General features: G+C 32.0%; 15 protein-coding genes across 26 annotated transcripts in view; 7 read left to right on the plus strand and 8 right to left on the minus strand.

Moving 5' to 3' along the window:
* The window catches only part of LOC109346929 (protein LONGIFOLIA 2-like), a 5,022-nt gene extending 1,096 nt beyond the window's left edge, over positions 1-3,926 (minus strand). The window contains exons 1-4 of the mRNA XM_019586668.1: positions 3,757-3,926; positions 3,123-3,339; positions 1,769-1,821; positions 1-1,681 (exon numbers count right to left, since the gene is read on the minus strand). The exon at positions 1-1,681 is cut by the window's left edge and continues 68 nt beyond it. Coding sequence (XP_019442213.1) covers positions 1-1,681; positions 1,769-1,821; positions 3,123-3,288 — 1,900 coding nt within the window. The 5' untranslated portion in view covers positions 3,289-3,339; positions 3,757-3,926. The remainder of the gene's footprint in view (positions 1,682-1,768; positions 1,822-3,122; positions 3,340-3,756) is intronic.
* LOC109347134 (ubiquitin-like domain-containing CTD phosphatase 1) lies at positions 14,831-17,546 on the minus strand. The gene is made up of 6 exons (XM_019586856.1): positions 17,230-17,546; positions 17,067-17,148; positions 16,858-16,924; positions 16,044-16,235; positions 15,869-15,929; positions 14,831-15,175 (listed from the first exon to the last, which is right to left on the minus strand). Exons 1-6 carry the CDS (start codon positions 17,513-17,515, stop codon positions 15,018-15,020), a joined length of 846 nt encoding a protein of 281 aa, XP_019442401.1. The 5' UTR covers positions 17,516-17,546; the 3' UTR covers positions 14,831-15,017.
* Positions 23,441-26,748, plus strand: LOC109347384 (protein SPIRAL1-like 3). Its single transcript, XM_019587202.1, has 3 exons — positions 23,441-23,513; positions 25,310-25,650; positions 26,484-26,748. Exons 2-3 carry the CDS (start codon positions 25,342-25,344, stop codon positions 26,562-26,564), a joined length of 390 nt encoding a protein of 129 aa, XP_019442747.1. The 5' UTR covers positions 23,441-23,513; positions 25,310-25,341; the 3' UTR covers positions 26,565-26,748.
* On the plus strand, positions 28,279-33,694 carry LOC109347386 (eukaryotic translation initiation factor 3 subunit M-like). The gene is made up of 10 exons (XM_019587203.1): positions 28,279-28,462; positions 29,341-29,470; positions 29,902-30,043; positions 30,136-30,348; positions 30,543-30,681; positions 32,167-32,317; positions 32,423-32,532; positions 32,608-32,705; positions 32,880-32,949; positions 33,394-33,694. Exons 1-10 carry the CDS (start codon positions 28,370-28,372, stop codon positions 33,481-33,483), a joined length of 1,236 nt encoding a protein of 411 aa, XP_019442748.1. The 5' UTR covers positions 28,279-28,369; the 3' UTR covers positions 33,484-33,694.
* LOC109347388 (receptor-like protein kinase FERONIA) lies at positions 39,329-42,853 on the plus strand. Its single transcript, XM_019587208.1, has 2 exons — positions 39,329-40,184; positions 40,817-42,853. Exons 1-2 carry the CDS (start codon positions 39,490-39,492, stop codon positions 42,786-42,788), a joined length of 2,667 nt encoding a protein of 888 aa, XP_019442753.1. The 5' UTR covers positions 39,329-39,489; the 3' UTR covers positions 42,789-42,853.
* LOC109346930 (receptor-like protein kinase ANXUR2) lies at positions 43,772-44,722 on the minus strand. Its single transcript, XM_019586670.1, has 3 exons — positions 44,479-44,722; positions 44,376-44,434; positions 43,772-44,257 (listed from the first exon to the last, which is right to left on the minus strand). The coding sequence occupies exons 1-3, from the start codon at positions 44,720-44,722 to the stop codon at positions 43,772-43,774; spliced, it is 789 nt and encodes a 262-aa protein (XP_019442215.1).
* LOC109347387 (auxin transport protein BIG-like) lies at positions 47,123-70,002 on the minus strand. Of its 3 annotated transcripts, XM_019587205.1 has the most exons (15): positions 69,689-70,002; positions 68,651-68,757; positions 66,369-66,531; positions 60,201-66,271; positions 58,980-59,597; positions 58,687-58,867; positions 57,508-57,742; positions 52,896-57,431; positions 52,594-52,816; positions 51,954-52,355; positions 51,715-51,858; positions 49,514-50,539; positions 48,600-49,103; positions 47,336-48,183; positions 47,123-47,257 (listed from the first exon to the last, which is right to left on the minus strand). In XM_019587205.1, the coding sequence occupies exons 1-14, from the start codon at positions 69,939-69,941 to the stop codon at positions 47,350-47,352; spliced, it is 15,297 nt and encodes a 5,098-aa protein (XP_019442750.1). In that variant the 5' UTR covers positions 69,942-70,002; the 3' UTR covers positions 47,123-47,257; positions 47,336-47,349. The 3 variants fall into 3 exon arrangements, with proteins under 3 accessions (XP_019442750.1, XP_019442751.1, XP_019442749.1); XM_019587206.1 differs by having other exon boundaries at positions 47,123-48,183; positions 48,600-49,061; XM_019587204.1 differs by having other exon boundaries at positions 47,123-48,183.
* On the minus strand, positions 71,708-73,821 carry LOC109347389 (uncharacterized protein At4g14342). Its single transcript, XM_019587209.1, has 4 exons — positions 73,716-73,821; positions 73,519-73,604; positions 73,293-73,416; positions 71,708-71,951 (listed from the first exon to the last, which is right to left on the minus strand). The coding sequence occupies exons 1-4, from the start codon at positions 73,719-73,721 to the stop codon at positions 71,904-71,906; spliced, it is 264 nt and encodes an 87-aa protein (XP_019442754.1). The 5' UTR covers positions 73,722-73,821; the 3' UTR covers positions 71,708-71,903.
* On the plus strand, positions 75,386-84,592 carry LOC109347391 (E3 ubiquitin-protein ligase At3g02290-like). 4 transcript variants are annotated; one of them, XM_019587214.1, is made up of 6 exons: positions 75,618-76,196; positions 76,570-76,898; positions 77,060-77,465; positions 77,866-77,975; positions 78,928-78,974; positions 84,576-84,592. In XM_019587214.1, the coding sequence occupies exons 2-5, from the start codon at positions 76,779-76,781 to the stop codon at positions 78,961-78,963; spliced, it is 672 nt and encodes a 223-aa protein (XP_019442759.1). In that variant the 5' UTR covers positions 75,618-76,196; positions 76,570-76,778; the 3' UTR covers positions 78,964-78,974; positions 84,576-84,592. The 4 variants fall into 4 exon arrangements, with proteins under 4 accessions (XP_019442757.1, XP_019442759.1, XP_019442758.1 ...); XM_019587213.1 differs by lacking the exon at positions 84,576-84,592 and adding an exon at positions 76,355-76,426 and having other exon boundaries at positions 75,619-76,196; positions 78,928-79,101; XM_019587212.1 differs by lacking the exons at positions 75,618-76,196; positions 84,576-84,592 and adding an exon at positions 75,386-75,590 and having other exon boundaries at positions 78,928-79,101.
* LOC109347390 (hyoscyamine 6-dioxygenase-like) lies at positions 82,176-85,737 on the plus strand. Its single transcript, XM_019587210.1, has 4 exons — positions 82,176-82,439; positions 82,906-83,156; positions 84,321-84,642; positions 85,437-85,737. Exons 1-4 carry the CDS (start codon positions 82,230-82,232, stop codon positions 85,668-85,670), a joined length of 1,017 nt encoding a protein of 338 aa, XP_019442755.1. The 5' UTR covers positions 82,176-82,229; the 3' UTR covers positions 85,671-85,737.
* Positions 105,445-109,237, plus strand: LOC109347392 (cytochrome P450 85A). 2 transcript variants are annotated; one of them, XM_019587217.1, is made up of 9 exons: positions 105,445-105,711; positions 106,275-106,596; positions 106,718-106,840; positions 106,955-107,200; positions 107,291-107,377; positions 107,476-107,554; positions 108,215-108,321; positions 108,462-108,586; positions 109,020-109,237. In XM_019587217.1, exons 1-9 carry the CDS (start codon positions 105,524-105,526, stop codon positions 109,111-109,113), a joined length of 1,371 nt encoding a protein of 456 aa, XP_019442762.1. In that variant the 5' UTR covers positions 105,445-105,523; the 3' UTR covers positions 109,114-109,237. The 2 variants fall into 2 exon arrangements, with proteins under 2 accessions (XP_019442762.1, XP_019442760.1); XM_019587215.1 differs by having other exon boundaries at positions 105,447-105,711; positions 106,691-106,840.
* Positions 115,710-118,917, plus strand: LOC109347396 (UDP-arabinopyranose mutase 1-like). 2 transcript variants are annotated; one of them, XM_019587227.1, is made up of 5 exons: positions 115,710-116,143; positions 116,850-117,100; positions 117,418-117,586; positions 118,098-118,431; positions 118,472-118,917. In XM_019587227.1, the coding sequence occupies exons 1-4, from the start codon at positions 115,820-115,822 to the stop codon at positions 118,425-118,427; spliced, it is 1,074 nt and encodes a 357-aa protein (XP_019442772.1). In that variant the 5' UTR covers positions 115,710-115,819; the 3' UTR covers positions 118,428-118,431; positions 118,472-118,917. The 2 variants fall into 2 exon arrangements, with proteins under 2 accessions (XP_019442772.1, XP_019442771.1); XM_019587226.1 differs by having other exon boundaries at positions 118,098-118,917.
* Positions 119,862-125,875, minus strand: LOC109347393 (probable tRNA (guanine(26)-N(2))-dimethyltransferase 1). Of its 4 annotated transcripts, none has more exons than XM_019587219.1 (13): positions 125,674-125,874; positions 124,445-124,795; positions 124,205-124,292; positions 123,870-123,991; positions 123,586-123,725; positions 123,423-123,495; positions 123,206-123,294; positions 122,977-123,082; positions 122,075-122,287; positions 121,725-121,919; positions 121,381-121,458; positions 120,808-121,027; positions 119,862-120,167 (listed from the first exon to the last, which is right to left on the minus strand). In XM_019587219.1, exons 1-13 carry the CDS (start codon positions 125,767-125,769, stop codon positions 120,160-120,162), a joined length of 1,779 nt encoding a protein of 592 aa, XP_019442764.1. In that variant the 5' UTR covers positions 125,770-125,874; the 3' UTR covers positions 119,862-120,159. The 4 variants fall into 4 exon arrangements, with proteins under 4 accessions (XP_019442764.1, XP_019442765.1, XP_019442766.1 ...); XM_019587220.1 differs by having other exon boundaries at positions 120,832-121,027; positions 125,674-125,873; XM_019587221.1 differs by lacking the exon at positions 120,808-121,027 and having other exon boundaries at positions 125,674-125,875.
* On the minus strand, positions 127,048-131,451 carry LOC109347395 (calcium/calmodulin-regulated receptor-like kinase 2). 2 transcript variants are annotated; one of them, XM_019587223.1, is made up of 8 exons: positions 131,257-131,451; positions 129,838-130,229; positions 129,544-129,697; positions 128,795-128,921; positions 128,520-128,602; positions 128,371-128,442; positions 127,576-127,779; positions 127,048-127,469 (listed from the first exon to the last, which is right to left on the minus strand). In XM_019587223.1, the coding sequence occupies exons 2-8, from the start codon at positions 130,161-130,163 to the stop codon at positions 127,161-127,163; spliced, it is 1,275 nt and encodes a 424-aa protein (XP_019442768.1). In that variant the 5' UTR covers positions 130,164-130,229; positions 131,257-131,451; the 3' UTR covers positions 127,048-127,160. The 2 variants fall into 2 exon arrangements, with proteins under 2 accessions (XP_019442768.1, XP_019442769.1); XM_019587224.1 differs by lacking the exon at positions 131,257-131,451 and having other exon boundaries at positions 129,838-130,557.
* LOC109347394 (sodium-coupled neutral amino acid transporter 2-like) lies at positions 135,765-139,792 on the minus strand. The gene is made up of 6 exons (XM_019587222.1): positions 139,528-139,792; positions 138,942-139,430; positions 137,938-138,090; positions 137,088-137,291; positions 136,401-136,866; positions 135,765-135,953 (listed from the first exon to the last, which is right to left on the minus strand). The coding sequence occupies exons 2-6, from the start codon at positions 139,372-139,374 to the stop codon at positions 135,845-135,847; spliced, it is 1,365 nt and encodes a 454-aa protein (XP_019442767.1). The 5' UTR covers positions 139,375-139,430; positions 139,528-139,792; the 3' UTR covers positions 135,765-135,844.

The following is a 144,179-nucleotide window of genomic DNA, read 5'->3' on the forward strand; positions in this document are numbered from 1 at the left end:
CTACTATGTCACTGTGAGAGTCCATGCTTCTTTTGCTATCGGAATCTTGCGAACTAACATCAACTTCCTGCTTAAAATCCCTTCTTTGATAGCTGAGCATGCTGAAACGATCATTTTCTTCTTGAAAAGTAGAGAATTTTTGTCTAGGTGGTGTGCTTGGGGAAGCCAATTCCAATGATTGTTTGTTGTGTTGTCTTCCGTTACGGCTGCAATCTGATGATGGACTTCTTGGTGGCGAACGCCTCTCCAAACCGAACCTCTTTTGTAGTCTCGGGCTCCTTGACTCTGATGTGTTGCTGCAGTTGATGCTGTTTTCTCTATTGATGACTTGAGGAACTTTCGAGGGTTGCATCGATTTTGAAGTTCTCACCTTGGTACTCTTTTCTTCTGAATGAAACGCTTGACTAAAAGAATCCTTGTTGTATCTGCTTGTTGGACTCATACCTTTTGCTTTTTGCCCATCATGCTTGTCAAACAATCTTCCATTTGTGTGATTACCAGGACTATTGGTTTCTCTAGTAACTTTTGCTGGTTTCGTGATCACAATCGGCGATTTACTAGCATTGTTCGAATTTGACTTCATAGATGTTGGATCCTTCTGTCTTATTCTTGGGCTTTGTATTTTGGAGCTTTCACTGAGACTACTATTACTCCTACTGTGAGATGGAGAATTTGAAGCCTGGTCTCTTGTTATATCTAATGTATCTTTATATCTTTGCATTGCATCAAGAATCTGTTTAAGCGCTCTAAGGTCCTTTCCAGAATTTTTGAACTCAAGATTCGCCATCCTTTTCTCGATTTCCCCATATACAGATAGGGCATTGTTTGCGGCCTTTATTGAAGATTCACTTCCCTTGGAAGCCTGCAATTGAGAGCCTTGGCTTGCATTTGTTGTCACAGTTGTGACTGAAGCATCACTCCTGGATTGAGGCATAGTATTCTCCTTCCTTGTCCTCGGCGATAAAGAACTTCGATGCTGCCTGTACTCATCACTAATGCTAGAGAACCCTTGTGGAGGAGTATCACAAGTTTGTGTCGCGTCTGTGAAAGATTCCAATCCCATTAACTTAGCTACAACACTTGATGAATGTCTTTTCGGAGTTTCGGATTCTTGCAGCTGTTCAACCATTGTGCTAGAACCCCCATACCCTTTCTGCACACCCTTTAAAAGGTTGTTAGATTTTGTTCCCTCATTGATACCCTTAAAGGGTCCTTGTCTGCTATCCAAAGAAAGCCTCGGGAGTTCCTTGTGCTTCGTACCGGATTTAAATGTATCATGCATATCCCTTCCATCATAAGAAAGCCTCGGCGAATCCCAAGGTCTATTATGGAAGTGTTCATTGACAGATTTGTGTGGCTGCAAAGGCCTTGGAGAGTCTATGAATTTTACGGCGCGGCCCTTCTTTTCGTCTCTAGAAATTGTTTTCACTGACAATCCTTTGGCTTCTTTATGCATTGAGCCTTTCACAATATCATAGAAATCTAGTTGCTTCATTGCTGCAGCTGCATTGGAACTTTCTGAAATTTTGATTGGAATCATTGATGGTTGTTCTATCTGAATTGTTCGGTTAAACTCGAGGGATGACATGCTCGATGAACAAGACGATGAAGAGATCGAAGTTCCTGATGATTCTGTTGAGAATTGTTGATTCTCTCTTGCAACAATCACATTCTTCTTTGCCTGCAATCATAGTACATTTTTTTAAGTGATTCTGCAAAAAAATCTCTAGAGGTTTAAAGTAAAACTACTTTTATGTACTTATCTTACCTCTCCCTTTTGCATTGTACTATTCAGCTCTTTGATGTGATTACTTGTTCCACCTGAGAAAATAAGGAACTTTTAGTAGGAAATAATTGGAATCTATGACAAGTGAAAACTTTAACCTCAACTAGTTGATCATTATTTTGAAATTTTTTCTTAAAAATTATGTTGGTTTGTTTAAACATGTCAAAGCTCCAAAAAAAAGCACATAAACTGATAATGTAACTATCAAGGATTTAAGTTTAGCATAAACAGTGTGATTGTTTGACGCAACGGGAAGGTTGTTATTCAGTAACCATGACATAGGGTTTAAATCCTCGAAACAATCTCTCTGCTTATGGGATAAGACTGTCTGCTTTATCATTACTTAGAGAAACAAGGATATTTATGGACCGAAAATCCTATATTTTTTTGCATCATTACTATTATTTAAAGAACCATGTGTCATTGCCCATTTGAAAATTTATAATTATGGAAGAATTTATAGCAACTTCAACCAACCAACATGTACTAACAAAGGGAGTACAAAAATATTTGTGTATGTCACTGCTTAAAAGGTGTCATTCTAAAACATTGAATTTTCAATAAAATTTTCAAACATCTGAAACAGAAAATTATAAGAAAACCTTTTTGAAAGTTTTATATATTACTTTTTTTTTCATAATTTTCAGAGTTTCATATTAAATAAAAAATGGATTGTTTGACATCTTGAAATAGGTTTATATGAAAATAATTACAAACAGTTATAAAAAATTATAAAAAACCTTGTCATGTCTTGTAACTATCTTAAAGATCACTCTTATTCAAAATTATAAAAAATTGAAAATTAATTAATTAATAAATTGGAAAGAGAAAAAAAATAGCTAGGAGGGAACAATGTGACTGTGACAGAACCCACTACTGACATATTGGACCAATACATTACTGTTGGAAAAAAAAAAGAAACTTTAATAATTAATATCCATGTCTATCAAAATTTCAAGATTTAACATACTTCCCAAAAACCAAAAATGTGATTTCAAGGACTCTTACCAATATATAATAGATTTAGTTATATGCAAATCATGTACAAAATTTTTTGCATAAAACTAACATATATCATGAAAAAGTTGTGCAAATCACTTGTTCAAATAATACTATATATCATTGTCAAAATTTGTGAAAATTGATCATTAAAACAATTAAAAAAAGTATATGTGTAATAAGATTTTAGATATATTAAATACATCATTCTTCAATACAAAATGATTATCATTTTGTATTGTCAAAATACAACAACAACTAAATCTTCATCTCAACATGTCGGTTTGGCTATATAAATCGAATAACATCAATCAGACAAAGTTAAAATGTAGGATACCTAGTCCAGGGGTAGTTCTGTTCTGACTCTGGCTGCTTTCACTGGTTTGGTCTGTGATGAACCTGTGGCTATCAAACAGCTTAAAGAATCCACTGATACAACCAATCTGCTTCTGCAAAAAATCTGATTTTTCATCCTTCTTGGTTCTCAAAACTTTCTTAGACATTTTCTTTCTTTCAACTTTCCACAAACTACAATGCCTCACTTAAGAATCTCCCTATTTATAACAAAAACAGAAACTTCAGTTTTGATCCTTCAAGTAAGGTAAAATGAATTTGAATTGATTCATAATGAAGAATTGGGATTCAGAATCAGAAGCATTTAAAGCAGATTATAATAAATAATGCATTGACTTAAACTTTGCATAAAGTGGATGAAAAATACTTAGTCATGCAAATGACACATAATGAGTTATTATTTTTTATAAAGTTTGCTACATGTGTATGCATGTGAACATAAGAGAATGTTCATACCCATATGAAAAGATCCAAGGAGATAAGATTGAGATTAAAAAAACAGAAAATTGCATATATTAGATGTTGGGTTTTCACATAACAATGAAGAGAATAATATTTCTCATGCAATAGCAGAAGGAACAAAGAGAAGTGTAAACAAAGCAATTCCAAAGTTCTACCTATAGTGCACAAACTCTAGAGAAATTTTGTAGACCCAAGAAGGGATGTTTTTTTTTCTTTTTTCTTCTGTGTATTTACTATATAACAATGAATACTTTTATCATTTGTTTTCTGTAGCAGAGGTAGCTATAGTGTGAGATAGAGAGAGGAATTGTAGTTGTAAATAAGGCTCTAAGGTCCTCATCGAATGAGATAGATAGAGATATTAAAAGGGGGATTTTAAAAACAATAATAGTTTTATTTTACTAAATAATCTTAACATGTTTAAGTTTTTTTGTATGTATCTTAATATAAAAGACAATAAAAGTTCTCAATATATATGAAGAGATAAATTATCTCCTCAAACAATATATATGAGGAGATAAATATCTCCTCGAACCACTAAAATTATGACATGTATTATATTTTATTATTTTTTACAAAACTATTTCTAAAAACTACATAAAAATAGGACACATGTCATGGTTTTAATGAATTCAATGAGATAACTCATTCTCAATATAAATATAAAAAGTATGTGATGAATTTTCAAATCTGATAAAATAGGTGTTGGTTTAGTTGTGTAAGGCTTAGTGGATTTTCAGGTATCATGCAATGTCTAAGGTTAAGAGTTCGATTTCTAACAAAGATATTTATTATGAGTATTTACACACTTTGAAAAAAGTAGTTTATTATTTATAGGAGGAGGAATATCTTATCTTTGGTTACAGAAAAAAGTAGGTGATAAATAAACAACATTTAATTTAATTTGATAGAGAAAAGATATCAAATTAACTTACTTTATTTTAAAAAATAAATTGGCATTCTTTAGTACTGTCTGGAGGTAGAGTATTTTGGGTAACAGTTGATATAAATGTTATGTCCTTATTGTTTTAGAAAAGGTTTGCTAGCCGCATTAAATAATTAAAAAATCAAACAAATAGAAAAAAGACTTAAAATGTAATAATAGTTAGAAATGAATTATGAAGTTTATTTATTAATTTTTGTGAAATATTGAGATTGAATAAAATATTAGTTTCTCATAATGAGAAAGTATGCAAAAATGATAAACGATCAATTAAGCAACCTTCTCAAATGCAGAAATGTTTAAATCGTAACTTAAATATAATATTTTCTCAAATTATGTCACATACTAATAAAAACATATAATATTAATTTAAGAAATTAAAAATTTATTATTTTTTCTATTTTTGCTTTAATATTACTGACGACGAGTGGTATACTTTTGGACAAGAACTCTTTATTAATTATGGTGTAAATGTGTGGGTGATATGACTCAGATCTGCTAGGTCATTTCCTAACACTTCCATGTAGACAAAACAACGTGGGTGGGTCTTTGGCTTTGATATCTCTCAAAGGAGCATGTGGAGTTTGTCAGAGAAAGAAGAAAAAAAGAGAAAAAATAATTAATGGAAGTTGATTTTTGAAGCAAAAGAAAAGAGACTTAAAGAAAACAAAGTAATTATAGATTTTCCAGTTGAAGCTTGCAAGTTCTAAAGAACTTGTTCAACCATTCTCATACATAAAACACTTTTACTAAATTGCTTTTTTTGATGAATTATCAAACTTTTTCCATGCTAGGGACCATACCATAAAATGGTTCTCACAATATATCACTATGCATAGTTTTTTTAATAGGACAAATTTATTACTTGAATTTTGTAATTTACCTTGGTATTGGTAAATTTCAGTGCAAGGCATTAATATTCTTATGTATATAGTACTTTCTCTGAATGTAAATTTTAACCTTAAACAACATTAGTAAAAATGGGAAATGAATAACATTTTTATAGGAAATAGTTTATTAATTTCCATAATATGTTTTATACCATTATAGCCAACAACATGATTGGTTCACCCCCAAGACAATATGGTTGGGTATGAGCTTTTTTGTAGGTACATTTCAGAAATATCTGGTCCAATGTGTAGTCACAAGTACTATTATGCAAGGCCAAACATGTATTAAGTGTAGAATAAAAATGTATTGTCCTAAATCATGTTCTAAATTATATATCGTACCAATAAAAATATGTTATATTAATTAAAAAATTAAATATTTATTATTTTTTTATTTTCAATTCATTATCATTGGTACGAGACATAATCCGAGACATAGTTTAGGAAAACATATCATTATTCCTAAATGTATGGATATAGTTTGGACCATTAGCATTTCCAAAATGATTAATTAAAAGATTAAAGATCAAATTTGAAGAGAGTCCTTTGGAAACACACTATCGTTTTCGCAGCAAACATTTGGTCCCTTACTGCCACTTATGCCATATGGTACCACATGTTATTTAGTGCCTCACCACTATCATTAATACAATTATCAACTATATTTCATTTATCTGAATTGTTGTTGAAAATTAATTTTAAGCGTCATTATTTAATAAATTTTTGATTGCTTAATATACTAGTTGCATTTAGTAGCATGTGATGTGATTTTAAATACTGCATAGTGGAATAAAGGAAAGAGATGAATTAAAAAACTATAACCTTAAAGAAAATCCACAATTTTTTTTATTTATATTAAAAAAATAATCATTAAGGGATGGAATGAGTAGTATGTACATGAGGAATCATCATCATTTTCTTACTTCTCTAGTTCTCTGGCCCAAAATTATATTAACTTCCTTTCACATGCATGGAAGAAATATTCCAATGGTATATAAGTTTTGATAACTTTTTTAAATTGTTAGCGTCAATATTATAGCTGACATGCACAGTTGTATAATTCAATGAAATAGGAGAGAGATGAAACTGGAAGATGTCTCGTATTAGGTTTAATCGGTTTAAATGATTAAATTGTTTGGTTGGATCGAATGATTTAATATATAATTAATAATTAAGTATAATTAAATTGAACTAACATCACTCCATCTTTATTTGGACCGAAGTAAAAATAACATTATAGCAACGTTCCATTTTTTAAATTTTAAGTGAATTATTCAGTTCACTTCCCGTGTAATTATGGTTTAAGCGGGTTTAGCACAGCCAGATTGGAATTTCTCTAGTTCAAAGTGGTTCAACCACTCTTTACTATAAGCCAAAGTTGTTTTCAAGTTCGGTAAGCGATCGAACTAATCAAACTATCTGGTCCGATCTGATTCTCATAACACTAATATAATTAATTATTTAGAGTTTTGACCTTCCTAATAGTATTTTAGTATATAGTTTTATCCTTTGGAATATGCTAATTGAATCAATTACATAATTGAGATCACATTGATGAGCATGGTAGTACATTTAATATATACATTTTGCGTTAAGCCTTCATTTCTAGTTGATAATAAATTATTGGCAGAGTTGTGGTCCTATAAAAGCTAAGTGATGTTTCTAATTTAGGTCCATGAGCTCCTCACATAGCACATAAACGTGTTAGCTTTCCCAATATTGTGGATAATAGGTACTCTATTACGGTATTATTACCTTCATTTCTATTTATATATATCATTATAATTTGTAAAATAATATATTGATTAAGGAATGTTATGATTTGTTTTTTAATTTACCTTTTTTTGCTTTGTCTTTTTTCACTTATTTAGGTTAATGTGAAACTTGAGCTGAACAACAAACTAAAAGAGGTTTAATATTAAGTTTAATTATGTATAATTATATTGAAGTAATATTTGTTCATTTTTATTCAGACTGAAATAAAATAAAATATTAGTATAGTATTCTGCATTTTTTGAAAAATTATGTGAACCATTCAGTTTACTTTCAGGATTATTGCGGTTTAATCAGATTTAATACAGTCGGACTAGAATTTCTCCAATTCAAAGTGGTTTAACCCCTTATTTGGTTAAGACCGCAAATCAAAGTCGTTTTCATATTCGATTAACAGTCAGACCGGTCAAACTGCCCAATCCGGTCTTGCTCTCATAACAACACAAAAATTAATGTATCATTAAACTTTTAAATAAAACTGATAAATAGAAACACAAGAAATGTTCAAAATGAACCGATAAATAATAAGTAATAGTGATGATTGGGTGAACATGGTGCATAAGGTTGGTTTGTCCATTTATGGTAGAATTAAAGTCATAATTTGTTATGCCCAACTAAAATTAATACTACAAATGTGTCTTTGCATGGAAATGTCCTTTAATTTGAAATGTTACTATAATAGAGTATAATTTAAAATCTAGCTTTGTTTTATGTGATGAGTATCATGAGATAGCTACAGATTAATAAGTGGTTTTGGTAATCATAATCATGCACATGATGATGATATCATATGTTAGGTTTATCTTCCCTTGTTATTTGGAAAATTTATGCAAGCTGGACAACATAAAGACACAATATTCCCCTTAAATATTCTCATTTTGTTCATGATAGGGTTCTGCATGTTGGAATGTTAAAGCTCAATTTGTCATCATTTATTTAAAACTTTGATGTGATTTGGATTTATGATATACATTTTTACTGGGTTAGATGAAAGTCTGAGTATAGTTTATGTTCTCAAATGAAGACATAATGCCGTGCATAAAGTGATAGTGTGGTTGTCCTTTCCAACAAGTATCGATTTTAATAATTGAATTTTTGACCTTTTGGTATTACGAAATATCTGGTGGAGCCTTATGCTACTAGACCAACATATTGTTGGTGTAGAAAGTGATAGTTAATATGCTATTATATGCACTCAATTTCTTCAAAGTTCCTAATTCATTATGTAAAGTGTTTTGGTGTCATGTTAACTTGATTAATTTACAAGAATGAAGGAAGAGTTAAAGAGAGAAAAGGCCTAGTTTGTACTATATAACTCATATTAGTTTATGTTTCTAAAATCTTCTTGATTGTAGAATAGACACTGGCATCTTCTTCATGTAAAATATATTATTAAAACAAATTAAATAGGTTTATTTAGCCATATATTTTGGAAGACAATATAGTACTCCAACTACATTGAAAGGTCAAAATCATTTGATTATTGGTGCATATACCTAAAGAAACGGGGGCGATGGTGATTGATTGTTGAAGTATAAATTGGTAGAGGGAAATACACCATCACATGGGAAAAGTTGAAGCATCACTAGGTTCTAGGTACCTTACTTTTGGGCGTGGTCCAACTTATAAGCAAGTTATCTACTACTCCTAATTTTTATAAGAAATTGAACTTTGAAGAGAAATGGAGGGAAATATAATTCTGACAAGTATATTTTATGACTCTCAAATATTTTATTTCTCTTCATTTTTTTACAAAAAAATAAACTCGTAAACAAACCTTTCTTAAAATCCGAAGAAAATTTACCCCATGATAGTGGTGATATGATTGGCACATGGCTTATATAACTTAAAATATAATAATTATTATAGGGAGGGATCTACTTACTCTAAGAGTAATTTTTTAAACTTAATCTTCATCATAGCTATCAATTCTAGAGAAATCTAATTGTTTGAATTAGTGAGTAGATCTAAATCATTAGATGTCCTTAGAATTGATAGCTAAGATGAAGAATAAGTTTAAAAAAGTTACTCTTAGAGTAAATGGATCCTCGATCATTATTATATATAATAAAGTAGGGAGGGATGTAAGCCACATATGATGATTTTATTAAGAATGTGATGACTGAACTTCAACTTATTCATATGACAAATTATTTGCTTAGTACTAATAAATGTAATAGATTTTAAATTTTACAAATATATAATGATCATAAAGAGAGAATTCCAAAGCAAGCTAAAACGACAATCTTATTCACATTCCAATGAGTGTCCAAAAGGGTCCCAAGATAGCTTCATCATTAAACAAGAGACACACCATGTTATATATACAAAGCTAGAGTGGATTATTATTATTATTTAATATAGTGAACAAAGTCTTGATTCCATTTTGTTCATTTGTCACGTGAGAAAAAAAAAGGCTTTATACATATGTAACCATTTACCACTAACATTTTCTTGCTTGGTGGGGAAACACATTGAATTTGAAGTCTTTTTTTCTTGTTTTTGAGCGATATTTGGTTATCTATCACTTTCATTAGAGAATTTCAATAATTGAGAGATATTTCTCTTTCCTAATATTCTAAGAACTTGATAATTTGGAATGGGATCACCAGTCCTAAAATGAGTATATGCCCCATGTCTTTAGTCAATGAGATTTCTCCAAGTAATGCAAATATGTTATTCTATGTTTTTAGAAAAAATTTTTTAATGAAGTGTCACTTTTTCATTGATTTAGTACAGAAAAATGGGACAGGAATTGGGATAGGTGATCTCTGCCCAATTAATTGAAGGGAAAAAATGGCTAAATGGAAGATTGTGGCCCCTACTAAAGGATGAGTTGCACATATACACATGGCTCTTGAATTCACTAACACAAGTTTGTTATGTAAATTATATGAGCATGTACTAAGAATTATTGACAATATTAAATTTATTTCTGCTTAATGCAATCACTTTGAAGGAAAAATATTACTAATTAATGAATATATAAAATATTATGAAATGAAACTATTTTTTATTAAAAGTCTTCAAGATCTAAGACTCACACAGGGTTAGTGTATCACATGCCCCAATCTATATTTAAGAAGATCCCTTTTTTTTTTACTTTTTACTTTTTTATATTTTTTTATCATAAATATTCTAAATTGCGATACCAATCCCTAAGCCCAATCAAGAGCCCAATACAACGTGCAAGAATGAGTAATTGTTCCTAACTTCCTTTGTATATTGTTCTACTATAATTTTTATTTTATGTGTTACTTGTTATGATTATAATCGACTAAAAAAATATTTAATTATTCAATTTTTAATGAATTATAACATGTGATATATAGAGAGAAAACATGCTCCCACCTATCACACATTAAATTGTTCCAAAATTTTCTACCGTTAATTAATTAAAAATAAACATGAAGCTTTGTTAGAAATAATAATTACTTCATTTACTTGTATCAGGGAGATCGAGGGTATTTTTGGATTTAGAATGAAAAATATATTATTTGAATAATTGATTAATTAAATATGTAATGATTTTTGTAATATAAATGATCATCATAAAATTAGTTTTATGTTTTGATATATTACTAGAAAAGCGATTTTAAGATTCTTTATTTTACTACAATAATCTCTTGTAATATCTCAAAATACCTTACAAGAAAATATTAAGATTCTTACATGTAGTTATATTTAGCTGGAGGAAATTTTAGAAAAGTTTGAGATTTATAAATCTTGTTTTGAGAAGGCAAATGAAGTTACTTAAGTCTTCTAATTTCCTAATTTATAAGTTTTCTTATACTATTTAACATTTATTTATCAATGTTCAACTTTTAATCCTATTGCCTTCTCAGTCTTCAAGTGATGTTGATTTATGAAGCATTTCACTATAAAGTTGCTCAGTGTCCACAATGCGCTCAGCATAGATGTCATGCTTAACATAGTTGGTGGTGCGCTCAGCACAGCAAGCCACACCCGGTGTAACCAGGTGCGTCCAAGAGTTGCACCTAGCCAGTTGGATCTCACGCTTAACGCAACAACGGTGTGCTGAGCGTAGAAGCCAACATGAGAACATTATTTATAAGCTTCTAGATCACTTCATTTGTACACTTACTTCTTCGAATTGTACTTTTCTTTTAGCTAGATTTTAGAGAATTTAGCTCACATAGTTCATTGAAACTAAGTGTTAGCATTATAGTTTTTTTTGACAAAGCAAAAGAAACCAATGTATTAAAATAGCACAAGGGGTGCTAACTCAATACAGAGAAACACAAAGTTAAGCAGAATTAACAATACATAACCAAGGATTAACACACAAGTTAGCAAAATCACAATCGCATTAAACCAAGACCAAGATCTCACTTAGATAAGATCTATGATAGCAAGAAAGCTACGCTCTTTGTCATTAAACACAACCTCATCGACCATAAGGACCAAACTGTAGCAAACCAGAGCATGCATCAATGATCTAACCTCATTTTATTACTACAATGTTGGATATGAATCTTGAAGAACTCACTACTATCTCTCAGCACAACCAAATTTACCTCAATACAATTATAAAAACTCTTCCAAACACTAACATCAAAAGGACAAGAAATAAACATGTGTTCAATTGATTCTAACACAATACCACAAAACATGCATCGAACATTAGGATCAACAATCCTATCATATCCACCTTGTAGCAAAATGTCTACCTCATCCACAACTAAACCAGACCCTTCATCAAATAAGAACCTTCTACCACACCAATTATCTAACCAAAATTTAGTTGTAGAACCATCTCCTACTATTTTCCAAAGATTATCAGAGAACCAATCTTGCTCTGACCCCACCTGATTGCCCACTTTCACAATGCCACTCCACCATTTTGGTTACCCACTTCCACAATATCACTCCACCATTTTGATAATCGTTACTCTATTGTGTACGATTCTACTGTTTCATGAGTGTATTATTCTTATCCTACTTACACTTTATGGATATGACTAGCTAAGCAACCTTGAGTTGGAGTTGAATGTAGTGCAAACTTGATGTAAACACGTCTGAATCAATATTAATCCACAAAGTTCCACTCAATTTGAGTATTATCTTACTTACTGGTTGCATTTAGTTTGTTCAACTTTTGCACGAACTTAAAATATTTGATTAAGTATTCGGCATCATTCTCAACTTACTTTACTCAACAAATATTGTATTTACTAAACATAGACTTGTAGTGATTGCCATTGAATGCATGTCACCTTTTGGTATCTAGACATAGAATTAATATTGTGATTTTATAACTCTCAAACTGAATAGCATGTGTTACTAGACATAAAGATATGCTTGAAGGTTCATACAACTGAATTTTGTCTTTATAGTTACTAGACAGAGATCTACTTATGATAAAGTACTAGCATGGACAAAGACATTGGTGACTAGCACGGTTGAAGTGTTACATATTTTACTCAACTTACATGCATGAATCATTAGACATATGAGCATTATGTTGTAAGTCATATTTCTTATTCTTATGTATCAAAGTTGCTAGACATAGGACTTTCTTGCATAAGTGAATAATTGACTAAGACATTAGCAATTAGTCGTATTGAGGTGTTTATATGGATCGATCATTCTAAGTGGTATGAAATAAAGAATCACAGTATGAACTGAGAGTGAGTGTGAACCTCAACCCCAATTATACTTCTCATTCTATAAAGTATATTCAAAGTGTTTGTGTCTCACAACAAAACAATCCAAACAAATTAGAGCTAAAATCAGTACATAACTGAAAGGCTATAGTTTGAAAGCAATTCCATATGGATACCATAATACTTATTTTCTATACTTGTTTGTGATATTGAAGGTTGTAATTTTTACTCCTATTTGTTAGTTAACATGAAACAGTTTGGTCCAAAACATAAATTCACTTAACACGAAGAGTTCTTTCAACGTAATAGTTGTACTCAGAATAAATAAAATTGTTGCCCGTAAAATGTAATTAGAATAAAGTATCTCCTCATATTATCAAATAACTTATATTCTCTAGTCAGTAAAAGTATGATATATATACTATTTTGTTTAGTTTTAAAAATATTTTTATAAAAAAATGATTAAATAAGACGCATGTTAGGATTTTAGTGATCGAAGGAAATAATTTATCTCCTCGTACCAGGAGATATTTATTCTCTAATAAAAATTGGCAAAGTTAGATTCATTTAGGAAATGAATCAAATATATATATAACAAAATTATCACATACTTAAAACAATGAAAAAACAGCCAAAATTATATTCTAAGCTCATGCATCTAAACAAAATTGGAGAACAGTGGAAGAAGTTGCACCTAAGCTATATAATTGAGAGGATTGAGGGTTGAAAGAGAGTGGACAGAACAAAATGAACGCCTCTCTTTTGGTGTGGACTTGAATTGAGCTTGGATGATACATAAGTTTATTATTTAAGGCATTAGGGTTTGAGTTAGACTTATGTTCATTAATGGAAAACAACTCTATTTCTTAGAAAATTTTTAAGAATAAAAATTTAATCTTAATATAAATTAAAGAATATAAGTGTTATTGTCCATTAATTTTTTATATATTCCACAAAAATTCTCATCTCGGAGTCTAACTCTTAGGGTTTAGGGTTTTAGAATTTGGAAACCAGGAGAACACTTCATTATATGCTGAATTTCTTGTATATTATATCTAATTGTTTTTTGTGTATATTTATATTGACTCATTTTTAAAATGTAGGTTTCATTAGATCTTTAAAATGACATAAATAATCCTCAGTGATCCTAATATACAAGAAATTTTCACACCAATTTTGAAGGATATCTGAGTGATCTTAAATTATTTATTCATCTAGAAATTTTCCTTCTTAGAAGTCATGTAGATGGCAAATGACTTCGATATACTTTCATTTCCTATTATAAGATGTAATATTATTGTAATATAGGTGAAATAAATATTCCTAATGTTGTAATATTACATGAATGAATAATAATGAAAAAATATTTTCAAATTGTGTGTGTTCTATTTAAATCCATTAAATTGGTGATCTTTTGTTCATGAAGTGCTAACTTTATATTTTGGTGGGAAGAATAAATATTTCGAAGGTCATTAAAATTTTACATAATTTACTTAAGGTACCATTTGTATAATCAACAAGTAATAAACTAAGACCTTCTCTATTCTATTGCTAATTGAATCCCAAGTCCACAACTCCATTTTCAAATACTAGTTTTCCTAAATAAATAAAAATTCTAAATATTTTTTACTTAAGGTATCATTTGTATAATTAACAAGTAATAAACTAACGCCTGGTTGAGGCTCATGACTTTTTTTTTGGTACATTCATTTTTTTTTGCTCATGACTTAACATAATGACTAGTTCAAGAGAATATATTTAAGGATAATAAGCTACTACACCATTAGTCCAAATCAATCATTTATCATGGGACCGAATGAAAAAAATGTATATACTAATAGTATATAAATTTTATGTATTGTTACTGTTTTATTTATCATTCATATTTAATCATTATTAATTTTTTTAAAAAGTAATACAAATTGATGGTATATAGTATATTATCTGTATATAAATTTAAACTGATAATACATAGATATTACATTCAATTTTTCAATAGCCAGATTGTGGTTTCTTGCAAATTTTCTTCTTCATACAAAACTTTTACAACAATATTCATAGAAAGTTTAATGACAAAAAACAATTGTTGCATAATTGAATGTGAACCTTTCTTTGTCTCTTTCTATCCTAATAAAAACTACTTTGTCTCATTCAAGTTGAAGACTCATTGTCTTGCATGTTCACTAAAAAAGATTACTAGCAATCACATTGAGGTACAAGTACCAAGAATCACTTTTTTCATTAATACCTTCTTGGCCAAATGGGTGTTCCTCAACATACTTTGCCATATCTTCACTATTTGCTAATCCATCTAAATATTCTCTTAGATCTCCTCCAATAGCTGTATAAATCAAATTTATGTTATTCATCAACCATAATAAGCTTTAGAAATTGTGTTGCTTCAACAACACAAAAAAGAATGAATATAATAAATGATGGTCCATTTAATGCAACTTTGAGATTGCAAATTTATGAATTGTGCAACAACAAAAAAGTAAGTCTACAATTGAAAGCTATGCTTAATCTCAATGTAACAAACAATTGCAAGATTATATGAGGTTGAGGAAAAAAGTTAGAAGAAAGATACATAAAATAAAGGCCAAGTATGCCATAGCTCATTGGCAAGATCTAACCAAGCCTCAATCAAATCATTATGTCTAGTTTGAAATCATAGTTACATAATAATTCTCTCATTTAATTTACTATACCTATGCTTGCCAAATCCATACCGGATAGAGATCACATGTCCTAAATAGTATCTCATTTTCTGTCCCGCTAATAAGAATATTACTTTTTAATTTATTTTTAAAAAAATTCTTTTATTCATGTGACAATATACCAATGTGGCCTCAATTGGGAATGTAATTTTGGCCATTCATAAAATCTTAACATATTAGTGTTTAAAACAGTAGCATACCTAGATTTAAAATATTGCTTATAACCATATATGAGTGAATACTTATAGGTCTTTAACATTATATATATATATATATATACACATATATATATATAAATATATATATATCATACATACCTAGTGAGTTATCACTCTTATTCTGATATCTGAATTCATGAGGGAAGACTGAGGTATGTGGCTAAAATAATTGATAAAAAAAACAAAAGATGAACAAATTAGCTAATAACATTGTAATATTTTCATATCATGAAAGAAAACATACAAGGAGAGAAAGAAAAGTTGGTTTATTTACTGGATTAAGCCATGCTTTATAGGGTGAATCATCCAACAACAATGTATTTGATTCATTATAATATCCCTTCTCCCACGGAAGATTAGGATCATAGTTCTCCCAAATTTTGCTTAGATCCTTAAACATTAGATGTTTTTGCTTGTTTTCTTCAAGATTGATTCCAAGAGTTGTTTTTGTACAATGAGAATAATCCTGCAAAAGTAAGAATATGTAATATATGCAACGTTTACCTTAACTACCAAAAGTGAGGAAGTAGGTTTGATAATGTAACAAATGAAGTGAAAAAAATCAAACTATTAGCACATGCAATTCAAGAATTATGCACAAGAAAATTAATACAACAATAACAAAAATCAAACTTTAATCTCATTAGGTATCGTCTACTATATGAATCGAGCAAAATCATAATATTTTATCATAGCAAATAGCAAAATAACCAAGAATTATTATACCTAGCATATGATTGCCCAAAATCAAATTATCACATGCAATTCAAGAATTAGACCCAAGAAAATTCTTACAACAATTAAACCTTAATTTTATTAGATGTTGTTGACTATATGCAACGAATAAAATTATAATGTTCTATCATAAATTTATATGCATGCAAATGGTAAAATAATTGTTGGGTTTATTAAAGAACTATATGTACAACTGGAGAATTCAATGCCACTTATTATGGTTGCCCAAAATTTCATTTCTCTTAATATGTATTCTTCATTAAAAAGTAAATACTAAATCAAGATCTGAGGTGAATGAGAACAAAACATTGGAGAGATTTTGGAAGTTAGGAAGTAGCTGAACAAATACTTACCCAATAGAAAAGCAACTTTTTTTTCATGTCTCCCATCAAATAATCTATGGTTTGTTCAACACTTTCCCTACAACACAATCCAATTGTAACTTTATATTAGCATAGTGTTAACAATGTAAAGGTTCCCAAAATGAAAAGAGAGAAGGTGTAATCTTTTGGAACAGAAATGCATAGGAACAGTTTCATTAGAGATAGTTCAATAGAAATACTTTTTTCCTGAAGACCATATAGCAACTTCAAATTTCTCAAAGCAGAACTTCAAAAACTCAAGACAAAAGGGTCTCTTGAATACTGAAATGAAACAAAAAAATATTAGCGAAGCTAAGCATTGATGAGTGATTCAAAATGTAGAATAACACAATCTTTTCTCACATGCTGCTCTCATAATCATTGCATATTCTCCTTTGATATCACTAGGAGGGGGAAAAAGTATGTCAGCAAGTACACCATTTATATCAAGAACAAGAAGTTTTTTCTTCAATGATCCAACTTGTGCTCCACCCAAAGAAATTCTTGAAACTTGTGAACTAACCTCATTCTCATCTTTCTCATGTTTTATTTCATGTACTACAATTGACTCATTCTTTATTGTATTCTTAATATCTTCCATTGGAATGTTACAAACTATACTATTATTTTCTACTTCATAAGGTTCCATGCTATTTTTCTCTCTATCAATCTTAAACTGGACTAGTAATTCAAGGAACACTAAAAATTCTATATAAAACCCTGCAATAAAACCCTTATATCATTCCATTGTTGTTGCAATAAAACCCTGCAAATATGGACCATAAAAGATTAAAATAAGGTAATAGAACTACATGTAATATATAAAAATGTGGCAAACAAATGTCCAATTTTCAATTTACAACTTAATACAATTAGTCTTACAAATAAAAAATAGATAAATAAACTATACATTTGGAGCATACCTCCATAATATTTGGAGCAGGCCTTAGTGCCTTGCACAATAGTAGTTACTGACATGTATTCTTGAAAAAATATAAACCTTGCTAATTTTAAAGAAAAAAAGTTATGAATCGTAAAACTCACATTTAAGTATCGGAGAGAATTTCAGCTCAATTTTTATGTAGTATGTTCTTTAACTTCAAATTTTAGAAGCAAACATGAAAAACAACATAATGGGGTATTAAAATGAAAATTAAACACCAAAAGAAGAATTTACCAGGTTGTAGGAGTCCAAGAATATCAACCACGCTTTAGAACACAAAGTTCCAATTGACCAAGACTTAGAGTTTCTTAGTTAGGGAAAATATAGCAGCTGTCACAGTTGCAAAAGAACACAAATCTAAAAGACAAATATTAATATAAGGGCATATTAAAGATTCAAATTTAATAAGAAAGAGTTGTAACATCTGAATAGAACAATTACAGTAAAAAATGGTGGCTAAGGAAATTTAATAAAAGTAGCAATGTATGAATAGAAGAATTCAGATTAAACAAAGGAACAAGACAAAATGGACAATGATAACTCTTCCTTCTTCTACATGACATGTTTTAATTAATTCATCAAAACTTTAGTCTACAAATAAAAATAATTAATCCATCAAGTTGGAATTTGGAAATTACTACTAGATTATTATATCTTGAAATTAGATATTGATGTATCCAAAAAAAAATAATGATTAGGTATAGACACTTCTACATAAATATATTGTCCTAGATTATATCTTATATGTTATATCGAACCAATGTTAATATAGCAAAAATAATAATATTAGTAATAAATATTTAAAAAAATTAATTAATATAACATATTTTTATTAATATAAAATATCGTATATGTTGCTAGTATCTAATCATGTTAGTTTATCAACAACTTGGTCCAAAGAGTTTGTTATAGGAAGTTTCCCCCCACCTACCTTCACCATATGGATTATTCTAAAGGTGACCTTTCTTATAAGGCAAAATTTAATCAACATTTTATATTTCTTCTTTCAATCACTATCTATGAGAAACAATAAATATATAAACTTCTTAAAGAGATTTAGGAGGATAATTTTTTTATTTTATATTATGGTTTTTTAAGTAACTTGTGATCAACCCTATCCTTTTAAAAAATTAACACTCCCCACAATTTTTTTAGAAATAAAGGAGAAAAGTAAAAACCTAATATTATGTTGTGTGTTGACTATAAGGACGGTGATCTTATTTATTGAAAGTGATATTTTATGGTGGTACTTATCAATATTGGAATATTGGTAAGACATTAATTTATGCCTTTGATTTTGTATAAAAATGTGATTGATGATTAAGATTCTATTGTCTCAAAAATTATACAAACTCTCACCATTATCTTTTTGTAATATTTTCTCATCATTTCATATTTGAGAATCAGTTCTTTGTCTGTCTAAACACAAGACTAGTTAACTCCTCCAAAATTTGGTTATTAACAAATCTGCAACTAACTTAAAGTATGAGTTTAATATTTATTGGGTGTTGGTGTAAAGTTTTTTACACTTAGATTACATTATACATCATTGATTTGATTTGGATTACTTTTATTTGTTAGTTAATAATAATTAATATATGAATGATAAATAATATATCGACAATATAAAAAATAATTACATTATCCGTGTATACATATTAAATCATAAAATTAAAGCAAATCACGGTTCCATATTCTCTTCTGCAAATCACAGGAGAACCTCCTCTATTTTCATTCTCAGTTGAATACTCCAATGTTTTCCTTCTTTTTTTTCTTTTTTGTTACACCATTTACTCTTATGAAGCATTAACTTATATTCAAGAAGTAAGGGGAAAGAATGGGTAATAGGTGTTATTTTTTGATAAGTAATTATTGTTATTAGGTATAAATTTTTGTTGCAATCATGTCAAAACTCAAAACGCTCGGCTTCTATTTAAATTTATTACTTTTTGTTAATTGAACTAGTGTTTTTCAGCATTTTGCTATATTTATTAATTCTTTAACGGGTAATTTTTACTATTCGTACAAAAAATTAGATTAGCATTAGGCCTCTGAATTTATTCACCTACATATTTTTTAACTTAATAACTCTTATATAATATGTGACATTTCACTATAATAACTCAAACTTTATTCTGATAAAAATAAAGTATAACTAACCTAGGTGGTCGAATCCATTGAAACAAAATCTTTTATCCTAAAAGTTTCATATTTTAATGTTCTAAACTAATCAAATCTCACCAAATTACATAAAAATGTTATTTTATATATTTTTTAATTTTGTTTTTAAGCATATGTCAAATTTCTATTGAAAGAACACAATGGGACACCAAAAAGTAGGACAGCTGATCCTCATTCGAATCCACTTCCATTCAACCTTTCATAATCAAAGTCCCATCATCTCATCTGTCAAAGACGATCTTTCCAATGAGACGAATCGTGGCTCTCCAAACTTTTTTATTTTTTTTAAATATAATAAGTGTTTATGTAATTATATATATTTTATTTTGATGCAACGTAAATATTTGCATCTATAACTTAGAGGTATGCTACCACTCATTTAGGTTTTCAAATCTATGTTTGAATCTGGGTTTTTATTATTCTGGTACTCAAAGTATTTTATTAATTCGCTATTTGGCAGGAATGACACAATCTTATTTTGAACTATTTATTATATTTTGACTTCATTGCAATGTAATTGCTACTCCCAATGACTATTGGAACTAATCATATTAATGGATAGTTAAGTTTGTGTAAGTGTGAACAATGTTTTAGGACAAAAAAATATAAGTTCAGACTTCCTTGATCCACTCATTTTCTTTCCTTCCACTTATTCCCATCATTTTGTAGAATAAAAAATGGACTATAACATTTCCTTAAAATATAATGACAAAGAAAACAACAACATTAAACGATTTCCATTGCAAGCTAGTTAAAAATTCAATCTAATAACAATATCATTGCAATCTTCCTATAGAAATATAGAATGAGACTCATCAGTAATAGAGAGGCAAGTGATATAAAAAACTAAAGAAAATGTGATACAATTTTATACTTAATACTCTTATATTTATTATGATAAGATAAATTTACCCTTTAAACTAAAGGAAAAAATTGTACTTGCCTCCATTAATGGAGAGGAGCTTGACCCAGAAATATAATACATTTTTCATACTCTTTTATTCTCCTATTTTCTAATATATTCTCCTATTGATTTAGGTTATGCCTCTTGGTAACCATGCATGATAACAAGAAGATGCTATTGCATGAGCTGTATAATGTCATTTGATTTGGTGTCATATTAAACAGTTGTTATAACATTATAAAAAAAAGCATCTACCAATTATTTTTTGCCTTCATGACACTTTTTTCTGTTTGGGTCCATCCATATATTTAAAAATAAATGAGTGATTAATACTAGTTGTTCGAAAAATATATCTATAATAAAGAATTCATATAATAACATATATAATCACTCATTCGATGTATTTTATGAAATATATAAACTAATAAATATTATATTGAAATATGAAATATATAAAATAATAAATGAATAATTTCATATGAGAGTAACATTTATACAATATCATTGTAAATAATTATACCCAATCATTATATCATTCATCACTAATTTGTTTTATTTATATTATTTTTTGGTACTACCAAGTATGGGTGAGCGGGACTCGACCCTACCCGCCCATCTGGCTTGGTCTGATCATAATCAGCCCAAATAGGGTTGGGTCTAGGTCGAGTCTAGACTCCAAAATTAGACTTAGATAATATTTAGGGTCAAGTAGGGTACCCGTCTCATGGTTACTCACTTATCATGTTTGTATGTATCTCTACTCAATTGTGTATAGAGTAATGACGTTTCTTTGATCGAAAGTATCATTGATTATCTAATTTTTTCCATCATATATATATATGAGTAACATTATAAATACATATATAATTTCATATGCTAAATTACACATCCATAATAATAATAAGTAAAGAGATATGTATTATACTTAATCGAGTCTAAGGTCGGGTTCAGGTTCAAAAGTTGTCTTACTCGATATTAGGGTTAAGATAGCTTCGGGTTGGGTCTAGGTACAAAAAATGACCTTACCAATATTTAGGAACTAATATTTAGGTCCAACCCGACTCATGTGCACCCCTACTATCAAGGGTATCTCATAAACTTATGGTAAGGAACTAATTCCTTTTGTGGCTCGTGACTGCCCCTCCCAACAACTGTTGCTCCCAGGAATCGAAATATTGACATTTTGGTCACATTGGAGATCTTATGGGACCTTACGTTAGTGAACCATGTCTTGTTGGTTTATTTATATTTAAAAGACAATAATAATTATATATGAATGATGAATAATACAATAACAATATAAAAACTCTTAAATTGTCACTATATATATATATATTAGTTCATATTATGTTTCGTTGCGAATGCAGAAATAATAGAATCATTTTAGTTAGATTCTACCAAATATGAATATCCAATATGGATGAACGAGAATAAATGAAATAGTTTATTAGTTGAATTATAAAAGAGAATAAAGAGAAATAAAAGACTTAAAAGTATTTCACTTCATTACCATCTAAAAATCTAATTCGATAAAAGATCCTTAGTTGTTGGGTCAATATCATATTTGTCGGGCATGGGCTACCCAGGTTGGCCACAAAACGCCAGTTCAGTTGAATAATGGTTTTCAATAATTGTTTTAAATTATTCCACTTTCTAAATCACAAACACAATAAAAAATAACTTGTGGCATAGAGATCAAAATCTTAGCTTAGCAAAATTAGTTTTATATCTTTTGCTAAAGCATTTTTCATATATAACACAACATACCGATTCTTATCAAATTAGCTTATGATTGCAATTTTTAAGTAGCTTATAATTACAATTAATTTTATCTTTGTCATTAAAACTATAATAGTTTTATCAACAAAATTGAGTACCATTGATAGATGATTGAGTTTCGAGAATATAATGTTAGAAGATTAATATACTTTGTGTAGGAAAAATATTTGATAGAGATGAAACTCATTTGAGTGATTTCTATGTTTTAAAAAATATTAATTTTTAGCTTATAACTAAAGGAGCTCTTGGTAGAAAAATATATAATCAATTTCAATTTGGTTTTCTTCAAGAAAAGCAATTTTAGAATAACTAATTAAAGGAAAAACATGAATTTATAGGTTGGAATAATATTTTAATATAGAAAAAGATGCATATATTGATAATATAATTTTACACTATTATTGTATTATTCATTATTCATTCGTGTTACTTTAATTAAAAAGTTAATATTAACTAAAAACTATACTGTGCAAAAATGTTATACTATGATATATCATTTCTTAGGTTTATGTTAGGAATATATGTGATTTGAATAATCTCTATTGGTTGATGCACATTATTCTATTTCCGGCAAATACATCAAGATGATTTCAAAAAAATTAAAATATCAATGATTTAATTTTTAGAGTGACATTTATTAAACACTCATAATTACCATCAATAACATTAAATTTTGGTGGGTTGTTCCATAATTTGAAATTTAAAAATAAAAAAGTAAAAACAAGTGAATTGTTTATTATTATTTGAAAATAATTGGCTCCATTATAATTGAGACTATTTATATTTCGTTTCAATTGGAATGAAAAAGTGAGTGGTCTCTATTCTCTCTAGAGGAACAAGGTACCAAATCTCAGATCTCACTACTTTTCTGGCTTTCCATTTCGATCCACATCATGATTAACATAATTCAATTTCTGGGTTTTAATTATTATAATGTACACTTTCATATTTTCATTTCTTAAACTACTCTTTTGTACTACATTTTAATTTATGTGAGTTTTTAATGTGTACTTATTTGGATTCATGTTTTTATTTTGATTAAAAATGGGATTTAGCCTTTGTTCACCGTTAGATTATTTATCTTTATCTTAATTATTTAATTTAAGAGAGTGACCTCGACACAATGGCACGATGTTGTTTGTGGGGTAAGACTGCATACATCTACATTAGTGGAATCTCGTATATTGTGTCACTCATTTTTTTCTTATTTAATTTGGACTAATGGGTGTTAAATGGGTGATGGTGGGGTTGTGGATTATTATTCTAATGGCATTGCAAGATTACTGTTATAGCATGTTATTGTTTGTGTTTTTGCATCTTTTTTGTTGGTATAATTAAGGGTTTCCCCCGCCCTATGGGTAATGAACTAAACCTTTTCGGTGTGCGTGTCCATCCCTCTCAACAAGTTTTGCTCCCAAGAGTCGAACTAGGGATCCAGCGAGGTCTTACCCCACTAGACTACCGCCTTTTTGGTTGTGTTTTTCAGGCTTAAGTTACATAAAACTGGTTTCTTTAGCTTAGATTTGTTGCTGGGGGTCACTTGTTATGAGATTTAGCATCTGATTTTGTTGATTGTTCTATTACATTGTGTGCCATTGTGATCAGAGCAAGATGGGTATGGCGATTTTGGTTTCGCTTGATCTGTGAAGAAAGTAGTGTCTTAACATGGAACTGAGAGTGATACACAATGTGATTGAATTTTGGTTAGTTTGTTGATAGAAAAAATGGGACTGGATGCATTTTTATTTCACCTTGTGTTGTAAAAGATCCTACTCAAACATGAGATTTACCAGATGGAAAGATAAAAGGAAATGAATGTTTAGGTGTTAAAATAAAATATTTATGTAATTTGGAGTGTAATTCAGTTGTTCTCCTTAAAATGCTCATGCATAAAAGTGATAATTAGGAAAAGAGTATATTTTATTTCCCCTTGTTTTGCTCTTCTTTGTAAGGTTAGTGACAACCATTTTCAATAATTCTGATGACCTCTATACACAAACCAAAATTTGCCAATCTTCCTCAAAATTTGTATTACCCTATTGGTTTCATTCTTTATGGCTATACTTTCCATTCTACAGTCTACACTATTAATATACCTATATGTGCTTGATGCTATACATTGTCGGTCCTAAGTTTGGATAAAAGGTGAAGGTTGTGTTAGACAGTCGGCAACCAATGCAAAACTTTATTGAATCTTGATGATATGGATTAATGATAATGCTAATGTTAAGTCATTGCCCAGAAGCAACGCGTTGTATCGCTTGGATACAATGTCAAAAGAACAACAATCAATGAGCATGATTTATGATAGAACATTTTAGCGTTGTTCGATCCATGACCGATCCCACCTATTGGGTAAAGGCTTGGTTGTTGTATGCTATTCATCATGGCTTTTTGGTTGAAGAGTCATATAGTTATTTGATGAAAGGAGGAGGTTGTATTATTGTAAAAAATTGAAAGCTAATACCTAGTCTTACTTCATGTAAAATAATAATCTGTATGCATTTAAAAGGTAATTAACTTATTTACTTTAGGCTTCAAAGTAAATACTTCAATGGTTTTAATATCTTTCCCATTGTTGATAGTTGTTGGCTTCTATTGAGCCTTGATGACTCTTATGCAATGCTTCAATGCAGGTTTAGCTACGAAAGTTTTAGTCTAACAGGAAATGGGTCGTGGGGTTAGTAGCGGTGGCGGTCAGAGCTCCTTGGGCTATCTCTTTGGTGGCGGGGAGGCTCCCAACAATGTTCAAGGTTCCAACAATCAAGGTCAGCCCGAAAATGGTGTCCGTGCTCAAAATCCTAGTGTTGCTTCACAGCCAATTTCAACCAACCAAGGCCAGACTGCAAATAGTAGCCATGCACAAAATGCTACAGGTTCTTCACCAATCGATAAGGGAATTCCAGCTGGAATTCCTGGGAATCTGAAAAACAATTACCATCGTGCTGATGGACAAAACTGTGGCAACTTTATCACGGTATAGCCCTTCTGGCCTTCTCAACTTTTCAATCATGATCGTTTGAATTGTACTACATAGTAATCCAACCCTGCTATTTCTGCTATAAATTTTATTGCCACTCACCTTAACCTCGAAAAACTAGAAATCTTCATAGTATAATAGTTGAATATTGGAATCTTATTCTCTTGCTTCTCGTTCACCGATAGTGTCAAGTTAAATATCAAAGAAGAAGTTGCAAGGTTATTGTTGACAACTTAAGCAGGGGGCTAAACAAACTCTTAAAGTAACAGTTAGTGTTTAGAACTTACAATAGCACTATGTTGTCAGAAGTCTTGATTGCATTAAGTTCTAGTGAAAAATGATAAAATATTCAAAACTAAAAAGGATATAACAAGAAGTTGGGACTTAGGAGTAACAAAAATTCTGTTTTGTAGCTTGAAATTTAGCAATTTTGTATTTAATTCTTATTATAGTTTCCGAGCAAAGTTTTCTGATGATTTCATGTCCATCATTCTTTGGTGATCATGGAAGTATTTGGGTATGATGCTTACTTTTAACATAAGCGCAGTTCGCGTTTAAGGATTGCTAAATCAATACATCGTTACATCATAAGTTTTTTATTTTCGGGTGTACTACATCATAGGTAACTGAAGATGCAAGGAAATATAGTTTTCAGCTTGCATAAATCAAACAATACTAATGCAGAGTTGGTATGGTGCTTTAGGAGGGAAGGTTGAGTAGCATTTTTATTCACCGGTTAACTTCATCGTCCATGGTTATAAACTCACCGCTCGTTTCGATACCGAGTTACTTCAGTATTCTTAATCCTGGGTTTTCCTTTTTTTGTGTAGGATCGACCATCTACGAAGGTTCATGCTGCCCCGGGTGGTGGATCTTCCTTGGGTTACCTCTTTGGTGATTCTGGGAAGTAATTCTTAAGTGTGAAGTGTATTTTACATTCTAACGTACAATATGCAGAATAGTTACCATTGTCTTGTGTAATTGAACCCATTGCCAATACAATGTTGTAGTGGCTGATGGTTCAAAACTATGTTGATTCACAATTATGTGTATTTCTGTTAATGAAATTTACTGTGATGGTGTTGAAGTAGCTCATAATGTTCTATGATTTTTATTTGGTTATGTTCATACCATAACACTGACTTTATTTGGTTATGTTCATGAATTTGTGATTGATCATAAAAAATATATTTAAATTAAAATTTAATTATTAAGTATTTTTTTAACCAATCACAAGCTCTATGATAACAAATGTTCTTATGGTATCTTTGCATAGTGAAATATTGGGAAATGAAATGGAAAAGGTGATAAAGATTTAAATTTTTTAGTAGGTTTTTAGCAAATAGAATAGATGAAATGGAAATTAGAATGTGCACTATTGTGCTAATTACACAATGACACGAATCTCATTTTTGCTTATATTTTAACTTAATTATACTTCATCTCCATCCCATTTTAAAAATTACATTCATCATCATCTCTATTAGAAGTGTCAATATTTTTTGGAAATCTTACTCCATACAACATAGGTATTTCTGCCTTGTTAGGAAGAGCAATATAGGTGATAAAGCTCCAGAGATATCGTTTTTTTGGGTACTATTAAAATATGTCATAACTATTTTGGGTGAATAACTAATCATTTTGGGTTTGTGATTGTCTCTCCCAACAAATATCGCTATCAGAAATCAAATATTTAACCTTTTTGTAATCATAAAAATCTAGCGGAACTTTTTACCACTAGCCCAACATCATATTGATGAAAGACTTGAATTTGAGAGACTTGGTTGAGATTGAACAACCCACACAAGTTTAATAGACACAACTTTAAGCAAAATTACCCCTTTCAACAATTTAAATGTAGTAATTGGCTAAAACACAATATATGGATTTTTTTTGGGTAATAAAGAATCACACAATCAATTATTGTACCAAGTACACACTAACACAAACTCTCATAAATTAGAGTGGAAATAGGTAAACTTGATCATCCAACCCTATAACTTAGCTATCATTGAGTCTAAGGCAGGCTAAACAATATTTTTGAATAAATCAGACTAAAACTTATTTTAGAATCCTAAATAAAAAACTAAACTTTAAATCATCTAAAACTTTAGGTAGACCTACCTAAGTTAATGTAGATAATATAATATAATAATATTGTATTTTATTATAACATCTTAAAATTAGCTTATATCATTTAGAAACTTAAGCAATTTGTTTAGGATAAGGATATAAGTAAATTGAGCCCAACATTTAAAGTAAATGCTTTACTTGTGAAAAATTAAGGTACTTCAATTTTGACACTTCTTTAAATTCACAAATAACTTAACTTATATAATAAATTGGTATGAGAAATGTTTAAGGTATATTCAGAAAGCCTAATTACAATATTAAAAAAAGAAGATATTAGTATAAAAAAACATGTCCTTCTGTATGTTTTTAAAACCATAATGACATTAGTTTAGTGATATAAAATTATATTAGATCCAATAAAAAATTAAAAGTTTAATTCCTAAAAACGATATTGATTAAGAGATAACCACGCATTATTTTTTCAAAATTAACATTTTAAAAAATAATATTAAATAAATATTCTAAAACCAATATTTGTTTTCTCTTTTCCATCTCTTAGAGAGAGCAAAGTAGGGTTTTTGCTCATTCTTCTGCCTCTTAGGGTTCCCCAATCTCACAGTTTCTCACTTCTCCACCGCCACCAATGACGACGGTGGTCCCTACCTCCGATGAAGACCCCGCCCTCTCCGTCTTTCGATTCGTCTCCAATCTCTCCTGGGCCGATGCTGGTCCCGAGGTAACTCATTCCTTTCTCTTTTCATCTTTCTCTAAATCCTTGTTTTTCTATTGTTTATGTCAAATTTGTTCGAATGATTTTGGAATTGTTGTTGAATCTGAGTTTATAGATGCTGATTTTGTATGAATTTGATTTTTGTGTGTTTGTCAAAATTTGTACTGTATCGTTCTTTTTGATTCTACGACACATATTCGTTTTGTATGTTGAACGGAAAGAGTGAAAGGATGCAGGATAGGTTGAGTTGGAAATGTTGTGAACGGTAGTTTTTTAATTGCGATTATTTTGTGTTTACGAAAATCGTGGGAAACTCCTGCAATGGCAATGCAATGGCAATATTTCGGCCGCTATCGCGATTGCAGACTGCAATTTAAAACCTTCTTTGCATCTCTTACTTTGTATTGTGATTGCATAATACAATTTGAAACCTTGCTTAGATATAGACATCTAGTACTTTGTGTACTCTTTATGTATTAGTCTTATGACCAACTCCATTCTTAGTTTGGCAAGTTAGACTTACATCCTTACATTATGTTCACTTCCTACGTTATTTTCCGTTGTAAATAACAGAGTAATGGAGAGCAAGTTCCCAAACTTGAGTTTCGGGTGTAGTAGCCAATAAGCATTAAGCTCAGGGGAGTCAATGTAATTACCTTTGTTGTTTTGTTTTGTTTTTGGGGGATAGTGGGGGTACTGATGCTTCATTATTGGAGCTTTAAGGGATGTGAGAAGTTAAAGGAACCAATGTAAATGTAATATTTTTCCTCTATTTTTCTGTACATGCATTGTTTTTTGGTATATTTGAGCACATTGTCATGTACTTGCTCTAATTTTCTGTATGCATTGTTCATGGATCTACTGCTATTATCTTGGGTTGTCAGGTTGCCGAGCCACAAGTTACTAGACTGTGCTTGGAAGCTGAAGAATTCATTGCTCTGGGAAAGTGGTTGGAGCTAGCGAATTTGATAGTTCCTTCTGCTGAAGTTATTTTCTCAAAGGTGCCTGAAAAAGGTAGAATGCTCTTTTTGCTTGATATATACTCCTCAATATCTGAGGAATACTTGCCCATGGTAAACTGGTGTAGTGCTCATCTTTCATCCCTGCCTGGTGTTATTTCTGGTTATGTTGCTGTAAAAGCTTAATCCTTTTCATTTGTGTTTCTGTATGGCATTGTTGACAAGTGATATCCTGTTCGCCTTTTTCTTGATGGTGTTGCATTTGTGGGTCATAGCTATTTGTTTTGCATTTTATTTTTCACTTGTTTAGAGTGCAATTTAATGTTGGCATAAAGTATTGCTAAGGGTGATAAGGTGTGCCGTCATTGTTCCTAGCTGAATTTTCAGAGTTAACCAAGTCTATTAAGTTGTGGAAAATAGACTGTATTATTATTCTGTAGGACAGTCATAAGGTTTGACTATGTTAACTGTTATTTCTCATAACAGATATAGAATCCATCTTCACTATTATCTGCAATCTTGTTACAAAGACTGAGAATCCAGATGAAGCGACGGAGATTGTGAAAGTTATTATACCAGAAAAACCAATTCAGCCACAAATTGAAAAGCCTGCAGTGCGCTTGAAGATGTGATATTCCATCCTACTTTATTTATAAAATTTGATATCCACGTTTCTTTTAGTTTTTTTTTTTTTCAAAACATTTTCTTCTCTCTTTGCAGTTGGATGAATCTGTACAATCTTTTGGAGAGTCCACACTCCCGGTTTTATGTCTACAATAAGGCATTGGAATTAGCAGTTGTTGGGAAAGTCACAGAATACATTATACCTTCATTCAAGAAGATTGATAGCTTCTTGAAAGACTGGAAAATTGGTATACCTGATCAGCGAAAGCTCTTTCTCACCATCTCTAATATTTTGAAAGACAATAAAAGGTATAGCAATAAGTTCTTTGCTTTAAACCTCAATTTATATATGTTTTCTCTTTAACTCTCTCTGGGTTAGGATTATATTCCAATTATATTTATCATTACAAATCCCCCTCCGACTGTAATGTCCTACCCATCCAGTAGCAAGTACATCTTTCAGTAAAAAAATAGTAATTAGTGTTTCATCTCTTTTATCTCAGCACGGCAAAGGATTCTTTTAAGTTCCTGACCAATTATTTGGCCACTTTTAACGGAGAGGATGCACATGTTTTGGAGAAAGCCAAGGAGGGGGCTGTTCGTGCAATTGTGGAATTTGTGAAGGCACTTGACATATATCAGGTACCTTGTGTAATTTTAAAATTGAATGATTAGGAAAACTTACTGTTTTGGCTCCTTCCGTTATTTTTATTCGTTCTGGATAACAATCCGGGTAGTTGATTGCGCAAGATTGTTGAGGAGTGTTGCCCACCGTCCCTTCTACGCAATGAGAAGTCAGATTGCGGAGTGGACAGCCATCACACAGTCACGCTTAATTGTGGCAGTTTTGCGGAAATTGTGGTTGGGATGGGTTTCATGAAAACAAAACCCTGATTTCTATGGGTGAAAAATCCATTTTTTACCGATACTAAAGCACTTGGCAACCCTAATTTTTAATGCTTTGGGTAATTTTGCTCTCCCCTTCTTTATTGTGATTTGGGCCAAGTCAAACAAAATCTTCTGAAGTCTGCCCCACCTTGTAAAGCTTATGAAACATCGAGAAAGACGGAAGTCAGAACAAAGCTTACTGTGCTGAACTGAAGCTTTTGAAGGCATGATGAAATATAGCCACAAAATCTCAGGTTCTGAAGTGATTCCTGGTCATTCCCTCCGGCCACACACCTTATCTGTTTCTTTCCATCACTTATGCACAGTCACTCGTCTTTTCTCCACCTTGCTCTAGTTAAGTATTTAACTATATAGTGATTATGTTGGAGATAGAGGTGAGCCTCGGTGCAACTGCAAAGTTGATTCTCTTGTGACCTAGAGGCTATGGGTTCAAATCCTGGAAACACCATTTTTCGCTTGTGAGAGTAAGGCTGTGTACTAATATCTTCCCCAGGCCCCACTAGGTGGGAGCCTCGTGCAACTAGGCCACCCTTTAGTGATTATGCAGGAGATAGTGATTCCATTTAAGGAGCCAATTATTTAGTTTGAATTCTTATATTAGTTGATTTGGGCCAAGCCAAACAAAAGCTTCTGAAGCCATCTGCACAGAACACAAGTGTATTTCATGATTTGCCTTCCCCTTCCCTCCTTTCCCTTCCAAAAACCAACTTGCAGACAGGCTCACAGGCCCTAAATGTTTCCTCTGTTGTTTTTAGAATGCCTTCTCTGCTTCGTGGGTGCTTGACTTTCTATTCTTTTTGGGTGTATATATAGAAATAGGTAAGAAATAATGAAACAAGCATTTCTTGTCTAATTTTAGAACCTAAAATGTGATAATTGTTACTGTCATTGTCATATCTCGTCTATGTTCACAATATCTTTCGTCTTTTGGATGGTTTTGGTCCTCGAATGATTAGTAGCATCAAAATATTCTTGGAATAGTCATTCCCTGACATTGTATGTTATGATATCAATTTGATCACAGTAAAGAATAGTTTTTGGATTATTTAATGTCAAAACGGTACCATTTGAGGATCAATCTGGTATAGTAATCTTTAATGACCAAGCCTCTTTATTTTACACTTGGATGTTTTCTCTACACTGTTCTTTTGTTCTGTGGGGCCTATAGTGCTTTAACTTCTGGTAGAGGATTTGTGAAGTTATATTGTTACGTTGTAGTGTGATTTACTAGACCTGCCGGCTGTTGGGCAACTGGAGAAGGATGCCGAGTATTCCTCGTTATACCAACTTCTGAAGATTTTTCTAACTCAGAGGCTGGATGCATACTTAAACTATCATTCTGCAAATTCCACATTGCTGAAAAGCTACGGTAAGACTTCGGTCATGGACAAATAGTTATCTAAAATTTCATATTCAGAGCTATCTTCAATTTTGTACAATAACCAATTTCTTTTTTAACCATATGCTTTTTTAGGCCTTGTGCATGAAGAATCTGTTGCCAAAATGAGGCTGTTGTCTTTGGTGGATCTTAGCTCTGATGGATCTGCCCAAATTTCATATGAACTTATTAAGGACACACTACAGGTAAGTTTACATTTTCCCCATCTCATATATTTGCATTCTTTCTAGCTATAATTGAAACACCGCAAGTTCATTCAGATCAATGATGACGAGGTGGAATTATGGGTGGTTAAAGCAATAACTGCCAAGTTGATTGTCTGTAAGATAGACCAGATGAATCAAGTTGTAATTGTTAGGTATGTTTGTCAATGACCAACTATCGCATTATATTTATAATGTCGACAATGTTATCTGCTTCCATTTCTCCTCTTCTTACCTCCAATTATATTTATTTATCAATTCTATGTATTTCCACATGTCCATAGTATGTAGCACTCCAACATGATTTAACGAAATTGTTAAATGTGCAGTCATCATACTGATCGTGTGTTCAGTCAGCACCAATGGCAAACACTAAGAACAAAGCTAGTGACATGGAGGGTAAATGAATTCTCATCTGTTAATTTCAGAATTAAGTTGCTGCTTTATATTTGATTAATATGTATGTTTATACTATCCCTATTTTTTATACTGCCATTTTAGAAAATAAATTGTCTAGCCCATTTTTACACAAAATCATAATTGTATCTGGGAATTCAATTTTACAGAAAAGAACATCTACAATGGCTACGTTCTTTTTGGGGATATTAAGGCCAAGTGTTTCAAATCAGAATGTCAACCGTTAATCAACTTGAATTTATGAAATTTTCATATGATGACCATCCTTTGATTTCCCCTATGTTTGTCTGTGTTGTGATAATATAACATGTTCTAGATGATGATACTTAGCATTCTAATTTTGAGAAATCAGATGAATGTCATTGTTTTAATACTAATGAAGTGTTTATTTTGCTAAGTATTTAATTATTTGTTTCCTGTTTACAGGGAAATATTGCAAATGTTATCAGCACCATTCAGGCTAACAAGATAACTGAAGATGGGTCCCAGGCAGCCCAAGGTTTGGTAGTTCGCTGAACACTTTTTTTGGATAATTTGTTTGGAGTCCCTAGCTAGATTGGTTTAATCAAGTTCCAATTTCTCAATCTTAAATCGTACAACGAGATTTTTTGTAAGCTGTTCTGTTACACTTCCATTTATTTTTAGTTGCAAGGCGACTCTAATTGTATTTGCCAACTTTGACAAAGATGCCATTTTTGATTGAAGTTTCCTAAGTCTGTTTGGATTGTTTGCGGTGCCTCATTATTTTCTATTTATCAAAGAAATATCGATGTGTGCATGATGTTATAGATAGTCGATGTTCAGATCAGATGAAAGGTGAAAGTTATGTTAGGCAGTTGGCAGTCAACATGAAACTTTGTAAGTCATGATATTGATAACAATGTGATAATGTTATTTCTAGGTCGTTATTATGAAGCAATGCACTGTGTTTGCTCGAGTATAGTGTTTGTTGGGCAATGGTGCTACTTTGCTGCCTTGATGTAGTGAAAAATATATAAGGGTTCTTACATTTGTGTAAATGAGTGTGACTAAAGAAGTTACTTCAATTAGAATATGAATTGTGACATGAAATATAGACACTTCTATTAGGTAAAATTAATAGCATGATGAGATTCTGTGTATAATGAAGTGAGTGAGTGAAAAGGTAGGGGAATTAAATGCTTTAACTTTTAAGTTATTGTATACCTATATAAGCAAGATGGATAATGAGGTGAGTACAATTGTAGATAAGGAATTGAGAAAGATGTGGTGGACCTAAAAAGAGTAGGAGATAAGATCATAGTCACAAAGTTTGTATAAATGTATGCACATTTAATGTGATTACTAATGCATCTCAAGTAAGGTTTGAGGGAAATTATAGAATAAAATTTTGGGAGGATTAAGAAGGTATACTCGAGAGAATAATCTTCCGAGAAAATATTTTCCTAAGGTGCATATTAGGAGACGTGAGGAGAGACACTAGCAAATCTAAAGATTTTCATGATGATTATGCCAAATGGGAAGTAAATATGGAATGTGTGATAATATTTCATTATTTGTATTTAATTATAATTGACTCAAGAATAAATAAAGTATAATATTCATAGATATTACATTGGTCATATATAAATCTTTAAACTAATAGTCTATAAATATTACATCAGCAAATTCAACCTTTTCATGTTGGGGACACATTCATATAAAATAATATAAAATAATAAGTTGCATATCCCACACATGTGCAACATAAAGAGTTGGTTCACTTGGTTGTCTTATAAGTAATAAAGCCTCCGATTGTTCAATCATTGTGGTGTCTTTAATTAATTTTTTTTCATTTGAACAACTCATCCTTGATTAAGAGTTAACTTATACCCAATTCTCTAAAAAAAGTTAGGTTATACTTTATACCTTAATTAAAATTAACCATAGTTTTTTTTTTTAAAATTAAATTATTTTACAACCTTCACATAAAAGTTATATCTTGAGGCAGTCCAAAATATTGGGGATGAGATCATTTCTGATCATCATCTGAAATTTATTTGTTCAACCATTTGATGTTAGGACTTTGCACAATCTCTTCTCAATTTCATTTTCCCAGAAAGAGCAACGAAAATTAAGAAAAGTTTATAGTTTGAATTGAATCAAAACAATACAAAACATCATTAAACTGTGATGGAAAACAAAAACTAAGGGATGTCCCTCCATATACACCCATAAAATAAATGATCTCAGAAACTTCCCATATAACATGAAATTATTCTCAACATGTACAATATATAAACCCACACACCATCACCAACAAATGTATTCAACACCTAACAACAACCAGCTAGTTGTAGTCGGCTACATGGATCGGCCAATACCATAATGTATTAAACACATAAGATATATATAAATATAACCACAACAAAGTTAAGCAAAAAAAGAACAGCTTCAGATTACAACAATCTCATCAAAATCAGAAAGAGAAATTGACTAAGATTCATGTTACTAACAAGTCCGGGTATAAGTACCACATTGTTGTGTTGGGCCACCATTTTTAGAAGGAGTGCAGCTTCGATAACCAGTACTTTGTGGACAATTAATAGAAGCACCATTACTATTACCAGATTTCCCAACAATAGATGTACTCAAATCATTAAGCATTCTTGCACCTGCATGAGAACTAAGTGAAAACTCTTCGTCCATGTTAATCATGCATTCTTCTCCACAACCCTTGTTGTTGTTGTTGATCTTCATTGGAATTGCCTTAGTTAGATGTAAGTGGATAAGGATTATGAGGAGTAGTAGGAAGAATATCTTCTTCATTTTTGTGTACCCAATTATTTCAAAGACAAAGAAGTGACATTACTATTATTTAACCAACTTTACTCTTCAAAATGAGTTTGTCTTCTTGTGATGATACAATAATGTGTCAAGGAATCTTTTATTAAAATAGGTGAGTGTATTAGAATAGACCAATGACTTAGAAAATGGGAACAATATATATGCACCCACAATATAAAGGTTTTTTACACTGTCATTATATCATTCACCATTGATTTTTAGTCATCATTGACTTTTAAATAAAAGTATTGCAAATGAATGGTGGATGATACACTAACTGCGTATAAATTTTTACACACATTTTACACTCTAGAAAATAAGTTCAAGTTTCCTGGAGGACTTTGTTCATGAATAATATGTGAATCACTTTATATTGGTTTAAAGTGGTGTTATTAATACTATATCGGTTATCGAATCAGTCAATATATTATTATGGTGGTATATCCATTCAATCATTGGTTTATTGATTAAACAATATATCTGTGAAAGTAGATGTCATATATTTAATAATAGTAAAAAACTAATAAATAATATGATAAATAATTTATTAAAGTAAAATGTTTGGCTTGGTGATATATCATGTTTTAGATTTATCAACAAATGTAACAATTGTATGCTAATTCCCCTCAATAATATTTTGGTAAAGATAAAGTCACTTTCATACAAATTTTTTAACGTTAAATGAAAATTTACTATAATCAGTATGATTTAAATGAAAATTGATTAGCATGATCGATACAATTTAAATAAAAACTAACTAGTATGACCAATTTTGTCCAATTATGACTAATATTATATTATGACCAATTTTGTCCGACTAATATTATATTATGACCAATTCATCAATTTTTAGACTCAACTAAGGATTAGGATATAAATTTTTTAACTATGATTCATTAGGTTGCGGTGAGGGCTACCTATCTCCCGTGAGGGTACACATCTGCTATCCAACAGTTTGTGTTATCCATATATCATAAGATTGTGATTGATCAAAAAAATATTTATATTAAAATTTTATTATTAAATATTTTTTTGACTAATCAAAAGCCTATAACACATATGGTGGTGACACAAACGTGTGACAGCAGTTTTGCTCCCATATGGTAAGCACCTATGATCCATCTCACAACCTTCTTTAAAATAATATTAATAATTGCAACTTCAAGTCAACATCAAGTTATAGAGGAAGAAAATATAATATACATATAATATCGATAATAATAATTATGTTTTTTGGTGAATAGTCAACAATTACATGAATGAAATAATATAATTTCTTTTTTACAATACCATACTTTAATCCATTTTCTCATTAAATAAAGTCTGAAAAGTGTTAATTAGCAATATTCTTATATCAAAACTACCTATTTTTTTTAAAAAGGGGGAATAGAAGGGATGATGGGTAGAAATACTTATAATTATTTTTCTTCTAAAATTAAATTTGTTCTTGTGAACGAAGTTTGTACTTTGACATACTTTGTTTGATGTTTTGTCTTATCTTTTTATTTTACCAAAATATTGCCCTAGTGGGTGTACTATATTCATTTTATAATGCAGATGATAATTATGAGGTCCTCAACTAGTACTTGGAAGACTTTGTTGGTCTAGCCATAAAAATTTGTGGTGTAGGATTTCGTAAACTAAATCCTTCAAAAATATATATCCACCTACCATTCTTCATAAAATTTAATACTTACTCTTAAATAAAAATACAAATACCCTAATATTTAGAAGAATTGATTAGGAAATATAGATTTCTCCCTCAAAACTTGAAAATGAGCATATTGGTTTGATAAGAAGAATGACCAGTCTCATGTCAATTATATTTCACCAAGTAATATAAAAAAATTATTTTTTACTTTTATGATTTTTTCTTTTAATTAATTGTCTCTTTTTAATTGGATCAATATACATATAAGATACTAAAAGTGAGATAGATAATCTTCACTCATATGATATATCCTATAGTGAAAAGAGCACATCTTCTATCCTGTATTATGTGTCACTTCATAGGCCATGATTTTCGATTGATGAAAAAAAAAATTAAAGTTACAAATTTAATTATTAAGTATTTTTTTGACTAACCAGAACTTATGATACATGAAATACACAATATTGTGGGATAAAAGATGTGGTCATAGTAACGAATTATATTCCCGTTTTTTGTTTTGTTTTTAAGATTCTACCATATAGATAGATTAAGAGATGCAATTAATATAACAACTATGTCCATTTTTGTATTTTTTCTCCATACTTTGTCCTTTACATTCTCTTCCTAATAATTGTATTAGGCTTAATTTCCAACTCCCCATCACTTCATTAGCTAGTATACATTTATAAAATTCAATGGTAGAATTATAAAATCAGCAATTAACGCTACCCTAATTTGCAAGAAAAATAATTCCTTTGAAAAGACTAAAAAGGAACAAAGGGATTAATAGTGAAGTATAAAAAAAATATTAAGAGGATGAAAGCTTCTTTACAGATCAATAATTAATATTCGTCATATTTTGAATCCACCTTAAAAATAAAAAAATGAATATTTTTAACTTTCTACAAAGTCTTCGGACTCAAAGAAAATGATCATCTTTAATTATATTCAATGAAGCATCTATGAAAGTTTCATAGTTTAAAGGAGTCATAGAGTAATCTAATGGTGAAAAGAGATAACATAAGGAATAGAGTACATGAGGATGTGGATTCGAGTTTTACTATTAACAAAAAATAGGAATTATAATGTGGTTTGATAATTAAGATAAATAAAATTAATAATAAAATCTCACCTACAACAAAATATTAACATGATCAAAAAAAAGTTTCAGTTATATTCTCACATCAATTGATGCCTTTATCACAATAGTGAGAAATTGCAACCAATGATATCATATTAAGGACTCTGAAACCCCATAATGTTGTTACAATAATTGTATTTATGTATTGCATATTAATATGTTGTTATTGACTATGGCTCCAAGTGGATAGAAAACAAAATACTTAGGTTTACTTTGGGAGGGAAAAGAAGGGAAATGAAAGGCTTGAGAACCATAAAATATTCTTGTAATATGGCTCACAAGTCTTCTCTTTTCTTTCATTCTCCTCCAAAATCCAACTCTCAAACTAACCCTTAAGCGATAATAGAGAAAGATAAAAACTTATAAGCATGGAATACATTATTCTAAATAATTCATTTCCAAACCCCAACTTCCAAATAAAATCTTAAAATTTTGTTACAATCCAATCCCATAAGAATTATTTATTCCTCCAGAGCTATAATTTGCAGCAAAAACATTGACCATTTTGTTTTTATGTGTCCTCTTTCAAAGCTGAACTAGTCAACAAAATAACAGGATGGTCCCTAATTTACTACTTCACTACTTGCAATGGACATACATCACATGTACCAATTAAGTAGTATCCTATTCTCTTTCCGAGTTGATCAGAATGTTACATTTTTTCTTTTTAAAATTTATTTTATTCATGTAACAATATATAATTGGTCCGGGACATGAAATGAGATATCATTAGAAACAAATGATCACTATCTACTTGCGATAGCTCTTAGCCTCTCACTATTTTGCAAACACAATGAACTTTCCTCATCCTAGTTTCCTAGCAACTTCAACAAACCCTCATTCTTCATAATAAATTTCACTTATTTTCACTCTTCTCCTTCATTTTCTCAACAATAAACACTTCCTTATATCTCATTCCTCAAACATGAGCTTCAACAATAGTTCCCAAATAGTAACTACAATTCTCTTCTACCTCACTCTTTCTCTTTTCTACCTTCCAAAACAACTTGATGCTTATGACCCAGTTGTTAAATTCAGCATCAATTGTGGAACAAGTGGTAATTCTTCAGATTCTGATAGAACTTGGATAGGTGATATAAACTCAAAACTCTTATTATCTCACTCAGTAGAAGCTTCTGAAGCAAAAACACAATCACCTTCAACTACCCAAGTTCCATATTCTACTGCTACACTTTCTTCATCACAGTTCACTTATTCATTCCCAGTTACAAAAGGACCAAACTTTCTTCGCCTTTTCTTCAACCCATCATCATATTTAAACTTCAACCGCACTAATTCTATGTTCACAGTTCAATCTAATGGATTCACCCTCTTGAAAGATTTCAATGCTTCATTCATTGCTGATGCTGAAGGGAGTGATGTTATATTCAAAGAGTATATAATAAATGTTGATGATGCTCAATGGCTTAACTTGACTTTCACTCCAAACATGTCTTTTCCAAATTCATATGGTTTTGTTAATGGAATTGAGGTTGTGTCTATGCCATTTGATCTATATTATAATTCAGCATATTCCAATAATGAAGGGTTCAAATATGTGGGAAGCAGCACTGCACTTTACAAGCTTAGTAACAACACTGCTATGGAGACAGAATACAGGTATTCATCAAAATATTTTTGTAGAATTGTAACAAAATGTTTAGTTTATAATATATATCAAATTAACCCTTGGCAAGTGTATTTTTGTGTGATGAATGTTAAAGCATAATAGGATAAATAATCATATCTAGTTTATAGATGTATCAAGGCTTTAAGTTGGAATAGATAATATTGTGATTTTGGAAAAACCACAATATTATCTATTCAATAAAAACCACCAATTTAAAATACAAACATACACTACTCACTCAAGCCCTTAGTTTCAATACAAAAATAAATAAAATGATAATTGTAAAACTTACACCTACACCTTTCAACTGTCACACAAAAAAAAATGTATCCATTCATTTAAAGTTGTATAATCTATTATTTATATTTAATCATTATAAATTCACAACAAATAAAACAGAACACTTTGGAAAAGAAATAAAATACCAGCATGTGCAATTGCATATTTAGCAAAGCAAAAGAAAATAACATTTTTCACAAAATTAAAACAACAAATTCGACCTTCAACAATATAAGTAGTGTCACTTGGTTTTCTTGGTTCGTTTATATGAATCGTGAATAATACACTGACAGATACCAGTGTATATTTTATTAATGTATTTTTTTTATTGGAATTATTACAGACTAAGAGTTGGAGGGCAAGCAATCCCTCCAAATGGGGACACAGGTCTTCTAAGAAACTGGGATGGAAACGATTTTGATTATTTAACAACAAAATCATTTCAATACACTGGTTTCAATTTCAACACTCCTCTCTTTTTCACTATCATCCCTAATTACACTGCACCTCAACAACTCTACAAAACATGGAGAGAAATGGGTTTAAATTCTACTCTCAACAAAATTTCAAACATGACTTGGGTTTTCACTCTTCACACTGGTTTCACTTACATTTTCAGGCTTCATTTTTGTGAACTAAGTCAAAACATTACTTATTCTAGTGACAGAGCTTTTATCATATACATCGCGGAACAGGTTGCAGAGGAACGCGCTGATGTTATTAAATGGACTCAACAAAAAGCTACCCCGGTGTATAAAGATTACGCTGTTTTCGTTTCAGGGGATCATAACAAAAATGTTAATATTTCGCTTCAGTTGCATCCATTTACTAATCATTTTGATACTAAATACAGTGACCCGATTCTTAATGGTCTTGAAATATTCAAGTTAAGTGACCCTGGGACTCATAACTTAGCTGAACCGGTTCAACAAAACCCGGTTCAACAAAACCCGGTTCAAGGAAACACGGTTCAAGGAAACACGGGTCAGAAATCAAAGATCTCAATCATTGCAGGTGTCGTATCCGGCGTCGTTTTGGTCTCAATTATTATTGGTTTCTTATTCATTATTATGAGAAAGAAGAAGAAACAAAGTAAGGTGAGAAAGTCAATTACTGACGTGGCATCAAAGTGGGGTCTACTTTCATTTTCAACGACGAAGTCATCAAACACAAACAACTCATCTCTACCGTTAGATCTCTGCCGTCATTTCACGTTAACGGAGATCAAAGCCGCCACCACCGACTTCGACGGAGTCTTCATCGTCGGCGCCGGAGGATTCGGAGACGTGTACAAAGGCTACATCGACGGTGGATCAATCCCCGTCGCAATCAAACGCCTCAAACAAGGTTCACAACAAGGAGCACAAGAATTCATGAACGAGATTCACATGCTCTCTCAGCTTCGCCACCTTCATCTCGTTTCTCTCATCGGTTACTGCAACGAGAGCAACGAGATGATTCTCGTTTACGATTTCATGACACGTGGCACTCTCAGGGAGCATCTCTACAACACTGAAAATCCTCCTCTGTCGTGGAAGAAGCGGTTACAGATTTGTATCGGAGCGGCGCGTGGGCTTCACTACCTCCACACAGGTGCGAAACACACGATAATACACCGTGACGTTAAAACAACGAATATATTAATCGATGAGAAATGGGTTGCAAAAGTTTCTGATTTTGGGCTTTCTCGAATTGGGCCTAGTGGAATATCACAGGCCCATGTAACAACGGTCGTTAAAGGAAGCGTTGGTTATTTAGATCCCGAGTATTATAAACGACAGCGTTTAACTGAGAAATCTGACGTGTACTCATTCGGGGTAGTGTTGTTTGAGGTACTGTGTGCTCGTCCGCCTGTGATTAAAACCGGGGAGAAGAGACAGGTGTTACTTGGTGATTGGGCGAAAAGGTGTTGGAAAAGTGGGACCCTTGATGAAATAGTGGACCCAAGTTTGAAGGGTAAAATAGGAAAAGAGAGTTTAAAGAAGTTTGGTGAAATAGGTGTGAGTTGTTTAATGGAAGATGGGAGAGAGAGGCCATCAATGAACGACGTCGTTTGGATGTTGGAGTTTGCGTTGCAGTTGCAAGAGAATGCTGAGAATGATATTTGTGAAGTTGAGAATAGAGAAGAGAGTAATGAGTTTAGTAGTAGTGTGGGACATGTTTCTGATTTGTGTAATAAGAGTAGTGGAGTGAGTGTTACTACAAGTAGTACTACCACTAGTACTAGTAATAGTAGTAGTTCTGGTAATAAGGAGAGTCATAGGTTGATATCTGGGACTATTTTTTCTGAGATTATGGACCCAAAGGGACGTTGATGGTGTTCATAATTTGTGTCTTTTTTAGTCATAAAAAATAGGGAGCAAATCTAGTAAGTTAAAAAAACCTATTCAGTATCTTGACTATCTATTTTATAGAAATCTAATGGTTCAGACTAATTCAAATCATGTCAACTATTGGATTTTATATAATAGATATCTAAGATATGAAATATGTTTATTTAACTAGTAGATCTCGTCCCAAAAAATATTATCTTACGGTAGAACAATGATAAGATTGTTTATTTGTGAAGCGGATGTTATCTTTGGAAACAGTGTATTTGATTGTGATAATAAGACTTTTATATATATATATTCCTAGACCTTACTAGATGGTATAATGAGTCGTCTTTTTTTTTTATACTTGGTTAATGAATGGTGTATTGTAGTAATGAATGGTTAACCATTAACAACTCCTTGATCATATAATACTCATGATTATTAATATTAAGTTGGGTGAATTGAACATATGTATGCTTAACTGGACATCAACATTTTAGTTTAACTACGGCAAGATATTGGTCTAGTGGTGTAAGACCCTATTAGATTCATAAGATAACCAAAAGGTCAAGAGTTTGATTCTTGGGAGCGATACTTGTTGGAAGGGGCAATCATCGTAAGTACGAGTTTTGAGTTCTTAGTCCTTGTAAAGGTAGTTTACATTAGGTATTTGGTGGAGAGAGTTGTGCAGGAGATATTTCCCTAGAAGCTGTTAGTTCAAATTTCAAACCCAAAAACAACTTATATCTCCTATAAGCACATGCAGAAAATAAACCCACATCTTAGATCTCAGATAAACATGAAATAGATCACACATAAGGACAATGAAACATAGTACAAATGTATATTTAAGGAAGCATAGAAAACATAACTAACACAACACAATTAGAAAATATAGTTTCAGACATTCATGACTTAGAATCACCATCCAAATTAAAATCCCTGCTTACAGATAAGCATATTCACTTTCCAATTTCCATGTGTTATGCAACAATTCCTTGGTTATTAGCATCCTCTGCAGCGTCTTGAATTTCTAGTGCATGCTCGAGCTTCAATTGCACTTCCCTCATCGTTGGACGTTCCATTGCCTCCGGATGCAAACACCTCGTAGCAATATTCATATATGCTTTCCAACATTCTGGTATAATTTTCCAAAAAATATATGGATCAATAAACTTATCAGCATATCCTTTTGCATTATTACATATTAGTCTGGCCTGATCTTGAATTTCCGAATAATAACATTTCCAATCCTCCTCACCATCACAATCATCATTACTTCTATCCTTATCCTCAGCCTTGTTTAGATCGCGTCTCTCAATCAAAGCATTGATCAGTTTCTTTCCGCATACTAGTACTAGTTCTAACATGATCAAACCAAACAAGTAGACATCACACTTATCTATCAGTATGCCATTGATAGCATACTCCGGGGGAAGGTATCCAGATTTAACTCTACTGCAATCTACCTGAATCGATTCACTTCGTTGTATTCATAGTATAGTTGATCATGACAATGTTTGATTCACTTTGTTGTATTCGTAGTATAGTTGATCATGGAGAGAGCCATTGACATTGTATTCGTACACGGCGATTGCCTCGTTCTTCTAGCAGAACCCGATTAGGAATATCAGATTGCATAGCAGCTGTGTTTCATTCTTGAAATCAGATAAATGTGTCTGTGCATTACCATCTCCCTTAGAAAACCTCTTAATCCAAACAGGGTAAGAATCAGTTCCACCAATGTTGATACAACCTTTGTATAGTGTGTAACCAGCACCAATTTTTTGGTATTGGTTAAAATTGTTGGTGGCCTTTTGGAGTTGTGCAAGAGAAAAGAGACGACATTGATCTTCTATCCTTGTCAAAGGTTGTCTATACTTTACTGGCCGCTTCGGATCGGAGTTACCAAAGCATGTTGGAAGAGTTCTCATAATTTTGCTGTAATAATGGCTTTCAAGTAAGTAGTTGCTGGTGAATTGAGAGGAATTTTGGTGAGAAGGTTCTTAGATTCATTCAGTGTAGTCCATTAAGTGGAGAAGGGAGACTGAGTCAATGGAATATTCTCGTCTTATTAAGAAAAACCATGAGAACAAACAACTTGGTTACTCTTATTGTCTTGTGAATAAGAGGTTATGATTTCAAATACTAAAAACAACTATTTCATTATTATTTGTTAAAATAAGTGAGAGAGAAGCAAAAACATGCATATATAAATAGGTTGTAATTGTGATACTAGCCTATCTTGTCTCTCTCCATCCACAAGTCATGAATCAACATCAACAAGAACCTTTCTCTGTGGCCCCATTACATGGAACAACCTTTTCCCTTACTCCAATCTCTATCCCTTTAACCTTCTTTGACATATTCTGGTTTAGATTCCCACCAGTTCAACGTCTTTTCTTCTATGAATTCTCATTCTTTGATGTCATTGGAAAAGCACTCTCTTCAACTCACACTCCAACATTTTAAATGGTTCAGAGAATTGGGTTTCAAATATGCATTCTATGAGGGAGGGTAGAATATTCTCTACTGCAGGATCACCAAGGTTTGAGGTTTGAGGTTTATAGTGTTAATTTTGGATGGGGAAGGCCTAAGAAAGTGGACATGACTTCTATAGATAGAACAGGAGCATTTTCTCTATCAGAGAGTAGGAATAATAGTAGAGGAATTGAGATTGGGTTGACTTTGAACAAACATCAAATGGAAGTTTTTAATGCTCTTTTTGTTCAAGGACTTCAATCCTTTTAATGCTTTGAAAAACAAAGATTTGTTGTCCTGCTAATACAAATACGACGTATCAATAAATTTTATGATTATTATAGTTTTTACTTCATTGTAATTGGTACGAGACAACATATAAGATAAGATCTGAGACAATAGATATCTATTCTACTTTCAAAATCGTAAGTTTTGAGGAAATTAGAATACAAGCAGTTATATTAGAGATATAAATCTTTTCTTGGTGCCATTGATAAATATGTCCAACTCTTATAGTACACTTTCTCTACTTAAAATCTCTAAGGTGTTTGTATAATGTTTTTTTCTTTCTCTTTTTAGCAGGAAATTATGATGTATGTTACCTTTTGCTGTATACAAGGTGTCCTTGAACAATTTTGTTTAGGTGTGGTTTTACTACCTTGCTAGGTCATTATATTTACATTATTTAGATCATTAGATGTGTACTGTGAAGGTTTTGTTTTGGTTTTCTAATCTTCTTTTGATATATAATGGAACTTTGATAAACTAACTGAAGTAAATTGGACCTAGAAATATGATGTGATTCATACATTCTGAAGCTGGGAAAGGATAGAGAAGGTAAAACATAACACAATCTTTGGAAAAGAAATAGAATAGCAGCATGTGCAATTGTGTATATTACCAAAGCAAAGAAAATAGCATTTTTTCATAAAATTAAAACAACAAATTGGACCTTCAACAATAAAAGTGTCACTTAGTTCTTTAATATTATCATATAAGTCTTTGAAAAGATAAGTCAGTATAAGAGTGGTGTTGAAAGTTCAAACTTAAAAAAATGGTGTGAAAAGAAGATAATAGAGTTAAAGTGGTTGATGATGATGGTAAATCTGGTGATATCGAGAATGACATTGTAGAGATACTGATATCTCAAATGTTGAACACAAATTTTGGTTGATTTTTCTTATTCCAAAAGTAACCAAAATAGCCATGCTTTAGATGCAATTTGCTACTATATATACTGATGTGCTTTTGTATCAGTCTGTTTAACTTTTGAACTCTAATCTTTAATATAAACACAGTCATCAATGACAATATTTTTCTTCATTTCATTTCAACATTAGTTGGTCAATATACTAATGTGGGTTGAAATGGCAAGCCTTGAGGTCACTGGTTTGCATAATAGAGGAAGACATGATCATGAAGTTGACAATGTCATTTCAAGAGAAAATGACATCTCAGTCCTCTGCTTTGTGACCTTAGGATGAAGAATAATTTTGCTCAATAGATTCAAGACTCAAGAGGAAGATTGGGATGACATGATCTTGACTCTTGAGTTTTATTTGCAATGCCTTTTTCCTGTTTCACATAAGCTTTGTTTTATGTTTCTTTGACCAAAGAGAAGAAAAAATATTTCCTCAAAAATGAATTTGCAACTCAAGTTATTTCAATGAGTTTAAAATCTATGCAGCGTTAGTGTAAATGTCAGCACATGATGAATGATTGGTTAACAGTGTAAAAAAATACTTACACTGTCAGTGTATACGTATTAAATATTTTTCCATATAGGCACCTGTTGGCTCCTAAATCAAAATCTGGATCATGCACTTTAGTCCCCACATTGCAATTTGGTAGGAAATAGAATTGGATTTTGGCTTTTCAAAACTTATCTGTTCATTGACTGAATCTGATGAGCAGCATGGTTTTTTAAGATACTCAGCCCATATTCATATTAATATTTGCCATTTCCTTTTCCATAAGCTTCATGTGATCTAAAAAACAAAATCCATGTGTTTTACATTCCTTTAGCACAGGATTTTAATCTTTGAATATCGAAAGTAAGACAAAACATTTTCTTCATTTTTCAGCTTTTCCCAGCATTAATTGCGGCATGCACAAACTCTTGGCACTGGGAGAACCCACCAGAAAACACCTCAGGTAGAAGGCCAGCTATATCAAAGGCCTCCTGCAGATCACTAGCAGAATTCATCTCATCAAGCCAAGACATCATCTCCTTGGAGAATCCAAGCAGCTGTTTCGCATTCAAGAGTCGCTCTTTCATAACAACTTCCCAGCCTTCCAAGGTCCCACTTTCATCTTCACGTTCGGTCATAGATGAACCCCCTTCTGCTTTTACAGATGCAACACTTGTGGATTTCCTGACCTTGAAGAAATGCTGTAGCTGCTCAATTAAGCCGGTGTAAACAAGCATTGGTCGGATAATAGACAGCAGCTCATTACTCTGCCCTGTTTCAGAAGTGTCACTTTGGTGGCTTGTACTTCCAGATTCCACTTTCTGAGAAGTGTCCGAAGTGGATAATGGTTGAGCTGGTGATCTAGCATGTGTTTGCTGCATGTGTGCATGGTAAATTCCACGCTGGAGGAAAGCACGGCGGTGCTGCAGCCAAGACTCATAAGAATCTGATAGAAGTGAGTTCACCATCATATATTGGACTGTTTCTTCTGTCCCCAGTGTAGGTTGTGTGCTAGATGGAGTGGAAGGTCTGACATCTGATGTGGAAGAGGTTATATATGCTGATACAGCCCTGGCCATTACTCGGCGCTGGGAGGGACTCCCTTGATCGAGGAGATGGTGTGCCATTTGGATCATAAATGGGAGGAACCGAGAATTGCTTTCCTGTCCCCCACCCCGGCTATCTACACTAAATGATGCTCCTGTTGCAAACCGAGCCAGCATCTACAAAGGGAAAGATATACATGGTGAGCAAAAATTACTACCTAATAGGGCCTAGTGTACACTGAAAAAGTGTGGCTCAGTGCACTTAGCTCCTACCTAGTAGGGTCTGAGGAGGATAGATGTACACAGCCTCGCAAGCGAAGATGCTGTTTCCGTGATTTGAATCCATAACATCCAAGTCACAAGGCAAACAACCTTACCGTTGTGCCAAGCCTCGCCCTCTATACAGTGTATACTGCTTGTGGTTATAAATAAATTTGGAGAGAAATTATTTGACCCAGTGAATAAACTATCTAACTGATCCAAGTTTTAACTTTTGTATTCAAGATTCTTTAATTAGTATCAAGTCCTGAACTTCTGTAAGTTTACATTAAGAAACAAAAAGAGGAGAGATACATAGCAGCTGAAGGACATACCAGAACAATGTCATAAGTCAGCAGGCGGAGCCTGCTTCCATCAGCTCGTCCAAGAGCACTGAGGTTGTCCCAATACTGTTCGACATAGCGACTATACTGTGCAAGTGGAACAGATGGACCTTTGACAGGGAATAAAGAATTACATAGAGATTCGTTATTTCTAAGGGTAGCCCCTTCCCACTCTTTCTTAGGATTCTTCAAGGCAGCATCTGCTCTTTTGGCTTCTTGGTGACAAAGGAAATGAATAATATTGAAGTAACTAACAGTAGTGTACACACAATCTCCACGAGCACTTCCTGAAGCACCAACACCCAGATTCACAAGCTTGCTGTAAGAGTAAACACCAAGTAAATCACCAGGCCTTAAATTATATCCCTCCCGGCATACCATGCATGCCAGCCCATCCTCCTCCTCCTGTACATCTTCCAAGCCTTCAAAGACTAGCTGGGTAACAACAATGCGCTTGCCTCCATCTGAAGACAGTTCTTGACGCATTCCAAGCCCCTATATCAAAGAAAAGTACAATTTTGAGTTAAAGGAAATCAATTTTCTACTGGACTAACTAGAGTAAAAGGTAAAGTAAATAACACAATGTCCTATATGTAAATACAGATTCAGTCAGGGAAGCAGTAAACTCAACAAAGAATCCTCTTGGTAACTCATCATGCATTTCCATTGTAAAAGGTTTAAGAAGTAGAATTATTTATTTTATACAAAGCATTACATTCAAAACAAAATTAGACCATCAAAGAAGCAGGCAGAAGTTATTATGTATACAATTACCAACTCCTTTGCTCGGCATAAAAATAAAATTCAAGAATGCATACATAAGAAAAAGAAAGACTCAGCAAGAACACAAGTAAATTTCAGTGGTCAGAATTGCAAAACTATGGTGATATATACTCTGAAAATACCTGAAGCAGCTCCTGTCTCTTCTGCAAAGCCTGGCGCCTCATTTCATCCCTGGTAGCATGCCGCAACTTTCGCACTTTCTCCTCCAAGAATCCATCTCCATTTCCTCCCTTGTTAGATAGCATGTCCAGCAAATTTTCAGCCCTTTCTGCAATCTCATTTGCTCCCCAAACTCTTTCTAAGGCATGCAGCAAGGGTAAGATACCTTCCTCATCAATGCACCCTTGAGTGAGCTGATGGCCCATTGACAAACCTCTCAGCATAGACAATATAAGAGGGATGGACGGCAATTTTAATCCCAGTCCCCATTCAGCACTAGTCTTAAAATCAGCCTGCTCTGCATTGGCAAAATTATCTTTCAAATGTCTTATTGCAGTTTCAGTTATACCTTTCTCTAGGATAATATCCTTCAATCTCTCCCCAAAGGAACTTGTCTTCAGTGACTCTGAAACCATAACAAAATTTTCTAGTGTGAACCTATGCTTTGCAGCTTGCTGAGCAATGCTTTCATCGTTTGGATTGTCCAGGTGCTGTTTCTGTAAACGGTCAAATGCTCCCCAATCATGCAAGTAAGGGCTAAAATGTTGGACGAGAGCATCCATGGCAGCAGGTTCACCGTAAGTCAAGTAAGGCAATATCCGAGCAACCATCTCCGTGTTTCTCTGCTGTTTGTTTGATTTCTTAAGGCTCAATGGATGAGACAATCTCTCCAAGAACATGAGAACTATCTTCTTGTCTTGTTCACCTGTCCCAGCTTCTTCACTAGTGACAGTAAGGGCACTTTGGGTGATGCTTATATTGTCACTTTCATTTGCTTCTAATGTCAAAGTTTCAACAATCAAAAGAATGCCTTCAGCTGGCTCCATGGCATCAACTGAGAAAGCCCTCCTTGCTGTCTCAAGAAGTAAGCCTAAAGCTCCTAGCTTCAACAAAGCCTGTCTATTTTCTCTAATTTTGCAACAGTACATAAGAAGATTAAGAACTGCAACCGATTGCTCCTGGTTGGACTTGAAATTATCACGCAGACGCTGTGCATTAGTTAAAAGTGAGATAACCTCTCAACAGACTGGAATGGTCTTTAAAAACAAAAGAATATGTAAATGAAGTCTAAGACATCATATAATCAATATTTCTTATATAGAAAAGGCTGAGTACTTGCAAATCACTCAACAATTCAGATAAACAATTTAGATAATATAACAATCATTTCAATATAGGTTTAAATTGTAAATACATGCTTGGAATCAATTTGCATTTCTTACCTGACACATACACGTAAACAATATTTGAGGGTGAGCTCATTCCAAGGGATCTAATAGTCTTGAAGTTCAAGATACTAAGTCATGCTTCATGCATTCATTACACACAACAACCAAGCTTTAGCCTTATTACGTGAGATTGGCTACATGGATCAAACGACACCATAATGCTCTATCATGAACTATGTTCATTGACAAAGCATTGATCTATAAATTTTTCCTAATTGCTTCGCCTATAGTTTTTCTTGGCCTAACTCTTCCTCTAAAAATTGGACTAACCTTCATTTGATCTACTCCTGTAAACTTGTCCAAACCACCTAAAGCATAATTCTACCATCTTTTCTACAATAGGATGTACTCCAACTTTCTCCCAAATGCATTCATTTTTAATCCTATCTTGTCTAGTGTGTCCACTCATCCAACATAACTTTTTCATCTCTGCTACATAGAGTTTATTATCTTGTTGACATTTTACCTCCCAACATCCAATCCCACATAACACTGCATGTCTTATAGTTATGCAATAAAACTTCCCCTTATGCTTGAGTGACCCCTTTCTATTACATATGACACCCAAAGCATTCCGCGATTTCATCCACCTTGCTAGAACCCTTCGGTTTACATCTCTGTCAATTTCCCCATCACATAATATGATTGACCCAAGATACTTAAATCTAGTGTCTTGTATTATGGTATGATAGCCAATTTATACCTTTGCAGCATGGTTTGTCCACATCTATAGCATTACACACATAATACAACTACGTTTTAAATTATAACATTAAATGTTCACCAATTCCTATTATTATAATCAAAAGTTTCCAATCGAATAACAAGGGAAAGTTTCTAATTAATAAATGATTAGCTTTAGAAACAACCACAAACTAAAAAACTCTCTAATATATTTAAGTCAACAAGTATTAAGAGAAAAGAATCCTTTAAACCTGAATCATGCCCAATAGTATCTCTAATCCAACGCATTCACGAACAGCACCTGCTATAGCAAATTCAACCTCTGGATCCTGAGATTCTTCTCTATCTTCCTCCAACTCCTTAATCATAGGCTCAGTTGCTTCACCATCCAATCCCTGAAATGTGTATATCATAAAAATAGTATAAACTCAAAAACAACTTTTTCATAAATGAGATGAGACATATTACATGCTAAATTGTAATAACAAACCTGGAGGCGGTATGTAACTGTCATAGGTGGGAAATCTGTGGATGAGGCAACAGTATTAGGAGACAACAAGTTGGAATTAGTCACATTGTTTGAAGATGGATTTGATTTCTTCCAGACTAGCTCATAAACTTGTACAATACTCAAATCAAGAGATATGATATTGCCAGCTACTAGCAACTCCATTCCATAGTCATCCTCAAGAAGACCTAACAAATCCAACTGATGGCAGATCTTATTCTTAACATCACGCATCAATGGACCAATTTCAGAACTCGAATAAGGACTCTTAGCCATTGATCCCCTAATAAACTCTTCCTGGGTATTAGCCTTGTTGAGGACCAACAAATATGCAGGTTCAGGTTTTGACGGGCAGATAAGATTACATAGCTGCTCTAATATAAACTACAAATGCAAATAGATCATTTTTAGTTCATAATATATTATACATGTAAACTAAATAAAGTTCATGTGTAGCATGTGTAATTCACAACAAAGCATATGTAAAAAAAATCGTAAAGTAAATATCTTGTCTATTAATCAGAACTAATTTGGTACTTTTTTGGATGCTATAACACATTTTAAAGAATAAGATAAATAAATATAATTAAAAGTAAATTTAAAATAAATTCATAATCCATACCAAACAAGCACGCCCCTTCCTCTCCTCCCCATGTATTTGCAAACCATTGATGCAGGCCTTAATGAACTGTCGCTTATTTTCACTGCTTTCTAGCAGTAGACTATCTAAAAGATCTTTTAGAAGCCGACTGCAATCACTTATCAACTTTGTCTTTTGAACTATCAAGCCACGGATTACAATAAGTGCTTCAAGAACTTCAGAAAGCAAGTCATCTTGCATGAATCTGGCAAAAAGATTTAGTTCTTTGAGATATTAAAACCAAATATTAGCTCAACATTAAATCATTCAAGCAGCAGTTGTACCTGGATCTGATATTTGGAACCTCTAGAAATTTACTAAGAAGCTCTATGAGCTTGTGAAGGATAAATCCCTGAGATATATCAATGTGCAGACTCCTTTCCAAAGACTCAACCTTGCTTGCTTCTTGGGTGATTAGAGTACTAATTTTCCGTAAACAGCCTCGAACAGTAAGAAATAAACGAGCATCCTCTGAATCTGTCACTTTGAATAGTATCTCAAAATACTCTGCGGCGCTTTCACCCACAGAAAGTGTTGCAGGTAACAAAGAAACCAATAGGTTTAGCAACCGATATTTCCTGGATGAACTTTGAGCACAAAGCAAGCTTAGAAGCATGCACATCTCTGATCTAATAGATTGAGAAGAAGCACTGAGAAGAAGTTCTTTAACCCATGATCCCAACTCAAAAACCGATGATAAGTCACTTTTAGCTGATTTACTGGTATGACGTTTCCACCTCAAAGCATACTTAAGTGTCAGGTAGTCATGCCTTTGGCCTCGTGACCTCTGGCCAGCACCTTTGACAGCCTGAGAAACTTTGTATTGCCTCCTAACAAAGTCAAGATATGAAGCTCCTCTCTCCCATTCTGAATAGCTCAATAATTGGATATCCCGAGTCTTGGGAGCGGCATTCCAATTTCTTTCTGATGGATCAGAATATGACTTGGTCACAACAACAGCACTAGTTAAAGACCCATATACATTTGGATTGCTTTCATCCTTTGTCTGTACAGAAGGCTTACCAAGGCCTTCCTCTTTATCTGGTGTATCGGGTTTTGGAGGTGTACATACCTGAGATACAATTCTAAGGCAAGGAAGAATGACATGCTCAGATATAGCAGGATGTTTTGCACCTAACTTAATGGAAGAAAACAACAACTGAAATACAATACGTAGTCTTGACTCCCAGAATTCATCAGCCAAAGAAGACACCTCAGAAAGTAATAGCATCTCCTCGCATGTAGTCACAGCAATATCCATGGAGCGGTGATGCTCAAGGCAGTACATAACTTTCTTTTGTAGCAAACTGTTCAACTCTGTAACTGCATTTACATCACCCTCAGATAAAGAACAAAGGACTGCCCTTGCTTGGAAACGAGAAGCTTTAGGACCAAGATGAATGTTATTCTCAAATAATTCAGACAAAATTCCAGCTGAAACAAGTTGTTTCTTGGAATTTGGATGCCTGGCTAGCACATGTAATAGTTTTAGACATTGCGTTACAAACATGGTTGCACAGCCATAGCAATTCTTTGGTGACCTGGAAACTACAAATCTTGAAGCCACACCATTATCGGAATGCTTTTGGTGTAAATAATTCATCAACACCTTACGTAGCCCTTGCAGTGTCTGTACACTTTTGCTGACAGAATCAAAAGCTGCTTTGCACTTCTCACCATAGAGGACTCCAAGAAGGGCAATTTTGCGATTGATTTTACAAGACGAGCCAGGTAAAGAAACCATCATTTGTTGCACAGGGTCCTTTTGCTGTGAATCCATTTCACTCTCATCAATGCTGGATACAATTTTAAGCAAGGGCCTTTTGAAGCCCAAAAGTTGCTGATATCTCTTATGAGCATTCTCTGACTCTGATTCAATAGCTGCCAGTCCCCTCTTCATATCTTCATCATTCTCCATATTATCAAACGTAAAACTTGGCTTTGCCATGAAATTAAACTCAAACCGCCCATATTTGCTGTATCCACATTCATTACACAGAAAAGAATCCAAATGCTCATAATTAATGTTGCGGCATTGCCTGCATTGATATGCATTTTCATGACATCTGCTACATATACCATGCTTGTCCGTGACTGGACGACTACAACGAGGGCATTGCAGTGGTTCTAGAGACAACTCCTGAAGATTTTCATAGAGAGAATTCAGTTCAATCATGAAGTTGCATGCAGTAATTGGAATGGGAAATTCAACTTTAACTTCAGTCTGATTCAAAGCAAGATGACAACTTTTTGCACACTTCCACAAAGACCAGTTATTTTTCAACTCTGACAAGTCAACAACTGGCCGATTATTATAATATAGGTTTAAAACCTTCACTGATTTTGACTTTCTGGCATCATGAACATTCATTGTCACAGTCTGGATGGTGTAACTCCCAGTGCATTTCACAATGATACGGTTACCAGTGAACTTTGTTTCAGATTTTAGAGATTCTAACTTCATCCTGCTGTAAGGTACTTCAGGGGAGCTGCAGGCAACACAAGGTTCACTCTCAAGATAGTATCCATCAAATTCCACTATGCCACTCAAAGTATTATAGATGCAGGAATTTGGATGGTTAGCTAACAGCTCATTCTGTGAATGGAGTGTCTCAAATATGCACTTAATTACACTGGGCGTCAAGCATCGGTCCATAAGTTCATAAATCTGGTGTTTTGAGCCAGTATCAGGGGATTTTCCAAGCAACCATGTCACGAGTTCAGTATACTCCACAATATTCTGACCATACAATGGGAGGAATTTAACTTTTTCAAAGAGAGACATTAACATAGTGTCTTTGAATGCTGGTTTAGCATGATGCCAGACACCACACAGGACTAATTTGGCCTCTGCACGTACAGTGCTCGAATTCCACTCCAGAAGGAAACAATCTATGAACTGCTTGAAGGCAACTCCACTCTTGTCAGTGAAGACATCTACAACTGCTTCCATATCCAAGTAGGACTTCTCAGAACCAGATTCTGAACCATTTTCACCTTTCTTTTTCTTCTTTGATTCTTGAGGTGTGGTACTTGATTTGTTTGAGTTCACATCTGCTGACTCTGTTTTTTGTGAAGTGTGACTATTATCCTTTCCTGTATAGAAGGCCAAATTAAGAAGTTTAAGAGTCTGAATAACAGACTCTTCTCCAAAATAATATACCCCATTCATCAGGAAGGACAAAATATCTCCATGCCTCAAACAGTATTTTTGCCAGTTCCAAGGACGTGCAGCTGCTACTTCTACCATAGTGGAAAGACACTTCATAATCTTCACACTTCTTTCATATGGGATGGGATTTTGAAAGCCACCTGACTTGCTTATATGTTTATAAAGTCTCTTCACTTCAACAGAGAACTGCCAATTGTCCCGAACACTGTAATAGTGAGACTTACTCCCACAGAGATGCAGGAAAAGCCTCCTGGCATAACTTCTTACAAAATTAGTATGAGGATTGATAATGTAACTACAAAGAGCATCTTCATATCCATCTAGCTTCAAATCCCTGCCGTATGACATCTTGTAGATCCTTTCCTTTTCCCCAGTTCTGTCATGCTTTTCAGGGCGAACAAGGGTGTAGACCAGTCGGAAAGCATTCTCTAGTAACAGCCTGTGGTAATCAATAAAGATGTCTGTTCCATGGACCATGGCATATGAGTCAGAAAAGAAAGGCAAAAATTTACCAGCTGGTAAATCTCTGCGTACTGTGAGCAGTGCCCCACATCCAGTCCCTGTGTTCAAACTATGCATGCTCTCATTATTAACAGGGGACTTGAAAACAGGCACTAGCTGCTGCAGTATATCCATCAAATAATTTACAAAGGATTGCTCCCTAAGAGAATCACAAGCTTGAATAAGCTGTGAGGCAAAATCTTTCTTCTCTAGGTCATCCACTAAAGTCTTTGCAGTGGCTGAAGTGGATGGTGGAAATTGGATATCATTTTTATCAAGTGTGCAAGTAGTTCCACTCTGTGTTGGCATGGAAACATCACCACCAGGCTGATGCCAGTTTCTAAGCATCAATGTGAAAAACATGAAGACCACAATTGCAACTTCTCCAAATGACGATCGGATTCTAGCTAAAAATGGTCTATTGAGATTAATCACATCCAAGAACCACTTGATTAGTTTCTCTAAATCTAAGCTATCAGGCTTTGAGCTGTCTATAAAAGGTCCACCCACAGCAGATGACACCCTATAGAAAAGCTGCATAACAGGAATTGCTCGGACTCCAGTGGTTGTATCCATCCACCCTTTCAATTGTTCAAGAAGCCCAGAAAGAAGTAAAGAGTTTATTGCCTGTTTTGAAGCAGAAATTGAGACAGGATCAGCCAATGAAGCAGAAAACCGTTCAGAATCATTAGTTTCCAAGACATGGATTGATGGAGAAGAATTCTTCGTGGTGCTATCATCCGGGACAGACAAGTTTGGGTCACTAACATATTCAGATATGGAGTAAAACTCAATGCCATTTTCTACTGAATCAACTTCAATTGGAATTGCTGTCATAGGATGATCTCTTGAGTGTGGTGGAGGAAGTCCGTCCACATCTAATACCTCATAACAAGCCTCACACAAGTCAAAATCAGGACAAATGTTACAGTGCCATCTTCGCCTAAGTATAGGTACAGTATAGCAACCATCACAAGAGTATTGAACAGCTGAAGTGGTAGCATCTTCTTCAACCATGACTTGGTTATTTCCAACACCTGTGTCAGCAGGGGCAGGAATAGATACTAAACCCTCAACAGCATCATCTGTAGCTAACATAGTCTGCTTTGGAAATGGGACCTGAAGCAATATTGAAGATATGGCCAAACTGGAAGGAAAATAAAGTTGTGAAAAACGGAACAAAAGATTTAGAAAAGGAGTGAAACTGTAATGAGCAAAACTACCTGCTAGCAGTCTGAACAGCTTCATTGGATGAAAAAAGAAGTTTCTTGAGTAATTCAACAGCTGGTGCAACAGAGCGCACTCCTGCATCTTTGCCATGTGAAGCCAAGCATTCGGCATAGCAATAAATAAGTTCAACTGCAGACATAACAATGCTGTTCAGAGTTTGTGTATCAGGCTGCCCGAAGTCAAGAATTCCCCATAGAACTTGCATAAGCAAATCCACCACCTCTGAACCTACACCGGCACAATAAACAGCTTATATCATATCAGAACAGTACCAAGTACAACAACATATTACCAAACAAAGCAAAATGAAAGTTACCTCCTATTGTAGCTTTCTTTACAAGCTTTCCAAACCTCTATATATAGTGCGGTTCATCTATTGTATCTATTGATTAAATAAAAACAAAATTCTCTTCCTCTCTTCTTCTCTCTTATTTTCCTAGCCTAGGTTAAACTTTTACAACACTATCTTTTTTATATTATAAACTCGAAGACCTTTTGCGAAATCTTAGTTCAATTTTTTTCAACCAAGAGGATATGTACAGAAGACAGAGAGAGAAAGATGAGAATGGAGATCTATTTGGAAGAAAACTATCAACTCTCCTTTTTTTCGTGTGTTTTGTTTCGATGAGTGGGCACACTAAACACTGTAGGATTAGGAATAAATACAATAGAGAAAGTTGGGGTAGCAACTATTATAGAAAAGATAGTAGAATCTCACTTTAGGTGATTTGGGCATGTGTGGAGGACGTCTGAAGAAGCTCCAATAAGGAGAGTAGATCAAATGGATGATATTCCAATTACTAGAAACAGAGTGAGACCAACAAAAACTATAAGCGAAATAGTTAAGGATTTATATATCAATGGTTTGTGAATGGGCATGATTTATATGATAGAGTATTATGATGTGATTTGATCCATATTGCCAATCCCACCTAGATGTGATAAAGTTTAATTTTTGTTGTTGTATGTGTCTAGTTTCGACCTTTTGAATTGTGTCACTTTCTTGATTTCTTACACTACATATGCATCCTCTACTTGTTACAAACCTATCTCCCCTGAAGGTATTGGTGTTACATCAATGTTGTCATACGCTCCCCACCCCACCAATTTTATGTATATTTAAAAACATTAAGTGCTATGTATTTAAGAATAAGTCAGAAATGCAAACATACCATCTGTCTCCAGAAACATTGCGAAGTTAGAACGGCGTTGCAGTGCAATTTTACAAGCTGCACGCATATGGCCAGTAAACTCATCAATAATCCAACTCCCTACTGTACCACCAATACCAAGTCTTGCCAATAGTAATGATGATGACTTAACCACTCCAAGAAGCCGCATCATATCCTTAACCTAATGTGGAAAGAGTCCAAATAGTAGTGATTAACATTACATCCACATGGATAAGAATTTCATGCACTGAAAAAAACTTGGTGTGTAGAAAGAAAAGGATACTATGTACTACTTGATGATATATCTCTCTCTTGGAGAAAACAGTCTGTAAGACATGACATGCAGAAGCTTGCAAAACCGGTTCCTTGTCACTCTCAAATATTGCCTCTAGTAGTTGCTTACACTTCAGTCTTCCCAGATCCATCCTTGCTTCCTCAAGACTTGAGCAAACAAATTGCCTACATGATGAATAAAACTTTGTAATTAGCTGAAGCCCATCTGCTATTACTTGCTCCTGAATAGAAGCAGACTGCACTGAACGGTGCTTCTTCCCAGATCCAGTGTGTGATGAATTTGAATCGAGTACTCCTGCTTCCATATCCAAGACTGCGTCTATTTTTTCTTTCCAGCCAAATTCATATTTAATTCGACCATAAATTTCAAGTGAGTCTACTCTGGGTAGTGATGAGCCATTAAAAGCTGGCCCAACTATGATTGTAAATTCTTCATCAGCAAGTAGTGATTCAGCAACAGTAAATGGAATATCATACCAGGACCTCATTCCTTCAATTAACTTAATAACTCTCTGGAAAGTAGTGATACTAGAAGGTATGTGACTTGCAGATGTATTACCCACATGAACTCGAAAACCAACCATGACTATATCAGGGTTGGAATTGATGACAGATACCTGTAAATGCACACAAAAATTAGGAAAATAAGAAGCTATAATCAATAAAAGACAATCATATGATTCAAAGCAACTAACATGACTGTCAGTGACTGATTGCCATCATTATATTGAGACTAAATGTATTTGTTTATCGTAAGCCATTATCCTACATGTTAGAAAAACTTTTTCCAACCCAAAATTTGTTCTTGTTTGAAGCAGGGGGGAAAAGCAAAATCAAAATGGAGGATAAATATACATTTTAAGCAAATCTAGTGTGCCTGATTGGATGGAACACATGCATCTTTCAGTGTTTCCTGGTTGTAAAATATATTTTGGACATATTTGTGGTTTTAGCCTCTCTTGGGTGTTCCACCGAAGACTGTTTTAATGGTGTTACCATCTCTATGTTTTTTCCTTTTGGTAGGGTGTCCATCTCTAATCTGTAAAGAGATCGAAAACCCTTATAAATTCCTAGTTTTTCCCCTAGTTCTACTGTTTTCTCCCTGTTGGTTTTACTTGTTTTAGAGGATACCTTATCCTCATCCTTGTTGTACATATGTTTTATATTTTTCTATCAAACAACATTCACTTTAAAACAAAAGTAACAAGAACTAAAAATACCTTAAAACCTGTTGGGGTAGGACTTTCAAGAAAACCATCCTCGTTTAACAATCTTTGCTTAGCACCTTCCGAATTCCCGTTTCTGATGGCATCACCTCCTAGCTTCACATCTGATGTAATGCATATAGTCTTCTCAAAGAAATCAATAGGAAATTCAGGATTTGTAATGGCGTTATTGAGGATAGAAGAACCCAATTTCTTAACTTTCTCTGATGCCGTACTCAAACTAGCACCTACACCCACAGGAACATGGGAATATATTTGAAGGCTACCATCATCATGTAACACAAGACAGTGGATTTTATCCTTTGATAGCGCTTTGTATACAGTCACACCAACTATAGGTGAGGTTGGGCCCACTGGATGCCACATGCTCTGTGCAAACATTTCATGTTCCCCCATTGACACAGCAAGTGGAGAATTTGACTTCACACTTGATAAGCAAATAAATAATCCACTTCCAACTAGCAACTCTCTCCAATGATGTAGTCCAGCAGGCCACAGCTTACTTTCTTGCGCCTCGTATACAGAAGAGAACTCAACTAGAGAGGCTGCATCAGAACTTAGCTGGCCTATCAATGTGGTACCATCTTGAAAGGACATGAACAGTAGCTTATAAGTTGAAGAGAAGTACAATGATGAGCCCTTTGCATGAATTTCTTTCCCCTGAAGCTGTATAACTTCCTTCAATGGTATAGCCCCAAAGTTCCCATTGACTGATAGCTCTAAACTGAATATGTTTCCGTTTTCTGAAAGAATTACAAGAAACAATTTTCCCTGGGAAGCTGGATAAAGAGTGGCATCCACAATCATACCATCTGGCAAAGTGAAGTAGTGGATTGGACTGATATTGTCCAGGGACAGGTCATATATTTTGACAAATCTGTTAGTCACAACCATTAACTGTACTTGTGAGCCTGGAAGCCAATCCACCCGTCTAATATATGCGCCTTGCAGAGCCAGGTCAATCACAAGGCGATCAATCACTTCACCAGGAGGATTCAATGTGAGGACCTGGCAATCTTCATAGCCTGCTACAACAAGATAGTTATCAACCACAGGATTGAATGCAAGTTGTACAATCTCAAAGCGAACACCGTTTTTAGAAAGGGGCTTCACATTGGTCTTGTCAGTTGTCACAGGTGCAATGGTGGCCTGACCAATTAACTGTCCAACATCAAATATAGCAACTTTATCACCTTCACCAACAGCAAGTCGACCTCGAATGCTAACACTAAGCAAGGACTTCACAAGATTACCACTTGCTAAATGTGATTTAAGCTCCTTGGCATTTGAATAATCTACCTTTATCTTTAGATCTATTGATCCACTTTTATATGCTTTCTTCAGTTGTAAGAGGTCAACACCATGAGAAATGACCTTGTCTTCACCCAAAATGATTTTTTTATCGTTATTGTGGTGAGAGGCTCTTCTGGTAATTATAGATGGCATCAAAGAAGTGCAAAGATGGAGCACCCGATTCTCAATATCAAGTTCTTCCAATAACAATAGTATCCCATCTTGAAACTCTTTTGGAATAGATAATCTGACTGAGTTATCTACATCTGAACTAATATCCTCTTCAAAATCGGAATCAGTATCTGGCAGCTGATCTCCATCCTCAGAAAAGGGTAAATATTGCTGGAAGATATTAGTACCGTGAACAGGTGCAGTGCTACTTCCGGTGAATTTCCGAGGTTTCAAGCACTGACAGTTACTACCCCTAACACCCCCAGCTCCACAATCACAAAAGAACTGACTTGAGCGGGAGTAGACAACCCGATGGCCCCGGTGGCAAACCTTTGCACAGACAGAGCAACAGCCTTTTGATACAGTTAGGTCACATGTATAGCAAAAGTACCAATGCTGTTCCATGAAATTGCTGCCACTAGAAGTAAATGTGCAAACTTTAGAGGCAAGGTCCCTGTCATTGTTAGCATCTTCATCATCCTTATCTATGCTAACAACCTCACCATCAGAAGTTGCATCATCCTCATCTAGAGAAGTTGTATCACATTCAAGAGAGGCTGATCCTACTTGATTGGCAGAAAGAGTACAGGTCTCAGTATTCTTCCTGGATCCAACCGGTTGAACAGCCACATGTCCTACTACCCCAGGAACATTTCCAGATGAACACTTCTTAGTTATTCTTCGTGAGGAAATTATACCAGATCCACAATCACTCAAGACAGTTTCAATAAAGATAAACAGAAACTTAAGACCTGGAAGCAGATTGTCATTGCCCACCAGCTTCTCCATCAGCATTACAGTCCTTGTCAAAAGCTGTTTCATTAATGATTCTCCTCTTGAAATCTGAACAATGAAACTGAAATATGACCTTGCTACATGTATATCAAATAGCAAAAAAGCAGTATCAAGTGATAACATTGCTGATTCAAACATATGAAGCTGCAATTCTTTTGATTGTTTCTCAGAGGATGATGATACTAGGCACAGAGCAAAATTTATTGTTGTTTCCCTAAGAGAACTGGAGCTCCCATTTGCACAGTTGAGCTCGCTAGAAGAATCCATTATGCTGCCTAAAATCCTCTTTTCCAACCATTGAGCTAAGCAATGAATATCTTTGTCAAGAAATTTCCTTTGTATCTTCTTTTTGAGATCAGGAAACAACTCTCCAGATACAAGATCCAGAAAGAAACCAAGAACCTTCAAATTCACTGATTCAGAGTAGCACGTATCTAGAGAGTCAATTAGAAACAAACAGTCACTATGGTGCAACTTCAAAAGCTTGTTGATCTGAACTGGCACACTTTCGACACCAAGATAGAAGTTGAGTATGACTGACTTTGACGGGTCATTTCTATGGCTACTTACTATCTCCATTACCTGACAGATTATCCATTCACGGATACTGCCATCACTAACTCCTCCAGCATTGATGTCCCTTATAAACTCTTCCATTTGCTTTATTAAAATTAAGTTAGCATAGTCTGACCATTCAAGTCCTGCATTCAAACTGTGGTAGATAGTGTCACATTTTACATGAATACTTTCAAGGATCCTATCAAACTTGACATTCATTACTGCATTCAGAATTTCTCTAAGGACCTCAACATCCATATCTGCATTTCCTCCTGCTTCATTTATTTTGAGTAATCCATCCAGAGCATAAATAAGTCCTCTAATGCTAACTATACAAGAAAACATAACTGCACTAGAAGTAGAAAGGTGAAAAGGAAAGCCATGAAACATGCACTCCCAAGAGGTCCTAGATACAATTCCTGAAGCTTTTTTATCAATAGCTGCATCAAACCTAGATAAGAGGGTAAGACAAGATTCCAGCACACCTGCATTGCAACCGCTCCTCTCCAGGAGCTCATCCTGCAAGAATTTGTCAATTCTAGTATGTTTTAGAAGCAAGAGTGGTGAAAATCCAGAAGCCTGTTTGTGCCTGCAACTAATGGTAGCAAGGAAAGCTTTCTGATGAATCTGCACATACTTTGTCAGCAAGGAGGAAAAAAGCCTCACTAGCAAAGGAAATTGACCAGAGTCAATCATTGAGGATACCATGTTTCCCGCAAGTTCAACATATTTCTGGTCTTCAAAATGATTATCTGTCCAGTTAAGACCTTGTCCGGAAATTCCATTGTCCATACAATATTTTAACATGCCAATATTGGTAATGGAGAGCACCAGAGACAGCCACATTTCACTTCTAAGGAAATCCCAACCAAATTCCTCAATTACATCATGCATCGACATAGCATTTAAATGCTGAAGCAAGCTCAATACAATATCTGGACAAGTAGTGAACTTCCCCAGTACTTGCTGATGGCCTAAAACTGAATGGCTGAAGTAGGAAAAATGTAACATATCACATAGATCAAAAGGGTGGTCCCAACTCCATGATGTAATTGGATGTTCTCCAGAGCCTGCACAGGGAATATCCCAACACAGAGTGAACAGATATCTTTCAACGATGAGATCCACTACTGCTGAGGCCCTTTTACCCCTCCAAAGTCCCAGAACCAGTGAAACGGTCGAATAAATGTCCTTCCACTTTGAAGTTAAGCCATCAATTGTCAAGCCATCCCTACCAAGTGAAGCAGAAAATCCTGAAAAATCAATCAGTTGTTCAGTCAAGCAAGTGATAACTTCCTCTCCAACCAATGCACCCATAACATTTTTCAATGCAGTTGATGGCCATGATGAAAGGTGATCATTCACCATATTTGACAATGATGATTCAGACTGGGGTTCTTTCCTCAACTTAGATCGGACATCTAAAAGCAACGATGTCGGACAAGTTTGCTGGTGAAATATCAAATGACGAAGAACTAAGATCAGCCTCGAAACCACTAAAGCCCAGCATGTTAACTGTGTGTTGTACAAATCCATTGCCAGGTTAGCAACTTCTTTGAAGGTTGAAAATATTAAGTTTATCATCATTGCCTTTTCTGCTTCATCAGACAGGTGGAACGCTATAAGAACTACCTCAATGTGAAAAAGCGAGGGAAGAGTCCAAACAAGATCTTTAAAACTTGGACATTTTGCACAAACAGATTTCACCTTCTCAACAACAAATGAAACATATCCCCTAAAAATTTTGGTTCTCAACTGACTACCACTAGAACCCACCCTACAAAATAAAGTGTGAGCAAGCAGGCTCAGTGTCTTATCATCATAACAAAAGGCACCACTCTCAACTATAAGGATCTTCTCCACAAGGTAATCTTCAAGCAAATCAGGCAAAGCACGGTTCATGAGAAGGTTGTAAAAAAGATCATAACATAGTTCATGAATATGCCCAATCTTGCTGTCTTCATGTGGAGTACAACTTTTATCTTCAGAACAACAGCCTTGGCAATTGAGTATGTAAAGCAAAATATCAATGTGTCTACTGCTGAGTGTGTTGCATCCATCCACATAAAGAGAAGGATGCCATTCAGGAGAGAATATACATGTTTTAAGGAAGTTCAAAAGTTCTGTAGCAGCTTGGAATAGCATATTATGATAGCTGGATATAGAAATCACAGCAGCAGCAACAGCAGGTGGTTGCTCATATCCATCGGTACATGCAACAGAACATCCAGTCTCAGAGAAAAGATCTCCAAAAAGAGCCTCATCATCATGGCAAATTACATGCTCAATATCAGATGCTCCTGTAACTTTTGCAGAACTAGAATATGACCTTTCCATTTTTGGCATTAATTTTAGACCTTCAGAATAAAGGAACAAAGCAAGTTGCATCAAATTGTCAATCCATTGGCTTGATGAAGGAAATATCAGTTCCAGAAGCTCATCAGATGTGTAACTCTTCCCCAGAGGAACACTCTCCAGATGAAAGAGGCATGATGGAGAATCATTATGTGAACCAGTAGAACTGCCAAAAAATTCTGCATCAAAATCTTTCCGCTCAAGAAGAACCCAATGCCTTTGCCTCCTTAGATCATTAATGAGTTTCAGTGCTTTCTCAATGAATCCGGGGAAGTAAGCTAAAGGGGGATTCAAATTTGGAGATGACTTATCATATCTCCAAACAGAAGATTCCAAACTCCCCAATATGGATGCTATAATACATGCTTGGATATTCTGGGTAACACTGCTATTGCCAAAAATAACCTGGACATTGTGAAGAAACTCTTCCACAACCATTAAGACAATGCTCTCAGAACTTCCTTCAATAGTAGCATCTTTATTCACAAACTCAAATTGAATTCTAAACAGACTTGACAAAACATCAGCATATGAGGCAACTTCCCTCACCAATGAGCCATCATATTCAACATATGGAACATCCTTCGTCAGAACTGTGAGTAATTTTAACATCCTCAATGTGAACGACAGTCTCGTTTGAAAACTTTGGCTCACTGCCTTCTCATTAAATGCATATTTGATCTTAATAAGTTTATTGCACAGTGATACCAAGCGAGGAGTACACTGTCCATGGACAACAGCCCAGTGCTGGGACAGAAAGACAAATTTATTGAGATCTTGACAATAAGTTAGTGCATTAAATCCAAATCCTTGCCTATCACATGGCACAAATTCAGAATCTAAAGTCTTCAGAAGCCAATCCACTGTTTTCTCTTCCTTTGAGCATCTGAAACCTTTTGCAAATGCAAAAGAGCACTAGGTTAGAATAGCAGAAAACCATGACGAGACAACAATAAATTGAATGTTAGTTATTAGGTATAATTGTGATACCTTCAAGATGGCATTTGGTGTAGTCATCTACAAAATTACCACAATAAGCATCAACAACAGGCAATATATCTACCAAGGCACTTGCAGATGTAGGTCGCGACATGTCTGCCACCATATCCATTGCATCTACCAAAGCTGTCTCTAAAAGATGTATCATATTGTTCTGAAATATTTTCAAAAAAAATTAGGGAAATGCACAAAAGATAACCACCAATCTACCACAAAAGAGCACGGCTAAACACATAAATATTGATAAAGAATATGTCTCAAGTAGTGAGCAGAACATACAACTACCATTTTTAATACAGAGTAACAATTTGTTTTAGATTAATAGGCATACGAATTCCACAGTCTGGGGCAGAGAAAAACATCGGCATCTCCTCCCCGGATATATACCCCAACAACAACAACCAAGCCTTAAATCCCACTAGATGAGATTGGCTACATGGATCGAATAACGCTATAATGGTCTATCATAAATCATTATCATCTCCTCGGATATACACCCAAACATATAAAAGAAAAAACCTTAATGTGAATACTTTTTTTCTAAAAACATTCTTCAAATATATCTGATAACATATTCATCACATTAAGTTGCCTTAGCTCACCCGAGACCAGACATGATGTTATTCTAAATGGATATTAGCAAAAGACCTTTTCTTCTACCTTAGTCAAGGACAGAAATCAGAACAACTGAAAAAAATACAATATCCTGAACTAATATCAGAAGCAAGATACAGAAAGATCAGTCCAAAGTACAATCTAATCATCGAGATTAATAAACATCTTACAAAGGCTTCTTAACTTAAGTCTTAAGGTAACTCCAGTTCAAAGGTGAAGGTGTAAAACTAGAATAAAAATAAGAAAACATTGAAGAGGAAAACATGTGTCCTCTGGCACTGGTTCTGATTTAATTAACTGGGAAAGAGAGCTTGCTCAGCAAGTTTAACTGCGGTACAACCTTTTAACATTAAAAGAATGGCTCGGCTAACTAAGGCAACTAAGAGTTACTAAGGTAACTTGTGGAAAGCTGTGTTTAGTTAATTATCCTAAGAAATAGTGTTCTGGAAACAAAAAATTGTATTAAATGATATTGAGATTCCTCTTAGGAAATAGCTACAGTTATTCCTGGAATCCTGGATAGGAATTAGCTCAATTATTTCTTCTGAATAGGAGAGCATTTATCATCCAAGTGTATATATATAACTTATTGATGTATCATCTAATTTTGAATAAAAAACACTTTCATATTCTTCGAATTCTGAGATGCTATCAGAACAGTTCCAGTAATTGCCAAGGATCTTGGCTGTCAGGACTAAGGAATGCTTAAGGAACTTAGGATTTTATCGAACTACACTATTAAGGTCTGTCACAGTTTGAGGTATTTGAAGATACTGATAGCGGTTATTCATTATAGTGATACCATAATGAACATTACCTCATTAAACCCAGTTAAAGACGACAGAACCTAAAATGTGGAGATAGATTGCCACTTCATAAATCAGACTTGAATATACATTCCCTTGACACCAAACATCAGACATCTTAATTAAATCTCTTCCAAGAGCTAATTATCAGAACCAAAGATCCAAGTTGGGAAAGATTGACATCTACCACCCAACTTGAGAGGGGAGGTTGGATGCTGATTTGGGAAAGAGGAATCAGCCGCAATTGGCTAATTTTCTTTTCCTAAGTCCTATAGGAAATACCTTTCTGATTTTTAACTATTTATTTTATTTGCTTTATTTAAGTAAAAGCCGACCCCACCTAGTGAGATAAAGGCTTGGTTGTTGTTTTTGTATTTTATTTGCTTTTTTGGAAAACAACTTTATCCTTTTAAGGCTCCTAAAGTACAACGGTAAAGTTGTTTGTCTGGTGACCTAAAGGTCATAAGTAGAAATCTTGGAAACGGTCTCTTCACTTGAGAGGGTAAGGTTGCGTACATCTACCCTCCCGAAAGCCCATTAGGTGGGACCGTGGGAGCCTCGCGTACTAGGCCGCAATTTTTTTCATTATTTATTTCTGCCCTGTAATCCATATTCGACCAAGGAATGAAAAAACAGCTTTCTCGAAATTCAGTGAATTCCATTGTCCAATAAAGAAGTATGCACCAAACACAACAAAGGAGATGATCTCTAAGAGAATGAAAAGCAAAAAACAAGATGAAACAAAAGAGGGGGGTTAAATTAAACTTCTTCACAATATTGATGAAAATCTAGTGAAGCCTGCAGCACATTCATCAAATTTGAATACCACAGAATCTCGTTTACAAAACATACCTGAATCCCTAGATCTTCGCCATCGAACTCTGATTTCTCCAAATAGCACACAGCAAATTCTATTGACCGCTGCAAAATTGCAACAAGTATCCCTTCTGCTTGCTCCACTACTCACACAAACAACCACAAAAAAGACCGCCAAAATTAAACAAAAACTATTCCCACCACACACGTGCAACCATTGAATTACTATAACTCTCCATCGTCTTGACCATTTGTTTCAATATTTGAACATCAATAAGAATGTAATCAAATATAGCTCTTCATTTCCTTGATGCATATCATTGAAGAACGAAATAATTTTGGATTAATGTAAAACTTCATAGTTCATATAATGATCTACATGATAGCAATTTTCAATCCAGCAGTTATTCCAAGAGGAAACATATCCAATAAAATGTTATTCAACAGTGTGATAATGTCCTTAACTTTAACTAATATCAATTGTCCATCCACACACACATGTATCTTGACATATATAATTGAAGACCTAAATAATTTTGGGTTAATGTTTAACTTCGTATATCTGACCTATGTCATAGCATTTTACAATCCAACTCTTAATTTCATGAGAAAATTATCCAATAAAATGTTATTCAATAATGTAAACTATGAAATTATGTCTTTGACTTAAGTCCATGTCATTTGATCCAATTCACATAAACATGTATCTTGATGTATATCATCGAAGAACAAAATAAATTCACATTTTCATATATAGGACACGCAATTCAACTCTTAATTCCATGAGAAACTTATCCAATAAAACTTTAGTCAGTTTAAGAACGTTTTTTACTTGCACCGTTGTCAATTGATCCATGCATACAGAGAGAGAGATATGCAGTCTTAAAAACCACTGAATAACAACTTCAAAAACTACAAGAACGTTAAAATCAGAATCACACAAGTTACTACTACGAACACATACTAAACAAAAGTAGATGAACTAGAAAATCATACGAAAGTTTTAAAAACTCCGCGAATTTTCGAAATTGAAATAGAATTAGCGAGAAATGATCGAAATACATTGAGTGATACCTGGCAAAGATCGAGTAGCAAAAGCGATCGCGTTTGAGAATGAAGAAATCGCCTGAATCTGCGAGATGTTCCATGACTCGAAGCGGAGGATTTCGCCGTCAACGACGTCGAGACCGCGGCGGAGAACGGAGTAGAAGGCGTTAAGTGCTGACCTAACGTCATCGTCGGAGCGCAGCTTCAGCACAAGATTTTCCGGCGACGGAGTAGCGTCGACGAAGAGAACATCGACGAGTTTGTTGAGACTCTCCTCCATGGAAAGTTATACACTGAAAGAGTAACTGAAGTATTATACAACAGATGGAGCAAAGTTAAGGGTGTTAATGGTAATTTTATACTATGGGTGGAAATGATACACTAGGGGTGATTACCAACAAAAGTGTTGGTCTATTAATATAAAGTCATTCATAATAACTAAAAAGTGAATAGTTTGATTTATGAGAGCAATATTTATTGGTAGGGATAATCACACATCTTAAAATAGATTAGTTTTTTTAACAAAAAATGTGAGAAGTAGTACCCAAAAATGATATAGGTGATTGGTACAATTGCATACTTTTGTTCTATAATGCTTCTATTAAATTTCAATTTCATTCATAATTTTGGTTCATAGTTTGCATTCTAGAAGAAATGAAAAAAATAAAATAGACTTCTTGCATAAATAAATTATCCAGAGAAAAAACATTCATATAAGAATAGAATTTCTTGTTTTATCAACAATGAAAAAAGAATATACCTGCAACAAAAGGAGTTCAAGTATTATTTTGGGGTGTTTTGAAGAAATATTAAGGAAAATATGAGTTTATTTAATATAAAGTCATTATGTAATATCTATTTTGATGAGTTATTCAATAATTGGTTTTGGAAGCCAAAATAACATACATAAAGAGTAATTTGGATGGAAAAAAAATCGTGTAAGTGGATCCCTTCACAATAGACATAAGAGATATTTACTTGTAATACTTTTCATATGCCTAAAGTGCTTAATGTTCACGATAAAGGGACACACGGACTTAAGTAAGTTTTTCTTAGTTATCTTAAACGAAATAATATTAAAATATTAATTTTTATTTTTATAATTTTTTTAAATAAATAGAGTTTTCTTATTAACTTGAAACAGCAAATGAGACATATGATCCTCATCCATATTAGTTGGCTCAAACTCAATCACCAAGGAAGTAGGGATTAACGTATGCCAGAACTTTACTACATGAGTTTGGTTCACACTTCATATTATATGAAACATTTACTATATGATGAGGGGGAAATAGATCGTTTGTCTACAAATATTTGATGCAAGTCAGAAATAATTTTTTGTTCCATTAAGCAATGAAAGAGCTATTGAATAAAGGACAATAGTTCCATTAAACAAAGTATGCATAACGCAACCATATAATTAAGAGAAGGGAACACTTACTTCTAGGAGTAACTTAAGAAAACCTATCGCATATCTAAGTATATATAATATAAAAATTTAATAGTTTAGATCTACTCACTAATTCAAATCATTGGATTTTTCTAAAATGAATGACTAAAATGTGAATGAAGTCTTTTAAAATTACTCTAGAAATAGTGAATCTCTCCTCTAAAATTAAAATATAAATTATGTGACACAATGATAAAAAAGAAATTGCATAGAATTATTTCGAGGGATATTTGCTTATCCAAATTCACTTAAATGTTGGCCCATTATTCCATTTATGACGAAGATGAGAATTTTGACTAGGCATTCCATTTAGAAATCACTTCACATTCACATGTAACATCACACCTTCAGTGTCCAACTTCACCAAGATAAGGTAAAACAACTAAAATCATAATCAGTATAATATTTAAGCATAATTTCAATCTTGAGAGAGCAATATATTCAATTTTGATTGAATATGTATTAGGATCTTAGAATAAGAACAGAGAGAAGGGGACCTTGAAAACCATAAAATGCATCTCTAAGTGATTCTCAAGCTTTCCCTTTATCTCTATTCTCTAAAAATCAACTCGCAAACAAACTCGTAAATGATCTAATTACCTAATTTTCCAAGTGCCATAACAACTAAAAGTCTAAAACTTAAGCATCTACAAGCAAGAGAAAGATAGTACAACAATCTCTCTCTCTAATAAAGGTAAAACACAATCATCTGTTTCCTCAATCAAAATAACACAATGCAACAAAAGGACAAAGGCTAAAAACTTTGCTCCATGTTTCATCTAATAGCAATTCTCAATCTTCTTCTCTTTCTGGAGGCAGACCACATGGCAGGAGCATTTTCTGCACAGGAAGTATAATTTGTCAAATAAGAAACTTAGGCAACTTAAGGATACTTGTTCATAAATTTGCCACCACCCCATAGTTCATATTATCTACTAAGATTAAGCATTAAACACTGATATAATACTACTATTTAAGGATCCAGTTAAAACAACAACAACAACAACCAGGCCTTTATCCTACTAGGTCGACTCGGCTACATGGATCGAACAATGGTATAATGCTCTATCATAAATTATATTTAGTGACAAAGTATTAATACCTAAGTCTTTCTTAATTATTTGACCTATAGTTTTTTCTTGGTCTCCCTCTTCCTCTAGGAATCGGATAACCCGTCATTTGATCTACTCTCCTTATGGAGCTTCTACCGGTCTCTTCCACAAATGTCCAAACCACCTAAATCACGATTCTACCATCTTTTTCTATATAAAAGCTACTCCAACTTTTTTCCTAATACATCAGACTTTTGAAAACATGTCAATACAAACAACCTCATCATTGCAACGAGGCTCGCCCTCAGACCTGTGTTACACCAACACGGATACATATCGAGTATGTGGTACATACAGGGTACGAGGTTCAACATTTTCTCAAAAAATAGACTACATGTATGTTACATGAATAAACTATACATACTACTATGTTGCATGATTACAGATAGGATATGGTACTCGATACTGATAAAGGTACGAGATGCATCACTTTTAAAAAATCTAAGTTACGAATATGCCAATATAATTAGGTACAAATGATCAAAAGTTAGCGGATTCGAGAGACTTAGGATGAGAGGTTGAGACCCAAAACGGACTGAGATAGTGAAATTTCAAGATAATGACTAATTATTTGACTCATTCAGTATTATGATGTAACTAAGAAGACAAAATGGGAAAAATCCTAAATTTCCAACCCAAAATGACAGAAATTTACATCAATTGCATACCAAAGGGTACCAATACATACTCCATACACGTAAGTCAGATTCTTTGAAGTACCCATGAACATACATCATAAAAGTAACAAATTGAATCTAAAGTTGATAAGCTTAATGGAGGGAACAACAGAAAGAAACAATAAAAAAGAGAGTCAAAACTCGTTTTAGACTTTCATTTTTTTCGACCTTATCTGTTTGGTTACTAACAAATTTAAAAACCCATAGTGGTCCCAAATTATTTCAAATGAGAGTCAAACTAATCTTTTTATGGTAAATTAGTACCTATAAGGTGTTGTAAAATATGTTTGAAATGACTAATTTGACCATTTTGAGATTTTCATTTTTTGTGTCAAACTGGTAAGGTTGAAAAAACGAGAGAGAAATTAGTATATACTCTACAACAACAGAACCTGCATAAAGGTGTAGCGTTCTCTTCCAATAGATTCATTCTCAGCAACAGCAAAGTATGAGAGTAAAGGGTAATGCCCAATATATGAAGCATAGCTATCACGTTGAATGTTCACTGCCCATTCACTACACACACAAAACAACAAACAAATAAATCAAAAAAACGCAAAAACAAAACAATTGAAACATAAAAAAACGATCTTTTTTTGCAGCAAAACAAAACCCTACAATCTGTTCATATCGGCATGCCCAGTTCCAACATATTTGGCTTGAAGATGCTCGAGTTGGGAATTGATGTTAAATCTATCACTGGCCTGCACAAAACACACAAATAATTAGGATTCTGAATTTGGAATCGAAATAATTGAGAAATTTAGGGTTTTGAATTGAAAATATTGTAAACACTGGAAATAGAAGAGTGGTACCTGCATATTGATATTGCTCTTTCTTCACACTGAAGAACTTGGAGTTACTTATTGTGCGTTGGAATATCAAAATCAAAGGAAACGGAAGCTATAATGAAATTTCTTATACCTAATGCTAGTAAAAGATTTCGAGTGTTACCTGGAAAGATATTAAAATTTATACAGCGACAGTTAAAGTTTTTACAATATTAGTACATCATTCACATAGAGCTAATGATGATTACCAAATTATAAATCAACTATGAATGATTTGATGATAGTGTAAAAAAACACTTTTATTTAGATGTATAAATTCATATGGAAAATTAATTTTATGGAAAAAAAAGTATGCAATGCATAGTTTTGTAGAAAAAATGTAAGCTAGAGAATATTTTACTTTGCATGTATAACATCCTTATTATGAATACTATACTCAGTTTCTATAAATCTTTATACGATAATACGTAGATATAATCCTTAGTGTTGTAATATTTAGTATTTATTATTATGGTCTTTTAATACATAATATAAAAGAATGGTTGATTGGTGAGGATTTAATATGTATATAGTGACAGTGTAAGTATTTTTTACACTATCTGTAAATCATCCACCATTGATTTATTAATCATTGTTGACTGTCAAACAAAAATAATATAAATCAATGATAAATAATGTACTAACAATATAAAAAAGTTAACACTATTAGTGCATAGATTTTAAACTCATGTCATAGAGCTATATATTGTATTTATTACACTAATTTTATTTAGGTCCTTGTTTTCATCATTGATATTTTTTGAAAAATATATTTAATTCATTATTAAAAAAATTGTTTGTTCAAGTTAAATATTAGAATTATATCGAAAAATGGTTATTAAATAGAGAAAAAGATGTATGCATTAATAGTATAAGAGTTTTTTTACACTTTTGGTGTATTATCTACCTTCCATTTTTAATAATCATTGACTTTTTAAAAATAATAATTCAAATGAATGGTAAATGATACATTAATTATGTATAAATTTTCACACTATCAATATATAAATACTATATTCTGGGATGAAATATATTCATTTCACTATAAGTTTATTTATGTCTATAAAATTTTTTATACTCTTACTTTATTATCCACTATTAAAATTTGATTATTATCAACTTTTAATTACAAATAATACAAATGAACAATACATAACAAAATGATTATATATAAATCTTTACATCATTAATAATACGTAGATATTTCACTCGTTATATAATCAACTCTAATATAAAATCATCTATCCAAACTAGCAAATGGATATTAATATTTAAAACAATTATTCACATGTAATCCATCATCCTATATTAAAACTACAATCCATAAAGTCAAAACTCATAAATAAATACAACAAGATGGTACATGAGAATAAATTAAGAAAATTGTTTTTTTGGTTTCCCACGGGTATCCTCGCACGGGAGGAAATTCTGTCTGAGTCGAGAATATCCACAGGTGTATGGGGCTAACTCTTTTAGTGGACATTTTTTCCATCCACAAGACTCGAAGTTGAAACTTTGCTTAAGGGAAATCAAACATATATCAATTGAACCAACACTCATTCTTAATTAAGAAAATTGTTTGTTTCTCTTTGTGTGTGTGACTTAAATTTTCAATATTAAAAAATTGGGTTAGATTCCTCCACTATACCCTACCATCTCTACTCCACCCACCAAACCAAAGAAATAACAAAAGGCAAAAGAAGAAACACTATGAGAGAAAGATACATAGTTTATTGAGTGAATGAAGTTATAGCTTTAATCTCACATAAAAACCCAAAAATTCACATACCTATCTATTTCATTATTATTTCCCAAACATCACTATCTATCTTTACTCTACCCCATTTCTCAATTTTCCAGGTTCTTCTCTTTCTATTTCTCTGAACTACTTTTTTCATAAAAATTCAATCTTTATCTATTTTCTCTCTTACCCATTTGTTTAATTCACTTCTGATTGCCGTTTAAACCCTTCTGATTGCCGTTTAATTTGATAATTTTAAGTGGGTCTCTAACTTTTCCTCAATTAGCATGTGTTTATGGGTTAATCGTTTCTTGTTTCATGGAAAATTCAATTATCTGTATGTTCTTTATATTTTATTTATAAAAAAATAATGTTCTGGATGTGAATTGTGATCACTATTTCTCAACTTGAAGGAAAATAATGATCTTTGTGTTGGTTGATGCATCTGCATAGCTTTAATGTGAAGAAAAGTATCAAATTTTCCCACTGTGTAAATGAATTTGTTGGTGTGTAGGAAAAGACTAAGAACCAAAAAGGCTTTGGCCCTTTAATTAAAAGAGTCCAAATTTGTCTTGTTCTTTATAAATTTTGTACTAGTTATTTGATGTTGTTGATACACTTATGAGTTGTGTTGATTTTATATTGTGGTCCTGATTTGCCATTCTGTAATGCATGCATGTTTACTTTGGAGCTTGAGCCTTAAGAATTTTCTGAACTGATGAATGGTACATTAAATTTTAAGCTCAATGTAAATATGGAACTTGAATTATTCTCTACTCCAAGTGCTGAATTTATTTATGTGTATGAGTTAGTCATGTCAGTCCATCATGTATCTTAATTTAGTTCTTAAAGAAGGACTAACTTGATGAGTTTCGGAATAAAGATTAAATTCTTTGATTCTAGTCAAAGGGGAGTCTTGGCACAACGGTTAAAGTTGTTGTCATGTGGCGAAGAGGTTAGTGGTTGGAGTAAAGGAATCAATCTCTTGCAAATGTTGTAACTGAAATCATAATATGATAGACTAAGTTCCCTGTTTATTTTATTTTAAATGTTGAATTGCAGGTATGATACCTTCTAAAAAGTTTCTCGATTTTGCAGGTGGACAAAGGAATCGGTCTGCTTATCCATAATTCGGGGCATCTGAACTGAAGAGAGAGGTTGGTTTGTGGATGCTTTGTGACTTCTGCAAGCTTATGGTGCTGTTGAAGGCTCCTTTTCTCTAAGCATGCATGCTAGCTAATTTTATTGAAGCAGTTGAAGAGTGGGAAAAAATTCAAGCTAAATAAAGTGATTGAGAAGCTGGAACAATGGGTTCTGTTTGTTGTTGTTTCAGTTTTGACGATTTTGAAGATTATGTAAACCCAAATAGCTCTGTGTATAGGAACTGTGCATGTCTCAGTTGCTTTATACAAAACCTCTTGACTGTGGTATGCATCTAATTCCTATCCCTTGCTCCTCTTTCAGTTTGTTTCATTTTCTCTTATTGGTTCATCAAAGGGCAATGTTCAATCTCAGGATGGTGTGTCTTGACATTGATGAATGCTATGTAGTATTATATAACCACTTTCCTGTGCATCACAAATTTCAGTATGCGGCAATATTCCGTAGAGGAGAAGTGCATTCAGTTCCTTCATCTCTTCAAGGGGCAGCATCCTTGTCTTCAACAGCATCACTTGATAATTCTCTATCGGACATGTACCGTTCTCCTCCAAGGCCCTTACCTTATGATGCAGAACCAAGGTATTTTCGTTCAAGGCGTGAGAAGGGTTCAAGTCATTTGAATGAGGAATCTGAACCTCTGAGAAGTGATGTAGATATGGACCTAGAATCTTTAAGTCCACGAGACAAATGGAATGAATGTGCCGGTGAAGATGGATCAAAGGAATATTGTTCCAAGTCCTCACTAAAACTTTCATCAGCAAAATCTACAACCGGAGTTGGGCTTGTCTATGCATCGTCAGAAGAGGAGGATGTCTGTCCAACTTGTCTCGAAGGTAAAGATATCGTTTTTCCTTAATAACTTCAAATTTTCACTTGCAGACCCGTTGATTCTGGGACTTAGTTTTTCATGAAGCGTTGATCTATAAGATGCTTAGTACATGTCTTAACATATATCTAGAAATTCGAATGCTTTTATAATTATATGGTATATTTAACATATACATGATTATTGATAAACCATTATGACGTCGTTCAATCCATCTAGTCCACCCCACCTTAAGGTTTGGTTGTTGTCGTTGTATTTTATCGTAGAATGTAGATGGTGTAACAAGACTCTTCAGTGTGACTGTCATACTTCCATTTAAAAACTTTTGGCTTTATACTCGAACCACATTACTCGGAGAATAGGATCTACAAAGATTCTTACATTTCTACAATTATTTTCAATTGCAGAATACACCAAAGAGAATCCGAAAATAATGACAAAATGCTCTCATCATTTTCATCTTGGGTGCATTTATGAGTGGATGGAGAGGAGTGACAGTTGTCCAGTTTGTGGAAAGGTAAATACTCTATATTATTTTCTAAAACACTTTTTTTGGTGAAATGATTTTTTTGTAGTTCATTAGCAATGACATATAAATAGAATACATAAAATTGACCAATGCGGTATTGGTCTAGTGGTGTAAGGTCGGCTAGATCTCCAGAAAGACCAAAATGTCAAAGGTTCAATTCCTGAGAGTGGCTACATGTTGGGAGGGGTAGCCACACATCCCGAAAGGGACTAGTTCCTTACCCATAAGGTAAGAGGATATCCTTGCTAGTACAAAAAAAAAAGAATACATAGAATCTATTAAGATCTCTGCGCGAACTGGTTTGAACCACCTAGTTCCATCACAAACCGATTAAATCAGTCCCACCATTCTACCAATCCTAGTAGCTTGTGGTGCACTGCCACAGCCCCACATTATCCAACAATTTTCACATTTCAATAGGAAGAACCAAAGCTGGAAGTAAAACCCAACAATTTGGCTTGGTAGCATAGCAAACATCAGGCCAACACTATGCCTTGTTAAGGACAGTTCAAGATATTAACTTCGGAAAAGTATCTGTTTGTTCCGGCTTGATCTTAAAGGTTCTGGTTTGAAAAGTTTAAACATGTAAAGACAAACAAAAAAACATGAATTCTATAAAGGGTGGGCTGGGGCCGATGGCGCATTACACGAGACTCCCACCTGATAGGGCCTGAGTATCTATATATATACATATGCAGTCTTTATCCTCACAAGTAGAAAAACCATTTCTAGGATTTAATTCTGACCTGAAGACTCGATAATTTAAGGCATAAATAAATGATGATATCTCTGCCGATCGCGACGTAAGAGCTAAACTTTGAATAATATCTGCTTTTGCTGTTGTTACTGTATTCCTGATTGTTGGGCTAACTACTTATGTCTCTGACTTTCATGAATCATGATATCTTGGTTATACATTTGGCCTTTTGTTTTGGTCTAGGTGATGGTATTCGACGAAACGCTTACTCTCGATTAAAAGGTTTTGTTTGGAGGATTAAGCCAGCAACAGAAAAAGGGAAGAATGAATATAAGTATAATGATTGTGAATATTGCACAGATTAAGTGCTTGTTTTGTATAGTTAAGTGTGAAAAGTTTTCTTAACCATTGTTGTGAGTCCTTATATTGAATATTGAGTTTCCTCCATGAAGGGAAAAGGAAGAAAATGGAATTTTATATGGAAACCTTGTCATGGCTTCAACATGTTCATATATTACAAATTAATGAGATTAAAGTAACATGTTTACCTATTATTAAACCTTATACGAAAGGAAGATAAACCATAGGTATAGCCCAAGACTTATACATACGGAAAATAAACAGTCGTGAGTAAAGCCCAAGACTTATACCTACGGAAAATAAACAGTCGTGAGTATAGCCCAAGACTTATACCTACGGAAAATAAACAGTCGTGAGTATAGCCCAAGACTTATACCTACGGAAAATAAACAGTCGTGAGTATAGCCCAAGACTTATACCTACGGAAAATAAACAGTCGTGAGTATAGCCCAAGACTTATACCTACGGAAAATAAACAGTCGTGAGTATAGCCCAAGACTTATACCTACGGAAAATAAACAGTCGTGAGTATAGCCCAAGACTTATACCTACGGAAAATAAACAGTCGTGAGTATAGCCCAAGACTTATACCTACGGAAAATAAACAGTCGTGAGTATAGCCCAAGACTTATACCTACGGAAAATAAACAGTCGTGAGTATAGCCCAAGACTTATACCTACGGAAAATAAACAGTCGTGAGTATAGCCCAAGACTTATACCTACGGAAAATAAATAGTCGTGAGTATAGCCTAAGACTTATACCTACTAAAATAAAAGTGTAAGTATATGTTTTTGGAGCTATACCAATAGATTTTTTTATCTATTATCAACAATTTTTTAATGCAATCAAACACAAAAGAATTTAATCCATCATACATGTTTAAGCTTGTTATACTATAAATGAATTATGTGTATACACAACATTACATAAATTCAAAACCATGAATTTCAGTATATATCTTCCGCGGTTGTTTTATAAATGACATTAGAACCATGATATTATGGCACTGGTTTATTGTGAAAATTGATATTTACTTGAACAAACTTGGGCTCATACTTAGGACAACTAATATTTCTTGTAATAATAATAGTAATAATGTAAAAGTTGAGGAACCATATAGAACAGAATACCTCATACCAGAACATATATTTTGAACAATGTAATTATGTTTTGTATATCCCTTATAATATCAAGCTTGAGGTGTGATAAAGACATTGATAGATAAAGGTTTATTATTTTACATAGTATTTCTAAACTTCTGTATAAATTATATGCATGTTACCTTGGTCTTCAATAGTAATATATTGGGGAGTAATTGTGAATTTTAACCTTCAGAACTAATAAAATTCATGTTATACCACATGTTGGTTGTTTATAGTGCTGATGACAAAATTATATAATTCTTTGTTGTTCCTTGTAAAAAATAATTAAAAGAAATAAACAATCAAAGGTATGTTAGCCTTGATTTATTACTTATTTATTCCTTAAAACAATATTATTTTTTTGTCTCTTGCCCCATTTATTACATCTTCATTGTATGATTTGATCTCTCAAACTCTACTATAAAAAGATACTCAACTCTTCTTAGTTGTATTGCTTATCTAAATTCTCCGATGTCTTCATTTCAAATGAAATGTCTTGTTCTTGTCTTGTTATCACTGAGCTTACTTTATTCTTCTCATAGTTCTCCTAGTGGTATAACACTAGAGCTTATCCCTCCACACTCTCCAAAATCACCTACATTCATGTTGGGTATCAGTGACGGAATACACCTAGAACGGATTGAATAGGTGTGGCGGAACTCAATTTCGCTTTGCACTCTCAATTCATTCCTAATCTTACTATCAGGGAGAGAATGCAAATACTGGTACAACATTCTCATGCTCGTATCCAACATTTATCTCACATGCTTTCCCCAACACATCAACAAGTCAACTTCAAGTTTATATATAATATCAAGGATATGACATTGCAGTTTGGGAGAGAAGATTGTGCCAAAAATGGATGATTATATTCTATTTTTTCATATATGAATGATTAATGAATTCAATAAAATAAATTAGCTACAATGCCTTATATTTATTGACCCTCTATGACTAGCTAGTTGTTCTAACTTTAAATAATCACTACTTTCTTGTCATTAAGACTAGCATCATGTTATCTTCTCTTCATAGTATGAGAGATGGAAATGTTAAACCTATAATATGATATATTTTTGTATTCACAAACTAAGGTTCTCTTTTCTAGTGCACTTTTAATAAAGAATGCCTAACCATCGTGTAAATTGTATTGTGGTAAACACACTTAATCTAAGTTAGTCAATTGCATATATTTGGCATTTTTAAAGATATAAAAATGAGAAAGTGAGAAAATACGACTATTCACTTGTTCTTTTTGTGGTGAGTTGGAGGAAACTACTAGTCACTTGTTTTTTTCTTGTTCAATATCCTATCTTGTTTGGCAAAAGCTTTATTCTTGCTTTGGTCTAACATCTATCATTCATAATGATGTAATGACTCTCTTTGCATCTCATGAAAACATGATATGGTTGGAAAACAAGAAAAAACAATTATGGGTGACTTTTTGATTTGTCACAATTTGGACTATTTGGCACATTAGAAACAAAGTTATCTTTGAGAACTTAAGATTCCAAATAGAGGAGATGGTGAAGCTTATTTTTCTGCATTCCTGGAACCTTGTTATTGTTCGCTTTCCTTTCTTCTCTTACTCTTATGTTGATTGGGTGAGATATCCATCAACTTGTCTTTCTCTTTGTTAATTTCAGGGATTCAATGGATAGGAGTATCACTTGTTCTCCTAATATTTTTACCTCTTGATTAATAAATTTTTGATTGTTGATCAAAAAACATGTAAACAATGTTTATCTTAATTGTTAAAACAAATAACCACTTCAGCTAAAAAGGAACGCATCGTTTGCATTGCCGTAAATCTCACATAGTCATATATAGTTAAGACAACAAATAGAAGCTTTGTTTTTTTTGGTTCGTTTCTTTGTTGTACATGTATTTTTCTATTTTTGTTAGTAGTTTTCTGAATAGGGTTGTTCTCAAGTTTATCTTCTAAATCAATAATAAACTATAAGAGGCAAGTTGAAGTTGAAGGTGTAATTCTTATTCTTTAAGAAACATTGTTCATCTCATCAAGTTTCATAGATTAGGCATCATGGAAACCTTGGACAACATGCTTGTATCAACCTGGTCTAATGTTCATTCCTCGGTTCCACCATCATATGTACAACCAATTGAAAATCGACCTGGGAAGGTTATTAGTTCTTCATGTAAGGCAATTCCTGTGATTGATTTTGGAGCTCATGATCATGATGATATTGCAAAACAAATTTTTAAAGCTTCTGAGGAATATGGCTTTTTTCAGGTTTCAAATTTTTACCATTTTCTTTACCAATTCTCTATCAATTTTCTCCTCAATTCTGTTATATATATCCTCTAGTCTCTCACATGCATGGGGTTCAAGGATGCATAGATATTTCACAACCATGTTACAATTTTGAAACTATGTTAGATACATTTATTATACACCTAATTGTATTCTATTATGTTTTATATTGTGTTGTTGTATCTCATATCTTTATCATAGTGTATTCGTACTTCCTTCATAGGATTCTCAACTTCATAGCCAGGATTAATTTGGTTTGTAATTATAAGGAAGTGCTTCATTTTCTTATATACGCTGAAAGCCAAAAAAGCATATACCTAATGTAGTTGCGCTACAGCTCGATGCATCCGCATTATTGTAATGCGTTTGCGCCGACTACTGTAACTGTAATATTTTGGCCACATCAACCTTGATTGTGTCTAATATTCCAAAAAATTGTGGGTAGGTGATCAACCATGGAGTTCCAACGGATTTGATAGATGAAGCAATGAACATATTTAAAGAATTCCATGGCATGCCTCCTAAGGAAAAGGTAAATGAATGCTCTAGGGACCCAAATGGAAGGTGCAAGCTCTACACAAGTAGTGCAAATTACAAAAGTGATGCAATTCAATCTTGGAAGGACACATTAACTCACCCTTGTCCTCCTTATGGAGAAAACATGGACTATTGGCCTCACAAACCATCCAAATACAGGTAAAGTTTGTGTATAGATGACACTCATTTCAATTTCATACTATTTTTTATTCTCATATTTATATACTTGGATGGTTTTCTAATTTTTTTGTTAGCATTCTTAAGGTTATTTAATCATTTGGCACTCTTTTTTATTTAATATGCAAAACATTTTTTTTCCTAAGCAAAATACATTAAATAAAGAGAAGGGGGTTAACCCAATATAAAAGAAAGATCATATCAACTAAAATCAAAGGCCATAACAATTTTGGGATTTTAATCATCTACACCTTGCTTGAATTATTTCTTGGAATAATAAGTGGGGGGGGAAATGTAATTTTACTTCGTCTATTATATCAATTTAAATATCTTCGGATTGAAAGTGATTTGATATACTTGAAGTTTTTTAGTTTATTATGGTTGCTTCTAAAACTATATATAGTTAGTAATGGATTGCTTCATAAAGAAGTATGATTAGCTGGATAACATTGAAAAGATAAATAATTAGATATGACTAAGAAAAACCAGCTCAAACAAACATATTTAAATAGCATAGAAATTTTCATTAATGAGTCACTTTCTTTGTTTTCTAAGTATCCCCTCTCTTAGTTATCATCATAAACAAAATAAATCGTATGCGATTAGTGATTATGGAAATCATTAACCATATCAGAAACGTATTTCCTTTTATGGTGAAGACGTTTTACTTTATTATTTTGTCATAACACATTAATTCAAAAGTTAATTTTTTATATAAGCTTTAATTCGTCTAAAAAATAAAAATGCTTTAATTTCTTTTACATATCAATCGATTAGGGTTGTATATATAATTTAGATGCTATAAATATGTGCCATTTTGAAATAGTTATTGATGGAATAGACATTTTTAATGGCATAACAAAATAGGATTGGCTAATGAGTTCAATTATATATAACATAACCCTAGTGATTAAAAATTATTATTGAGACTGTTTATTGCCTTTATTTCATAACCTCTTGTTGTACTCAACAACTTTTTAACCAAAACCTAAATTCAATCAAGACTTTAACTCTCCGAATAAATTATTAATTTTAGGGTTGAAATCCTCTCAAGTACTAACAAAACGAACATGATCTAGACTTGTTGATATTTTCAATGTCAATTGAATTAACTAACTAACATGATTTATTTTTGGAATTTTTCAGAGAGGTTGTTGGGAAATATACAATAGAACTTAGGAAATTGGGACTTAAAATCTTGGAGGTGTTAAGTGAAGGATTAGGACTTACCCCAAGTTATTTCAATGAAGGACTTAGTGAAAATCCAGCACTACTAGTTCATCACTATCCTCCATGTCCTGACCCAAGTTTAACATTGGGTGCAGCCAAACATCGTGATCCTTCCATTATCACCATTTTGCTTCAACAAGAAAATGTACTTGGACTTCAAGTTCACAAAGATGGTGAATGGATTGAAGTTGAGCCTATTCCAAATGCCTTTGTAGTTAACATAGGTCTTCTCTTACAGGTATATATCTTCATTATTGACCCTTTTATTTTCCATTTTTGCATTGTTTTGATTTCAGCCATTCTTAATTAGCTTTCATCACAGGTTAATAAAACATTAATTGATACAATGGCACCAATATTATTCTTCAATTTACTAAATGTGGTTATGTAATTGACATTTAAAAATTTATTTATATTTGTATATGATATATTTTAGGTGCTTTAGCATCCTAACTTAAAAAAAAGGCATGGTATCCTACAAATTAAAAATATTAGACTGTAGGAGAGTATTTTCTAAATACTATGCCAAAATTTGCATTGAAATCGTTACAATTAATAACGTTCTATGAAATAAATGTTCTTTCTCATAGGTTCAACAATATTTACTTCAGTGAGCACCGTTGAAGAATGTCACGTACTCAACGGTGCTTGTTGTATTGAGCATTGTTGAATCTATGATTCTCATAGATCTAAAATTCAGAAAGTGCTTACTTTGTAGTACTTTACTTGAGAAAACAATATTGAATGCCCACTTTCAACAATGCTTAATTGAGGAAGCATTGTTGAATGTCCATTTTCTACAAAGCTTACTTGAGCAAGCATTATTGAATGTCCACTTTCTATAATGTTTTTGAAGTATTGTTGAATTTAATCCTACATTATATTGCACTCACGTAACTAAGGTTCGAAAACATTATTGAATATCTATTTTAAGTATTGTTGTTTTGCAATTATGTGTTTCTATACATAGCCTATCATTTGATTCAAGTGAAGGATGACGAGATTTTTTTCCACTTTACTCTATTCTTTCAGATCATAAGTAATGGAAGACTTATTGGTGCTGAACATCGAGTTGTAACAAATTCAAGCACTTCACGTACAAGTGTTGCTTATTTCATATATCCATCATCTGAAAGCATCATAGAACCTTCAAAAGATTTGGTGAATGAAAACAATGCACCTATTTACAAATCCATGACATTTGGAGAGTTCAATATAAATTTCTTCAACAAGGGTCCCAAGATTGAATCTGAATTACAATCTTAATATTTCAAATCAATGTTTTAAATTGCAATTATAAATACATTTATATTACATTTATTGAAATCATGGTTATGTAGTGGAGAATCCTAAAATCACAACAGCAATTACTATGAAAGAATTTAATTTAAAACACTAGTCCAAATACTTACTTCCAAGCAACCAAAGAAAATCTTAAATTAAAGTATTTAGCATATAAATGCTATATGTTAAGAACACACGAAATATATAAGATAGTAAAGAATAAGACAAAGAAATATATACGATTTATGTTTGGGTTAGTTGATTGTTGTGAATTTGAAGAATGAAATTTTTTTGCTAAGCAAAATGTATTAAAATTAGTACAAGAGGTACTAACCCAAAACAAGAGAAAGATCAATAGTAGTTGATCTTTTTAGAAGAAAAGGTAATAGAAGTTTTTAGGTCATTACACTAATTTGCAAAACCTAAAGGAATTGGAACTATTTTAGACAGAAACTAAGTCCAAGATCTAACTTTAATCAAATACAATATATGCACATAACTCATCGCTTATCTCATAATATAAGAACATTCCTCGTAATCAAAATAGAGCATACAACAGTAAACCACAACATCCTCCATAAGTTTGACCCTTTAGCACTAGTGCTAATAGCCTCATGCATATTCAATAAATCTAATAAGGTTGGGGCGGGGATTCGAAGTTGAAACTAGAAGCTAGGAATAGAATCATTTCCAGACATAAGAAGCAAATTCACAAGATAGAAATACATGCTCAATAAATTCATCATGATTCAAGAAAATTGCACACTTGACCTTTTTAAATTTAAGAATACTTGTCTTTTGAATAACTCAACCTTATTGGTAAGTCTTTGAACAAAACAATATATTTTTGAGGCCATATAGTCAATCCAATAGTTTTTAAAATATTATCCTAAGACAAAAGACTTTGATCCACTTGCATGAGATAAGCGGATTTGACAACATATTTGTCATATGTATCTAAGCTCCATCCCCATTTGTCCTCAGTGTCCTTCTTGAAAGAGTGTGGTTGAATAAGATCGTACAAATTCATGATAAAGATCCTTCTCTTTCAAACAATATTGTGTGACATTTAACATCCCAAAACCAAACATCATTATTCCAAACACCATAATCAATCACAATTGCCCTTCTATTCATAGATTAAGAAAAAGGTTTAGGAAAGACTTCTTCCAAGCTCTGACTTCCCACCCAAATTTCAAGCCAGAATAGAGTTTGTGTTCCATCTCCTATAATCCTTTTAATGTTCTCATCAAACCAACCCCATATTCTTATGGATAGAACCAATTTTGCATAAGCCTTTCCACCACCAAGAAGAAGAACTATGAGCAGATGAGAATAATTCAACCCTATATTTCGACAGTGGGATTTTTGATATAGATTAGCCCAAATTCATGAATAGACAATTTGAAAATTATAATCCTAACATGTGATAATACTTTGGAGGAGTCATTCATTTCAATGTGATCATAATGATAGTAGTCTATTTGTTATGTATTTTAACTTTTTAATGTTTTAGAAACTTCGTACATATTTTATTTTACTTTCTAATCATATTATTATTTATTAAACATACTTTTCACTCTCTATTTCTGCATTACTTTTTACTTTATTTCTCAATGTGCCTTAAGCATAGTTATTATAATCTAAGTTTTACACCATTTAATAATTCCTTAAAATAGGAAAATGAATTAATTAGAAAGAGTCAAAGTCAAATATGGGATAGGATTTTGAGAATAACGAGGGACCATGTCAACTATTAATTATTGAGAATATGGTGATTTTGAGAATATGTATGTACAAATATTAAGTATTGTGATAATTATTGATTAGCTCAGCCTATGAATCAATAAAGTCCATGCACAGAGATGTCATTTTCAAGGTTTAAACTTAAAATGATAAGATTTCAACCAAGGGATCCGTGAGATTGTCTTACATCAACATATTAGGTAGAAATGAACAAAGTTAGTACAATAAGAGGATGTGAGAGGCTTAGGATGAGAGATCGAGACCAAAGCTGACTGAAATATGAAGATAAGAGATTAATTATGTGACTCATATTTAGTATTATGATGTCACTAAGAAAAAAGTTAGAAAAATCTGAAGTTTCCACCCAAAATGACACAAATTCAAAACAATTTATATCAAATGAATATTTTCTTTGATGTACACAAGAGGATCAAGTGTATGTATTTTGTATTGTTTTAGAAGGAGGGTTACCAAATATTGCGCAATTTGGGCTCACAAGCTAGCTGATTAGTAGGAGTTTTTACTTGCATGGTGCACCTTGACTGAAAAATTATGGTTTTAGTGCACCTTTTAAAAAAATTACTAACTTGGTGTAAACTTTATACAAAAACAAGGAAAATCGGCAACTAAAAAGCCGATTGTATAAAGTTTACACCAAGAATAACTCAACCTTATTGGTAAGTCTTTGAACAAAACAATATATTTTTGAGGCCATATAGTCAATCCAATAGTTTTTAAAATATTATCCTAAGACAAAAGACTTTGATCCACTTGCATGAGATAAGCGGATTTGACAACATATTTGTCATATGTATCTAAGCTCCATCCCCATTTGTCCTCAGTGTCCTTCTTGAAAGAGTGTGGTTGAATAAGATCGTACAAATTCATGATAAAGATCCTTCTCTTTCAAACAATATTGTGTGACATTTAACATCCCAAAACCAAACATCATTATTCCAAACACCATAATCAATCACAATTGCCCTTCTATTCATAGATTAAGAAAAAGGTTTAGGAAAGACTTCTTCCAAGCTCTGACTTCCCACCCAAATTTCAAGCCAGAATAGAGTTTGTGTTCCATCTCCTATAATCCTTTTAATGTTCTCATCAAACCAACCCCATATTCTTATGGATAGAACCAATTTTGCATAAGCCTTTCCACCACCAAGAAGAAGAACTATGAGCAGATGAGAATAATTCAACCCTATATTTCGACAGTGGGATTTTTGATATAGATTAGCCCAAATTCATGAATAGACAATTTGAAAATTATAATCCTAACATGTGATAATACTTTGGAGGAGTCATTCATTTCAATGTGATCATAATGATAGTAGTCTATTTGTTATGTATTTTAACTTTTTAATGTTTTAGAAACTTCGTACATATTTTATTTTACTTTCTAATCATATTATTATTTATTAAACATACTTTTCACTCTCTATTTCTGCATTACTTTTTACTTTATTTCTCAATGTGCCTTAAGCATAGTTATTATAATCTAAGTTTTACACCATTTAATAATTCCTTAAAATAGGAAAATGAATTAATTAGAAAGAGTCAAAGTCAAATATGGGATAGGATTTTGAGAATAACGAGGGACCATGTCAACTATTAATTATTGAGAATATGGTGATTTTGAGAATATGTATGTACAAATATTAAGTATTGTGATAATTATTGATTAGCTCAGCCTATGAATCAATAAAGTCCATGCACAGAGATGTCATTTTCAAGGTTTAAACTTAAAATGATAAGATTTCAACCAAGGGATCCGTGAGATTGTCTTACATCAACATATTAGGTAGAAATGAACAAAGTTAGTACAATAAGAGGATGTGAGAGGCTTAGGATGAGAGATCGAGACCAAAGCTGACTGAAATATGAAGATAAGAGATTAATTATGTGACTCATATTTAGTATTATGATGTCACTAAGAAAAAAGTTAGAAAAATCTGAAGTTTCCACCCAAAATGACACAAATTCAAAACAATTTATATCAAATGAATATTTTCTTTGATGTACACAAGAGGATCAAGTGTATGTATTTTGTATTGTTTTAGAAGGAGGGTTACCAAATATTGCGCAATTTGGGCTCACAAGCTAGCTGATTAGTAGGAGTTTTTACTTGCATGGTGCACCTTGACTGAAAAATTATGGTTTTAGTGCACCTTTTAAAAAAATTACTAACTTGGTGTAAACTTTATACAAAAACAAGGAAAATCGGCAACTAAAAAGCCGATTGTATAAAGTTTACACCAAGTTAATAATTTTTCTAAAAGGTGCACCAAAATCGTAATTTTTCGGTCAAGGTGCACCATACAGGTAAAAACTCATTCAATGGTCTTGTTTTCGTAACATGCAATTGGGGCATCAATTGTTTTTTTGGGCAGCCTCACAAGTGGGTCTCAACCTTCATTCTCCATGTGCCCAAGGCCCAAGCAGTCACCGAATCACATGGGTTTTTGGTACTCTCTGTATAACATAAGGTTATTTAATGTGGGTTGAAAGCAAGGGAATGAAAAGATTTTAAAAACAAATTTGCATCAATGAACAGCAAAGAGTGGATATATCAAACAAACTCAAAGAAGACCTTCAACCCATGTTGTAGGGTTGGTATCCTTTACCCTCGGATATTGGAATATGAGAGAGGAAACGAAGTTTAATAATTTCTCATATTATTTTATTAAAATTAGTTAAAATTTGAACTGTTAAAAAAATTTATGTATCACGTGTGAGTATTTATACACAATATTAGACTTTCTAATATTAGGGAGATTCTATGCTCTGAGTTGTGGGGGTGCTTCATCTTCTCAAGTGGATCCAACCACTACAAAGCTAAGGATCTTCTTCAAACAATTGGATTAAGCCTTACTTTTATAATATATATAAATATGCATCCGTCCAAAAATTTAAAGCATTGCTTATTTTCAACCTTGTTTATTATAACCCTGCCAATTTTTCATAAGCACATTTACTAATAGAGCACTAGGGGTTCACAACTTGTAATGGTTACAACGTCTATTGAATACATTATAGCCCTCCAAATGCTTTTTCAATTGCCATGCAAGTAATGTTATTGATGCATCTGCAATTACGACAACAATTCTAATGTTCATACTTAACCACAATATTATAGCAACATTTAAGACCGGACGTTGGTTAAAGTGGTACATGTTTGATTCCTCTTAAGCAATGTCTCGGGTTCGAGTCTTGTAAACGGAAAAAATGTACACTGGGAGAATTAGCCCCACGTACTTGTGGATGTTCCCGGCTCGGACAAGATTGCATCAAGTGCGAGGATATATGTGGGAAACCAAAAAAATATTATAGCAACAATTACAATTATGGAATTCAATTTAGAACACTTTGGTTTGTTATTAGAGTATTATCTTTTATATTAAGAAATTTCATCATCACCTACTTTTTGATCTCAGGTCAAAATTAACTGACATTGAATTGCAACATTCAAAGCATATTTTGCACTAATTAATGAGACGCACTTGTACTTTTATCATCGTGTATAGGATTTTTAAGATGATGAAGTTGTTAGTGATTTAATACAAGTGACAACTATGATATTGTTGCTTTCTTTTGAGAAAGACTATAAGTCAAATTTAGATATTTACATATTGTGGTATGTCCCAACAATGAAGGGAAATTAAATAAAAAATTTCCAACATTCAATGTAGTAGAACTTGGTTTTGGTAAAGTTCAACTAGAAATCGACATTGAATTTATCAAATGTAAATATGTTTAAGGATCCAGTAAGAGATTACAACATACCCATTAGAAAGAAACTCGAGTGGACGAAAAATAATATTGTGTGAGAGGGTAGTATGTGTGACTCCTATATGTGGTTGACTAGCTTATTGTAGTTGGAACTATAAGCTGAATACTTATCAGCTTAAAACCTATGTGCCAAAATATATATTCCATAGAAGATTCCATGATAAGTTAGCCTCTAGGAATTGGGTCCCTGAAAAGCTGGATAATAGGTTGATAAAATCTAAATTGTTGTGCTCACATGCACATAATTTCATTAAGAAAGATTTAATGTTACACTTTCACAAAGAAAGTATCCATGGTTTTGAAGAAGGCAAGAGTAGTTATTGATTGTTCTAAGGAGCAATGTTAATTGTAAACTATGAGATTACTTGCATGAACCACATTGAATTAAGCATTAACCCTTTCATAAGGAGGTATACATTATTCTAACACCTTAATATGTTTCTATCTTGCTTTATAATGAAGAAGGTTATGCTAGGTTCACAACTTTATGTGATTCCATAGAGTTTAGAGGTGTTGTATGAGAATATGAAGTAACACAAGTATTTGTATATGATTACTTTTTTTATTATGTAAATCAGAAAGTATTTGTTTGCTTACTTTTTTTATAGATTATTTTGTTTGGCATTTTGGGTCTTATTTCTCTCTCAACAATTACACCTCATTATAATATAAAGTCGTTCAAATAGATTGTGAAAATAATTAGAAATATGATTTTCCATTTTTTTATTGAAATAATCTTACTCAAGCATATTTCAATATGTTAAAGGTAATTTTTTTTTTAAATGTTGAGAAATAATTCCCCCATACTCACTCTTGTGTTGATTATATTATAATTCAATTTATCTTTAGTCATTAACTTATACAGATGATTCGTTTTCCATTTTTGACATTCTAAAAATTGTATAATGAATTCAGCTCCTTTCCGGTATTGAAATATAAGGATAAAATAATTTTTCAATTCTAAAATAATTTATTAAAAATTACTTTAAATTATGATCGTTGAAAATTTATTTTAGTCGAGTGTCATAATCCACATCCAATAATGGAAAGGATCTGAACTCATACAAAAAAAGATTTTATTAGAGTGATGAGACATGAGGATAAAGAAGAAATAGACAATACTTTTATGGAAATATGTAGTATTGAAACATTAAAAGAGTAATACTAGTATTAGTTGATTGTATCATATTTTTACTCCTAAAGACACAGTGTAGGAAAAATAGAAAATTAATTATTATTTTTTTGCTTGTTTCCTATTTTCCATATATAGAAACAAGGAATGAAATAATTTATTTCATTTTCATTTTTTTCTTTATTCAACACTTGAAGTTATTTTCAGTTTATTCTATTTTTCTTATATGTTTAGTTAGTTGTCACAAGCATACTTGAGAAGTTTTAGCTTTAATGAAAATATTAGAGTGTCCTGAGAATATTTCATAAAATATTAGTTCCACTTTCCATATTTTATTTTACCTAGATTTGAGTGGATTTTAATGTTAAGACCTGTTTGTTTAAGTTTAGAAAGTTTTAGATTGAATCAAAAAAATGAAAGGAGTGTATCAAATATTTTAGATTGTATCAAAATACCTAAAAAACTGTAATCTTAAGTGAAGGGAGTAAAATGTTTTCATTCCTTAAGCACATAGGTTAACAGAAACCAAAACTTTTTTTCCAGAAAATTATACACTTCATCCATTGGTTCTCTGATTTTTTACAGAAAATACTGACACAATTACATAAACCTAAATTACTATATAGTACATGCGAATACTTTAACTAAATTTTCACCTTTTATTATGTATTAAGAATTTAAAATTAACTAATTTTATTCCAAATTAATTATAGAGATATGATTGAAATTATTTTCTTAAAATTTAATATTTATGTATGTTAGTGTGAAATTTTTTACACAATTATTATATCATCATCACTAATATTAAAAATATTTAACTGAATAAGTATTTATGTGGTTGGGGTTGGTCTTTATGAAAACTAGTGGGTTAGTCCGCAGTCTGTATTTGTCAAATCTCATTCCTCTAATCCGCCGTCTGTATTTGGATCAATGGGAAGAGGGACAAAAATCAGATTACTTTTTCGGGCTGGATAACAAATTCCATTTTTTGTCTTGGTCATGTGTTGTAATGACTTTTAGTTTTTTTCTCTTGTAATTATCTCTTCTCTTAATAAAATCTTACATTTTGCGGATCAAAAAAAATCTCATTCCTCTAATTTGATAATGAGTGTACTTGCTAAAAATATTATTATTAAAAATTACTTTCCCAATAATTAAATAATATTTTATCTAATTGTGTTAGAATATATCTTCTAAAATATTAACTTTCTGATGTGATTATGTAAAAACACATAAAATAATATAAATATATTTTAAAAGGGGACAAAGACAATGTTGATTCAAGTTGAAATGGAGTAATATTGATTCAACTACAAAAAATAATCTTTCAAAAGTCATTCTTATTTATTAGCATTTCATCCCGTGACATCTTTTTAGCTACAAAAACAATAACTTTTCAAGCACTAATGTCATACCCTACATATACGTAGCCATAGAGATACTCATAAAAATAACTTATACGTGATAATAGATTTATTATATCTATCTCATGAATATTCACATATTTATAATTTAATTAATTATTTTATATGTATTATACTTTTTTTATTAATTTTTAAAAAATATATTATATCTACTTTATTATTATTTAAGTGAATGAACAATAATAAGAAATTAACCATATATATATATATTATTATTATTCATGTAATGAATATTTTTATATATTGATTGTTATAAAATATATAAATATATAATTGAAATTGATAACATATCATGTAAATGTTATTCGCTTGAGTATTGCAAATAGTATGGGTATAGGTAAGTATTATTTGCGCTCGACTGATCCTATTGTCATTTGTAAATAGTTTGATTTACAGGGCAATACATCCGGAAAAATTAGTAATTTACTCATTGAGAGAGGAAATATCATTGGTTATATCCAAGAAAGACATATCTTGTCTTGTTAATTTGTGAACTTTTATAAAGGAGTTAAAATATAAAAATTATACATCTTTTGAGTTTATACATATTAAGAGGAAAATATATGCAATGACATCGTAAGATGTATTATCTAACATTTATATTTAACTAGGATTAACTCTTCAAAAATGTAATACAAATAAATAGTAAATAATAAATTACTTTTTTTATAAATTTTTGAGAAAAAATGTCAATCATCATACATATTTAATGATTATTAACTATTCAAAAAATAATTCAAATGAATAATAAATAATACAATAACTATATCTAAATATTTAGAATTACCATGAATATATATTACACTCTAAATTGATGTATGAATGTTTTGTATTATGTATAATTAATTTAGAGTGGGAGATATAGAAATGGGAATAAAAAGTGGTGAAATAATTGAGGCAAAGAGACACATAGGAAAAGGTAATGACAGAGTGTGACAGAAAGAGAAAAGAGAAAAGGAAGGGAAAGAAAGAATAGCCGACAAATCTATCAATTCAGTGAATAAAAACAAGTTCACGTGGACATCACCTACCACACGTGCACTCAATCATCATAATAGTGGTTTTAAATAGTGGTGCACATTTTTAATTCTAGGTAAATAATGTAAGGTTACCAAACTTTTGATATTTTTTATCTTCTTCTTTTATGAAATTAAGATAATTATATGTATTTTTCTAAATCAATTGTTATTTGTTGAATATTTTTCTCATATAGTTTGATAATCATTTTTTATTTTTTTCTTAATTTTGTTTACTTTTTTAACGTATTATTTCCTCTTTTATTAATTTTTCAATAATGACATGCAATTGTGATGAAACTATGATCTTCATTTTCTAATATATTATTTTAATTAAGTAATTATTCTCTTCCAAAAAAATTCTCCGGTTAAACTGAGATTGGATTTATGGTGCGAAATTAATTATAAAAATATATAAAATTTTAGAAGAATTATTTTAATGAAATGGTAATTCGTTTGTACACCCATTAAATATTTTTTTGAATTCATAGAGTGTAGTTTTGGATTCTATAAAATATTAAGAGTAGAATTACGAATACATTTTACATTTACAAAATAGCATTCGTAATTATAAGGACAACTTTTAACGCCCAATATGCTATGCGCCATCTTATTATAGTGACATTGTCATGGGTGAACATCTCCTCTCCTATAAAAGTGTATCATTTCATGTGTCATTATTTATGATTGGTCAAAAAATATTTAATTATTACTTTTTAACTTAAATACATTTTTTATAACCAATCATAAACACCATTACCGATAGTAAAATTTTGGAAAGGACAATTGTTTTAATAAATTTGAATTACCTAATTTTATTAACCTGTGTGAATTAATTATAAATGGAGAGGATATAGTACTGCTTCATGGCTCGAGGATTTTTTTCTATTTCCTCTTTATCTGTGTATAAATAGGTCAAAATCTAAAAACAAAGAAGCATTGACGTCCTTTTTGAGCAATGCAATAAAGGGAACGATACTCGCAACTAGTGCTCAATTTACACAAACAAAATGCACTAACTCTTTTGTATATTTATTCTTTTTGACAAATGATGATGTGAATTTTTCAATGATGGGGCTCGATGTGCTTAATAATCATCATTAATTTTTGGTAGTAGTTCTCTACAAAAGGTGATGAATTATAGCTCTTACTTTTAAAGCGTTATTATTACAATTTTTTTTTTACAAATTAACTTTCAAATATTACAAATCCATTTTTAAAAATTATAAGTTCCTCTCCATTATTGTTTTTTTGTTTCCTACATGTATTCTCACACTGAAAACAATCATGTCTGAGCCAGGAACATCCACATGTACGTGGGGCTAACTCTCTCGGCTATTATTTATCAGGAACAGTTCTAGTATCTTATTAATTAAGTAAAAAGGTTATAGACTGAAAAACTATAAACTCATAATGCTTAATTATACTATAGTTGGGCTAGAATGGGTTTTTAGAGGGGGAAATAGATGAATAATAATAATAATAATAATAATAATAATAATAATAATAATAATAATAATAATAATAATAATAATAATAATAATAATAATAATAATAATAATAATAATAATAATAATAATAATAATAATAATAATAATAATAATAATAATAATAATAATAATAATAATAATAATAATAATAATAATAATAATAATAATAATAATAATAATAATAATAATAATAATAATAATAATAATAATAATAATAATAATAATAATAATAATAATAAAAGAAAAGCAGATAAAAAAGTAAAAGAAAAGCAAATGCAACCTTGTGATATTGATGTCATATATGTTGTTTATTTTAGATAAGATTCTTATTTGAAGAAATACTATGTGGTCTAATTTTTTTAATGCAACAATTCCTTTAATATGCTTTAAGAAGATTACTAATAACTAAAACTGAATTCGACTACATTCCTGGCTTTGAACTTTGAAGTCTCACCAACTACTTAATATATAACCTAACCAGTCTATTTACAAAACTAGAAGACGATGGTAAAAACATACAAACTCTTTTTATAAGGAATTAAAAAAGTTAATTAGATATATGGATTTTTTAATGAATGAAAATATATCATTCAATTCAAATATATTTTATACATCTAAAAAATATATTCTATATAAATCATTGGAAGTTGCATCAAATATAAATATATAATTATCCACTCTATCCAACTCCTTGAAATCTCTACTTGAAATGGCTGAGCAGAAGTCGAGTTCTATTCTGAATGGGTAGTAAGTTATGTTTTAAATTGTAGTTAAAATAATATTACATTGACAATTTCAATTATAAAATATAATTTAAAACATTTGCAACTTGTTAGGAGTCTTACATTAGGTAGCATAATAGACTCAATATGAAACTTAAGTCGTAAGACTCTTTCATATAATAAATTAGTTTTTCGGATTGAATTTTACTCATGTTTTTAAGTCCTAACAATTGCACAGAATGAGGCCTCCAGAATCTCGACACATTTTCATGTTTAGACCACTCAAAGTTTGTCCGAAATGATCCTACGTAAGCTGGAACATCCGTTTCTTGCTACATGGTACCGTCCTTTTCTATGTTTACAACACGACGTGAAGATGGATATAGTAAATCAGAGAATAGTTTCAACAACTTGACCTCTATCCTATAGAGACTAGTTGATATAGTTTATCAGAAGTGACTAATCATAAACCAATCAATGTCCTATATTATTCAAGAAATATTTTTTTCCTCTCATCCTTTAATTCGATAGATTGAGAGATAAATCTTTTGAGCATGGTAAGAATCCTAAGTAGGGACTCATCATATATATTTTTAATTTAAATATGCAAGAATTCAATAATCGAACGAGGACTTTATAGTTAAGTTAATCCAAAACTACTCATTACTTAGACTAACATATATTAATGAAATATTTTTTATGATACCATTTTTCAATAAGAGTTGGATAACATTATTCAACTAGATTTGGGAATTGTTCGATTAAAACTGAATGGTGGTTCATGAACAATCGTGTACAAACAAAAACTCAATCAATTTTGTTAAGTTTAACACTATAGAATAATTGGGGAAGGGAAATGAAAGGCTGAAAGTTGTGGATTTCAAAGACAAAAACTATTCAATAGAACAAGCCAAAAGCAGAGCCGTGATCAAAATTGTATGTATTGGCATTATTCAGACAAAGAAATCAGTGAATGTTTCTCACTATACCATTATTGTGGTGAAAGATGGGATATATTAGGTGCATTTAATATATACTTATTTCTGTTCATAACAAATGTTACTTTATAAAAAAAGAAAATAGTTCATTAAATAAACGTATTAGTTGTATTTTTCTAATCTTTATTCTTATTTTTTTAGAGTTCTTTTATCAAATAAAAGGTAGTAAGAGGTTGTCGGTCATGCACTCATGCATATATATTTTTCCTATTAAGAAATTTTTCCTATGACTAGATCCTAAAAAATGTAACAATTAAGTGATGATATTCTAAATATTTACTAGATAGATATTCATTTAAAATATTATCACCCAATTCATACTTTTCAATGAGCAATATAAATGCATTGAGTTTTATCTATACTGATAGATTATTCTTTTGAAGTTATTTTATAATTTTAATTAATTTAGTTTTCTCAATATTTCTTTTCATGTTATCATATTCGAAAAGTTTTTCATTACAATTCTCTCTTAATGTTATTGAGTTTAAAATGTAATATACACAACATCTCTCTAGTATTTTTCTGAAACTCTACTATTAGAAACTAGAAAATGAGCTTGAGAAAGCTATTTGTAAAACAATTTATATGACCAATTGAAAATAACATAAAAGATTACATTTGAAAAAAAGGAAATTAACTTTAAAACATAAAATAACTTAAACACAAATTTGGTAGTTTTCCCTAATGTTATTTAATTGCTTCTTTCTTTCTTGTGCACTTCAAAAAAAAACTACACACATTTGAAATAGGAAGGAGTATTATGAAGAAGCTAATTAACTAATTTGATTGAGAAAGTTCAAAATATGAAGCCAAACAATGTTGAGAGCTAGAAGACAACCCCACGAGAATTGACCAAAAGAGAAGAGAGACAAGATCTCATACCTAAACAAAATAGCTAGGTATTAAACCTAAAAAAGGTTTAAGGCAACCATAGTCTTAGTTGGTCCCAAATTTGTCCTTGAATTTTAATATTTGTTACATGTAAAACCACTCACCTTACATTTGCACGTGTGCAAGCATTGTTTTTTTAGATAGAAGAGAAAACCCATAACTCAAATGGCAATTATTATTAGAGAAGATATGTGATAATTTGATTGGAAAAGTAGAATGCAAAAGGTACTCAATTTGTGGCAGGAAAAAAGCACTAGAGAACAAAATAGTGGCCCTCGTGCAAACTATATGTCTCAATGTATATCACAAACTTTGGTTTAATAAAAAATAAATGAGAAAATGAAGGTAATGAAAGGGGCATAAGCTACATGTGTGCGTGTGGGTAGACATTCCTTTCCTTCTTTTCTGCATTCATTGCTATGGCCCTCTCTCTCTCTCTCTCTCTCTCCAAACTAATTATTAGTGACCTTTTTCTTTCCACATTAAAGTGTGTTCATGTATCCTATCTTAGTTCCGTGAATCTCTTTTATAATCAAACGTGCACATTATTTATTTATTTATTTTTGAAATGACATTCATATCTTCTTCTAATTTAATTTCCTTCTCAGGGTGATACTTATGGACTTATGATACTATACAGAAGAATCAGCTAGCTTTTGGGATGAAATTAAGCCTAATTAACCCAGTTGAGTTCCACCCAACAATCGAGTACAATGAAGTATATTGTTGTGGTATACTCTATTATAGATGTCAAGAAATTTATCCTACACATTTTTATAAGATATAAATGATATACGTTGGGCCCATGCCATGTTTTTCAATAAATAAATTTTAATGTGTAATTAAAATGTTGAGAATGTAATGATTTTTTAGGTTGTAAACCAATCATACAAATATAATCATGTTATTAATTTTTTTTTGTTATTTTCAAATAATTTAATCACCTTTGAATAAATATATAAGATAATAAAAGAATCGTTTCTTATATGGGAGGGAAAATATATATATATATATATATATATATATATATATCAAATGAACTAGTTTGTAAAGATATCATTAGTTAACATCAAAACATAACTCTTCCTTCGCTAATCATGCTTAGGTTTCGCATAATTCTAACTTCAACCCAAGTGGAGATTTCCCTTATGATTCATCAGCCATTGGAAACATTGAATATACACAATACTTTATTGTGAAATGAATTGGATGGAATTATCAAATTGCCTTTGAGAGAGATGAATGGCCACATTCTAAAGTAATTATAACATGGTCTAGTGATATAATGACTAATTATTCTTGAGGTCATGGGTTCGAATCACGGAAAGTTTCTTTTAGAAGGGAATAAAGTATTGTGTGAGTATTTAAGTTTAATGAGTGACACATTCAATATATTTCATGGACCTGAAAAGTTACATATCAGAATTGGGGTATTACAGTTTACATGATTAATCGGTGAATAATAATTTTTACATGGGTAATTGGTGAATAATAATTTGTTGTGATACTTCAAATGAAGGACCACATTTTGTTTTTTGATGTCAAATCTCTTTCTAAGGATCTCTATGTGAATCCAGACTTTTGTTATGGTTATCATCAAATCTACCTTTCATGCCATTTGAAGACAAGCCATCTCATTCAAGCAAAGTCAAAAAAAGAATTATGAATGGAGAGGAGATAATAACAATTATAATCAGTCACTATCCAAATGCATGTCTCATTAAAAATTTAAAATCATATCATGTTTTGATGAGACGGATGATTATCATGTATACACCAATTTAGGAAAAGTGTACGGAACTGCCCCTTGGACTTGTATAGTGTATGTGTTCATATGATTGATGTAACAAAAGGATAATTGAATCATCTCTTATTTGAAAAGGAAACAACAAATTATATAATTATAGGATAGTTGAATCATCTTCTACTTGCAAGGATAAAACTCATTTAAAGTGCATTTCATAACTGAAAATTCATTTAAAGTGCATTTCATAACTGAAAATGGTTAGTCTTACATTGTCTAGTATTGGAATATAGTAGAGTAACTAATATTATATATTAGACTCAAGTCTCTTGTTATAATGTGCATCAAGGGTATGCTAGGGTTTGTAATCTTTATTCTCTAATAATATATTGGTAGTCGCTCAACGTTTCCAGGGAAATAGGCATATTTTGGTCAAACTCTGTTAACAAATTCTCTTGTTTCTTCTCTTCTATTTAGTCTATGCACTTTATTTGATTGCTTGTGGTTAACGCTGCGCAACGATCGCTTCCGTTGCACCAACAATTGATATCAGAGCCGCTTGATAGATGACTCTTAACCCATACAACAGATAATGGTTAAAGAGGGTGAATGTATGATGGCTAGACAAGGTATGTCAAATGTAGTGACAAAGATAGAGTAGATGAGTTGAATGAGAAGAAAACATGGCGAAACTGTTGTGGGGGCGATATATGTTGATCTAGAATACCAGAAATTCATGCATTGGATTAGGATCAAGGTGGAGATAGGGACTCATGTGTTGAGTTTGATCTTCAGACAGGTGCTGACAATATCTCTCTAGATGTTGAGAGAATGTTCTCGTTTAAGATGAGAAGTGGAATATCCTAATGGTGTCTGAGACGTTATAGTGAATGATGTTAATTGTTAATATATCAACAAAAGCATAGAGGGATTGACTGACTTTGATGTAGGGTGCAACATGAGCATTGACTTTGATGCAAGTTGTAACACAGATATTGGAAGAGATGCATGAGTGTAACATGAGCATTTGTTTGGATGCAAAGATGTGACACAAACATTAGTTAGCATTGACGCAAGGTGTGTTGTGGGTATACTCCTTATGGTGGAGTATGATAGTTCTTTTGAATTAGGATTGTCGGAGTAGACAATGGTGGTAGTGGTTAAGGCTTTCCAAGGAAGCTCCAAGGTTTAATTTGACTAAGTATTGAAGAGGAAGATTTTGATGAACTTTTTGTAAATGTTATAATATATCGAAAGACTTCCTAGCAATAGGTGGCTAGGCGGCGTGTTCCATTTGATGGCGGTACGGAAAGTTGACTACAAGTTTGGAGAACTAGACTCTTGGTAACATCGTCAAGGATACTCATAAGATCTATACTATGGGGGGCAATTAAAAAGAATTAGACATTGAACAAGGTGGAGTCATATATTCGCTAAGGTGGAGATTCTTGTGTAGATTTCCTAATTAGTGAGATATTCATCTATTTCAATCAAGATGAATATTATTGAGATGCTTGAAATATATTATTGTCTTAGTCTCACATTGTCTAATATTTAAATAGAGTAGAGTAACTAATGTTATATATTGGACTCAAGTCCCTTGTTATAATGTGCATCAAATATGAGCATCAAATAGAAACACCCTATGGGCATGTGGGCTCATGAGTGTGCTAGGATTTGTAATCCTTATTATTTAATAATATCTTGGTAACCGTTCAACGCTCCCTGGGCCGTAGTCACATTTTGGCCGACCCCGTTAAGAAATTTTCTTGTTTCTTCTCTTCTGTTTAATCTATGCACTTTATTTAATTGTTTGTGGTCAACGCTGCGTAATGATCGCTTCCGTTGCACCAAAATAATTTATTATTTAAGAAGTACTAACATGTAAGAAGTAAAACGGAGTTTTATAATTTATTATTTAAAAATAATTTAAAAGCATGACTGTTAAAAAAATTAAGGACACATGCTATAATCTTCCTATAGTACTAAAGAGAATCTCCCTCCAAAACAAAACATCCTTAAACGTCGTTGAATTTTCAGTTTTGGGTTTTCGAATGCAATTTTTAAAACATTGTTAGCAAAAGAGTGGTTTCGATGTTATGTATGGAGTGACAAAAATTCAAACTTACCACAAGAGTTTCATTTCACGTATGACACTTGTTGAGAGAGACGATTACATATTTTGAAAAAGATTAATTATTTACCTATATAATAAGATGACACCTACAGAAAATCTCAAATAAACCAATGCCACCTAGAAAACATGGTTTTCCTTTCCTTGTCTTGGTTAAAATCATAAAGCACTCGAATGGGTTCATTGCTGAAAAGTTGACACCATCGCATAATTTTTAATTCCATTTATTTAACTGACTAAATACCTTATCTTTTTATGCTGTAAAGCTGAACTTATATGCTCATGTTAATTGGACACATTATTATGTGTATGATTGATAATTGATAAGAGAATTACCTTTCAATGTCCTTTATCTTATTCTCTCATAAGATTCTCAAAACAAATTACGTCCAGAATGAATTGTTAATTTCTTGTGATTATAACAAGTAAAGAAAAGGAGTATATTTTTTGTCATAAAATATGTTAATCATACTAATACATGCATCATGCTTGAAAAAGAATAAAATTATTGCATGGCATCATTTAGACTCATGTCTTGTTCATTGTTATATTATTGTTGCCTTCACAGTTGTGGTAGGGACAATTGTGGTGGCAATATCATTCTGAATACTCCAAAATCATGAAATATTATAGTTGGTGGGAAACAAATGAGCAATTAAATATTAAAAGAGAATATATATAAGAGAAAATAACATAAGAATTTTGATAATGAAATTTGACTAATTGTTCCTAGGTATTCGGGAACATTGGAAGACTATTACTTTATCTTAGAGAATAAAGATTTATGTTTGTAACTATTGTTTACCTTATTTTTTATTAGGTATAGATAAGATATAAATATATAATACTCTATCTCAATTTCTTTATACCCATAATTTATATTGTTGTTATCCGGAGAAAAAAGGTGCCCATGGAATATGAAACATCGGTCTTATTTAACAATTCAGTCATTCTAGAAGACCACGAGACTGAACAGTAGTACAGTGGTGCAAGAAGTCAAGAACACATAGTTGAATGGTTTTCTAGGAATTACAACCCCACAGAAATTACTGAAACAAAGGTTTATTTTAAAGTTTGAAACATGAACTTAGTATTAGAAAGGGAACAAAATTTCATTTACCCTCTCTAGTCCTCACATATTCACATGGTAACCTAATAAGGTGTCTTGTAGTGTGATTATATAATTCCATCACTATATCTTATTCACAGACATGTGAATTAGTGGGGCTGGTTATAGGATAGATCACATGTTTCATTCATGTCTTACTTGGTGTTCTAAGTCAATGATAAAATTATACTTATTTTAAAAAATTATAAAAATATAAATTAATATTTAAATATTGTTTCGTGAAATTTAATTGATTCGGGACATGGAGATAAGAAAATTGTGGGACAGATGATCCTTGTCCCTCGTTATTGACCACCTTTTCTTTTGGTCCAATGGGTGCTATGCATGTGTGCCTATTCTTTAAATCATCTATAATTTCCCCTTATACTTAAGGATAAATTAGATGTATGTTTTTTATTCAATTTAATGTACACTACTAGTGATGTAATGCAATTAAAAGAACATAAAGTTTATAAATAGAAAATTCCATAAATTAAATAACAAATTATATTCAGCTTTATTGTAACTAATTTAGTAATATGAATCAATAATGAAATATTTTGTTAGGGATATTACTCTCATTATCTTTCATTATTAATTAGTAAATATTTAATTAAACAAAACAATCATGGTGCATTTACACATTTTGTGAGATGACAAATTTGTTCTGCAGAACACTGATGTGCAAGTTTTATTATGTGATAGGAAAAAAAAACAAATCATTTCTTTTGATGAACCCTATATCTTTACACTACTATTGTTATACAGTATTGTCCTGTGACTTCATTTATGTAGTTTAAATAAAAATTCTTGGTAGATTTTTACACTACATTTTCTCCATCTTATACACCTGGTTATAATACATAATATCATTAATTGTATTCACTATTACATTATTGGTTAGTGATTACTCTCTTAACCATGTATTACATATGAATATTATGAACTTTATATATATTTAACTAGGCTTTAAAGTTGTGTAAGAAATTGAGTAAAAAGTTATCAGGACCCTAGAAGATTTGGAGCCAATCAATTTAGTCCCTTAATGATTATGTTTACAACTAAGTGATTGAAAGAATCAATTGCATACCAAATTTGTCCTTCCTCCCACATGGAGTGTGATGTAGGAAGACTGGCTGCGTGAAGAAGACGAAGTCACTCGTGTGAAAGGAATGATATTCTAATATTTTTAGCAATTATCTTTTCAGTACATTTTCATTATTTTTTTATTATCTTTTCTTTAGTATTTAAATACTTTTGGGATGTACTATCATCAACATATTATTTTCATTAATAAAATTTGAGAGTTTTCTCTTTGTAGTGGATTCTGGAGTTTATTTATCAGGTTTATGCTTACAAACTTATGTTTATCGTTCTAGGTCGGGCTTAAACCCTTTCTTTATAATGTTTGAGGTTTGAAGCGAATAACTTTTTTACTCATTAGTTAAGATATAATGTTTGTAATTTTTAATTACACCTTGTAGAGTGTGGGTCATTTTTGTCTGTATGCTTGTCACACATGCAAATGGTAGCTAAAGGACCTATATATATTTGTGTTCATGTGCATTCTTTTGGTGTCTTCTACAACTCAAAGAAGCTATATACCTTTTTCAAATTCTCTTTCTGTTGAGAGCACCAATGGCTATCTTCATTGCAATTCTTGGTTTAGTCTTGGTGCTCTGTTTTTGCTCTGTTTTGTTGAGGTGGAATGAAGTTAGGTACAGGAACAAAGGTTTGCCTCCTGGTACAATGGGTTGGCCTCTTTTTGGTGAAACAACTGAATTTCTTAAGCAAGGTCCTAACTTCTTGAAAACTCAAAGAGCAAGGTAAATAGTTCATATCAATTTCCTTAATACTTAGGTTTTCATTTGTATGCATCATTTTAGCACCAAGTTTATGTATTATGAGTTTGTACTTATGGAGTTGGCTTGAGTTGTTTAATGTTTTTAATCAATTTCTTTTAAATCCACCCCTTTCGGGGTCCGTGGACGCCCCTCCCAACAAATGTCGCTTCTAGGAATGACCTTTTGGTTATCCTGAGAATCTAGCACAACCTTACACTACTAGACTTTGATTAGTATATCCCATTTCAAGAGGGAAATTCTTGGTAATTCAATTTTGTATGGTATAAAAGTATAACAATATAAGTTGTTAAACATTAAATGAAACTTTATCTTGTAATTTTTGGAGGGTTATGTCATGCACATCAAGAATGTGTATAAAATGTTAATGAAAAATGATGGGTATTTTGATAAATCCTTTTCTAGTTAATGAAGTTTGTTAAATTAGTTAAAATATGAAGTAGGCAATGTTCATGCATGTACTTTTTTTACTCCATTAGTAATGATTGTTAACTTTTTTATTTCACCTTTTTGGTCCAAAATGGCAGGTTTGGCAATTTTTTCAAATCCCACATATTAGGGTGTCCTACCATTATATCAATGGATCCAGAACTTAATAGATACATCCTAATGAATGAATCAAAAGGACTTGTTCCTGGTTACCCACAATCTATGTTAGATATCTTAGGAAAATGCAATATTGCTGCTGTTCATGGCTCCACTCACAAATACATGAGAGGTGCACTTCTTTCAATCATTAGTCCTACTTTGATTAGAGATCAACTTTTGCCAAAAATTGATGAGTTTATTAGAGCCCATTTAAGCAATTGGGATGCCAAAGTTATCAACATTCAAGATAAAACTAAAGAGGTTTGTATTATTAATCATTAAGAATTATCAATCAAAATTTATGGTATACAAATTTTTTAATAAAAAATTAATCCACATAATCATTTTTCGACAGATGGCTTTCCTCTCATCTTTGAAACAAATTGCTGGTATGGAATCAAGTTCGATATCTTACACATTCATGAAAGAGTTCTTTAAGTTAGTTCTCGGAACTCTTTCACTCCCTATAGACCTCCCAGGAACAAATTATCGTCGCGGATTTCAGGTAATGATTCTTAATATTTTTCATTGTAATCCTTGAAAGATATGAAGATGCATGATTTGGTTTATTTTAATTTAAGGAGAATTTGACGTAGGACTATTTCATTGTTTGTTTTAGGCAAGGAAGAATATTATCAACATTGTGAGTCATATATTAGAGGAAAGAAGAGCATCAAAAGAATGTTACCAAGATATGCTTGGTTGCCTTATGAGAAAGGATGAAAGTAAATATAAACTAAGTGATGAAGAAATTATTGATCTAGTAATTACACTAATGTATTCTGGTTATGAAACTGTTTCAACTACATCAATGATGGCAGTGAAATATCTACATGATCATCCTAAAGTTCTTGATGAACTTAGAGTAAGTGAAAAACTATTGTTTTCTTATATTTATTAAAGTAACTATTAATGCTTTCTTACATTATATAATATATGGAATATATTTTTGCAGAAAGAGCATTTGGCCATAAGAGAAAGAAAAAAACCAAATGATCCAATTGATTATAATGATCTCAAGTCAATGAGTTTTACTCGTGCTGTAAGAATTTTATGAATTTTTTCAATTAAATTATTCAGTTTTATTATTTTTCTAATAATTGATAAGAAGATTTGATTTAATTTGGTGCATTTTTTCAGGTAATTTTTGAGACCTCTAGATTGGCCACAATAGTTAATGGGGTCCTAAGGAAAACCACTCAAGACATGGAACTAAATGGTGAGTTTTTCTCTCTCTCTAGCTTATCTTGTTTTGATGGGTTTTTTTAAGGCAATATCATAACTCAATATTAGTATTTAACATCATATTCCTATGTTATTTTCACTTATTTTTATTTTCTTATTTAAAAATATGTTAAAAAGTAATAGAACATCAATTGATACCCCTATTTTGTTCTGCTGAAATATTTTATCGCTAATAATATCAAACCTTTAATTTAGTACAATATTTGAGGATCAAATGTGATATGATACCACTAAATTAACGTCTCGTTCGTATCTAGGATATCAGCTAAAACAGATAAAACTATAAATTAATTCAAAATAAATTTGCCCATAGTATAATGATCATACACATGACATTTTGGCCATAAGTTCAACAACCAAATACCATTTGCACTAGATAACAAGTTTTCCAGATAAGAATGTGCTTTTTCCCCAAACTTTATTTGGCCTTTTGGCATTACTTTATATACTTCCTATATTAAGAGTTGGCAATAAGAAAGAAACAAAATAATATATAGAAAAAAATGAAGGGGACCTTAGTGGGTTTTCCAAAATCACACGTATGTGTTTCAACATTCCCAATAAATGCCAGCATCTTCTTACTATTAATAATGTGACCTAAAGTTTATCCATATTATATTGTTATTTTTTTCAGGGTATTTGATTCCCAAAGGGTGGAGAATATATGTATATACAAGAGAGATAAATTATGACCCATTTCTCTATCCTGATCCATTAAAATTCAACCCTTGGAGATGGATGGTTAGTCCCATATTAACCTCTTCCAATTTATTTTGTTAATGCATAAAAATTACTATATATATCATATTAATATAACCTTCAATACAAAATTTATATTACTATATATATCATATTAATATAGCCTTCATTACAATATGTAGGACAAGAGTGTAGAGTCACAAAACTATTTCTTTATATTTGGAGGAGGCACTAGGCAGTGTCCTGGAAAAGAGTTGGGAATAGCAGAAATTTCAACTTTCTTACACTACTTTGTAACTAGATACAGGTAATTAACTACTTTACCTAATTACATGATTTTTTTGTGCGTATCCCCTCATGGGTAAGGAACTAAGTCATTTTAGAGTTTGTAATTGTCCCTCTCAATAAATGTTGCTCTCAGAAATCGAACACTTGACTTTTCAATATTTATAGGTATCTAACATGGTTACATTATTAGACAAATGTCTTGTTGGTATCTAATTACACGATTCATTGAGCGAAAGAATTATTATGAATCCAGAATAAAGAATCTTATTTGTATTCTATTTTTGTTTTTTTACACTATTACTTGTAAGTTAATTGTTTGATCTAGATTCTTTCTATATTCCTTATAAATTTAGACATCAATGAAGAATATAATAGTTTGTCTGTTTTTGAAATTTTATAATAATGTTTATGCTGTTTCTGACATCTTATGATATATTTAATGATAATTACAGGTGGGAAGAAATAGGAGGAGAAAAAGTAATGAAATTTCCTAGAGTTGAAGCACCAAATGGATTGCATATAAGGGTCTCATCTCTTACTAATTAATTAACTAGGCCATGATGACATTATGTACAAAATGAGATATAGTCATGTAGGATGTACAAAATGTTAGAGTTTCTGTATGATGCTTCTAACAAAATAGAAAATTAATGCAATTAAATTATTTTTATTTATTATTATCTTCATCTTTCTTTGAATTGGCTCTTCTTTTTTGTAGACTTTGTTTTGCTTGTTACCTCATTCGTAGCTTCTGTGTTTAGATTCTAATTTTTTTTCTTCCAACTTTTCTTGGGATAAATATATTCATTTAAAGCCAAATTACACAAATATACAAACAAACAAAAATATTATGTATAATAAGAGTTTCTTATATTGTCAGTTTATCATGTATGATTAACTATATAGTCGACCTCAATATATATGATTTATAGATAATATATTGACCATTTAAAAAATTCGTAAGAATGATCATGATTTAATTTATGATAAAGTATTATGAGATTGTTTAATTCATATAGCCGACTCTACCAAATAAGATAATGGTTCAGTTGTCATTGTAAAAAAAACTAACAATATATAAATATTAAACTCTAATATAATATATAGCCGGACTCCCCTTACTTGCACTTTAAAGATTAAAATATATTACTATAAACCAAATTTATGTATAAATACATTAATCGACATACATTTATCTTAACTATATTATCATATTTAATGACGCAAACGACTCTAGGATGATATTTCAATCACACAACAATTATCCATTGACAACTTTTGTAATCTATGGTCAAAAAATAAAGTGTGGTTATATCAAAGTGTAGTGATTGGTTTATGCAAATAAAGTTGAAATTCAATAATTTTACTTTTATATCAACAACCCCACCTTGACATAAGAAATGATCCAGTTTGATATATAAATGTTATTCTATATCCAAATATCCAAAAAAATATTCAAATCCAACACTAAAGTGTAGCTTTGGGCCTTTAAAGCTAGGTTACTTTAAAAATGTTGATGAGCCCATGTACTTCAGTCTCTTCATTGGATTTTGAAAGCAAAAGTATCAAAACCGAAAAAATAAAATAAAATAAAAATTCAGACCCAGAAAATAAAATTCGAATATTTGAGGGTATCTATTTCATTTCACTAGTTGTTGTTCATAGAACATCATAGAACACTAGAACCCAATACACATAATTGAAAATAGATGAAAAATGTTGGAAAATTTTAAGATGATTGGGAGACTAGACTTAATTATGAATCTAAAGATGATTGGGAGATTACTAGACTTAATTATGAATACTAAAGATGATACTATTATTATAAAGTTAAAATAATATAGATATATAACGAGATAGAGCAGAAGTGTATATTAATATATTCATATAGATTATGATGAATGAATTTTATACGTTTTTTATCCTTGTATTCAAATATAACTTCATAGTAGACATTTCGATTCTTTAGTTTTCCAATTGTAAACCACTTTTAGTCTTATTTTCTTCTCTAATGAGATGAAGAAAATAATTTGGTTGTGTTGTTGCTTTGCATGTCTACAATTGCATACCATAACTCTATCATAAAGAGTGATATCATTTATTTCATTATCTTTCCTGAAGAGTTATGCTACTTGATTTTTTTCTTGCTAATTTTTCTCATAATAAAAATAGAAATAAGACATTAGTATTTACACAATATTTTTAATGATAACTATGTGCATAGCCATAAACTTTTGAATTAGACAATTTAATTTGACTAATAAAAATAATGGCTCCAAACATATTTAAACATTACATGTGTGACCCACAATTTCTTACAATATCTCACTCATCACATATGTAATTTTACAATTGTTTTAGACTTTATGAGCTCACAAGTATATCATTATAAACATTAGATATATCATTCTCGTTCATTAATTATATTAATATATAGAACCAAAACGATTTTCATTATATCAACCATAATTAAATACATTAATCATCACTAATATTAACACAACTAAATGACATAGATCAATCATGAAATGTGCAGCATAAAATCCTATGAATGTAATCTATATATGTTGATTTTCAACTAGTCATATTTTACTTTAGTGAAATCATCGTAAAGAGGTATCAGAGTAAAACTGAACCATAAACCTTATTATATAGAAAACATATCTATAAATAATGTCTATATTGAAAGAGCACCCAAATTCAAACTCCCATTGAATTGAATATCATCAAATGATATAATATCCACATGAGTAATATGTTGGTCAAAGACCTTAGATGATAAACCTTTACTAAGCAGATCTACGACCACGAAGTTTGTGTTAATATGCTCTATAGACATTTGATCGCTCTGAATTGTTTCCTTAAGTGGGATATAGCAATGTTAACATTTTGTCACATGATAACTTTAATGGTCTTTCAATATATCTAAATCTGCAGCCAAATGACAATTTTATAGTCATATTTCTTAATTAATTAAATGTTTTATAATAAGTTATGAAAATCACTACCACAATAAAAGAAGCTATATAATTGTATGCTTAACACTTTCTGAAATAGTTCCACATCCACCTAATAGGAAGATATAGTCTTACATGAATTTTCAATCATATTGACATCTTATAAAATTAAATAAGAATATATCTTATTATCTCTAACTAAATCACTTTTATGTATGTGAAAATACATTATTCTTTTGTTTTTTTGCAAGTAACATATAACCTATTTAGCTTCTTTATCACTATATTAATTAAATATCTACATTATAATCAAGTACACAATGCACCCCTTGAGTGTTTCTAGAATTATATCATGATCATAAGATTCATACTATTTGAATATTCCCATTTCAGAAATTTCTCTAAAATTAATGAATTGTTCCTTTCTAAAATGCAAGGTCTAGATTCATGCATTCGAGAACTAGTACGGTGTTCTCTGATTAATTCTTAAAGTTGATATCATTTAGGAAGACAATAGAATAGATATTTGCAGATAGATATTATAAATAGAACAAAGAACTAAACAAATTGCAATTATTTTTTCAAATAATTTCACAATTAACTTTTAACCCATAAATTCAAATAACGTTGTGACACAACATTCATTCATAGTTAGTTCTTGGACAAAATATATTAAGTTGTAAGTGGTATACAAATGAAAAGTTGAGATTGGAAAGTGTTTTTATTAATCTATCAATTTTAGGATCCTGCATAATCCTCTATTATCTTCTACTTTCTTATACTAGCTAGTAGGCAAAGTTTGTTCAAAACCCATTTTTCAGCATAGAAATGGTGTACCTAACTATATAACTAGCTAGTTCTTGATACACTCCACCAATATTGCCCAATCACTATTGTTCCCAACACTTAAGTATTGGTAGGTTGTAGTTTATAATGTGTTTTACATTATTGTTGCATTCGTGGTTACAATTATATTAAGTTTATTATAAATGTGAGAAATTGTAGGAAAATGTGACCAATACAACAATAATTACAGTTATATATGATGTCATTATATGGATATTCTCAAAATCGTAATATTGCAGACACAATTATAGTTGAGAAATGCAATGCAATTTATAACAATGGACATATATAAGGGTGCTTAAGGGGTTATTGCTCCCTATGTTACCTGTATTTTTAGTGCCAAACTTTGTCTAGTGAATCTTTACCCAAAACTCAAGTTTTAATGAAGAGAAAGAACTTGGTGCATCTTTAGATTTCAAAGTCAACAAATTGGCCGAATTGCTTCAAATTTTCTACATGTTTTTCTGTGCATGTCAGTGGTAGTATAGTTCTTTGCAACAGTTGCATTGAGTTATTCGAAATTCAGTGAATTTTATTTTTTCTTTATATAATTTTTCTTCAAATTTGATCCATGTAGTGATGTGTTGGCCACAAAATGAGGATGAAGTCAACAATTACTATAACACGATTAAATAATATTAATTTTAAAAGACTTGAGATCTACTTTAAACTTACTTTTTATCTTATCCATCAATTTTATAGACATCAAATAATTTAGATCTACTCACTAATTCAAATCATTAGATTTGCCTAAAATTGATGACTCAGATGATAAGTAAGTTTGGAGTAAGTGAATCCTCCTCATTTTGAAACATATAATGATAAAAATCAAATTAAATAATATAAAATAATTATAAGAGAAATATATGTATTGAAAATATATGAGTTTTATACACTATCATTATATCATTCACCACTCATGTCTTATGATCATTTACTCTTCAAAAAATACAAATTAATTATAGATGGTGTATTAATTATGAATAAGTTTTTATACTGATAGTATATAGAGATTACACTCTAATTATAAACACTGTCAGTAAATCTCTATCATTCATATGTTAATTATTATTGACTTTCAAACAAAAATATCACAAATCAATGATGAATAATGTATTGATAATGTAAAAAACTTTACATTATCAGTGCATAAATTTTAAACTCTAAAATCATTACTTTTTATATCTAATACACATAAATATAATAAATTTACTTGTACGATTATTGGCACTGTTTGGTTGCTGGAGAGTGGGAAAAATCAAATTAAAGTATATAATAATGGCCCCAAACTTACTTTTATGAAAAAGATGTTCAACATTGGAAGGACCCTCTTAACTAATGTCACTGTTGCAATTTAAAATTGAAATACTATTGCATGAAAATCTAAATTATTTTTGTTAATCCTCTTTGGTCTCTATCAAGCAATAGCATAGTTGTAAATATCATATTGTATCGGCAGGTCCAACTAACCAACCCTATATTAGTGTGGTATAAAATTTATATTGGATATGCAATTAAACTGTTTAAAATCGATCAAACCGATCAAATCGTATATATCGGTCAAGAATGGTTTGCTCATGAAAAAAATATCATATTTTTCAAAGGGAAGTTCCACTTAGCAATTACTCTAATAATAAGTTTAAAAAACTTACTACAACTTATTAACCAATTTTAAAAAAATCCAATTGTTTGAATTAATAAATATATCTAATCATTCGATTTCCCTAAAATTGATGACTTAGATATGAAATAAATTTAAAATTATTCTTGGAATAAGTGAATCTTCTATCTTTTTCAAAATGACAAATTAAATATTCAAATATTAAATTTGATAAATGTTTGTAATATGATCGATTAAGAATCATTTTAATAATTAAATTATATATTCCAAATAATAATATTTATATCTATAAATCTATCATATTTATCATAATATAGATAACATGACTAATATATAGTTTAATAAATGAACCATTTTTTGAAGTATTATACCATTATTCAAGTATTCTTACCAGTTTTATAATGGGTACCATATTAACATGAATGTATCTAAGGTTCTCATTTTACAAAAATGTTAGTAATTTAATAGAATAAAATATATTAGAAAAACAACTATGGTGGCATGCCATGTGATTTTTTCCTCCTGCAAAGGAATTGGCATTTCCTTTCCCGAATTTCAAAGACCTCCTTCATTATAGAAAGAAATAACAATAAATTTGAATTCATAGTTTCATTTGACTTCAGATATCTTTGAATACAGTTAAAGTCTTACATAGGTTCCAACTGATTGTATTGGTTTTCTAAATGAATTATTTCATAAATATAGATGAAGAAAATTTATATTTGGAAATTAAATACACTATCTATTAATATGTTAAAATATTAATTTACAAATAAAAAATTTATTTATAAGATGTTATTAATAGTTGGAATTTTCTAAGAAAGTAATAGTTGGAATTCAAGTATTAAAACTTAATAATAACATACTAATGTGTCAATTTTACTTATAGTATCATTTTATAATATAATATGATAAAATTACCCCTTAACATAATGTGTAAGTAGCTACTATAAAATTGAGCATTAACATTTACACTAAGAGATTCATTCATAAGCTGCATTCACTTTTTCTTTTCAAAACTAATTTAAATATATAAAAGGAATTTTTTCACATTAAGGAGGTCTCCATCTAATAGTTGAAAATCAATTCCTTCTAACACATAGAGTTCATCAAAATAGATTTTACTCCTAACAATCTGTTTCATACTTGAAACATGATTGAATGAGTTTGTTATGAACTAATACAATATTTGAATGAGAAAAAATGTACACATATACTGATATCGTAATAGATTTTTACACTATCAATATATTTATATTTATTATTAACTCTTAAATACAAATAATATATCATATATTAGTTATATTTAAAATCTTACGATACATAAATATTATACTCATAATATATATATTAGTCTTTTGGGTTTCCACATTCACAGGATTTAAAACTAGATTTGAATGGAAAGATATGCATTTCCCTTTATGATTATGATGAAAAGTTATCCCTCATAACACGCATGATGAATTTTCAATAAAATATGAACCCTATTTTTTTGTTGATGAAACATGAACCTCTCTTTTGTTATTTGTTTCATCCACAAAGTTACCACATTGCATGGCCACCCCTAAGAAAGGGTCATAGTTTACCTTCAACATTCAGACACATCAACCCTACTTTAAGTCCTTTTAACCCTACATTAGTGCCTATAACTTAGGTACATCACATGTTACTCTTTCACTTTCTCTTCCTCTTATATTCACTCTCACTCACTTCATAAACCTCATTCACTCTCTCATTCTCTCCTTCACACACCAGAAGAAGAAGGAAAAAAAAGCACTTTTCTCTTATCAACTTTTTTCAAGTTTTCAACCTTACCCTTTTGTGCAATATGGCTAATGCTTTTGTTGCACCACCACCACCATTGAAAGATGAGCTTGATATTGTGATACCTACAATAAGGAACCTTGATTTTCTTGAAATGTGGAGGCCATTTTTTGAGCCTTATCATTTGATTATTGTTCAAGATGGTGACCCATCAAAAACTATTAAGGTTCCTTCTGGTTTTGATTATGAGCTTTATAACCGTAATGATATCAACAAGATTCTTGGTCCTAGGTCATCTTGTATCTCATTCAAGGATTCTGCTTGTCGTTGCTTTGGTTACATGGTGTCTAAGAAGAAATATATCTTCACCATTGATGATGATTGCTTTGTGAGTTTTCTAATTATTGCCTTTTCTTTCTTCTTCTTTTTTTGTTTTCTTAGTGTTTTTTTGCTAAACAATTTAATGGCATGCATGCACTTTTTTCTCATATCATTATGTGGAGGAGAGAGATAAACACGAGTATTATTAAACTTCATTTCTTTTATCTCTCTCCTCTACATGTTCGAGAAAAAATGACATCAGACGATTTGTTAGAAGCAAATCAAGCATTAATATTGTGAAGAAAATCAGATTTTGAATACCCGGTTTTGCTCAACAAAACTAGCTCTTACTGAGCGAGAACGAGGATTTCGCAAAACAAAACTATCTCTCACTAAATGATAATTGAACAAGAAGTTTTTATGATACCCATTAAGCGAGCCAGAACTTGGTGAATAAGCATAATTATACTATTCATATGATTAAAACTTACTCAACCTAATTTTCTATATATATATATCTATAGTTCTACACATTAATTTTGGCACGCACCCCAAATGTTAAGAAGGTGCATATATATGATCTGAATGTCTAACAAGTTCTATCTTTTTTCTGATCCATGAGTTTTGTTTAAAGAAATCTTCATGTGACTTTTTTCTTTAGGTACCCTGCAACAATATAATATCTTCTATTGTTAGCTTTATCTCTTTATTTTACTAACCATATAGGATTCATTTTTTGTATTCTTATGAATATATTTTTGTGTGTGACTTAGGTGGCTAATGATCCATCTGGAAAAGCTGTTAATGCACTTCAGCAACATATTAAGAACCTTCTATGTCCATCAACTCCATTGTTTTTCAATACTCTCTATGACCCTTTCAGAGAAGGTGCAGATTTTGTTCGTGGCTACCCTTTTAGTCTTCGTGAAGGTGTACCCACTGCTATTTCTCATGGACTCTGGCTCAATATCCCTGACTATGATGCTCCTACACAGCTTGTCAAGCCTCTTGAAAGGAACACGAGGTATATTTAAATTACAGTTGTTGTCACAATTACAGTTATTACTTTCGAGGTCAATATGGTTGTTGTCATGCAGATCGCAGTCGTGGCAGCATGACATTTTTTATAATTAAATATTTTTTAATTTGATGTTGCCCGAATGCAATCTAATGTGATTGTTTTACGTCCTCGTTGTGGCCAGTGTCATACATAATTACGGGGTGATTCGTAATATTGTGGTTGCATCAGCTGATGTGGTCCACAATATAGTAGGCTTATGAACCAAGAATTCAATGATTTAAAACTAGTACCTAATGTTTGAATATGATTATGTGTATAAGGTATGTGGATACTGTTCTTACTATTCCCAAAGGAACATTGTTTCCTATGTGTGGAATGAATTTGGCATTCGATCGTGATCTTATTGGACCAGCAATGTACTTTGGTCTCATGGGAGATGGTCAACCAATTGGTCGCTATGATGACATGTGGGCTGGCTGGTGCTGCAAGGTTCAATTTTTCCACTTTATTTGATCTATAATTCTTGTTACTTATGATTCAGAACATGAACACAATCTTATAGAAACATAGTTAATGATTATGTTGATGAGCAAATAAAATATCACATCTTTATATGTTTAATATGTTCCCGTGTTTTGAATTGGGATTGTGGTTGCAATTGTGGCACATAACAGTTATGGTTATTGTGATGTGGATTGCGGCCATTGCAGTATGAATTTTTTGTAATTAAAAAAATATTTTTGAAATTGATGTGGTTACTTTGCGGCTCGATATGGTCACACCATTGTGATTTGGCATCACACTGCAATTAAATTATGGTGTGACGTAGTTGTGGCAGCTACCACAATCACAATATTGTGGCCATATCATATTAGGCAATGCGGTCCATAATTTAAACCAATGGTGTGTTTAAAAACAGAACAGAACATGAGAATCAATGAGAATAGGACACTATTATTGCACACACAACTTAGTGATATTTTGATGATAATTTTTTCAGGTTATCTGTGACCACTTGGGGCTAGGAATCAAGACTGGTTTACCTTATATCTATCACAGTAAGGCAAGTAACCCATTTGTGAACCTTAGGAAAGAGTACAAAGGCATATTCTGGCAGGAAGATATTATTCCATTCTTTCAAAGCCTTACTCTTCCAAAAGAAGCCACTACTGTTCAAAAGTGCTATATTGAACTTTCCAAACAAGTTAAGGAAAAACTCTCAAAGATAGATCCTTACTTTGACAAGCTTGCAGATGCTATGGTTACTTGGATTGAAGCTTGGGATGAACTTAACCCACAAGGACCATCTCAGGCCAATGGCAAAGCATAAATCACTTTTTGGTTAACTGCAAAACTGCCATAGAACTTGAATTGCAGCTATTTATGTTATACTATATATTATTTTTGAGTACCTATTTATCGAGAGGGTGAGCATCGGTGGAACAGTAAGGTTGTTAATTAGCCTCCTGAAAACAGTCTTTTCATTTGCAAGGTTAAGACTGTCAAGATCTGTTCTTTTCAACCCCAAAGTCGGGAGCCTCCTGCACTGGCCTGCCCTTTTTACTTATGTTATGGTTACTTAAAATTTACAGTATTTGCTATCTGTAATTCTGTTTCTTTTTTTAACTTCATGCTTTGAGTTTAGAAACAAATAAAGTACAATGGTCTAGGTCATTGTTTTCTTGTCATTTTTGTTTGAGGGGTAGAGATCAGTGCAGGACCTTATATAAGAATGCACTGAGTTTTATGTGAAGCAAGTGTTATAGGAATAATATCAATGTATGGCATATTTATTATTGAATATTGATTTGTATTTTAAACTGAATTGTTCAGGAGTTTGATTTTTTATTTGATAATTCACTACCACTGAGATAAAAATCATGAGAGTAGCATGAAAATTTAAATGAAGTTATACAATTAGTTTCTAGAACATCATGAAAATTTGGAACTAGAAATCTAATAAAGTAATGGCTATTTACAATAAATATATCCAGAAATTCAGTATTTTGGTAGAAGAATAAAAATTCAATTTTGGAAATTGTCTTATCAAGTTTTTCATCATTCTAGTAGTTAATCCCCTTTACTTTCACATGGTAAAATAAGCATATATTGTATAGTAGCTACATAGACATGTCCACATCCTTTGTAAGACTTGAAGCTTTTAGCATTTGTTCTATTTGAAAGTTGTCACTGCATCAGCAGGATCCAGCTGTGATTTTGGTTCCATTGGGTAGATACCAGTACCACTCTTTTGACTTTTTCCGACCACTGACCGATTTTAGTACGATATTAATAACATTGATATATTTATATATCAACTATTCATTGTGTTAATTCAGTACATTTTTACTTTTAAAGTGCAAAATACACTAGGGGAGGGAAATATGTGAAAAATAGCCTTGAAATTGAAAAGCAATTTCATACAAGAACAAAGTGCTATAACTATTTAGCAACAAAGTCAAGACTCATCATTTGCAAAGTGAGACTTTGGTTATACACTACTTATCACCTTAAGTACTAATTTCAAGTATTTCTTTTATTTATATAATATATAATATATACATATATTAGAATTATTTTTAAATTAAATAACCATTTTAAAAACACAATACAACAATAAATCTAGTCACACGCCATGTTTATGAAAGATGGGCATTGAATAATAAGCATAGTACTTATGCTTCTCAGTGCCATGTTTGATAAGGAAGAAAAACACTTCCCAAGGCACAATAAATAAGAGGAGAAACAATGTTCTTTTTTTTCAAAGTTTTACTTTAGAGGTTTTCTTGCAACAAATATCCAACCATATTTAGATTTTACAACTAATAATCCTTCAAATAACTCACTATTTTTAAGGGTGCAATACAATCTAAATTTCTCACACTTAATATTGGTGAGTTTAATAAATAAGCCCAAAGTACAACATTAAACTTCTTACCTGAACCACTTGCATTTAGTGCCTAACCTTTTTGCATATAGTATATTTTTTTATTAAACAAAGTTATTATCTTGGAAGCACTTGCAAGCAATTTCCATTCAAGTAACCAAACATTGAATTTCCTTCAAGAACCTGCATGCCCAAATTTGTTCATCAGAAAAATCTTTCAGTATTTTTCCACAGGGTGTGAATGCATAAAGGATACAACATCATCAACATAGAACTTCAGATATGCAAGAGAAAGAGCTCTAGATATGCAACTTTTTTTCCTTTAGTTAAATATTTCAGTTTACGACTTTTATACATTGTCACTGCATCGTTCACATTCATGTTTAATCATCATTACTCTTCAAAAAAAGTAATACAAGTAATGGTGAATGATATATTGATTGTATATATATTTTTACACTGACAGTACATAGATATTACACTCTAATTATTGTACTATTGCTGAAAAACATGGTTCCCTTAGTAAATTGTGGAAATTCAACTATAACAAGAGAGATACAGATTAACTGAGAAAAGCATTTTCCCCACAATACAAGTTCCAGAAACTAAAAATTGCTAGATTCAAATTTCTAATTTGATGCAAAGTACCTTAATATTGCCATACCTAACTGAGGAACAAGGCACACTATCTAGTTATCTCACTCTGCAAAATTTAGTGAAAACAAAAAGGCTTTCTCTACTAACCAAACAATATAGCATATCCAAGACTCCTAGATTGATGAATGAATTTCAAGAACATCATTTATGAGCTAAGATGTGATACCATCCTCGGTCTTCGGCTTCTTACTTTTAGATTCTTCATTGTCTTCCTGGTTGAGAACTCCATTAACTGCTGCTTCTCCCAAAATGGAGACATGCTTGCTAGTAATAGTACGTCCCGCCCTAAGTTTTGGACCCCAGTATCTTTCAGGATTTGGGAGAAAGCGGGCAACCTTCTTAGCTTGTGCCTTGCTAAGAGACGCTACAGCTCGAGTAAAGTTCGCCTAAAAGGGCCACAGATAAGACAAGTTTTAGATGTCAACAACCGGAATGAAGTAAGGCTTAAAAAAGCGATTTTCGCAAAAGTGAATCTTCATGGCCCAAGCATGGTCACAGCCCTTACTGTATGCTATAACTATAAGCATTGGATTATATAAATTACATAAATATTCTCAATTTCTCATGTCTTGTAATTTTGTGGTTAAAAAATACATGAATAACTGATCGGAAGATGTGCATTTGTGTTTGCCTGCCTCGTGCTTCATCCGCACCGAAGAGCACATAATAGAGGTGAGAACGAGAAGGGGGAATAGCCCTACATTTAACATGAGAATAAAACTTGAGGGGTTAAACATACCTGAAGAACAGGTTCCTTCGCAAGTATGACACTTCCTGGAAGATCTTCAGCCTGAGCCTTCACCGGATGAGTTTTCACCTATAGAGACGTAAATCAGTGATCTAAGAGTCACAAAGAAAATCATTCTGACTTCCATCCCCAGAATACTAAAACATTACGAAACGCGCCATTCATGTAACAATAAGTTTTAGTCATCTGTAGTTAAAAAGGGACAGTCCAGTATATATATAAGCAAGATTTCACACATAGCATATACAGCAAAAGAGTTCCAATATATAAACACAACAAGCCTTAACCATGAACTGAAAGATAGTAATAATTAATTATGGGTAACAATGACTTACCCAGCAGCGCATTATATCCCAAATGACATCCATGGGTGCATCTGATTTAAGCCCCAAAGGATTAACATGAGTTCCAGTTATTCGATAGCCAGCATTAATCACGGCAGAACGAAACATGATTGCCGATGGAGAAGTGCATTTGAGTGTTGCACAGAGGTTGTGCAGGCTCAGAAAAAGGGGAACATCTGGCAATTCCTGAAAACAATAATGAAGTATTAGAATAACTACATAAGGAAAATAATTTCCAGTAAGACCACGCGAAGACACACACCATATGGTTCACATATCTGAATAATGTTATTCCATGTTATGTGCATTGTGTCAAACAATAGACTTCATAAAAAAAACACCTCTGAAACTGTAGTCAACACGGCAGATATGCGATCATAAGCAGGATAGCTGGCCTTCATAGATTTCACATCTGCTAGCATAGAAGCGATCCATTCTTGGTCGTGGATCGGAGCAGACCATATAGGGCCACCCATATTGAACTTTTTCCCACAATCAGTGCATGCTTGAGGAACAACAGGACCATAGCCAGGCAAATATCTGACGCTAGTATTCTGAAAAACGGAATAATGAAAATAAAGTCTCCCTCTTCAAGGCATCATTGCATTTAATATAATGATCATCCATCCAAACTCCTATGTTTCAGGATAAATTTTTCAAGGAAATGACACTTATAAAATATTATAGTTCCCAAAATTAAATCATCCACATAGCAAGCGAAATAGGCAAAGCAATCATGAGGCTGGATGTATGAACGAGAGCACAACGATAAAAGAGATATTCACGCTGACAATAGCTTTAATAATTACAGAACTCTACGAACATCATATTGTACTAAAATGCCAATAGACAGAGAAATAAGTACTGAAGTACATACATAGACATAGATATGGCATGTGCAACTTGTATGCAAAAGCAAACTTAAGGCAACAGATATAGATTTTTTCAAAACAATAGGATGTAATGTATCTTGATTAGTTGAATTAGTATGATATAACAATGTAGTGATGAATATGCTCAGTGATGAGGTAGAAATGTTCAATTGTTACAGGGAATATGATATTTCTATGTTCTTTTATGTATTTGTTTGTTCAGGTAACGAAGTTTACTTTTTACCTAAAAAAGCAGTGAATCAGAATTAATATTGTTTTCAAATCCAGCTACTGCTATACGTAAACAAATGAGTTTCAGTGCAGTAAGGTAGCAAAACGGTGCATACGACAGACTAAGAAAATATATAAACCTTGGAAATGCTCCTCCCAATGGGCTGTAGGTGGAAAGAATCACAACCGGTGCACTGATAAACATATGAAAGCTTTAGGGGAGTGTTTTTCATGGCACCAGCAGAGCTGCAACCAATTATTTTATCACAGTTTTAGTCAAATAAAATATTGTAATGTGGTGGAATCATGATTTCATGGACACTAACAAATTTGATACTATAAAGACAGAACGGTGAAACCAAGACTTACCTATATATGCGAACAAAAACGCGGACGTAGAAGTCCATCTGAACAGATAGTACAGGAACAATATACCGCTTGTAACGATTAGCATGGCTCTGCATGCCACAAGAGCAAAATATTATATTTATAAACAATAAAATAAGCAGTAAAATGATAGATAGTAAATTCATCCAAAATTCATTGTTAGGAGAAACAGCATTATCTATAATATGTATATGTGTACCTCAATGGAAGCCAGAAGGATCCTCAAAGCCATTTCATGACAATATTTTCCTCTAAGTGGGTATGACCCATATCTAGTATGAATAGCAATTGCAAGAAGTTCAGTCCACTAATCAAACTATTGTCAAGTGAAAGTTCATAACCAATAAGAGTATTAACATTACTTTGAATAGCAAACCTCCCCATTTCCACCGCAGAGCACTGCCATATCTGTTGCCGTACACATCAGCATGCCTCCATCAACAACAGATTGAACTGCTGAATCTAGAAACACAGAAGGCGAACCGTAAGGATCAAGATCAACCTGAAAAAAGTAGAGAACATTAAGACCATAAAAGTGGTTGAAGTTGTGGACCTATATTATATGGTCTGGGATAAGTTTCACCAAACTAAGTTTTTTTAGATTAAAACGTGAGAATAAACCCACAAAGCAGTAGCATCCACTTACCATATCAAATTCTTTCGGGTGAGTTAGCATGTATACGCGCGCATCAGCAAGATGAGACTCCACTTTGGAAACTGCAACTGAACCATTGAATTTGATGTTCCTTCTGCAAGCTTCCACAGAAGCTGCAAGAAGCAAAAATCAGGACTAAGAGCGCAGACGCATAATCTTAATGATCAAAGACGAAGCACGAACCACAAACAAAAGGTAACTATTATAGCTACATGAAAAGCAGACAAACCACTTAAAGGTAGAGTTTTCCGTATTTAAAACAAATAGAATTGCAAGACAATATACGACATTTGTTTTTTATGTAAACTTTAAAATCCATGAAGCACCTGTATCATTGTCCAGAGCAACAACCTGACCAATCCCTTCTACTTCACGGGCATATCTGAGAGCCCTTAACCCAGAAGCTGACAAGGCCTGTATGCAGGCAAAAAAATTATAGTTGTTCTGAATTTGAGTCGCGGAGAATTTTTTTAAAACCATATATTAAACGGAAAGATAATTGTGATATTATGATGCTTGGATGACATGTACAAGTTACACGAACGGAACTGAAAATTATAGAAAACCTCAAGAACTCTTGGCGGCTTCAGTTCCTTCCTTGCTTTGACTTCTGTGAGATTGATTTGCTCTTCTGTAGTGTTGCATTCTTCAGTAGTTTTGACCGATCCTTCCATAGTACTAAATGGTTCTGCTTCTTCTGGAGATATCTCTTCCTCTACCTTGCATTCTCCATTAGATTTAGGATCTTCTGGTGGAGTTTCCTGAGGCACTTCTTCCTCCATAACAGATTCCGAAGAATTGTTTTCAGAAACTTTATGTGCCCCTTTAATTCGCTTAGACAACATTGCATCATGCTCCTCCTTACGTTTTGATATAAATGTTCGCAAAACAGCAATTGACATATCTCTGTTATTAACCTGGTGGTTCGAAGTCGGAGGAATAAAACATTAGTGTCATTCCTCAACCACAAATTCAAACAAACCTTTCCAAAATGCTACAATAAACAAAAGTTAAAATTTTCTGCAGACATGAACCAAATAAAAAAAGACATTACATAAAACCGTATCAAAGATAGAGAATAACGAGTTTAGCTGATAAAACCTAAAGTCTAAACTGTAGATGCCTTAGATATTCAACTGATAATCAAAGAGCTATCTAGTACCAATACTTCAAAATGGCTGCCGTATAAGCGCCACATCGGATACTTCCATACTTTGGCATACTTTCATCTTAGTATCTTTCAATTATTTTATGAAACTTTTTCCATATTAAAGCATCTGTATCTTATTGTGTCCTACCCCAATCCGATATCATCCATATTCATGCTTCCTATGCAAAGAAGCAACAATAAACAACATCTCAAACAATTTATACCCACAAAGTAATTCAAGGGTTTTAATATCACTCCCCTATTTAAATTACAAGTTTTCATTTTTCTTCACTTCCCATTATTATCGTGAGTTTGGCACAATAGTAAGGTTATTGCCTAGTGACCATGGGTCGTGACTCGTGAGTAAAAGAGTCTCTCTGCTTCCGAAGTAAGGCTACATATATCTACCCTCACTACTAAGTGAGAGCATCATGTATTGGGTCGCCCCTTCCCATCATTTTTTTTCTATCATGAACCAAACACAATTTCTCACAAAACCATTGAATATTCAACAAGAACATACCCAATTAAAAATAAAAGAAATACTTCAAATGGGTTTTTCATCACAAGCAAAGTTCCAAAGCCAACAAAGAAATAATAAAATTAAAAATATAAAAAAAATTAAAAAAACCAAACAAAGTAAACCTGGGCTTTGTTATAGAAAACTTCATTTTTGGCATGCATAAGAATCTCAGCTTCACCTTCCTTGATAATCTTATAATCATTCATATCTGTTGTCATTGTGACACTTATATTATGGTGAACAAAGAGAAGAAGAATTGAATAGAGAAAATGGGTTTGTTGCAGTACGACAAAGTTTCAATTTTTATGAGAGTATCAGTTATATTATAATATAAGATAGAAGACATTGGTTTCAGATGTGGTAATAAACTAATAACTGCACTGCAAAGCGCAAACCCTACTACTACTCCACTAACCAATTTTCAACTTCTCTTCTGCCCAAATGTTTCTTTTTAATTTATATTTACTAAGTTACTATTGTAAAAAGGAATTACTTGTTTGTTATATATGCAGCATAAATTTTTCCCATTGAGAAATTATATTCTTATTTAGATTTTATTCTTATTATTTCTCTAATATAATATTACAATTAGTACTAATTATATATTTTATTTTAAAAAATTAGAATGTATTTTTGTATTGAATGTATTTTATATTATTATATTATAATTTTTATTGGATATTTTATGTTTATATTACATATTCAATTTTTATATATTTCATTTTTTTGAATTAAAATGTATTTGTTGTCTTTGGTGTACTTTATATTATATTTTTTTTTTTATGATAATGTTTAATGTAAGGTGAGATATGTGGTTAATTAATATATTGGTGGTAGTTGCTTAGGATTATATAGTTTTTTTGTAAAAATTAAATAATGTTATGGGCAATATAGGAAATGAAAATTACACCATGAGGGAAGTTATTTCAAGTTTTGACTTTATATATAGTATAGAAGTATAGATGTTCAACTTAAGATGAGAGGTAAGAATGACAATGAATTTGAATGAGTCCGGATAGTGGATTACCTGGACCCACTATGTTGCTTCATTTTTTGACCCATACTCGTGCTAATACCCACTAGGTATGCTATCTTCGGGTCATTGGGTATCAATCGGATTTGCTGATATCCACAAATTGAAAAATATTAAAAATAGTTGTGAAAAATTTAGTAATTATGTGTTTGTTTCCTACAATATTATATATTATTTAATCAATTAACAAGAAAAAAAGTTATAATTTAAATATTTAAACATAATTTAAATTGTTTATTAAGCATAACTCATTTTACTCAAGCAAACATAAAAAACAAAGTCACTACTTCAACATGATGATGTAAAATTGATTTAGTAAGAAACAAACATAAAAATTGTTTATTAAGCATAATTATAAACATTTGGCACTGTGTTCTGATCTATCCATTTTCTCACCCTTTAGTCCTGCACCTAAATTTTGTCTATGAAATTGGTTATTTTAAGAACTAGTTGGAAATACATCTTACACAAAATTTGACACATCATATTTTTCATTAGCCATATGTTTCATTAATTATGATGTTAAGTTCTTGGGACTACAAAGATTTTTCACCCCAAATATACAACTAATTGTGTTCATCCATTTTCTTTGATGTCCATAGTGGCTATCCTGCTCAATTCAACATGCCGATCTTCTAATCGACTCACAGCTCTGGAAAAGTCATCGCTCGCATACGACATGTTCTGTCCTATCGCATGGCGCTGCCGCCTTTGCTTTATCCACGATATACTCTGTGAAACCTCGCCTATTGAAGGTCGTTTCCTCGGTGATTTGTGCAAACACTTGTGTGCAATTTTAGCAAGTTGCCTCACTTCTTCAATGTTGCAGTTTTCCACAATTTGCTTGTCAACAATGCCATCTATGCCATCATGATCCATAGCAGCCTTGGAGTAAAACACAAATAAGCAACATTAGAAAGGATTAATATAATGGCCTATAGTATCATAACTTAAGGCCAAGAAGGTTTTTTCCGAAGCTAAAATAGCTTACAAGGCTAATGTATTCCAACAGATTTTGATGTGGGTGGATGGCAGTGATGAGCTCAAAGATTATGATACCGAAACTGTAGACGTCACTCTTCGTTGTAAACTTGCTTGTGGAAATGTATGCCGGATCCATGTAGCCGTATGTACCTTTAAGGCCAGAATTACGGCCATCAAAGACCTCTTCCTTTGAGAGGCCAAAATCAGCAACCTATATAGGAAAATTTGAAGATGATTAATACTATTAATGTCAAATATAGTTCTCAATACTATTATTTACACTGTTAATGAAAGATGGGCTTCAGAGTTCCAAGGATAAGTTTCGCAGTTCCTTGATCGGTTATTGTGTTGCAGGAGTCTGCAACCTATCAGTAGGACTAATCTACCCCTACAAGCTTATTAAAGAATCAAACACCGGATTATTTATCTCAATAGATTTCTATGTACCGCACCAACCTAGTGGGATTAAGACTTGATTGTTGTTGTATTCATGGCAGGAGATTTCCGTGTCAACGTGAAGAGGAGGAACGCATGTACCATGGAACGTATTTGAAGTGCATGGTACAAGACTAGAATCAAGAATGTATGCGGAAACACACATAGTAAAAAATAATTTTTATTGAGCAACTATTTGAAAAGATTTGTCATTGACAAAATCTCCAAAACAAAATTATTCTGAAACTTCTCCCTAATATGTTTTAATTCACATAATCGGCCTGGACACATAACAAGAAAAACACAGTGTTGTTTGATTTAATATATTATCTTATGCAAATTTAAGACGATGAATTGGCAATCTGACCTTAGCTCGCATCAAGTGATCTAGCAATATGTTGGCAGACTTCAAATCGCGATGTATGACTGGTGGGACAGCCTGTTCCATGCTTATTCATGTTAACCAAATACATCTTAACATAGTATAAGAGAAAGTGTATCGTGGAACATACATACTCCTTCATGAAGGTATTCTATCCCATGTGAAATATCGAGGGCGATTTGCAGCCTTTCATCCCAACTCAATTTCTTTTCTTCACCTACATGCAAACATGGATTATTCTCGATGGACATTGCAAAATAAAAAGAAGGTAAAATCGTAAAGAAAATTTTTAATGAGTTTGATTAATAAAAACATGTAAACATAGATCTGCGTGTCTATTTGACATAATCATGCATATCTTGAAATAGAGCTGTCGCATTAAGAAATCATAAGATTCTTAGTTTCTTACCATATAGAAGATTTGCTAAACTTCCATTACTCATGAACTGATAAACCAGTATGTGTTGTCCTTTATCTACACAATATCCAACCAAATTCACGAGATTGCGATGATGCAGTCTTCCTAGCAGAAGCACCTGAACCAACATATTGTTAAAAATCATAAGTTTAACAACCTTAGCTGATTATCGATGTTAGATTCAAAGCCTGGTCATGTCTTGTTGCATATAAAACCTAGTGGAAGTAAGTCATCTTCCGTGTCACACTGTCGTGCAAAATAAAGGAGCCCATTGCCTCTGTAGGCATGTCCAATGAACCATGGTGAAATGCAAATACAGACCCACAATTCCTTAGTTCATTCAGGAATTTTGATGTTCCAAAATAGGTTGAAGTAACAAGCTCTGTATAATTCGGTATATTGGTCGAATTTCGAGTTAACCTTGGACAATAAACTCTTTTAAGCATGGGGTACTTTATGAAAATGTGAATAATCATTACCTGCATTGGTTCCTCTCAATTTTGATTCAGGCCAACCAACATGCACCAACTCATTAATGAATTTTACATTGGTTTAATGCCTTCAAATTTTAATCTTTTTTATGACCGAAAGAAAGGAAAGGGAAAAAAGAGAGGAATGTGAAAGAAAAATATATGATAGCTATAGAATCCTTTTCTTATACGAAATAAATCAGTAGTAAAAATTATATAAAAAAATCTGAATTCTACATACCTAGTATGAAAATAGTTAATTGCTTATACCTCCGTTTGGAATTCTTTCTCCCCTTGTTTGGAATTGGGTGCAAGCACCTTCACAGCTACCACCTCTCCTGCAGGCATTGTGGCTTTATAAACTGTGCCAAATGATCCTTGTCCCAATGTCGTCGTGAAATTTTGTGTGGCCTTTTGAATTTCTCTGTAACACAAAGTTTCCGATACATCATTATAAAATTTAATGTACCTCTAATAGTTTTCTTTATTTATTTGTCGTGAGATGTCCTACTATCTCCGTTATTTTTTATTCCAAACAAATGCTCAAGAGAGAAATATACGTACTTGTATGAGTACTTAGGAATGCCCGAGGGTGAAGCAAACCGATCTTTGCTTTGCTGACTCCACCAACTAAAAGGAGAGTTTTTGTGTACATTTTCTGATACAGACATGCCCATGGAACTAGTAATAGATGCACTGAAGTCGGTGCTTGTTTCCAATCCATTTGTTCTTATCGGAAGAGTTGTCAAGCTATTCTCATTTGCAGATCGCCTAATATTAGCCCGTTTCTTATACCACCTTATGCCGAAAAATATGAGGAAAGAAATCAGAATTCCAAGGGCCAAACCAACAGTGACACCGATGATAACTAAATCAGCTTGACGAACCATTCTTTAATCTCTCTTTATATTCAAACAATGAAAACATCTTGCAGAAGAGTAGTGCTACGAGGCTCTCTGTCAGAAAGTCGGCAGAATTATATGTTAATTCAACACTTCATCCACCTACAACTAACATAAATTGACCTCTCAAGATAGTAAGTGACTCAAAAAAATTTCTTCTCCCTATTTTCTGAAGAAAGGGGATTTACATATTGGATGGTCATTTGTTGCAAATGCAGTATGATATGCTAATTATTTCAGAAATCATATGTTAAACACATACAAAGGAAGTGTACTATACAAAAGCTAAAAACTTTTTTGTTAAAAACATAGAAGTATTAGCAAAAAAAAATTAAAAAACATACCAACTATAATGAAATATCTAATACTCTCTTCAAATATCTGAACTAGAGGTGAATGAACAATAACACTTTTCTTATTAATCACAAAGTTAAGGAAGCCAACAAAACTGCTTCATTATGCTAGTTTTAGCTTCCCTGACAGATACATCATAGATCCAAACAAATTAGCACAAATAATAAAAACATGTACCAATGTCTATTTTCCATTTAAATTTGCAGTAACAGTAATTACATCAGGGTTTAAGAAATAGTGTGGGATATTCACAAACCCATCAACATAAATTAAATGTACATAATTCAATACTGGAGGGGATACACGTACTCCGGGAGTAAGTTAAAAAAACTTACTTTACATCTTAGTCATTCTAATGGTTCAGATCTATTAACTAATTCAAATCATTCGATTTTCCTATAATGGATGGTTAAGATTTGGATTAAGTTTTTTCAACTTATTCCTGAAGTAAGTGGATCCCCTCACATTCAGTACAATTCAAACAAGAAATATTGAACTTGTGTACAATTCAAACAAACATTGACATATAAAAAAGATCACAACTTTCCACTATTCTCTTAAAACATATTTCAAAACAAAATTCTCCACATAAACAAACCCATCATCATCCATAAAAGTAAAAAACCCATGAACCCAAAAAATAAATAAAATAAAAACCATTCATTGATGATTTCAAACAGAAGCAGAAAAAAAGCAGAAGAAGAGTCTCCATTTAAAACCCACATACCTAATCAGCAGAAAAATGCATGAATAATAGAAAAGTTACTTCTTTTTTCTTTTGGGTGTATGAAGAAAGAAACAAAAAAAGAGGAAATAGTATATTCAGTGTATTAGTATTTGAGAGAGGAAAAGGAAAATGTAGAAGAAGTCTGAGTTGGAGGCTTATTGTGATTGGAAGAGGAATATTTGTAATAGAGTTGGTGGGAGGCAACTTATTAAGGCTTCTATTCAAGTGAAAGTGGCTTTTAATTTAAGGCTTTTTAAGAACTTAAGAGTAAATAAATTGGCTTGGATTGTGTATTAAATATTTAAATTAAATAAGTTCTTGACTTTTTTTTATCAAGTGGGATTTATTAAAGGGTTTCTCTCTTCACCCTTAGGGTGTAATAAGAGTGTTTTTTTTAAAGGGGAAGATATGAGAGTTAGTTAATATGTAATAGAAGTAGTTTTAAAATAATAAAATGTAGTATTTTTTATTTCTTAAAATTCTTAGAGCATCTACGATGGTGCAACCCATTTCTCGTTCTTAAATGAGTCTCACTAATTATTTTATATTTATTTATACTTTTCAACAATTTAAGCAACTCAAATCAAAATCACTTCTAGGGATGTGATTCTATTTCATTCTTATCTAGACACCACAAACATACTCACATTTATATTTTTTTCTCTTGTAACAATTTTTTTCATTTTTTTAATGTTGGCTCACAACTTTAAAAATGTTGTTTATTTAGCTTACCATTGTAAAATAAAAATAATAATTAATCCTCTTTAGTGAACTTGAAGGAATAATGTGTTTATTTCACTAAAAATAATTTTTTTATTACTATTGTGGGTACTAATACCTTGAAGTGAAATCCTTCCAAGATTAAAATTCATCTTTATTTGCTTTTTCTCTTTAATATAACATATAGGATTATATGTAGGTTCTATTTGGTATAGAAGAATAAGGGGAGAAAGAAAATGGGTTAGAGAAGAAAGTTTGTACTTATCTCATTTGATATAAGGGAAATAGGTAAGAAATAAATTAAAAGTGATGGGTACACCCACTTTTATTTTCTTTCCTAAAATGAAGAAAATGTGGTGGAGAACTCAAAGCATATACATTTACTAGAGTGGTCTTATTTTATTTACAACTTAATATTGTTTTGAGGGATCTATTTATCTAATATGGAAAATTTTCTTTTTTTTTCTCTTCAAATTCTTTTATACGTCACTTCTACCAAACAACTCATATAATTTACTCTATTTCCAACAATTGTCTCTTTATCCAAAATCTGTCTTTCTATCTTCTCTTTGTTTATTTCACTTCTAAACAAAATACAACTATATTGTATGTGTAAGGAAACTCAACTAAAAAAATTAATTTATTAGGTTTAGGAATTTATATTACTTTGTCTTTGTTATTCTAAGACTTGTAATATTACTTATTCATTAAGGGCTTGATGTCAGCCATATCTTTTATAAATAAAATTTGGCTGCTCTACTCATCTATCAGTATTTTTAATTAGCTTATGTGTAGCCTTTACATGATAGAACTTCTCAATGAGTAAGAATCAATTGTTAGGACGTAAGTATCTTATGAGAGTCAAACCCAAAAACCAATCAATTTTATGATATAACCTCAAGGGAGTCAAAAGGTGAGAGTGTGCATTAATTGCAAAGCAATGACCCTTAATTAATGGGTCCTAAATATTTTTTCTCATATAACTAATTTTATCTCTAAAGTCTAGATGACAAATATACTAGTGTTTTCATTCTTTCTTAATTTTAATGTGTTGTCAATTATTATCATTTTACACATAAATTTGTTCAATATTTTATTGGTTGTAATTATCCTTATTTTATATTTTATAGCCATTTAACATTCATTATGAAGATGACCCCAAAAAATATAATATATTCAAGTCCCAAATAATTAACATTAATCAAACTAAAAAAATGTATCTTACATTCTCACGATTTGCAACTATTGTTCAAGCTTTATTATAAAATTGTTACTTAATTAAATTCTTTTGACATATAATGTGTAGTTATTTTTATCTCATCACAAATTCTTTTAAGTTATGGTTAAAACTTTAACATATAAGCTTTATATAATTAAATTAGGGGCCTAAAATTTTTCTTACAAGGGCGTATAAAATAAAAGGATCGGTTATACCTCAAGGCTTAAATATCATATTAAACTTGTTATGCTATTCAATGTGTAACTCAAATTATTTGTAAGTTGGTTTTCTATTATTTTAGTGAAAAAGGAAAGTAAGAAATACTTTAAATTTTAAATTAAGAAAGTAACATATAATTTTTTATAAATAAATGAAGAATACTATGATAGATTATTAGGAACTTTACCATGTCATTCTTTATTTGTTTAAAAACCTTATATAACTATTTGACTTTAAAATTAAAAATATGTTGTAACTTCATCAAACATGCCATATCATTGATGTATAACTACACAAAAATGAAATGCCTTCATTTTGATCCTTTAAAGCACTCGTATACCCAACTAGAAATTTATTTATATAAGCATATATATATATATATATGATAAAATCAAAATAAAATTATGAATATTCGTTTAAATTTGATAAATATTGGTTTATCATATATATATATACGAATTTTTTAAAATTTGATAAATATTTGTTTATCATGTATTTCACTATCCTTCTATGATTTAGAGTATTATTTCCTTTTTGATATCTTTGAATTTTATATTCAAAATTACAAGGAAATCAATTCAATTTTTTAGGGCCATAAAGTGGCCTAATCTCTTTAGATAATATCACAACTTTTGTTTTTGTGCGTTATGTGTGATTTTTAATCAATTGTCAAATATTATCTCATTTAAAATATAAAGTTCATTGTCATAAATTTTATCTTTGTCAATAATTGTTTTTCCATATATAGAACAATTGAACTCCATACATCACATTTTTTGTTCATGAAAACACACCATTTTCAAATGCTTCCATCAAAAGTTTATAAAAACACATAATTTTGAAATACTTCAATCAAAAGGTATCACATTTAACCAAACCAATACCTTGATGAAGCAAAGAACGTCTAAGAATAATTAGTTACAGTATAATCAATAAAACATTATTAGATCTAGTTTAAATAATCAAGATTAGATAAATATATACATATAAATTTATAAGTGATTATTTTATACATATAAAAATATTCTTTAAAGATTAATACAATTTTACTATGTTCTCCATTGGGACCACCATGTTAAACATGTCAAATAATTATTTAAATGTTTGTCATAAATAATGCCTAATTAATAATTAATCTTCAATCTTCTTATGCATTCTTCTTGAGTTGTGTTTTCAAAAAATTAGAGTGAAAGCTTATTATATTTGTACATCTCTTGTATAAAAAGTCTGTAAAAATATTGCCATTCTTAAAGTAATAGTAATATTCACCTATGGGTAAATTCATATACTACAAAGAAATTGTTAAGTTTCCAACTTGGCTTTTACAATGAGGAAGGTAGAGGACAAAAAATCTTAGGCAAGATAATTATGAACGATTTATAGATCAATATTTTGTCAAATAACATAATCTATAATAAAATATTATGACATTATTCTATACATATATACTTAATTATTGATTTTTTGTATTTTTTTTATAAACTGATCTTAATAATTACTCTTCATTGGTATCACCAATGATGGAATAAGAATATGAAATTTCAACTATTCTTTTTCAATATATATCATCCAAATGACAAAAATAATGCAACAATGGTCCCTACTCTCTCAAATGTAAATTATCTCATAAAATTAATTTATAATTCTAAGATTGTAGTTGAAAAATTATGGTTATATATAGATTGCAAATTGAATTAGAGTAGTTTGAAAAAAATAATTGTGCAATTAACTGAAATAAATTAAATGATTTAAAATGACATGTAATATTATATTGTGTTAGGATAAAATTGTCATTTTCTAAAAAAATAAAATGAAAAAGCTGAGACATGAATTATTGGAATAACCTATAGATTGAAAAAACTGAGTTATAATGAGGTGATATCTCACTTAGTTAGTTAATAAAATCTCAATAAATGAAGTTATATTAAGGAGAAAAAAAATGTAACAAAGTTGAGTTTTATATATTGTTAATGTATTATATTTTGTCATTGTTAACTTTTTCAAAAAAGTAATATAAATGAAGGATAGATAATGTCTTGACGATGCATAAATATCAAACTATATATTAAATACTTCACATTAACTTATTTCTGCATTTCGTCCTCAATTCTAAAGATTCGTTTACGAGTTGGTTTTTAAAGAAGAAGAAAAAGATTTCACAAGTGCATTTCATGAATATAAAGTCTTTCCGTTATCTCAATTACCTTTTAAAAACCAAATCGTAAATAGACCCGGAAGACCTCTGCTAGCATTCTTACAGCTTGTGTTGTTTTGACTGAATGCTTGAACTAAGTTAATCTTCACCAATAGTAACATACATACAAATGACAAAAAAGAACTCCATAACTTATCTCTTCCTTTGGAAGCATGAACATATGACAAACATAAGCTTCTGAACAAAAATATCTGAAAGATCTTTCACTTCTTCATCTAGGCAAAGGCATCACTATATATAGCCACAACACTTGAGAAGATTGCCAGAACTATCATAATGACAGACAGAATCTTGTCTTGTTTAGTTACTAGGTTGTACCTGTCCCTGTAGTCAAAAAATTGTTTAATGAGAGGATTGATTAATATTCGGAAGTAAGTTCCACGTCACTTGTCTCGTTCTCTCATTGTCAATTGGTTTTGAGATGAAACCTTAATATGATATCAGAGTAAGAGCTCAACTTCTTTTCAATTGTCATGGGCCAAAGCATGCCCTTTAATCGTGGGTCAAAGGTAACCCTTCGCCCGATCTGCCAGGCTTCTTTGGAGGAAGCATGTTGGGAAGTAAGTCCCAAATTGCTTGCCTCGTTCTCCTAGGCATGGTTTAAATACCTGTTAGACTACTCCTCTCATTATCAATTAGTTTTGAGACGAAACTTTTTACGATTAGCAATTAGCATAAACAAGACTCCTAACCATTTCCTCCTTCATTAGTAAAGCTTTAACAACTCTGCATAATATCTATGGACTAATAGAACTCAAAGACAAAACTCACCTAAGTGTGATAGCAGCAGGAAATATGAATCCTACACAAACAGCAACAGTTGCTCCTGTGAACTGGAAAGCATCCCAAATGCTTGGTATGAAATTTGCTCCAAGGAAGATAACACCAATAACTGCAATAGTAATTGATGCAAATCTGAAATTATCTAGAACCAAAGGTCTTGACTTAGAAAATATGAGACCATCTATGTTGATCCTCAGTGGATAGAAGACAACTGGAAATACAAGCATGAGATGTGCAGCGTAGCTAAATCGAACAATGTCATTGAGCACAGAACCAAAAGGAATTCCAAGATCGGTATCAAAATTCGCAAGAACGTCGTCAAGAGTTCCTTCACCAAATAGGAGGAATCCAAAGAAGCTTGTCATTATATAGACTGAAGAGCATAGAGTAAGTGCAGTGCGTACAACGCTATGCATCTGCGCCGAGTCCTCGAGTTCATTATCTATGCTGTGAACTGCAAGTAAAGAGTGCATACAATGCAACCATCAATAGGGAACAAGTTTGAAATTTTGAATAGCATTTAAATCAATCAAGAATATGACACAAAATGTATAACTCCATTCATTGTGATGCTTACATAGAATAAACTATTAAACATATAACTACTGCGATGAAGAGATTTTAGTGTTGCCCAAAGGGAAATGAGCTGCAAAAAGGTTTGAAATTTTTTCATACCATTGTAGTGGCAGATATATGCAGTCACAAGCACAGGAACAACAGTGAACAATTTAAAGAATGAGGCCATATCAGTAATGATTGGGAATAGTCTGGGCATCCCAATGCCTCCGTTGATAATCTTCGCAACTGCGATTCCGACAGCAATGACAAGAAAAACAACTGCAAATCCAACTGATAGTGCAGAAGTGAATCTCAGTGAATCTGCAACCACAGATATAAGGCATGTAAAATCATCATGAGTTTATTACAAAAAGTGAGGCTTAATGAATCACATAACTTGAACAAAAAATATTGCTTATAGATAAGATTTAACATCTTGGTACTTGGTACTAAAATGTATAAAGCAAGAAAGCAAAAAAAATGATCCTGAAATTGCATTACATGTCTACTATGTCATGCCATTTAAGTATCATATTCATAAGCCATAGGTATTTCAATCATCTTCCTAACACTTCCATCTTATTTATGGCCGGTAATTTCAGTAATTTGTAATTTAACAAGTGTCACAACCAGTGATTTAAATTGCAGCCGCAATATTGTGGTTGTGGTGACTGCAACAACGGCATCACATCACAATTGCGGTGTGACTCCAAATCATAATGATGTGGCTGTATCGAGCCACAATGCAACCACATCGAACCGCATTTAGATCACACCAGGCTGCATCGAGCCGCATCGAATTCAAAAATATTTTTTTAATCACAAAATAATTCTCACCGCACTGACCACAATCTGCATCACAATAACCAGAATCACAGTAACCGCAACTGTTATCGCAATCACGAGTGCAACCGCAATTTAAAAAGTGGTTACAACTAATCATTTTCTTTTGTACTTGAACACATACCAATTCTCTTAAAGCTAACCAAAGGTGCAAAGACAAGTAGTGTTGTTAAAAGGAGAACAAAAGTACGGCCAGTCCACCAGTGTACACCAAACCATCCTTCAAGGATACCAGAATGATGATCTCCACCAGAAGAAGTTTCAGAGAGCACATCACCTGCATTGTCAACAATATACAAAACTCAATTACACAACACTATGGTAACATTTTCTAGACATATAATAAAACATACAGATTCTGCTCTATGTTTGGTTTATGTTTTATAAATAGAACAAAACATAACATTATATTAGAAGGTGAAACATTTTAGTTTTACTAACAGCATATTGAAAAGAACAGAATAAAACAATCTGTTTCATCCTGTTGTGTTTGTGTTCCAAGTTGTACCTAAGGTTCTTTCCATAGTAACATAATACATGTTTCTCTTTGGTATGGTTTTGATACATGGTATGCAGTACATTATATTATCAAATATACTGTACGCTATGAGTATACTTAGATATGGTTTTTTAGATTTTAATGGATACACTTTAATTTTTCTAAACTTATTTATGTCTTTTATGAATAATTAAATATGTTAAACTAAATACATCTAAAATTATTCTATAATCATTTTTAAATGATAAAACTTCACACATTTCTAACTAAAAGTGTCCATTTTATATAGTTAAATAAAGCCTACATCTATTAAAAAATCTCATTTTAGATTGAGGTTTTCATTCTTCCCCTCTCATGCAGCAACAACCATTTCCTATTAGCCACCTCCTATGTTTTTACTCTCTTTTTGCTGCTTCTTCTAAGTCATACCTTAGAATGCAGAAGAACCACGAATCGATTCTCGCGAACTGGTTCGTGATACGAAGGAAATACGAGTGAATTATAAAACTATGGTTCTTTCCTTAAGAGATCATCAAGTCCCTAAAACCTAAACTAATGATAACAATGAAAGTCCTATTTCCACCAAACTAAATTTCTCTAAGTACAAGTATTAAGATTATGGCCATTACCAATAATAATCATGTAAACAATCAAAACACCAATGTTGTTGATTATAACACATATCTGCACAAGAGCTGTTCCATATTTCCCAAATGCATCCCCCATTAGGCCACCATAAGAAGTGAGATTCCCTGCCCTTGAAAACCTGATCATAAACTCAATTGACTTCTCAGTCAAGAGAGCCATGAATATGATAGCAAGAAGACCAGGCACCATTCCCAACTCTTTCAAGGTTGCAGGCAAGGACATTACACCAGCACCAATAATTGTGGTGGATAAGTTAATAACAGCTCCATAAAATGAAGCTCCATTAGAATCATCAAAACCAGCATCAGATTTTGGATTAGTCTTTGGTATTAAAGGTGCATTGTTATCAATAATTGCCTTGTTTTTTCTTGATGTTCTCTTCTCTATCTTTGGTGCATGGCTTCCAATATTCATTTTCAGGTTTCAAGTTTTCTCTTTTATGTTGAAAACTTGAAACCAGTTTAACAATTCTGCCATAAACAAAAACACCCATTTTTCAAATTGAAGAAAAAATTCAATCTTTAGAATAATTAATTCATTTCAACTCACAAGTTTAGATATACATACCTGAACAATGAACCTAGATACCCCCAGAATCCAGAAAATGAAAATGACACAATAAAGATTCAAAATTTCAAACCCAAGACAGATTCTGAACGAAACCCAGATAAAAAAATGCAGGTGATGTGCTCTCTGAACCCAAATCTCTCTGGAACTGTTGGGATTTGGAGCCTGGTTTCCCAGAGAGATATGGGTGTGTTCCAAGAAGGTTGGAAATTTGGAACCAAAGAAAAAAATGAAGAAGGGAGAAGATATATTAGAGGCCATAGAAAGTGAACGGTGAAGATTATGATTATGATTATGGTTTGATTATTATAAGCCATCAAATTTGAAAGAAGAGAGAGAAATAATAGATGTATGATAATCATAGTATCAATAATAATAATGTTGTTGAGTATTGGATACAAATTGTTGGAACCATAAACTGTGTTTGTTTGATAAAGATGGCTATTCATTTCGTAGTTTTATAGGTTTCCTTTGAGACTTACGTAAATATTTCTAAGCCCATGCAGGAACTGATTAACATGGGAAGACAAAATACTCAGATTATTATTAGCATATGGTAATATTAATTTTAGTGTGAAATTTGAACTCACTAATCATGTGATTTTTTATGATATGTACACTCTTTTGTCTTTTCATATTTAGGTGTTATGTTATTTTATAATTTGAGTCACATTTACACTAATTTTATAATTTGAATCACATTTACACTAATTTTATACTTTGTCAAGAAAAATTATAGAATACTAGCTTGATAGGTACTCCAGTCTATCAACCCTCTTTCAACATATATGTGTAATACATATACATGAACTAATCAACCTCTTTAACCATGTTCCATTCTTCAACTTAGGTAAATACCGTTGTAATTTGGTTGTGGGCATGAATTATAAAAAACTCTCAAGTCTCATACAGAAGAATTTAGAAAGAAAACAATTCTCAAGTCTCACATTAGAGAGACGAGGAACATGGAAAAAATCTCTTATCTTCATATTTTCTTGCCCCAAGTTGAATGCACTTTCATTCAACATTTCATTCCTCCCTCATATTTTTTGTCGATGCACTTCCGGCAAACTCCTCTCCCTTTCTTTCCGTAGTACTAAGAATTGGCACGGGTAGTCATATTGTAGGCATTTCGAGAACTGACACTAGTAGTCAATATTGAGGGAAAAGAATTGGCACAGATAATCATATTGTATGCATTTCGAGAAATGACACTAATAGTCACTATTATGACAAAAGAATTGACACATGTAGTCATATTGTGGATATTCCGAGAATTGACACTAATAGCTATATTGTGGATATTTTGAAAATTGGCATTGGTAGCCATATTAGGGTGAGTGTATTCGAGATTGGTTCTTACAGTGTAGTAAAAACTTGATAACAAAGATCATAATTGTTTTATCATGAGGACGACGTGATTGATAGTCTACTTGCACATTTTGGGCAGTGTCACGAAATATCTTAAAGAAAGTGACTTGGTCGTGACTCAGTAAGTAAGTATTATTCCATGTCATGTAGAATTATTGCAAGTTATGGTAACAACAATTTTAAGACATTTCTACTGCAATGATATTCGTAGATAATATTATTGAATTGAACAGCTATGACCTTAACAAACCATTTCGGTTTGATGGGACAAATTTCAAACATTAGCAACATAATTTTTCCTCGCTATGAGAAAAGTTGCACACGTTTTAAAAATCAATATCCTAATGCTGCCGGAGAAAGTTGAAAAAAGAAAAAGAAAAACTAGCTATTAATATAGCTCTCTGGAATGAAAATGATTACTTTTATGAATTTCATTCTAAATGAGTTGTCATATGATCTTTATAATTAGTGCAACTCATATATGTCTGCCAAATTAATTTGGTATGCACTTGAGAAATAAAAAAATATGATGATATATGTCTGATAATAAATTATCTATTAATATAGCTCTTGAAATCATTAAGTAAGTCCTATGAGATACATAGAATTGCTCTTGAAATCATTTATGATGATATGACCTTAGAGAGTTGAACTCATAGAGCCTATGAATGTTTATTCATTGAGTATGCTGTAAACAACAAAATGTATAGGTTTTATGACATTAACGCAAAAGTGATCATTGAGTGTAATGATCCCGAGTTCAATGAAAAAAATTCCTTTTTAAATTGAGGAATAGTAAGGACACATCAACTAGTCCCATACTTGTGATTAGAGATAATGATAAAAATGAAAGGTTTGAAATAAAATCTAGAAGAAGTAAGAAAACAATAATTGCTAGAAAGTATATACCTCATTATATGGTCTATATATTGGAGGATAATCCATCAACTCTCCAAGAAGTTTTGACTTCTTTGAATATTGATTTGTGGTGAGAAGCTATCAATGATGAGATGAACTATCTAGAGTCTAACAAGAAACGTACTATGTTAGCTCAATCCACTATGAAAGTTGACATGATAACATTAATAATAGCTAATGAAGAAGCAAATTAGCTTAGAAGTTTGCTTGCAGGGATTCCGCTGTGGAAAAATTGATATCAGTTGTTGTGTTGATCCATTGTGGTAGTATCGCGATTATTGCAAAAATTGAGAACCGCTTTTATAATGGTAAGAAATGACAAATTCATCGTAAGCACAACACTATTAGAGAGTTAATCTCTACAGAAACTGTTAGAGTAGTTCATATACGGACTGAGAATAACTTAGCAGATCCTTTGACGAAAGGACAAGCTAGAGAGAAAGTCCATAATATTTCTAAGAGTATGAGACTATTGCCCTTAGAACGAGGATCACTCATAATGATAACCCGACCTAACAAACTGGAGATCCCAAGAAATAGGTTCAATGGGTAATAACAAGTTGTGAAAGATATGAGAATTAACATGCTATAAAATTATGAGAAGCATGATTCTTGTAGCACATGTAAGGATGACTTAAACTCTTAATGAGATTTATACTCTAATTGGAGTGGAGTACCTAGGCTACGGGAGAATTCTTGATAGACCCACCTATATGAATGTGGAAGTGAGGGGCGCTTCCTATGATATTTTGGGGCATAAATTTCTAGAGTGTTCACTATATTGGGATAGACGTGCATGACTTTTAACGCACAGACTTTATAGAATACGCATTTGAAAAGGTTGTGTGTGGTTTGATACTGAAGATAGAGTTCAAGACTACGATTTACTCTAGTAAAATCTGGATCTTAATCACTATGCAAAGGTTCAAGTCACTTGATACCTTTGTTTATGCACAATTTTATTGAGACCACAAAAAAAAATTCTCGGAAATCTTTTTTTAATTTCAAGTGGGAGATTGTTGAAACTTAGTTGTGGGTGTGAAATCTAAAAAATTCTCAAGTCCCACATAAAAGAGTTTAGAAAGAAAACAATTCTCAAGTCCCACATTGGAGAGATGAGGAACATGGACAAAATCACATGTTATAAATAGAAGTATCTTATCTTCATATTTTCTTGCCCCAAGTTGAATGCGCTTTCATTCAACTTTTTATTTCTCCCTCATATTTTCTGCTGATGCATTTTTGGCAAATTTCTCCCCATTTCTTTCTATGGTACTAAGACTTGGCACGTGTAGCCATATTATGGGCATTTCGAGAACTGACACTGGTAGTTAGTATTGAAGGGAGTCATATTGTGAATATTTCGAGAATTGACATTGATATCCATATTGTGAATATTTTGAGAATTGACATTGATAGCCAGATTGTGGTGGGTGTATTCAAGATTAGTTCTTACAATGCACTAAGAACTCAATAACAAAGATTTGTGTTGTTTTATCCTAGGGACGATTGATAGTCTGTTTGCATATTTCTGGCAGTGTATGAATAGGATGACCACTTATACCTTTCATTTCTGCATGCAAAAATTCATCAACATCTTTAAGAAAAAGTTTTAAACTAGAAACATTTGACCATTGTTTTCTTAGAATAGATACTTCAAATTAAGAAAAAGCATGCATTGACATAAAAATTATTCCTAACATTTCATGTTTAACATTTTCCTTTATAAAGAGTTTTGCCAATAACTCACTCTGATAAAATAATAAGATTCTCCAATGTTAAATTTTAATGTTAATACTTTTACATCTTCTTTATATTCTACATCCACCCATCAAAGGACTTTTCCATTGAAAAATTCAATCATTATAAAGAAAGTGCAAGAAAATACATGGATAAATAGATATGCGGGAATGTAATAATTTATATTCTAACATTGGAGGACTTTTCCATTGAAAAATTCAATCATTATAAAGCAAGTGCAAGAAAATACATGGATAAATAAAAATGTGAGAATGTAATAATTTTTTTTTACAAAATCAATAACCATAATAAAACGCTACATAAAATGCGCCATGACCATCAAATTATCTATACTTGTATACTATATATATTTACTAATAGAGAAACGGAAACATATAATAACTATCCATGAAGTAATTTGTGTTTCTCTATTTTACTATTTAAAAAACTAACTAACTATATCATTTAGCACTATTAAGTCATAAGCCATACATATTTATTTTAATTAATATATTGAATATTGGGGTATAAATTTAGATAATGGTGAAAAAACTGAACTCCTTCATCTAACCCATCAACGTGAATGTGAGTTGGTGAAGATTCTATTAGCACCAGTTAAGAAA

The sequence above is a fragment of the Lupinus angustifolius genome, chromosome LG05 (genome assembly GCF_001865875.1).
Source record: "Lupinus angustifolius cultivar Tanjil chromosome LG05, LupAngTanjil_v1.0, whole genome shotgun sequence".
NCBI lineage: Eukaryota > Viridiplantae > Streptophyta > Magnoliopsida > Fabales > Fabaceae > Lupinus > Lupinus angustifolius.

Coding starts and splice junctions, on each gene's coding strand:
- LOC109347384 (XM_019587202.1), top strand. CDS start 25,342: ATGGGTCGTGGGGTTAGTAGCGGTGGCGGTCAGAGCTCCTTGGGCTAT. Junction 25,651..26,483: donor ACTGTGGCAACTTTATCACG/GTATAGCCCTTC, acceptor TTTTTTGTGTAG/GATCGACCATCTACGAAGGT.
- LOC109346930 (XM_019586670.1), bottom strand. CDS start 44,722: ATGAGAACTCTTCCAACATGCTTTGGTAACTCCGATCCGAAGCGGCCA. Junction 44,435..44,478: donor GAGGTTTTCTAAGGGAGATG/GTAATGCACAGA, acceptor AATGAAACACAG/CTGCTATGCAATCTGATATT. Junction 44,258..44,375: donor AAGAACGAGGCAATCGCCGT/GTACGAATACAA, acceptor GAATCGATTCAG/GTAGATTGCAGTAGAGTTAA.
- LOC109347134 (XM_019586856.1), bottom strand. CDS start 17,515: ATGGAACCTTATGAAGTAGAAAATAATAGTATAGTTTGTAACATTCCA. Junction 15,930..16,043: donor ATAAAGCATGGCTTAATCCA/GTAAATAAACCA, acceptor CAATTATTTTAG/CCACATACCTCAGTCTTCCC. Junction 15,176..15,868: donor TAAGAGTGATAACTCACTAG/GTATGTATGATA, acceptor TGATTTATACAG/CTATTGGAGGAGATCTAAGA.
- LOC109347390 (XM_019587210.1), top strand. CDS start 82,230: ATGGAAACCTTGGACAACATGCTTGTATCAACCTGGTCTAATGTTCAT. Junction 82,440..82,905: donor AGGAATATGGCTTTTTTCAG/GTTTCAAATTTT, acceptor AATTGTGGGTAG/GTGATCAACCATGGAGTTCC. Junction 83,157..84,320: donor CACAAACCATCCAAATACAG/GTAAAGTTTGTG, acceptor GGAATTTTTCAG/AGAGGTTGTTGGGAAATATA.
- LOC109347386 (XM_019587203.1), top strand. CDS start 28,370: ATGACGACGGTGGTCCCTACCTCCGATGAAGACCCCGCCCTCTCCGTC. Junction 28,463..29,340: donor GGGCCGATGCTGGTCCCGAG/GTAACTCATTCC, acceptor TTGGGTTGTCAG/GTTGCCGAGCCACAAGTTAC. Junction 32,318..32,422: donor CACATTGCTGAAAAGCTACG/GTAAGACTTCGG, acceptor ATGCTTTTTTAG/GCCTTGTGCATGAAGAATCT.
- LOC109347394 (XM_019587222.1), bottom strand. CDS start 139,374: ATGAATATTGGAAGCCATGCACCAAAGATAGAGAAGAGAACATCAAGA. Junction 138,091..138,941: donor TGTTTACATGATTATTATTG/GTAATGGCCATA, acceptor TTGACAATGCAG/GTGATGTGCTCTCTGAAACT. Junction 135,954..136,400: donor CCTGCTGCTATCACACTTAG/GTGAGTTTTGTC, acceptor TTTTGACTACAG/GGACAGGTACAACCTAGTAA.
- LOC109347389 (XM_019587209.1), bottom strand. Junction 73,417..73,518: donor CATGCCGATATGAACAGATT/GTAGGGTTTTGT, acceptor TTGTGTGTGTAG/TGAATGGGCAGTGAACATTC. Junction 71,952..73,292: donor AACGCTACACCTTTATGCAG/GTTCTGTTGTTG, acceptor CTTCCTGTGCAG/AAAATGCTCCTGCCATGTGG.
- LOC109347395 (XM_019587223.1), bottom strand. CDS start 130,163: ATGGTTCGTCAAGCTGATTTAGTTATCATCGGTGTCACTGTTGGTTTG. Junction 128,922..129,543: donor AGAAAGAATTCCAAACGGAG/GTATAAGCAATT, acceptor ATGTTGGTTCAG/GTGCTTCTGCTAGGAAGACT. Junction 127,470..127,575: donor TGTTGGAATACATTAGCCTT/GTAAGCTATTTT, acceptor TTTTACTCCAAG/GCTGCTATGGATCATGATGG.
- LOC109347388 (XM_019587208.1), top strand. CDS start 39,490: ATGAGCTTCAACAATAGTTCCCAAATAGTAACTACAATTCTCTTCTAC. Junction 40,185..40,816: donor GCTATGGAGACAGAATACAG/GTATTCATCAAA, acceptor GAATTATTACAG/ACTAAGAGTTGGAGGGCAAG.
- LOC109347393 (XM_019587218.1), bottom strand. CDS start 125,769: ATGACAACAGATATGAATGATTATAAGATTATCAAGGAAGGTGAAGCT. Junction 123,496..123,585: donor GGGGAGGTTTGCTATTCAAA/GTAATGTTAATA, acceptor TATTCATACTAG/ATATGGGTCATACCCACTTA. Junction 123,295..123,422: donor TCCTTCTGGCTTCCATTGAG/GTACACATATAC, acceptor TGTGGCATGCAG/AGCCATGCTAATCGTTACAA.
- LOC109347391 (XM_019587212.1), top strand. CDS start 76,779: ATGGGTTCTGTTTGTTGTTGTTTCAGTTTTGACGATTTTGAAGATTAT. Junction 76,899..77,059: donor TACAAAACCTCTTGACTGTG/GTATGCATCTAA, acceptor CACAAATTTCAG/TATGCGGCAATATTCCGTAG. Junction 77,976..78,927: donor GTTGTCCAGTTTGTGGAAAG/GTAAATACTCTA, acceptor GTTTTGGTCTAG/GTGATGGTATTCGACGAAAC.
- LOC109347396 (XM_019587226.1), top strand. CDS start 115,820: ATGGCTAATGCTTTTGTTGCACCACCACCACCATTGAAAGATGAGCTT. Junction 117,101..117,417: donor CCTCTTGAAAGGAACACGAG/GTATATTTAAAT, acceptor TATGTGTATAAG/GTATGTGGATACTGTTCTTA. Junction 117,587..118,097: donor GGGCTGGCTGGTGCTGCAAG/GTTCAATTTTTC, acceptor TAATTTTTTCAG/GTTATCTGTGACCACTTGGG.
- LOC109347387 (XM_019587205.1), bottom strand. CDS start 69,941: ATGGAGGAGAGTCTCAACAAACTCGTCGATGTTCTCTTCGTCGACGCT. Junction 57,432..57,507: donor GCTGTTCAGACTGCTAGCAG/GTAGTTTTGCTC, acceptor TTTTCCTTCCAG/TTTGGCCATATCTTCAATAT. Junction 48,184..48,599: donor TGACTTATGACATTGTTCTG/GTATGTCCTTCA, acceptor TTCCCTTTGTAG/ATGCTGGCTCGGTTTGCAAC.
- LOC109347392 (XM_019587215.1), top strand. CDS start 105,524: ATGGCTATCTTCATTGCAATTCTTGGTTTAGTCTTGGTGCTCTGTTTT. Junction 105,712..106,274: donor TTGAAAACTCAAAGAGCAAG/GTAAATAGTTCA, acceptor CCAAAATGGCAG/GTTTGGCAATTTTTTCAAAT. Junction 107,555..108,214: donor TCAAGACATGGAACTAAATG/GTGAGTTTTTCT, acceptor TATTTTTTTCAG/GGTATTTGATTCCCAAAGGG.